At 40.2% G+C, this 129,138-nt stretch overlaps 2 protein-coding genes and 1 long non-coding RNA gene across 3 annotated transcripts; all 3 read right to left on the reverse strand.

Moving 5' to 3' along the window:
* Positions 1-2,418: 2,418 nt before the first annotated feature.
* Positions 2,419-4,252, reverse strand: LOC141007453 (uncharacterized). The gene is made up of 3 exons (XR_012180015.1): positions 4,155-4,252; positions 3,927-3,988; positions 2,419-2,494 (listed from the first exon to the last, which is right to left on the reverse strand). It is a non-coding gene; the product is annotated as an uncharacterized lncRNA (long non-coding RNA).
* Positions 4,253-5,135: 883 nt separating this feature from the next.
* On the reverse strand, positions 5,136-13,872 carry LOC141007502 (organic cation/carnitine transporter 2-like). Its single transcript, XM_073479863.1, has 11 exons — positions 13,666-13,872; positions 11,894-12,076; positions 11,597-11,700; positions 10,925-11,079; positions 10,637-10,808; positions 9,998-10,124; positions 9,246-9,349; positions 7,979-8,193; positions 6,718-6,900; positions 6,476-6,611; positions 5,136-5,308 (listed from the first exon to the last, which is right to left on the reverse strand). Exons 1-11 carry the CDS (start codon positions 13,870-13,872, stop codon positions 5,239-5,241), a joined length of 1,656 nt encoding a protein of 551 aa, XP_073335964.1. The 3' UTR covers positions 5,136-5,238.
* A 38,897-nt stretch (positions 13,873-52,769) lies between these two features.
* Positions 52,770-105,184, reverse strand: pdlim4 (PDZ and LIM domain 4). The gene is made up of 7 exons (XM_073479319.1): positions 104,920-105,184; positions 93,100-93,251; positions 79,522-79,603; positions 67,665-68,005; positions 66,010-66,167; positions 58,215-58,353; positions 52,770-55,554 (listed from the first exon to the last, which is right to left on the reverse strand). Exons 1-7 carry the CDS (start codon positions 105,019-105,021, stop codon positions 55,350-55,352), a joined length of 1,179 nt encoding a protein of 392 aa, XP_073335420.1. The 5' UTR covers positions 105,022-105,184; the 3' UTR covers positions 52,770-55,349.
* Between the last annotated feature and the right edge of the window lie 23,954 nt (positions 105,185-129,138).

The raw sequence follows: 129,138 nt of genomic DNA on the forward strand, positions 1-129,138 counted from the left end.
CTTGAGATTCGAGCATGACTCTTAAGAGTACAAAACATTACAATGGAGAGGTTAATAAGGTAAAATGAGGCCTTTGTTTATAAGACAGCAACCACAGATTCCTCTTAGAAGAAGAAAATAAAGAGCTAAACTGTAGGCTTCAGCGTGAATGGCTCACTTTATAATAGCAGCAGATACATGGTTGTAGTGGTCATTATGCTTAGCTTTGCTAGGGAAGCTAACACAGATGGTAGGTTTGCAATATTTAGTAAAAAGTCCCAGCTCCATCAGCTGCAGATATTGGCAAAACATGCTGCAAGTTGTCTCCACTTGCGTATGCTTTAGGTTAGTCAATACAGAAATCAGATGTAGTTGCTGTAGCTTGTAGCTTCAGGCACACCATGTAAATGGCCCTTCTTTTTGGCAAACACTGACATTTTGAACTGACCTTTGCCTCAATCTGCAAATGACCAGCTGGGTCTTGATATTAACGGTTTATAGCTATGAAAACGTAGCTAAGGTAGCTGATAGATGTTCTATGTTCTGCACTGAACCCTGCTTTGCACATGCTTCTTCATCAAACTGTAGCATTTATGCACAGAGAGGCAAAAAAAAAAATCTAAAGCTGTGAGTGAATACTTATTCCCTTAGGGATGGTTTTATAGACAAGGATTAAGCTGAGCCCTAGATAAGATCCATTTTTCAGTTACTGTCTGCATTGAAGTTTGTTTCAGTCATATTTTTTTAATGTCCTTCCACTGTTTATGTTGTGTACAACCAATTACACGTGCCACCGGATAACTCTGTAAATTAAGTTTTTTGCAATTAATGGCTCCCACAGAAGAATACATTGTGCAATGACATTCTCATGCCGATTGTATTCAACAGTATTTTGGCACCAGCTGGAAAAAACAATTGATATTGATTGATATTCACATTTTTTTTCACGTTCAAAGTTGTTAACAAGAAAACAACGAAGGAACCAAATAAACACCAGGCAAGGCAATATCCCTCATCTTACTGTAGACTTGGCTAAAATCATGTCTAAGAAACCACACCTGCCTTTGATGTTTGCAGAGGGATGCCTTATACCAGAGATATGGCACATAGCTGCTTTAATTAAAGGTGCAATGTGTAAGATTTGGCCAGAATTTGAGATTAAAGCAAAAAATGAACTAATACTGTCTCATCAACAGTTTGTGAAGAAAGATCAGTTCTGACATAATGTCAAAGATATCTATGAACTATAGTCGGATGTCACTGGGCACCGATTCCCTCCTTCCTTCCTTCCACGATCTGCGTGTACTGATTTCAAAGCCATCATCGTTACATGAAACAACAAGCTCCAAGCTAGCGACCCACACACTGAAACTGACAAGTTACTCAAACATTAACCTGTTTGCTCTGCATGAACATAAATAAGCTTGCAGCTGTGACCTTTTCTTTTGCAGGGATTCAGCCATTTTAATGCCAGGGCTTGCCTGCCCACATGTAAACCAAGTTTCCTCTGACACATCACTGCATCCTGGATTAAAATGAGAGAGCCAAATGTGATTTTTTGCAGCCAGAACTTTCTCCTGCGCTGCACAGTGCTGTGGAGTAAGCTAACCAGCCAGCTCTAGCCTGTCCTATCTTGTAGTACTACGTTGTACCTCAAAGTTGATAAACTGATAGCCCCTGCAGTTTCAGCTGGGAGATGTATGCAAGCATTTCGCAAGGTACTGTAGTCTAATAAACATAATAAACTCACAAATTGGAGTAAATATTCTAAGAGCTATTTTCTTTATTAAACAGAAAAATACAACAGTAAACCATCTGAATTCAAGTCCCTCTCTCTTTAACGGAACCAAGACGAGCTTATTTGCTCCATTAACTCATCATAAAACACCCTTCATTTAAACTTGACGGAAAATAAATAAAACTTGCCAGTACCGTCTTGGTTTGTCTCTTCATAATCACCTCTAGTTTTGTTGAAATAAATCCTCAATTCACCTCAATTCCTCACACTGCTGATGCCGGACTCTCACTTCTCTCCTTTCAGCTAACAAGGCCACTAGCTGCACAGCTAAGTAATTAGCTTATTGCAGCTAGTAGCTCTAGCCAAAGAAAAAAAGCTACTGCAAAGAGTATAGTCAGCAGCAGTGAAATGCTGCCCCCCATTTGTTAGGAGCAAACTTCAACAGTTGGCTTTACACATTGCACCTTTAAACTACACCTGTAGGTAGTAAAACCTGGAGCTTTTTTCACAACCAGTGAGTAAATGTTATTTCTACTAATGCTTCTTGTCAATCTATTGACCTTGACCTTACTTATCCTGCAATACGACTCAATCCTTCAAGCCTGTGATACGTGTAACGATATTTAAAACCTATTTCACTCTGTTCAGTTCATTGCTGTTGGCACTTTTCTATTGAAAATTGATACGATGTTTTGACTTACCTTTGTGTTGTTGTTGTTGTTGTTGTTGTTGCTGTCGTCGACATTGGTGTAATTTTACAGATCCAAAGGGGATTTCCTGTATAAGTTGTAAGATATAGTGGGATAGTTAAACAAATTGACTAATCCCAGGTCAACCCAGAGTAAATGGTATTTGTGAATGATTATCTTAACTTGTTCAGGGGTACGAGAAGCACGAGGATCATCTGATTTGGCAGATTTTCAAAAAAGTGAAGGTATGAAATAATCATTGACAAATAGTTTTTGACCCAGGTAATGCTATTTTTCAACAAAACAACAATGTAGTCCGGGAACGGAATTGTTCTGCACCTGTGAATTTCATCCCTATTTAGGTTTTGTTGTCCTTCAGTTGTCACTGTGTGTTTATTGTATTCAAATGTGATGGAGTTGCAAACTATTAAGGTGTGCCTTAAATAATGACTTTCTTTTTCTGAACCAATCTGACTACGCCTTGTGCTTTATTTCACTTTGTCTTTTTCTGAATTATCATATTCTATTGATCGAGGATTAGAAGCAAAATGGGACACAGAATGGCATCAGTAATAAAGATTTTCTTATCAAAATTAGGAAGAAAAAAAAATAAAAACAGAAAAACACTGTAAGTGTACAGGTGTTCATTGCTCTCCACTATCCTCAGTGCAATGCTGCTCCCCAGTGTTAGCTGACTAGTAGTGCAGTTAATAATACCATATGTTTCTGCTATTCTCTCTCTTAGCCCCACACATCCAGTTTATAGACGTGTGTCCACCCCTCCCCGAGGTCATCTAGAGGGTAAAGTCCCCTTTCTCGTCCACAGTGGGCTGAGCTGAGGCAGCACTTTTCCACATTAATGGCTGATCAGGAGGGGAATTTTCTGCTGATAAATGCTTCCACAATCTGCCTGGGATAACCACAGATATAAGCAGAAAACCTCTGTATATCAAATAAATGCTAAAAATATTTACTACACTAGTTTAGGAAGTGTCACTTAAGAGTGGAAAGGACTGTATAGTAACTCGTGCACATTATCCTCTCCGCTCATTTTAGACAGATACACATTTTGTAACCTACAACACCGACACCGCACACACCATTCCTGTTTAGATTGAGGTTGCTGACTCATCTCTCTATGCAGACCCACTCTGCATTTTACAATTGTCTTTTCAGCCATCCATCATGATTGCTATGATGTCATAAGACATATTAAACAATGCATGTAGGACCTTGCAGCAGTTTTACTGGAGAATCTCACAGTGAGGGTGATTGTGTTTCATCCCCACTTCAAGGGAACATAATGGGAATGAGAGGACACTATATAAGAGGACTTTGACTTTATTCAGCAAAGCAGCTAGACTCCACAGTGAGAGCATAATTGTATCGTTTTGTTAAATTATTTTCAAAGTTACACTCTTGGGAGACTCCATAGCATCCTATGACAAATACAATCAGAGTCTGTTCTGCAGCAGGAACAGCCCTAAACATTATCTAAATGACAAAAAAGGAAGAATTACCTTTGTGAACTGCTGGAGTTTGCAAACAGCCATATGCCTGTGTCTTCGTTTACCATTCCTTCCTGCAATTTAGATTGTAAAAAGTTATTCATATGATAAGTCAAAGACTTAAAACTTAACACTTGGGTGAGAACAACAAAATGTGTAATCTGTGGGGCTTTAATTCAGGAAACACTGCAAATTGTAAAATTGTCTTGGGTGTTATTGATGATATAAGCAGTTGCTTACAAGAAGGTTAAGGTACAATGACAGACAGAACAGTAGGCTGGCAGGCAAGTAGATAGAGAGCTAACAAGCGCAAATACAAAAGCACAAAGCAAAACCCAATAAAGCAATTTGGATGAACAGGCAGAGTCTGAGTGGGAATGGGCTTGTAAAATACCTGCAGGCCTGATGAGGGAAAGTGAAAACAGGTGTGCGGGGGTTGCCAGGTGACATGGTAGAAAAAGGGGTTCTTACAGGGCAGGAGGGAGTGGCTGGATGTGGGAGTGAGATGGCTGGGGAAAAAGTAAAACTCACATAATACAACTGTTCACAGTGAAAAGATGAGAATTATAACAGTCAGAACATGTGAATAAAATAAAGCTTCTTACATTCTGATACCAAAGTAATCAGGACCAGTGGCCACATTTAGGGTTTTATCACACATATGCACCTTCAGTTTCACATTTAACATTTCACAATAATTCATATTCTGTATACATCTTTGACATTTGAGATAACAGGCACAGAGTCCAAACACATTTTACTTTATTCCAAAAAGGTTACACTGTATAGTCAAGTACATATATTTAAGACAAGCTTTAATTCAATTATTTCATTTAAATTTCACTTCTTACAAAAAGGTCATGTGATGTCATTAAATCTACTTGCACTGATTGACAAAGCAAGAACAACAGTAAAAACAGTAAACAGTGGGAATGATACTTGATAAAAGTATTACTTTCATGTAATTCATTCATGTAGAAAAGTGTTTTAGAGAATCAGAGTCGACTTTCGTTAATCGCCACAGGTCTTGAATGTTCTTTTTCCTGTTTAGAGAGGTGTTTAAATCAAGAGCTTAAATGTGTGTAATTTTCAAAACTCTTCTGTATTAAAAATAGTTTCAATATAAAAGAAGTATAAGAAATCATTTGAGATTGGAGTTCTTGTGCTTTATTCACATATCCTAATGTCCTCTGAATAATGTACTGTCATCAAATGTTTTGAAAAGAAAAACCATCAGCTTATTTCTGATGAAAGATTACAAATACAAAAAATGAGAAATACAACAATAATCCTGATACACAACTGCAATATGTCAATTCATGATTCACAGTTGACTTTCCAAACGCACCACAGGTTCTGCTGTTTCTTTTTGAGTGATACAGGGACATTTAATCCTGTTAAAGAGAAAAAAGACAAACAAAACATATCTGGTTTAGTGTCCTGAACAGGCTGCAGGGCATTCTAGAAGATCAAAGTTATGTTTCCTCACTGCTTTCAACTTCATCATCACTATCACAAGCAGCGGTGTTTACATCAATGTCACTATTATCACTTCCACTGTACTCTAAAGGATGATGATGATGATAATGTTAAGACTAAATTTAGAAAGTACATACATATTTTGCAGCTTCAATAACACACTCTGTTATTGTTATACTAACAATTGTAGTCTTTTCATCATTCATTTAATCATAAAAACATCTTTAAAGTCCAGTGTGTAGGGTGTAGTGGGATCTATTGGCAGAAATTGGATCTCATGTTCATAATTATGATTTCATTAGTGTATAATTGGGCAGCACAATATAGTTAAAATATCATATTGCAATTATTTTGACTGGTATTCATGATGACCATTGGTCATTGAGAATGACCATTTTTGAAAAAAAGTTTATAGCGGCGTGCACATCCAGGTTACACAGTAGGTGCTGGACAGAGGCAAAAGCAGAGTCTGCACACTAAATACTGCTCTCTATTCAGTCCATCTTCTGACATTTCAGACATGTGGAGGTAATAAAGGTTCATGTGAGCATTATCAAGTGTGCTGACTCTGTTTTTGTATTAACATTTTTTCTTTCACTGAAAAAATATTAATATCATGATGATGTGACACTTGTTGGGCTTTGTTTCAAACCCACGTTTTCTCACATCTAGAAAGCAATATTTGCAGGCCAGGGCATCTCTGCAGTAGTACAGTACTATAACATTTTTAATTATAATGTTATCAAAAAATTACAGCTTCTTGCGATTTGGATATTGTACTCTGTCATATTACAATTTCACTTTGATTCTTCAATCACCTGAAAGTAAGAATTGTTGTGTTTTTGTTACCTTAAAATGACTCTTTTATATCTACAGTGTACGCAAGTCCTCTTCTACACAGTCGCCCGTGTTGCACACACGTTTCTACAGTAGCCCAGAATGGTCAAACCAAGCACTGGCTTTGTTAGAATTTGCAACCTCACTGCTGGATACCACTACACTGGACTTCTAAATACACTGTTTTTTTAAAATCATCCCTTTGCCTATAATAATATTGTTGCTTCACAGTAGTACCAGCTCACCTTTCCCGTTTACTCATCTGTTCAATAGTTTCAGGTAGAGGTTTTTGAAAGGTCTCTGGTAGGAAGAGAGTTGCAACGGCAGACACAACAGCCAGACTTCCCAGTATAATATAAGGCAAATGCTTAAAATATACACCTGTAGAGGGGAAGGAGGGTAAATTAGGACGGAAGAGAGGCTTGGGTCATCTCTGGCATGCCAAAACGGTAGATAAAAGATAAAAGTTTAAGACCAGTTTACTCACTCAGCTCAAACAAAAAAGGTGCAATGCAGGAGCCCACTCTGGAAATGGTGGCGCATGTCCCTGTTGCTGTGCTCCTGATCACTGTTGGGTAAATCTCTATTGTGTAGACAAAAATCATGGAGGAACTTACGGTGAAGCCGAATTTACCCAGCATTTCCAGCGCAATAGACAGCTCTGGTAAATCTGAAGGAGATGTATAGAAGTTCATCTTAAAATAGAATAGCATGATTCATGGATTTGAGTCCTGAAATGTTAGCAGGGATACAGTAAAAATGTAATGTGTAGTTTCTTCAATGGGTAGCTCAGATAGCAAAGGAGGAGTTGTGAAATATAGAGCCCCACGCTTGTAGTCTCAGGTTCTTGGTGGCGTATTCCTCTAACCATTGTTGTCACAAACTGACACAGTTTAGCATTATTGTTCCCCAGCCTTGCCCTGTCACCTGCCTCTCTCACCTAATCAGCTGCTCTCACAGCTGCGTCTCATTACCTATCAACCTGGTATATAAGCTCCAGCCTCACAGACACTCATTGCCCGATTGTTCATAAACTACTATGCAAGACTCTCCAGCACTTCTTCTCGGGCTGAGTTCCTGTTGCCGACTCTGCCTGCCTTTGACCAACCCGTCCTGCCTGATTCCCTGTAAACTCACCTGCCATCTGTCTCTGAGTTTTTCTGCTGCCTCTCTGGACTCTGTTCTGCCTGTGGCTCGGAGATACTCATGGCATCGCCACGCTTGCTTTTGTGTGTGCACCGAGTGAGTTTCCACCTGCCGGCTTCCACCTTCACAACCTTGTCGCCTGCTCTCTCCGATCTGGTGTTATTGCCTACATTGTACTAATCTGCAAGTGTGTTTGGACTGTCTTCTATGTGCACATCAGCTTCACAGCCAGATTCAGCCTGCTTAATCAGCGGCTCTGCCAGAGACTTTTCTGAGAGACATTACTGTGGTTACACTCGCCTGGTTCTACTTCCGCTGAGTTTGATCATTAAAGCTGCGTGCTGCATTTAGGTCCTGACACCACACGTTACACTCAACCCCTGTGGGCTTGCAAGACTGAGCAGGTCTTGGTGACTTGGGAGTTCTGCCAGTTATAAGCTACTTTCAGCCTTTGCGTGTGTGTTTTTTTTGTTTTTTTTTTTTGTTTTTTTTTTAATATGGCTCCAGCCCTATTGTGTATTGGTGATTTGCTGCTAAATGTTACTGTTACTATATGATATGAGTCTCTTTATAGTTATGGGTGATCCATTTTTGCTACTTACTTTGTGGCACCAGTTGAATGAAGAACAGGGACACTGCTCCAAGGAGCAGTGTAGAACTTCCAGCATATCGTCGTGGGAAGTATGCCAGAGCCAGCCAGCAAGATATGTACCCTGGCACCTCTACAGCTGCTGAGATGAAGGCGTTAATATAGGGGTTACCACTGAGTTTCACCGAGTTCAGGGACAGGCCATAATAGCCAGTAAGGAGAGTGAACCTAGGAAAGACACAGATAAGAGGAGGAGCATATTGAGGATGGGACATGGCCACAGGTTGATAACAATGTGATTTGTTTTTTTCTTTTAAATGTATCTGTGAAATCTCGGAGTGAAAAATTGCCACCACAAAGCATCTAGTCCAAAGTCCTTTAGATTGCTATCATAGACTTTGGGAAAATGAAAACGTACACATTTTAAGAAGCTGGAACCATAATTTTTTGGTAGTCTTTCTAAAGTGTTCCTGAAGTGGCGACATCCAGAGTTTACTCGAAACGACGTCATTTAGTAAATTGTTCTAGCCTAAACAGTCACTATACTGTATTTGCCTGGAGGCACACTCGCGCGTGCACGCGAGTCTCCCTCACACCCGCTCGCACTACAGAAGCCGCGCCAGACAAGATCAACGAGAACTTGCGATAGATACGCACCGGTAGTTACATCCAGCTGTGAGCGACCGAGCGACACACAAACACAAGAGGGATCTGCCTGCACTAGTGATTTGAAACTTTGAAAGAAAAAAGCAAAATGTCCAAGGACTTCGGCTTCGAAACTACGGCTTCCATAGTGCGAGCGGGTGTGAGGGAGACTTGCGTGCACGCGCGAGCGTACCTCCAGGCAAATATATTATAGTGACTGTTTAGGCTAGAAAAATGTACTAAATGACGTCGTTTCGAGTAAACTCTGGATGTCGCCGCTTAAGGACACTTGGATTGCAGCGGACGAGCAGTATGGAGGAATATATAATAGTTTTTGTGTAGTTTTATGGACTTTTTCGTCTCGGGCACCATTGACGCCCGTTATATGGCTTTTTGTTACAGGAGGGTACCCCCACGGGTCTCCAGCTGCACTTTGAGGAATAAAAAAACTACACTGGATTTCTCATCAGCATGAGGGTGAGTCGATAATGACTGAATTTCGTTCTAGAGTGAACTATTCCTTTTAAATAGATGTTCACATAAGGGTGTAATGTTTGACTGCACACATGATTTTGGCCATATGGCATAGTGTACAAATTTAGTGTGTAAAGGTGTAATAAAATACTCAGACTCACCACACAATTAAGAGAATGAGCGTTGTGTTTCTGATGCTGCTGGTTCTGAACAGATCAAAGACATTGTAGTTTTCTTCTTTAGACCGTGTATTTTCCTCATTAGCCTGCAAAATACAAAACCTGATTCTTCACTTGCTGTTATTTTCATATGCTAGGGTGGTTTCGACGGAAGTCAGTTAATTGTAACAAGGCTTAAAAAATTTGAGTTTCTCGGATTGTTGCATCTCACGATCGTTGGGTTGAGACGGAGGAGTTATGACATAGAAGATGTAGGGCATCATGTTGTCACAATACTGGAATTTCTAACTTCTATACCATACCTTGAAAAAATTGATAGCCCAACAGCCCAAGCAACCAAATTAACAAGGCTAAAGACAAGCCTAGCCGAGCTAGCAGCCGCAGTAGGTATACAGCAAGGTGTGTTTTGGGATCAGTCTATAAAGGGGAAGTCCAAGACTGACCAAAAAAAGGAAATTCTCTGTCTTGACAATATAGCCACTTAGGCTAAATACAAACCGGTGCTAGCTTGCAGCAGCACATATTAAAAATGCAGGAATCTGATCGTAGATTAAACAATAAGTCTGTATTTCCTGAAAACAGACAAAATCCTCACTAATGAAGTATACACAAACCATATCAGGCCAGAGTGAAGCAGGATGCTGGAAATGTTGTTACTGAAAAAATATATGCACATATCCTATAAGTTCCCAAAAATGTCTTCAATTATCAGCTTTTTGTTTGGTCCTACTTACAATATAGTCTTGAAAGATGTCATTTGGGGCCTCAATTTTATTCTTCTTAGCAGCATTTCTCACTATGGCTTCAGCCTCTTCCACTCGTCCCTGAGAGACCAACCACCGAGGAGACTCTGGGATAAACCTTCCTCAGTATTCAATACAGAGAGAGACAGAAGGAGAATCACAAGTAACTCAAACTTAAAACTTGACTTAAAAAATAACAAACAACATTGCCGTAAAAGTATAAGTAATACTTTTTTTCTGGAAAAAACTTTTCGTATGCTAAACCCAGACTGTTAATAAAACATTTTGCTGACAGACCGAATGGGTGAGGCAACCACAATAGCCTTCTATACTGGTCTGGACCAGAGGATTATATGTGAGAATGCTGTTCATTGACTTAAGTTCAGCACACCATGGTGCCCTCCAATCTCGCCATCAGTCTCAGAGACCTGGGACTGTACACCACTCTGAGACTGGATCCTGAATTTCATGGCAGGCAGAGAAGCACCACTGCATTTTCTACCTAAGAACTAAGAATTTCATTACGTACGATTATTTCACTCGAACTGTTGTGCATGTGACAAAACTGCTTAAAAGTAACACAAACAAGATGCTACTGAAGCCTAATATGAAAAATGGTGTGCAACCCACCACCAGAGAGGGATGTAAAGCAGACCAGGCAGAGAAACAACCAGCAGGAGAGATTTCCAGTCCCTCAAAAAGTAGGCGAAGAGTGGGAGTATTATGTAGCCAAGGGCAAAACACAGACACACACCCAGTGATGAGTACAGGACTCGCACCTTGCCAGTCAAGATCTCCGATCCTGCAGAGAGAGAAATAAAGAGGAAGACATAAACATATGGACAGTTAATAGAAATCAAATGGGTCTAATCCAGAGCAAATATTGTGCCAATAGTTGAAGCAAGAACTATTTTGTACCCAGCACGAAAGCAGACACGTAGTTTCCTATCTGTCCCAAACCACTTAAGAAGAGGAGGATGGAAAACACCGTCCACGAAGGGGAGAAGACTTGAGCAAAGGTAAAAATCGTCTGACATGCCATGGTTATGAAAAATACAGGTTTCCTTCCAAATCTATATTGAGGAGACCAACATTAAAACAGGACCAAGAACAGAATTAAGACATTGGATATGAGAGGAGTTGGGAACAAAAATAATTTTGCTTAAAAAGTTAAATTATTTTTGCCTGTTTTTAAATCAGATTCAGGATGTAAACTAGCTAAGTGCAAATATAAAAAAGACACTAGGCATTGGTTCATCATCATTAACGCTCAAAATGTTTCATAAGCACTTGTTAAATGTAATAATTTATTAATCACATCAATTGCCCTTTAAGGACATGTTGTTTGTTCAGGATAAAGATAAATAGAATATTATGAGTAGTGGTGTTTGATCAAATTAGATAAAAACAAATAGGTATTCTTTCAATAAGATTTCATCAAGTATTAATAGCATGTTTTAATGTTTTCATATATTTTTTTAACTTCATCTCTTTGGCTGGTGAGGTCAAAAGAAGTCAACAAGTAGTGTGAAAGTCACTTTTCAAAGCTCTGATTACATATGCAGCACACTGAGCTTGTGTCTTAAGTACCTGTCTGAGAGCTGTCCTGCGAAGAAGGATCCAAAAAGAACTCCTAGAAAGTAAACTGTGGTGGAGAATGGTTGCTTCCACCGGTCAGTGCAAACCAAGTCAAACTGGAATAGCCAGGCATTAAACAGACATTTAGAGAAATAAAAGCACAAAGCAATCACAATTCTCAAAAATCTTCCAAGAAATATTGGAAAAAGTGAAACACATTGATGAGAGATCTGTGTTAATGTAATAATCATTGAGTATAACTATTCCAGGTACACACACATAAGCAAGCATACACTCAAACTAACTCACCTCAGAGACTATGGTAGATTGGTAGATGTCTTTGCTGTAGCTCCACCCGTTCACACAGCCCTCCTGCTCTAGGTCTGTGAGGTTGACATCTCTGCCTGGAATGAATCCCTGAGCAGACAGATTTCTGACCACGTCCAGTCTGTATCTGCTGCAACTGCTCTGCTCCTGTTTCCCATTCACCACCTCACAGTAACAATAACACAAAATGCACTGATGACATTTTGTTTGCAATTCAATAATTGCAAACTTGATTCAGGAAATTTGCACGTAAGAGCTTGAAATGACTTGGTTTGTTGCATACTACACAATGTCATCTTGTTCCATGGGTCTGGATGAATAGTCGAAGACAGAAAGGGGTTTCTATGCATTAAAAAAAAAAGACTAACAACTTAAAATGTTATCTTTTTTCTCTACACTACAATGTATCACTATGTGTAATAACAGTTTAAATACTGAAAATTCTTGTTAGGCATATCAAGAGCAACAATAACTAGATGACATATTAAATAGAGATGCTATTCCGGATGGTTTTAGGCATGACTGGCCATGACCGACGACCGGCCAATCAGGGTCAGATATGTCAGATTCCGTGCAGGTCAAAGTGACACACAACAGAGCCGCCAGCCCGAACACAAAGAAAGAAACCAAGGGCTCTCTCCCTAGCGCTCAATGCAAGGTTGCACACAGTGCTGCACAAGTGTCATGTCTAGTGTTTTAGACCGACGCAGTTGTCATTTTCACGCCCAGCGCCCACGTTGTGTAAATAACATATGTACGTGTTGGTCTTAAAGTGAGGTATGGTTAGGCTCACTGATGGCAATCTTGAGGCAACAAAAGCTGGTCTAAAGTCCAAGACGCAGCCTGTTTCCTGCTATTTAAAGAGCGCATTATTCATACAGTAAGATGCGCCTACACAGGTGGGTTCACAACGTGCATACACTCTGATTTCATGATTAGAGAGGCTGCCTTCAGTTGGTTTTATCATTTCCATAAACGCAGTAATGTCACTGTAACAAATGTCATAGCACACTTAATCAGCAAAACATAAAGCTGTAGTTATAAACTTTTAGCTTCTGAGATAAATATCTTTAGATAGGATCTCAGGATTTATCAGGACAGCTGCTTCATGCCAAACTATTTTACTGTATCCGGACTGTGTGTGTGACCTTTGGACATGTAATAGAACACAGAACATTCATTAACATGAAATTACTAACCTATCATGTCAGCGAGTCACGAGTTTTTCCTCAGTAAATTATCAGTGTGTTTTTTCATTTGCAGTCAAATAGTTATTATCATTAGTAAAAAATAATATATAATTTATCATTATTTAAAATCTTTACAGTGAAAATTTAAAATACAAGTTTTATGATTTATTTTGTACATATTATAATAAGTACAGGTTAGTGTAAGTATATTGTTTGACTTTAAAAGATTTCAGATTAATATTTTCAAGAAAACCCAAGACATGAATTAAGAGGTCCTAGAAGAGTTGTATGGAATAACCCAAGTGCAATCAATTTGAAAGTGTTAATTCCCATACTTTGTCCCTATTATAACAACTTACACAATTTTAACATGCAAATTTCACAATATGTCAACTGTAAATCCAAAGTGCCTGTAAGAATAGTATGAGAATACTTAAAATAATTAATACGGAAATTTTTGTGTAATACTGTAACAATTTCTTTGTCGAGTTGGTCAAGTTTTACTATATGTGAACGATCTATTTGTCCTAAGTTCCAAACTGCAACAGTTTTCTGACAGTTTACCTTGGTTGGGATGACAACATTGAGCCAGTCTTGGGTCAGGTTGACCTCTGGGATCCTACAGTGGTGAGCGGGAACGTCAGCCACAAAGATGATGGATAAAACTCCAGTTCCATTGGGGATAGTGCTGGCACAGAGCAGGAAAAATACAGTCTTTTGAAAACATCCCCATTGCCCCAGGAAGGCTATGGTTTCATCATAATCATTCATAATGTCACGGTGCTACTGTCGCAGTCAGGTTGTTCTTCTGTGTTTTTTCCCCTATCTGCCTTTTCCCCCTCCCTTCTCCTTTCCCTGTCTGTCTGTGTGTCTGTGTGTCTGTGTGTCTGTGTGTGTGTGTGTGTGTGTGTGTGTGTGTGTGTGTGAGCGCGCGCGCCCGCCCGTGGGCGTGGCGGCAGCAAAGAGGCACACCTGTCTCTCATCAGCTAATCATCCTCTGGCTATATTACTGGTCTATCCACTACTGCGGCACCAGATCATCTACGTTACCCACCAGAGAACTCTATTGCAAAATAACTCTTTTGCTCCCTGAATTTCTGTCTGCGGTCTCTGCATTTGGGTCTTAAGAAAAACCCCACCGTAACACATAATCTCAGTATTCTCTTATTTCTAATACTAATGTCTTCTACTATCTTCCAGCAAATGGGTTTTATCTGCAGTGTGTATATGCGCAGTCAACAATCACCTCCGCACTACAATTTCAGTTGATTTATTATGGCTTCAAACAGTAAAACGTCAGCTGAAAGGAAATGTTGTTGACATGTGACACATTTTATTTATTATTTATTTATTTCTTTGTCATTGTAACTGATAAATAATAATGTTGTAATACCATATATCGTGAAACCGTGGTGGTTTCTAAGATGATTATAGCACCATGACCCTAACCCAAATCTTGCATCATTGCAGCCATAAAGCCAACAATTGATTGATGTAGCATAAGTTTCATGATAACAATGTTAAAAACCTAAAAAATAATATCCAAATTCAGGGAGGAATCAATTCATGGTATTCAGGAGTTCAACTCTCAAAAAACCCATACTCAGATTTTAAAAAAGAACATACGACAATGAGAGATCACATATCACACAGAGTAAATAGGCTAAGAAGACAATGAGTCTTGGCAGGTGGCTTTGTAAGGCTGTGTGTGTGTGAGCAGGAAGATCCACATCCGTACCCTTTCTTGTTCTGTCCGGTCCAACTTTTCCCTTCCCTTTTACCTGGCTGGCAGGTTATCTGGCTCTTAGTAGGAGCAGGCATGACCTTTTTGGTTCAGAGTATTTCTGTCTTCACCTCTGCCATCACTTCTCTCATAGGTGATACAAACACGCATGCGCACACACACACATATATCGTGAGTCAAACTGAACTTTGCATTGATTTATAGTTTCCTAAATGTTACTGGAAATAAGCTGTTAATAACAGGAAATTCTAGCAACGGCTTTGCTGTCCACTTCACCACAACACTCTCCTGCTAGCTTGGTTCAACATAAACTCTCCTGCTTGGTTCAAGCATAGCTTGGTTCAACATTAACTTAAGTCATTAATTTGACTTGAGTAGATAATGGTTAAGCATATGTTCAATGTGTAGCATAATTATTCAGGTCCAAAACAATTTAGAAAAAACTGTTTTCTGGTGGTTTATGAAGTTTCCCACATCTTTACATCTTAACTAATCATCAGCTGACTCAGTTGCTGACTGTACAGCTCAGACTGAGATTACTTTTAGATCTCTGCAGATATGTTTGTATGTACCTACACTTTCTGCTCTCTAACAACTCTTGGTTCCTTAAGGTACAATGAAAGGTCTTTTTGGTCACGTCATCTATGTTAAGCGCAAAGTACGATTTTAGTCTTTTTCTTTGCCCCCTAGACTTTGTAACAACGTCCATGAAAGCTAGGTTACCAGTTGACATTTTATAAGTCCTACCCTTTAACCCTGGGGTCCAACCTCGGAACCACTACAACAGCTACACTGGCAGCCTTGGCTAGTCCAGGAGATAAGCTTGCTGCTGCCACACAGGTGTGCACACGCAGACACACACAGAGTATACATTGTTGCCTCTGTCATCACTACTGTCATTAATATATTTGGCCAAAAAAAGGGCAAAATATCAAACATCTTCCAGTGTCTTTCCACGGTGCTGACGCATTCAAATCCAGTCTCCCATTTAAAAGTACCAAAGCATTCAAGCTCAGTCTCTCTTTGTATCGCTCTATGGTGCTAAAACCTTCACCTACAGTCACTCTTTGTGTCCTTCTGTGGTGCTGAATGAATCCAATCTATCTATCTTTGTCTATGGTTCTCTGTCTATGTAGCACTTTCAGTTCAATGTAAAACATGTACGCACAAACCACATGTCTTTCACTACTGCCACTAACATTACTGCTGCTGGCACATCAGTGCATCCAGCATTATTAGTTCTTGCTGTGTAAACACATTTGCAAGTTCTGTAAAGTGCAAAAATATAATATGTCCAAGTAAACATGCAGCACTCCCCAGCAACCTCCTAAAATAGCCTAATGACAAGCCTCATATACCTTGGCAATCATAGATACAAAAATATAGATGCCTCATTGGCCGCTGGATTGTACATTAACGTCACCGCCATATTTCCCCACTGGGGATCAATAAAGGCATATCTTATCTTGTAATTGTCTTTATCTGTCCTTGAGTTTGTCTGTATCCTCACATATAAAAAGCAGACTGACTGCCAGTATCTGAGTTTTTGTTTTGGATTTGTTTTTTTGTATATGGCATCTACATGTATACATATATGTCTTTGTCGGTAACCATCTACCTACTGGACAAAATCACCATAGCAGCTGTCTCAAACAAACAAACAACTAATATTTAGTGTGTTTGCCAGATGCCAGATGCCATGTGCTCCATAAACAAAAACACATTTACAATCAGGGCACTCAGGTGAGCACCACCTACTTATAGTGCTATCTTGTGTCTTAGATGAGCCATCCGTTGCATGAATTTCAAGACCTGTATGAAGGCCAGCACTGAAAAAATGTTATTCACTGTTATACACTCTTTGTTTTGTTTTTTTGCCAGTGGAAACTTGAACAAAGGCTTTAAAATGGATGTTAAACATACAAAATATTTGTCTTCAGTTCAAAATTGCAACTCATGTGTTTAAACTTATTTTAATCATGGTTGGGGAAAAAGTATGCAAAAGTATGCATATGTTGTTACTGGCTCAGGTCTTACAGTAAATTAAACTATCATCTGAAAATGTCATGTTGGCTATCTTAAACACACTGTGGGTGCTGCCTAAAATACATGAGAATTTGTAGCTCTTTTATGGACATGATAATCTTTATAAACTCATATGAACAGAGTTATGTTGAGGTATGTATACAACACACAGAGAAGGTGAGTCATGGAGCTGTGAAAGTTTCAAAGCAGGCACAGGCTGAGACGGATACAGAAAAAGAAAAAAAAACTGTGGTTTTTAGCTGTCAGTTTGACAGATGGTTTCATCTCACGCACAGCAAGTGTTGCCCGTGAGAAAGTTTTGTGATAGAGATCTTTGTTAATTATGCATGGTATGGTGGTGCTTTCAATGTCAAAAGCTGGGCAATGCAGTACATTGAGAGGCACAGAGCATTTCTTCACGTGTCTTTTGCACAAATTAATCACCTCTCATCTTCAGACAGGTTTGCAATGTGCTCACTTTCTACATTGCTCACAATGTAGGTAAATGAATAAGATAACAATAGCATGCCTCCATACTAACATGTAGGTGCTGGAAGCATTTACTTTTTAAAATGTGAAGGGCGAATTAAAGTGTGTCACCTTAAAAACTTCACACTTTAATAAGGAAAAATAACTGTTTTTTTAGGTAGTTTGACAGATGTTAAAGATGAATCATTTGCAGGCTTTTTTATGCAGAAGTCATTGCACGTCTGCACTGAAATAGAAACTCACACCTCAAGTAACCTCCGTCTACAGCCTCCTCTACTTTCTTTATTTAGCTTTCAATGGTCTGCAGATGTGCCGCAAAGGGAGATCACAGCTGTGAGCTAGGGCTATTTCTACATATTTTTTTTAAATGAGCTTTTGGTTTGGCGCTCTGCTTTAACTTAGATATATTTATTATATTAAAGAACAAATTACAATTGTTTTCAATAATACAAGAACGAAGCCAGTGTATGAAGGTAACAATTGAATCAATTTGCAATTTTACATGCTCCCATTTTATTTTTTGATAGGCATTCCAGAAAAAGAATGTCGCCGACTATACACGCATATCCCTTTAAAACATGTACAGAGCAAAGAATGTGTCATAAAATCTCAAGTATGCCACCAACACAATTCAACACAGTTTTTACATGAGCCCTGCGCTATTTGAATTAAAACTAGGTTATTGCTGAATTTAAAACTGATAGAAGAGGTTCACATACAGAAACTAAGAGTTACATTATCTGTACTTGACTAATCATACAGTAGTTTTTGAAAAGGGAACATAATAGTATAGTGTTAGCTTAAAACCTACATACACTATAACACACTTTCATAGAGCTGCTACCATGTCACCAAAATCATGGCCACCAATCCATGCAAATAAAGATGTGAAAGTGAAATATATTTTTTATTGCTAAAAGTTTCAACAACCATGTCAAAAGATGTGCCAAAATGTTTGGGATTTGTCATCTAATCTGAATTAGGGCACTCTGTATAGATGCTTTAGAAGCCGACGGTAGTAGTATCTAGGATTTTAAAGTGTTTTGGTGTGTCCATATACAACCCCCCAGACATACACCAGAATCACAGGTTATGGCCCATAATTTACATTTATTTTATGAACATAGATATTTGGTCATAATCTTCCAATTAATATGATGTATTCTATGTATGAAGTGTTTTAGGATACTGTAACCTTTCATAATATGACTTGAGCATCTCACACAGCACATGATGATTAAGAAATGTTACATCTGAAATACGGTAGAAAATCTGCACCAAAACCTTTTAGTACATTGGACATACATTTGAGACAGCATAATTAATGTCAACAGTCTTTATATGTGTGATGTCAGGTGTCAGGATTTTGATATTTAGTACGTTTATAACTGCCAAAACTTTTTAGCTAGGAAGGTGTGAGTGACAACACAGTAACCTCTTCCTTGATGATCTAACGTATAACCAGACAACAAAAAGACAAGACCATAAACCAGCCTTCTGTCAGTGGAAAATTTACGGGTGAGCCTTAAACAACCACCAAGAAGACATCACACCATCGTGAAGGCGGTGAGACACATTTTTAATCTTAACTGAGACCAGCTAAAGTGAGAACACACATTTAAGTATTTTATAGTTTGTAAAGGGTCAAATTTATTCCCCTTTTAGAAATGCCTTGATTATAAAAATAGATACATACTATTCATATTGTTCACACTAGCTTTAATTTAAACTGACTTTTCAACATCAAACTAAGAATTCATCTGGATTTCAGTCATTTTACAGTATACAAGTAAAATCAAAGTAGAAATAAAATCTATCATTTTAACTTGCATTTGTTTGTTACAACAGAAAAACAATGACTTTGCTCTTCATGATCTTCACTTTGGCAACAACAGCTCTGGCAAAAGGTACATTTGAGTATAAAAGTCCATTACTACAGTGAACAGTATTGTTTATAGACAGTAATTCATAATAATCCTGAAGTTAGGCAGATAAAATTTTAACTTTTAATGTTTAACTTTTTTTTTTGTTTTTTACAGTTGAAGTATGAATTCAGCAGCAAAATAAAAAAACAATAATCAAGGACAAAAAATACAAATTTGTGCTCAGTTGTATTTTATATTAAGCATTCCATGTTTTTGTTATTTTGTTTTTCTAGGAGCTACTGAATGCAATTTCTTTGAACCTACTGAAGCTCGATGGTGTTTTGGAGCAGTGGGACAGCCGTTGATTTTTCATCTGTCAAATACAGTAAATCCAGATATTACGTTGAAAAAGGATAACAAACTTAGGATTTTAAAAGTGAAAAATCACAGTGTGACTGTGAATGAGGATTATGTTAATCACCCAGAGTCATTCACCAACGGAATATTCAAACTGGGGAACGCTATGAAAAGACACTCTGGAGATTACCTGTTGGAAGAATTTGGATCTGATGGAAATTTACTGAAAAAAGTCAATGTGCATCTGGAAATAATTGGTGGGTACACACTTTAGAAACGTTTTTGTAACAAAAAACATCCAATCATGCATTACAATAAAATCTATTCTATATCTAAAACAGGAATTAGAGAAGGCTTGGCTAATATGCAGCACATACAGTATGTAAAATATTAGAATATATATATAAAAATATTATTACCTTTTATAACAATAACATTTTTGTGGAAACCTGTGAATATAGAATGACCCAAGATAATATGGTAATAGACTAAATATTGTCATGTACAAACAGCAACGCACTTTATGCTTCATCTTAGACTTTTTATGGATGTGTATTTTATGTCTATCAATAGGTCTTTAGTTTTTAATCAAACTTATCAAGAAATACACATAATAATTTCCTTTTTTTCCCCCATTTTACTAACATGAGTCATTCCATAGTCTCAAACTTTGATTTTCTAAGTGTAGTCATAATTGCTATGCACACAAAGCACCCTTTCTGATAAAAAAAAAAAAAAAAAAGTTATGAGTTAAAATAGTCATTAAATAGTTTACTACATATTTTTAACACTCAAAAGTTTTGTTTTTTTTGGTTTTCAAACAGTCAAATTAGGAATTGGAATAATGATCCCATAGTCAACGGTTTGAAGTTGATTAAACTTTTAGCATTTTGTACTTTAGATACTGTACTACATGTTACTTGTACTATATGTTACTCTGTGTTTGTCTTCCAGCTCCAGTGTCAAAGCCAGTTGTTTCTCAGATGTGTTTGTCACCAGAACAGATAAACTTCAGCTGCTCCTCAGAGGGAGATGAGGTAGAGTTCATCTTGACCTTGGACGGTCACTTACTGATGCAGACCAAAGGCCGCAGCTGGACAATAAACAATCAAAATGAAGACAAATCCAGAGTTTCAAATGTCACCATCAGCTTATACGGTCAGCTGACAGGACACTTGATGTGTCATGTTCGGAACAATGTCAGCAGAGATGAAACCATTGCTCACCTGACAAGCTGCAAAGGTACAGTATATAGACACTTGTTTTCCTTCATCAGCTCTTCACTGTAAAGTATTTCACTTTTTTCTAAAAATTTTTAAATGAATTCATCAATTACATTTACTCACTCATTTAGTATGAGTGTCAGATTTTACATCTGATACATGTTAAACACCAGACGGAAATAAATACTGTAAGTACCTATTTGTAAGAAAAGGTCTCACTCCCAACTTGTCAAAAACTGACGCTTTGGGATGGTGGCTGACCGGACCTACAATCAAACCCAGAGCGTCATTAGTTGACAATTTGGGAATGAGACTCAAAAATCACATTTTCTTATAAATAGGACCTTTAGGAAACATCTTAGTAGCTTCGAAATTGACATGTCAATGATACATAATTTGGTTTGATATTTGTTTTCTAGATTTTTCTTCCTTCCCTGTTGTGACTGTGGCTGTGACAGCTAGTGTTGTCACTCTCCTTCTCCTTGTGCTGCTGTGTCTTTGTATAAAACGTCATCGTAACCAACCGAGACCCACGACTGTTGATGAGGGTAAGCCGAAATATTTTCTTATGTCTTCATCCGTCTCAATAAGAACCGTACTGACATTACTGTAAGTTATGTCAGTACGTGTTATGTTATGTTATGTCAGTATTCAATAGTTTTATAGATTTCTTGTCAAATAGCTTTTGCATTACATTCATTTAATACAATGAAAATACTTTTGTAAAGCCTATAAAGAAGACATGATAGGTTACCACTCCAAAACACATTTTACATTTGTTTTACTTTTTCCAGGCAACGGTGAAGATGAAATTGTCTACTCAGATGTTAGAGTGACACGAAAACCAACAGCCTGACAGACCCAACCCACATCAGAATACAACACAGTTTTTTTCCTAAAACATGAATAGGCACAAGCCCTGTTTTGAACCGAAGTGTCACCATTGCTGGACATTATCTAACCCCTGAGATAGATAGAATTACATTTACATTTAGATTTAATAAAATGTGATCAGGGATCATTGTCCCTGCGTCTTGAAATAAGAAGGTGAAAATATTTTCCAGTGAAGGTTTTATTCTGTGATTAAGAAACTTGTTACCATATCTGTTTTGCACTGAGGCCTATTTTACCTGCAAACTGAATGATGATTTTCTCTTGATTTTTGAGCTACCTTATGTTTTTGAGCATTCATGCATTTGCTTCTCAAAAATAACAATGCTTTCATGTGATTTTAGATTCTATTATTTGTCTTTTAATTGCGTGGCACTGCAGACAATTTTGTACATTTAGTCAAAATGTTGGATTTTTCAACTTTAATTGATTCTGTTTTCTTGTTTTTTGGTTAATCGTATAGTCTTTGTGTGATTGGGATATTTGTTACCATATCCGGTGTATATAATACTATAAACTGTTTCATGCTTTTTCATCATTGTTTAAGCAGAGTGCTTCCTATTCTCTCATATTTGAATTTTCTTAAATTGTGGATTTTGATTTTTAAAAAGTCGGTCTTTAAAACATTTATTTACTCTTCTTAAAGGCAATAGTGCTTTAATCAGTGTCATAACGATCAGTAATTTGCTTGGTTTGTGAATATTGTGAACCATTTTGAAACTTTTATCACACATTTTTTTCAAAAAGATTTTTTTTTTAATGCATTTTTTAAAATACATTTTGATAAAGAATTGAAACACACTGTTTTAGGTTTCTAACACACTGTTTATAGAGAGTGGAGTCTTTGGACTTCGATTTGTAATTACTAATTGATGTGATCGTGAATTGTGATTTGACAATAAATAGTGAAGCTCATGGATGTATACTGTTCTTTCAAATAACAGCAGAGAGCTTGAAATACATGCTGTAGGCAATGTAAGGATCATTTTCTCCACAAGGTGTAGCCAAATTTAACAATGATCATGAAAAAAAACCCACAGTATTTGTTAAACCCGTGGTACCTGTCTCCATTTTAGTGTGGCTGTTTAAATGTGACATATGAAAAATATGTGTCCACACCAACTGTGATATTATGTAATTCCCCTCAACCCACCTTATATTAAGAGTCCAGACCAACTGTGACAGTCCACATGGGCCACATGTGAACTCAATTGGTGAACTTTATTCTAGTTTCTACTCTAGTAACTATCATTTGCATTAATGATTCATTTTCAGAATCAGATACTTTTTAAACATGTTTGTCTGTTTATGTGTATAGCAGAGGTAAAGTCAGTCTCTCCTGTGACGAGTTATGAGCCTGGTCACACAATCTATTGTTAATCTTGAATGGATCTCTTAGCATACTTTGATAATTTGAGAAAAGCGCTGTGAAGCAGTGTTGATTCTTCTACCAGATCATTCAGTTTACCACAGCGAGACCATATCTCTTTCCATTTACATACATACGCATTGGTCTGCTACTGTGGCTGAAGCAGAGACGCAGAATGGAAAAAGCTGTGGTCAACACCTTTTTCAGTTCTTGTTGTGTTGTCAACCTTAAATATGAGTTGCCTTGGTGTTATTTCCTTTGAGCTTCTTCTCACAAGCTGTGTTGATGCAAACTACTATAAATAATGTTGAGTGTATAGTTTATAAATAAATACAGTGAGGTTTCATGTTGAGAGGCAGGAAGTGACTATTTCTTTATGGTATGGTATTCTTCTATGGTTTTCGTGAAAATACAAAATCTCTCAGCCTCACGCAGCTTTAATGCTTGCAATCAAGTTAAGTGAATAATAAAACTGGTGTTTCTATACATGGGGTAGAAACACACAGATTTAAATAGAAAATGGAGGGGAATGCCTGCCTTCAAAATTCATGTTTAATGAGATTATCATAATGTGATTCACACTTTTCTTTCATTATAAATGTCCGTGAAGTGACAACTCAGGAGGCAAAAGGCCAATCTGTATTTTTTTTTCTTCCCTGTTATGACTAATCATCAACTGTGAGCACATTGCAGGTGCTGTGGGCTTTATAGAGGAAACTGTAATGCGATGATGTTGGTGAATATTAGAGCTCACGTAAACTATAACCCTGTTTCACTGAGCTGATCAACTGTAGTGCGACACAGAAACATATTTAAGAAGTGCAAAGCTCACAGATCACAGATCATAATGCCATGGTGCATGGTAAATCACAGACAAGAAAAGCTACAATCTCTTCTCCAATAGCAAAATATAACTGGCGGTACATTTCCCTTGTCTGCAGTCTATAACAACTTATGATATGTAAAAGCTACCTTGCACATTCATTTAAAGTTCTGTCCTAGCAACTACAAATTACAGACTTGTACACTCCCATCCTCTCTCTATATTCTCCTTCCTTTTTCTTCAAAGCGAGGGGCAATAATGACAGCATGTATTTCTACAGTTAAATGAATAAAAAGAGACCCCATGCACATAAAGCACACCAAGCAACACTACTCACTACGGTTGGAATGGTATGAGATTTTCATGGTACGATGACCATCTCAGAAAATATCTGTTTCACTGTATCAGGGTATATGGTATTACACAATTATCATCATTATTGCAATTACAATGACCCATAAAGAAATCGGGTGGTTGAAAAACACTATTATAAAATTAAAATATATACCTATAAAGACATGCAACTTGATATAAACTTGAAGTATGTGTGTTTTAAGCAAATGTAAGAAAATGTTCACCTTATGAGAACCGTCATTTTTAATACCACAGTATACTATGAAATCGGTATACCACGGCAACCCTCATATACACTAATATTTTCCATTTCCAACAACGTGATCAATTAAAATCATTTTCTCTGCCGTAATTTCCTCAGTCATAAGTCGTAACTGCATTTAAAAAGTCAATCAGGTGGTGTAAGTGCCATCTACTTATGAAGCTGACAAAATGCATGATAATTCAAAAAATCTGAAATTAAACATAGCAGAAAATACGTATTCTCTGCATCAAACGCTGCCACTGTACAAAAAAGAAAAGCAGCCAAGTCAGTCATACTGAGTGCATATAGCCCCCTCCTCAATTCTCTCCACACTACAAAAAGCAAGACAAACAAAACAACCCCACCTGAGTGCAAAATTCACAGTCCAGTCAATAAGCCACCAAGAAGACATCACACCATTGTGAAGGCGGTGAGACACATTTTTTATCTTGTGCTCACTTTAGCTAATCTTGTCTGATTAGCTAAAGTGAGCACACACATTGTAGTATTTGTTTATGATTTTATAGTTTGTAGAGTGTCAAATGTATTCCTCCTTTTTCAGAACTGTCTTGATTATAAACATAGATACATGCTATTCATATTGTTCACACTAGCTTTAATTTAAACTGACTTTTCAACATCAAACTAAGAATTAATCTGGATTTCAGTAATTTTACAGTATACAAGTAAAATCAAAGAATAAAATAAAATCTATCATTTTAACTTGCGTTTGTGTGTTACAACAGAAAAACAATGACTTCCCTCTTCATGATCTTCACTTTGGCAACAACAGCTCTGGCAAAAGGTACATTTGAGTATAACGTCCATTACTACAGTGAACAGTATTGTTTATAGACAATAATTCATAATAATCCTGAATTTAGGCAGATAAAATTACAAAGACAATCACTGAATTGAGAAATGCTGTCAATAAATTGAACTTTTTTTTTTACAGTTGAAGTATGAATTCAGCAGCAAAATAAAAAACAATAATCAAGGACACAAAATACAAATTTGTGCTCAGTTGTATTTAAAATTAAGCATTCCATGTTTTTGTTATTTTTTTTTTCTAGGAGCTAATGAATGCAATTTCTTTGAACCTACTGAAGCTCGATGGTGTTTTGGAGCAGTGGGACAGCCGTTGATTTTTCATCTGTCAAATACAGTAAATCCAGATATTACGTTGAAAAAGGATAACAAACTTAGGATTTTAAAAGTGGGAAATCACAGTGTGACTGTGCATGAAGATTATGTTAATCACCCAGAGTCATTCACCAACGGAATATTCAAACTGGGGAACGCTATGAAAAGACACTCTGGAGATTACCTGTTGGAAGAATTTGGATCTGATGGAAATTTACTGAAAAAAGTCAATGTGCATCTGGAAATAATTGGTGGGTACACACTTTAGAAACGTTTTTGTAACAAAAAACATGTTTATTCCAATCATGCATTACAATAAAATCTATTCTATATCTAAAACAGGAATAAGAGAAGGCTTGGCTAATATGCAGCACATACAGTATGTAAAATATTAGAAAATATATATAAAAATATTATTATCTTTTATAATAATAACATTTTTGTGGAAACCTGTGAATATAGAATGACCCAAGAAAATATGGTATTAGACTAAATATTGTACAAACAGCAACGCACTTTATGCTTCATCTTAGACTTTTTATGGATGTGTATTTTATGTCTATTAATAGGTCTTTAGTTCTTAAACAAACTTAACAAGAAATACACATAATAATTTCCTTCCCCCCCCCATTTTACTAACATGAGTCATTCCATAGTCTCAAACTTTTTTCTAAGTGTAGTCATAATTGCTATGCACACAAAGCACCCTTTCTGATAAAAAAAAAAGTTATGAGTTAAAATAGTCATTAAATAGTTTACTACATAGTTTGAACACTCAAACGTTTGGGTTTTTTTTTGGTTTTCAAACAGTCAAATTAGGAATTGGAATAATGATCCCATAGTCAACGGTTTGAAGTTGATTAAACTCTTAGCATTTTGTAATTTAGATACAGTACTACATATTACTTGTACTATATGTTACTCTGTGTTTGTCTTCCAGCTCCAGTGTCAAAGCCAGCTGTTTCTCAGGTGTGTTTGTCACCAGAACAGATGAAGGTCAGCTGCTCCTCAGAGGGAGATGAGGTAGAGTTCATCTTGACCTTGGACGGTCACTTACTGATGCAGACTAAAGGCTGCAGCCTGTCCCAGAGCAGCTGGACAGTAAACAATCAAAATGAAGACAAATCCAGCGTTTCAAATGTCACCATCAGCTTATACGGTCAGCTGAGAGGACACTTGATGTGTCATGTTCGGAACAATGTCAGCAGAGATGAAACCATTGCTCACCTGACAAGCTGCAAAGGTACAGTATATAGATACTCGTTTTCCTTCATCAGCTCTTCACTGTAAAATATTTCACTTTTTTTCCAGAATTTTTTTATTTTAAAAACATTCATCAATTACATTGACTAATTTAGTACGAGACTCAGATCTTATATCTTAAACACCAGATGGAAAATCAATACTTTAAGGTCCTATTTGTAAGAAAAGGTCTCACTCCCAACTTGTCAAAAACTGACGCTTTGGGATGGTGGCTGACCGGACCTACAATCCCAAAGCGTCATTTTTTGACGAGCTGAGAATGAGACTCAAAAATCCCCTTTTCTTATAAATAGAACCTTTAAGAAACATCTTAGTAGCATTGAAATTGACATGTCAATGATATATAATTTGGTTTTATATTTGTGTTTTCTAGAATTTTCTTCCTTCCCTGTTGTGACAGTGGCTGTGACAGCTAGTGTTGTCACTCTCCTTCTCCTTGTGTTGCTGTGTCGTTGTATTAAAAGTGTTGATGAGGGTAAGCAAAAATGTTCTCCTACGTCTCCATCTGTCTCAATAAGAACCGTACTTACATTAAGTTAATATACCAAAGTTCTATTTACACAAAAATAAATGTATATATTCTTGTCAGACAGCTACCGTGAAAATACTTTTGAAAAGCCTATAAGAAGGCATGATAGGTTACCACTCCAAAACACATTTTATATTTTTTTTATTTTTTTTCAGGCAAGTTTAAAGATGGGATTTTCTTCACAGAGGTTCTCTACACGGTGATACAAAAACCAAGGGACCGATAGACCCAACTCACATCAGAATACAACAGTTTTTTCCCTTAAACATGAATAGGCACAAGCCCTGTTTTGAACCCGAGTGTCACCATTGCTGGACATTATCTAACCCCTGAGATAGATAAAATGTCATCAGGGATCATTGTTCCTGTGTCTTGAAATAAGAAGGTGAAAATATTTTCCAGTGAAGGTTTTATTCTGTGATTAAGAAACTTGTTACCATATCTGCGTTGCACTGAGGCCTATTTTACCTGCAAACTGAATGATGATTTTCTCTTGATTTTTGAGCTACCATGTTTTTTTTAGCATTCATGCATTTGCTTCTCAAAAATAACAATGCTTTCATGTGATTTTAGATTCTATTACTTGTCTTTTAATTGCGTGGCACAGCAGACAATTTTGTACATTTAGTACAATTAATTTTTCGATTTTGATAGTTTTTTTGTTTTGTTTTTTTTAAATCATATACAGTCTTTGTGTGATTGGGATATTTGTTACTAGGGCTGGGCGATATGGCCAAAACTGTTATCACGATACGTTTTTTTATATTGATCGATGTCGATAATTATCACGATATACAGTATATTTAACAATAATAATGTTGAATTGACAGTTTTAAGAGTATTTTCCATATGACAGAACCCAAAACAAACCAGAAGGCTAATTATGGTTTATAAAATACAATTATTTATTGTCAGAATGAATAGGTGACAAACATTCAACAGAACCAACCAACCAAATGGCTTTATTTTAAACACTGAATAAATAAAATGATGAATATCTACAACAAATTGCTTGTTTCAAACGTGTCTCAAACATTTTAGAGGTAGTATTTTTGAATAAAGGAAATAAAATAAAAAGGTAAATGTTGAGGATGATTATGCTACTGTATTCTTTGAATATTGCACATTCTTGAGCTTGCAGGTAGTTGTTCAGTTCAGCTTTAATGCCCCCTGTTCTGTAAGACTTGATGTGGTTCGGACGTGCGACCAGACCACACCGTGCTTATAGGCATCATATGTTTAGCGATACAGTACGTAACTGCGCTGGTTCTGTCTTTGTGTCACTTCGGTTTCTGCTCATATGGGGTAATGGCTGAAAAAGCAGCGGCAACTGTTGGTTGTCGACCTGAAGTTTGACTAGTAGAAGCAGCAGGGCTGGGCAGCTGGCTACTTGAGGGGAGGCTGACGCTAGCATGATAGCGCAAACTCATACTTTTGGAGTCCTGTTTGAGACAGTACCTTTTGAGATGATGGAAGAGGCTGGTGGTGTTTCCAGTTCTGCTGAGGACTGGTCGCAGACACATTTTGCACCTAATGGCGGTCTGTCCTTTGTCAGACTTCAGGTAGCCGAACTATTTCCAAATAACTGAAGTGGTATGACCTTTCTTCAGTACAATTTCTTCGTCTTTCGCAGTTTCCTCGCACTCAGTTTCGCTGGTCGGACCACTCATTGTCTTGTGCTGGCTCGACACACAGGTGGTCACCATCATTCTGACTTGTTGTGATTGGGAGGGGCCGGAAACATGTATCAAGCACATGCATCTGTTTCTCTGCTGTGTGATTGGCTGTTGATGTAGTGTTTTCTAGGTCAAGGAAAACGGACTCAAAAATAACTATTGAAAATAAATGTCATACTTTTATCATCGTTATCGTAGAAAATTTTATCATGAAAATGATTGAGATGGTTTTATAGCCCAGCCCTATTTGTTACCATATCTGGTGTATATAATACTATAAACTGTTACATGCTATTTCATCATTGTTTAAGCAGAGTGCTTCCTATTCTCTCATATTTGAATTTTTTTAAATTGTGGATTTTGATTTTTAAAAAGTCACTCTAAACTTTAAACCTTTTATTTACTCTTCTTAAAGGCAATAGTGCTTTAATCAGTGTCATAACTTCCAGTAATTTGCTTGGTTTGCAGGATTGTCAACCATTTTGAAACTTTTATATCACATTTTTTTCAAAAAGATTTTTTTTAATGCATTTTTGAAAAAACATTTTGATAAAGAATTGAAACACACTGTTTATAGAGAGTGGAGTCTTTTGACTTCAATTTGTAATTACTAATTGATGTGATTGTGAATTGTGATTTGACAATAAAAAGTGAAGCTCATGGTTGTATACTGTTCTTTCAAATAACAGCAGAGAGCTTGAAGTACATGCTGTAGGCAAAGGTAAGGATCATTTTCTCCACAAGGTGGAGCCAAATTTAACAGTGATCATGAAAACAAACAAACACATTATTTGTTAAATCCTTGGTACCTGTCTCCATTTTAGTGTGGCTGTTTAAATGTGACATATGAAAAATATGTGTCCACACCAGCTGTGACATTATGTAATTCCCCTCAACCCACCTTATATTAAGAGTCCAGACCAACTGTGACAGTCCACATGGGCCACATGTGAACTCAACTGGTGCACTTTATTCTAGTTTCTACTCTAGTAACTATCATTTGCATTAATGATTCATTTTCAGAATCAGATACTTTTTAAACATGTTTGTCTTTTTATGTTTATAGCAGAGGTAAAGTCACTCTCTCCTGTGACGAGTTATGAGCCTGGTCACACAATCTATTGTTAATGGTGAATGGATCTCTTAGAATACTTTGATACTTTGAGAAAAGCGGTGTTAAGCAGTGTTGATTCTTCTACCAGATCATTCAGTTTACCACAGCGAGACCATATCTCTTTCCATTTACATACATACGCATTGGTCTGCTACTGTGGCTGAAGCAGAGACGTAGAATGGAAAAAGCTGTGGTCAACAACTTTTTCTGTTCTTGTTGTGTTGTCAACCTTAAACATGAGTTGCCTTGGTGTTATTTCCTTTGATTTTCTTCTCAGAAGCTGTGTTGATGCAAACTACTATGAATAATGTTGAGTGTATAGTTTATAAATAAATACAGCGAGGTTTCATGTTGAGAGGCAGGAAGTGACTATTTCTTTGTGGTATTCTTTTTGAAAATATAAAATCTCTCAGCCTCAATGCTTGCAATCAAGTTAAGTGAATAATCAAACTGGTGTTTCTACACATGGGATAGAAACACACAGATTTAAATACAAAATGGAGGGGAAATGCATGCCTTCAAAACTTATGTTTTATGAGATTATCATCATGTAAATAATAAATCTCTAACATTACAATCTCTTCTCCAATAGAAAAATATAACTGGATGAATTAACAGGTACATTTCCCTTGTCTGCAGTCTATGATAACATATGACATGTAAAAGCTACCTTGCACATTCATTCAATTCTGTCCTAGCAACTACAAATTACAGATTTGTACACTCCCATCCTCTCTCTACATTCACCTTCCTTTTCTTCAAAGCTAGAGTCAATAATGACAGCCAGCATGTATTTCTACAGTTAAATGAATAAAAATAGACCCCATGCACATTAAACACACCAATCAACACTACACACTACTGTTGCAATGGTATGAGATTTTCATGGTACGATGACCATCTCAGAAAATATCTGTTTCACTGTATCAGGGTATGTAGTATTACACAATTATCATTATTATTGCAATTACAATGACCCATAAAGAAATTGGTTTGTTGAAAAACACTATTATAATATTTAAATATAAACCCATACAGACATGCAACTTGATATAAACTTGAAGTATGAGTGTTTTAAGCAAGTGTAAGAAAATGTATACCTTATGATAACCGTCATTTTTAATACCACAGTATACCTTGAAATTGGTATACCACGGCAACCCTACTATACACTAATATTTTCCATTTCCAACAATGTGATCAATTAAGATCATTTTCTCTGCCGTAATTTCCTCAGTCATAAGTCTTAACTGCATTCAGAAAATCAATCTGGTAGTGTAAGTGCCATCTATTTATGAAGCTGACAAAATGCATGATAATTCAAAAATCTGAAATTAAACATAGCAGAAAATACCCATTCTCTGCACCAAACGCTGCCACTGTACAACAAAGAAAAGCAGCTAAGTGTTTCAGTTATAGTCGGTCATACTGACTGCAAATAGCCCCCTCCTCAATTCTCTCCACACTACAAAAAGCACGACAAACAAAACAACCCTGCCTCAGTGCAAACTTCACGGTTCAGTCAATAAGCCACCCTATTGAAAAAGCGGTGAGTTAAATTTCTTTGATTTGTGCCAGTCAGATGAGTTAAAGTGTACAGAAAATGTGTTACAATTTATTACTCATTGCATGGTTGTTTTTTTTATAATTGCCACAAACAAATGAAAATAATTCTTTTGACGAGCAGTCTTATTATTAAGGATATAATCCACACATGTTTTTCAGTGTATTTTTAAATTAAACTGCAGACTTTTTGACACTGGAATATTTTAGGTTGTTGACTGTTTTGCTAAAATCCTGTTTTCTAAATATTTTTGATTGTGTTACGACAGAAAATGATTTCCATCTACATGATCATCGCAGCTCTGCTACCAATGGCACTATCAAAAGGTACGTATACATACATGTTTAATTAATTGACATTACTTTGAGGAAATCTGTTGTCAGTTCGACATTAAAGAGGGGTTTTTTTGTAAATTTTTTGTCAGAAAAAGCCAAATCATATTGACCCTGATTCCATTTATAAAAGCAATAAAAGAGGAAAACATCATAGGGGTTGAATACTTTTTATAGGCACTGTACATGTGTGTGTGTGTGTATATATATATATATATATATATATATATATATATATATATATATATATATATATATATATATATATATATATATATATACATACATACATACATACATACATACATACATACACACACACACATATATATATACACATACACATATACTGAAATAAAATGCTGATAATTATGTGCCATTTTATGTTTTAAGTTTTTTGTTGTCTTTGTTCCCCTTCAGGGTCCATGGAGTGCAATTTATGTGGACCTACGGGCACTCTGCTGTGTTTTGGAGCACTTGGAGAGCCAATGATTTTTCACCTGCCAAAAAATGTAACAAGGACAATGCTGAAAAAGAATGAGAAAGATATCATTTTAAACACAGCCAATAGTGTAGGGAATCTAAATAAGGAAAACAATAATCACTCTACATACTTTTCCAATGGAACATTCAAGCTGAATAATGCACGGAGGACAGACTCTGGAAATTACCAGCTGCAAACATATGGATCTGATGGTAAAATACTGCATGATATCAACATGCATCTAGAAATACAAGGTAGGATTTTAAAAACTGTAAAAATCAGTGAATTTTGTTACGAAACAACTTTCACTGTAGGCAACAGCATTATTACCCCCGCCAAGGAGGTTATGTTGGTTGGTTGGTTGGTTGGTTGGTTTGTCCATAGGATTACACAAAAACTACTCAACAGATTTCCACAAAACTTGAATGGAGGAGTCTCAGTCGAGTATAGACCCTATTAACTTTGGTGCAGATCCAGATAAAGGGAAGGTTTTGGGAACTTTTCCTCACTTTCTTTAACATTGTGAGATAGGGCACAATTTTTAACATTTTAATTAATTTCTCAGATACATTGATCTTGATGAAAACAAACAGACGTATTTACATGGCTGCAATCAATTTGGTATAGATCCTAGATTTAGTGAGCCTAAATTATGGTTAAGCAGTTTTGGGTGGTTTAAGAGTTAGAGTGATACAGGGCTATCAAGTTTAATATTCCAGTGGAATTACAGGAGACTGCTGGACCTTGGTAAAGGTATGTGGTCTACTAACCTACATGTATGAATGATACTAAAAGTTAACTTTGTTTTATCGTCGTCATATGATAGTCATTAATCTTACATAGTTCTGTTAACAGCTTTGTTTAAAAAATAATAAAAAATATGTTGCGTCTTTTTTTTACTCACTTCGAAATGCATGTGCTAGGGGCCAGAATCAACAAAAAATGAAAGCTCCTTGCAGTTGCTTTATATTTAATAGAATTTATAATATGGTAAAAATTAAAGCAAATGTATATTTTTATATGTGTGGATGTGCAATAAAACAAATACAAACTAATCCAACAGCCCTGCATTAATCATCCCTTCAGGAAGGTAATTCTGTTCAGTTTTGTGTTGGAACAGAGGTGTTGATTATCAGCTTTATGGCTATTTTGGCAGCTCTAGTTTGTTATGTAAATAAGTTTTACTGCATTATACTGAAAGATGTTTCTGATACCTACCTCATTGATATACAATACTGTATATCTACATTACATGTAATATAAATCCTTTATATATATATATATATATATATATATATATATATATATATATATATATATATATATATATATATATAAAGTGTTATGTCCATATAACATACCGATACACCTTTGTTAAAAAATGTAACTTTAAAAGTGATATGAGGCAATTGCATTATTGTTTAGTGATTAACTATAACTAACTATTGTCTTTCAGCTCGAGTGTCAAAGCCTGCTGTGTCTCAGATGTGTTTGTCACCCGAACAAATGAACATCAGCTGCTCTTCTGAGGGAGATGGAGTAGAGTTCATTTTGACTTTGGATGGGCATTTACTGATGCAGACAAAAAACCACAGATACACCCAGAGCACTTCGACTGAATACAGTGTTTCAAATATTACTATCGGCTTACATGGTCAACTTACAGGAAACTTGATGTGTAGTGTTCGAAACAATGTCAGCAAAGAAGAAACAGTTATTCACCCTACAAGCTGTCAAGGTAGTGTATTTCATGAAATAAAACATTTTTAAATTAAAAAAAAACACAAGAAACAGCTTTTAGTTACCTACAGCATGATGCAAAAAAAATGCAAATAAACTTGCTTACGTAGAGTCTGTTCAATAGCAAGCGTAAATCTACAATCTTGATCAGTGGTTTGTCCTACAGGAAGATTTTGATAGCCCTGAGAATGACATGTTTCTATGATCTCAACATCTAATTTGGGATGATGTTTGTATTTTCTAGGTTCCATTTCTCACTTCTCTCTCGTGACTGTGGCTGTGATAGCAAGTGTCACCACTCTACTTCTCCATTTGGCTCTGTTTCTTGGCATCAAACACTTCAATAAGAAAGCTAGACCCATTACAGCTACGGAAGGTAAGAGAGAGATGTTCTCCCAATTCCTGTCCTCATCTACCTTCTGTTTCACTGTGAACTATACTGATGTTTATGTAAATGTTTGCCAAATTAGTATGAGAGATATGTACAGTATACTGACCATTCCTGATAATAATTTTGCAAAGCATAAGCTACTCTAGTTTAATAGGCATTTAAAAGATTTTTAAAGCACCTGAGGTAGCCCTCGCTTGCACTGCATTCAATTCAGTGCACAATGAAAATCATTATGGAAAGATTTAAACTGCTTATAAAAATGTCTCCCTTTTGATTATTTAAGTTATGTTACTTTTATGTGGTCTAATTGTTGAATCCTTGGACTGATCTGACAAGTCTCAAAAGCTTAACCACACAACATTAATGTCCTTTGACATAGCACACTGTGATAGTTCATTTCAAGATTTCAACTGTCTGTTTTTACTTCTTTCAGAGAACGCTGAAGATGAAATCGTCTACTCAGATGTTAGAGTGATGAAGCATACAAGGAAAACCAGACCCAACACTCATCAAAATGCAACTTAATTTGTGTTAACAATGGAGCACACGATGTAAACATTTGAGGGGTTTTTTCTCACTCGCTGCCAAAGAGTACATGATAGTGCTGTGCACAGCACTCAAATTGCAAACATTTTTTGTTTTCCTTCTTTCCTTTATAAACATTTAAAATATCTATATAGTACGGAGCCCCAGACATGACATGGTCAAAAAAATATTTAATTGTGGCCACAATATAGCTATAACGTGCACAATAAATACTCATTTGTGGCCACGAAGTAGGTATAATGTGCGCACAAAATACTAACTAATAATATTAATATCATTCCTGGGCAGCTGGGTAAGCAAATCGAGCGCACCTTCCCTAAGGTCTAAGGTAGAGGCAGTTGAGGGGCTAAAGCTACACGATGGACAGGGATAGTATGACTGAATTTTATTTAAGGCTGGGAATGAGCTACAAAGACATTTTGAAAAGCCTGGCATTGCAGTTTGTAAGTCGGGTGAGACGTCAGCAGATAGGCTACCTGTTGTAACAAAGTATCAAACATAGGCCTAATTAAATAACTGCCTAACAAGGGATAACAAGATATTGACTAGAACAGAATAAGAAAAGACACTCACCTTAAGGACATCACGTAGGCTATTGCAGTTTCTAGAGAAGGTGCGCTCGATTTGCTTACCCAGCTGTCCAGGAATGATATTATTATTATTAATTAGTATTTCGTGCGCACATTATACCTACTTCATGGCCACGAATTAGTATTTTGCCGCCATGAATTAGTATTTTGTGGCCATGAATTAGTATTTCTTGCGCACGTTATAGCTATATTGTGGCCACAATTTAAATTTTTTTTGACCATGTCATGTCTGGGGCTCCGTAATATAGACATACTTACATGAATATTCTTAATTCAACATTACATTATTTTAAACATTTATGCATTGAGTTCCAAATGTAACAGCTCTGTTATTAATGCTTTTATTTTCAGCATTTGTTTTCTTATTGTGTGTGTAATTTTGGAAGATCTTTAAATAAATATACTGGACATTGATGTTTTGTTCTCCCATACATGTCATAAAACAAGTCAAATATAAAAAAGTATATATAAAATAAAGGTTTTTAGGTTACCATGCAAGTGGAAAAGCCGATGGTGCTTATTTTACACTGGTTTGTAATAAGTAATTCACCAGTGACTTAAATATAGAAAACTATAGCTCATACATGACATCCTGAACATCTGGAGTCTCCGGTAGTGACTGTTTTTGCAGTTACTGGAGTTAGAGAATCTAGTAATGTAGAGACCATCATTGACCACATGATGGAGCCAAAGGCCATTACAGGTAACCAGATAATGGTCATGAAAGAAAATCTTTATCATCTGTGCTACTTCTTGTTAACTTTAGTATGGCTGGTAGCTTTAAATCCCCAATTGATGCAACACATTGTTTCCACCCCGAGTGTCAAATCATGTAAGAGTCCAGTTAACCACATAGGCTACAATACATTGCACACCATTCGACCTTGCAGTGGAAAGGGTACTATACACCAACTAAGCATTGGAACTTTAAAGAAGGTTTTTAAAGACACCTTTTTCAAGTTCCTGCTTTGTCAGATACTGTAAGCCACATGCACTAGTTATAAATGGACTCATAATTCTTCGTCTCTATTTTGACCACAGGGTGGCAGTATCAAGCAACAAAACACAGCTGTCATTTCAGGCCTTGAAAATCCAACTTACATGGTTTTAGTGAAACAACTGCATGGTCATTTTGATATATCCGTGCAAACCTCTTTAACCTCTGATATAATCTTTCAAAGCCCACTCAAAATATGGATTGCAACCAAGATGAAAACAAGACCGACCCTCTTGAACAATTGTAGCAAAACACCCTAATGTTCAAACCATTATGTTAACTATCCAGGGGGTTAAATTGGTTAAGCTGGCATTCAAAGTTGTAATCTTACATGTGTATGGATTAGGTTTTTGAGACCACAGCAGTGGCAGATCAGAGAAAGTTTACATGAGTGATAACAGTAATTTTAGTCGGTAACAAGCAACCTAGGCATTTTGCTAGTTACTATTTCAGATGGTAAATGAGCAACCTATTTAATCCATGTAAGATTACAACTTTCATTACATTGCCACTTTGTTTTTTCATTAAAACATCCTGATACTTTAGGAAAACCTGGTGGTACACCCAACTCTGATTTTGACAGTTCGAATTTATTTAATCAGTTGCTTCAACACTTTGTAAAGACAGGTTTCCTGTATTACTTTTTTGGTCATCTTCCCTAATCATGTCAGACAACAATGACAGGTCCTCACATCACTGAGTTATCACTAGAATAAAAAACTCACCACATCAGCACTGTCAGGAAACCCCTCATTCCCTCAGCTTCATGGAGTAAATTGTCTGTCACTCTCTGGCAGAAGAAGAAACTACAGAAGGGAGAGGGAGAGGATGAGGGAGGTTTAACAGAGTGGAATAGGTGAAGATTGTTGACTCCGTGTGAGGTTCCCTGTAATAACTATTCTCTCTCACTTCATTAATAACTCCTCGGTATACACTGTAGCTCAAACCACATCCTTCTACTCCATAGCAGCTGCAGATCAGTATAGCAGCTCTTCTATGTCTTTTATTTCACATCACATCACTCACCATCGCTTTCACACGTCCTCCAAAAGTGTGTTATGATCTTCTGAAATTGTAAACGTGGAAGTGGAATTCTTCCATGAAATGAAATACGCAAAAATAAACAACATTAATATGTAGACTTGGTCTTTTATCTTTCATTCATACCAGTTTAAAGCACATCATTTCTTTCTGCTGTCATATCTGTGGTTGCATGTTTCCAAAGGGGGATTCCCATTGCATACCAAAATCTTCAACAGTCAACCATCTGTCTTTCCATAAGCACCAACCCTCACCCACAGCCACAACATTTGAAACTGACTTTACACTTAGGTCATATGGAATAACACTTATGACTTTCCCTACTTTCTCTCCCTGCCACCCTCCCTCTCTCCCCCTCTGTGTTTTTATAGGGTGACAGCAGGAGAAAGAAGGAGGGCTTCCCCCTCTGCCTGACGCCCCTGCTTTGAGAACATGTGGCCTGGGAATAATTGGGTTACAACTGCAGCAGTCCAATGAGTTGGCCTTGATTTTGAGAATGACTCCATTTACTTTTGTCTGACTGCCTGCTGCTTCCACAGCTGCAGCTTTTATCCTCCATTCAGGCTCAGGATTTTACTGTATAGGTCTGGCCGACAGCCAGATGAGAGTGGAACACAACCCGAGCATTAATATACTAACCCACATTCAGTGGGTAAGACAAGAAAATAGAATGGGCCCCTTTCTTATAGGAGGATACCCTTGAGTCTAAGAATTTATGTCAAGATGAAAACTTTTAGTCTTTAACTAAAAGACACTGCAGAGAAAATTGAAATTCTGTTCATTTTGGTAGCCATCCTGTGCATGAATTTCATTATCTAAATAAAAGACTTTACACATATAGAAATTAAAATACTCTGAAAGTAAAGATGTTGCACATGACAGCAAAGTCCCTCAACCTTGTAAGAACGGCATTGTAAAAAGAAGAAAACTTTATAGTGACCTAAATATCTTAATGTTGTTAATTTATTACACCTGTGCTTTCCCTGCTCTGTCAACAGTATTACAATCTTACACATACAACCAAGTGATGTCAGTATTTTTAGTACATGTTACACATTTTAAAACATTTTCAGCATGAACATCACACTCAAAACATGATTAGCTAGAATTAATGTAGCTAGCAGTAGGCAAAACAAAGCTAGCTGACTTAAAGTCTGTCAGTTGACTTAGCAAGGCAGTAACATGCTAATTGCCTTAACCTAGCAACATTTAACAATCGTATGCTAAGTGTACTTAGTTTTAATGGCAATAAGCAACATTTGGTATAATAATTTAAATTTCAGCAGTCACATTACAGCTGCTACCCTCAGTTAGCTAACGTTACTCCAATGTGTCTTACCAGGGAGATGGTTGGGATGACCGACATCAAATTCGTCCCTGTGGCTTCAGTAAACAGACTGGTCTTATTAGCTTGCGTTGGCAAGAAGATGAAGAAGCGGTTTAGCGTGTATAAAGAGGGCACAGGCCTTCAACTGTATCCAAATTCCCTGTATTTATTTAGCGAGCTAAATGTCTGTCTTCTGAGCTGGCTACCTGAGGTTTGGTCAAAGATGGCTACCGTGTGAAGCTGTGACGACGGTTAACTTACCGGGGCGAAGCCAGCGTTGACGGGTTGGTCCCAAACACATGATACACATTATAAAACTAAAGTCACGAACATATAGCAACCTAACTTCTTTCAGTCAGAAAGTTGACTATATTAAACAAAGACACATTACAGGACAGTTAACATTATCATTTAAGTTCATCAGAGGCGCGTAACTGGCCAGACTTCCAAATCTCGCGAGAGTATGAAATATGCTGACTGCTCCCATCCTCCTCTGGTAAAAGTGAAAGTAACCCATAGGAATAGTACTGCTGGTCTCTATAGTCTCTATATTAAATTTAGTTAAAGATCAAAAGTAGGCCCAGCAAAAATACAAGTAAATGATGCATATATTTATATATACAGTATTTATATACTATATACAATGGGTCAATCTATCATATCACTAGCCTGGCCAATTATCTGAGCAGCATTTTAGTGATTACCATAATCAGTGTTTTGTTTTTTGTTTGTGCCAATAAAGTATGAATTTAACAGTGCGCTACTTTGACTCTGATACATCAATTAATCTGCAAAGTAAAGGGTAACTAAAGTATCAAACAAATGTAGTGGAGTAAAAAGTACAGTAATTGCCTTTATCAAGTTTGAGGAAATCAAAACACTCAAGTAAAGTACAAGTACCTCAAAATTTTACTTAATTACAGTATTGAGTACATGTACTAGCCTATTTCTACTGGGCCCGGGCCTACTTATAATAATAAAAAGCAACAATTAGAAGGATAACAATAATAATTATTAATAATCAATAAAAGAAATCTTAACATAGTGGATGGCGAGGTTTGAAGAATAGTAACATTGAGTAACATAACTGCATCTCATCTGTGGCACTGAAACTTGATTAAATAATTCTAACTCACTCTGTCATAAGCAACAACATCAAATTAAGGCTGCTGTTGAAACAATAGTGGACGCACTGGTTGACCTTCCTTCAAGGCTATTACAGCAAAAGATGATACTTCTCATCCTTGTTGTTTTGTTTTCATGGCAACCTCTCAACAGTCCCTGCCTGCTGATTGGCCCATCGCACATTAATGACATCAGAGGTCAATGTGCAGAAATATGTCACCAGATACCATCTGAGGCTTTCAACAATGTGTGCATCATGAGCCAAGGTTGTGGCAAAATGTTTCCTCGCACCATCTATCTTCCTTATCGGAAACTTCTCCACCAATCAAAGCAGGCCAAACCGGACCAGCCCTCCACTTGGAGCACAGTAGCTGTTAGTTGCTTCTCAGCTGGAAGTGAGATAGGGGGTGGGGGGGTGGTGTCAAGGTCCGTTAACATTGTAATTAATGTGCCGTTATTCACATTTGGAATGAGCTGTAGGCGGTTTGGTCTCAGTCAAACTCTCAGGGTCACTCAGACAATGAAAGCTCTTATCTCCCCACAAAGGCTTCTCGGTCTGTGAAGTAGGTGAACACCCTGACACGCCCAGCTAAGAGGTACTTAGAGGGAGAAATGCCTGTCAGTATTTAATTCAATAAAAAGTAATGATAAAAACAATCTTGGAGTCACCTTGAATTAAATGAACAGAAATCAATTCAGAAATAAAACATTCATTTAGTCGTTAAACAATATTCCATAATATAATTCAATTACTAAATGTTGGGACAACCAGCCTCAAAGCTTCGCCACCCATTATAGCTTTTCCATGGTCATTACCCAGCCTGAATTGCGAGTGAATAAAACGGTCAAGTAAGCATTCATGTCAGTATTGAACACAAAAGGTCCAGTGTAGTCTGTATCCAAAAAGGGAACCACTTTGATGCACAGACAGAACCTGCCGGAAAGTATTGTGTCATTGGGATTTCAGAGTAACAAGCCAGTGAATGAATTCATGTCCCAAATGGTCTCGTGGTGCAGGAGAGGAATGAGACATTATGTAGCTCAGCGGGCCAAATGGGATGGTCATTTAGAGAAGGCCACACAGGTTGGAAAGTGCAGTCAAACACGCATGCACAAACACACATGCCCACACATATAAATGAATGGCATGTCCATGTATGTAAATAGATACACGTGCATGAGGAAGCATGCTCTCTTTCATGCAGAAACTCTCTCTCACTCACACACACAACCATAAACCTCTTTTAAGCTCCTGCCCATGGAAACCATGGTAATGCCAAGCAAACAAGTGCTCTCATTTGGCAGGCAGGCCGCTGGCTGGCTTCCGTCTATGGGAACTACTGTAGCGAGCTGCTGTGTCAGTTCAATGATGGGACGCCGCACAGGCCTGAGTCAACCATTAAACTACAGTAAGGGTGGTGAGGTAACTGACATGGATATATTCGCCCTACATTTACTCACTTAATGTGCTTATTTGTAAAGCAGAAGATTAATGCTGCACGGATCAAGGCATAAATTGAACAAATTAGGAACAGCAGCCGACTTGTGTTTGCATTCATAAAAATGTTGTTTGTGTGAGCTGCAGTGAGAATCTGTTTTGTATTCTAGTCATGATTAGCCTATAAATAAAGTCAAGAATAGAATTTAAGGGACTATCTTGGAGGAAACCATTATAAATTCTGGCCAGTGATGTTAAGACAGGCATGGGAATGCCTGGGCTTAGCATTAAAGGCTAGCAAAATGTCTGTTTTGGATGGATTTGATTGCTTGAATCCCTGCACCACAGCATTGTCTCCAACAGCCACGGGTTTTAATAGAGCCATTTTCATGCTGCGTTGTCTAAGTTTAGCTGACAATGTGCTCACATGCTATGACATAGCACAGACCAAGATACTTGGCTTGTAGCATCCATTTTTGGGCTATTTGAAGCCATTTTCTGCCCAATTATGGGCCTGGACTTGTTGTTCTGATTGTTTGGTATTTGCTGTGGAAAATGTTTTGCTTTTTCGTAGCCAAACCGACACAGAGGGCTGTTTCCTGTTTGAGTTTCTCATAGTTGAAGCAGCTTGACTACATAATTGAGGATGAAAAATTGGATGGTATTAAAATCACAGTCTAATTGTCAGAAATTGTACCGATGTCAATGGGTTTTAGTAAACAGGATGATCTCTCAGACAGTCTAAACTGTCTCTGGTGACCTTACTGCTGCATATGGCCACCTCTAACAGGCTTGATGTAAAAAATAATGCAACCAAGTTAAGACTCCTTTTAAAAAAGTGTACATTTTTGATCCCATAAGCAGCAAAGAACGGTTGCTAGATTTTAACAATCCTTTTCAGGTGTACTTTCAGGAACAGTAAACAGTTCACTGCCACATCACCATCATGTCTCATCGTGTCCTGAGCGAGATATACATGAGGGACAGAAACAGCAGTGTGCTGACAGAAAGCTGAATTTATAATCCTGAGCCATCAATAGCTCTTCTGAGGAGAGTGGAACACCTGCACCACCAGGTGAACGGAGGCCTCTTTCAGGCCCAGGACCAATTTTGAATCAGCTTATGTCCATACTTGTGAAAACGTATGGAAGGTTTCTGTGGCAATGATTGTATTTAGTACATATGTGTGTCTAGAGACAGAGATCTGCTAACCTCGTCCCAGACCTCTGAATCGTCACCCAATCCTCAGATTTGTTCTGATCTGCTTACTTTAATGGACACCGCTTTATTCAACCTATCAGTCGAATGAATTCAAGAGATCCCACGTTGTATTCCTGCATTGTAAAACGCTATATTATACCAATAAATCACCTTTAGAAGTAAATATGACTTGAGGGAAAAGAGGAACTCACTAAGACTTTCTCTTCTTTTTCTCCAGGCAATCAATCAGCAGCAGAGGGAGTCAGTGCATCTGGACCACAGATCCTGCTCCCATTCATCTACAGTTATTGCCAAGGATCTGACTGGCTTGCTGAAACTGGAGGTTCAAACCAGCTTGATGTGCATACTGTGTAAATATGTAAACCTCACACAGGTACAATCAATACTGTATGTAATGTTTTTTTTGTATTTCAAATCAAAATATATCAAATACATTTTACTGTCTCCGTCCCTGTGAGGTTTGTGTAGCGTTTTCATTTCTTGCAAGATATTTCACATAAAGCTCAAGAGGTTGCATCATCTACTGATCCCATTGCTTGTAAGCTCATGCTCACATTACCTTAGTTAATGCCTAACCTGTTATGCAGCTCCTTATCAAATTTTCTCATCTTTTATCCAAGTGTTTACAAGACCAAATTGACATTTCAGCCAGATTTCAACATCAATCCTCTCGGTGTCTTTGAGCGGTTTCACCAGAGAAAACAGAGACAACATTAAAATTCAATTTAAGTGCCATTCTCCCTTCGGGATATTATTCTTGGTGGGGTGGTGTGGCCTCTGAAATAACATTTGTATGAGGTAACATTAAACCTCTGCCATGAAACTAATCAATATTAATAAAAATTCTTCTGGCTGCATGGCTGCCAGCTCCTCAGGGCAGGGCCCAGCATGGCAACTCAATAATTGTTGGAAAAGACAGGTGAGCTTTACCGTCTCCCCAGAAAACCTGTGGCTCTTCACCCAAAGGTAGCACGCACTGGTAAAAAAAACTATTTGTAGACAGCTTTTTGTATTTGTTTTAACTTTAAACAAAATGAGAAAAGCAATTTAAAGTTAATTTGATGGACTTCTTCATGCCGCAATCATGCAGTGGGCCTCATGTTAATGGATTTTTCCAGCTGAAAATCTCATTTTAATGTGCTAAATTGGAAAACGAACATGAGATCTTCACTCTTGACTGCACATGAATCAGCTTTTGAGCTCAAAGTTTGAGTCATAAATCTAAACGAGGAGATGAGCTCATGTTTGCAAGTGACCTGATGTAGCTACATGGCTCCATCCGGGCGGGCTGGAGAAAACCCCCACACATCTGTGGATGGATTGAACATTATGTCATATTAACACAACTGTAATTACACAATCCCTGTCATCTACACAGGGGCGGATTACTGTAAACTCAGTGTGTGTGAGCGGATGGATTTGGTGTTCTTGACGTACTTATTGTATGTGAAGTGTTCATATTGTGGTGTGTGTCTTTGAAAACCGCACTTTATGGATTTATTTTGCACAACTTCAGGCCTCGGGTGTGAATCCATTCCGCAGAGGTCAATTAAACCTGATAGAGAGCATAGTTTATGACTCTTATCAGTATCACAAAACATCGACATATCAACACATGGCCGACTTGTTTATTAGTCTGGTCTTGAAAATTTAAGGTGGAACCAAATGATACTGAATAAACCCACAAGATTTAGAAAGGACAAAAAGGCCAAAGTGGTGCCATTTCATTTATATTTGACGTGGCATGAGTATTTCTGCTTTTTTTGTGTTTTTATCTGGTCAAAAATCTGTTTTGATTGTGGCGCCGTGTTATTTGTAGACACAAATCTTTAACCCAGTGGTCTAAGGCTTCTGGCTGCCCTTATGTTCTGACCCTGACATCTGTTTACATCTGTGTTCCTCGGAAGGATCTGCAGAGAACAAAATGCAGTGACACAGTAAGATGGCAAGGAATTGGTCAAAACAGGACAATAAATAGTTCCCAAACAGCACAACAATTAAGCCGGGGTTTTACTACTTATTGTAACTTTTAACTGTTCAAGTTAAGACTTGAATACGTTCCTAGCTGTCAGTGTTTGTCTGATCATACGGGCCAAAGCCAGCAATACATATAACTCCAGTAGACAGGCTGGACCCACCTCTCCCTGTCTCTCTGATAGAATTATGACTCTCTTTGCTCTATACTTAGACCCTCAGACGATTGTATGTCCAGCCCGTGTTTAGGGAAATAAAAGCCTTTTTCACTCCGTTAAAGATGCCTGGGAAGGATGAAAGACACAAAGGGGAGAGAGAGAAGGAGAAATAAAGAGAAACGGAGAGAGAGCTGGCACTTGTATCTCACGGTGTTTGTCCTATAGTGCCAACCGCTGCAGGGACTTTTCATGCAGTCACTATGGTATCCGCTGAAACACGTAGCTACTTCTTGTTTGGGCATCGAGAGGGGGGTATGTAAAGAAAAGTGTGTGGGAATGTGTGTGCTTCCGTTGTGAGAGAGGCAAAGCAAGTATAAAGGAGAATGTCCAATGGGTAAAGAGAAATGAGAAAGACAGCGAAACATAAAAGGCAGGAGATTGACGAGATCCCTTTGCATTATTATTGGGTCAGGCTAGTTCGGCTTTCCTGTTGTCTCTCTAACTTCGCCTAAATGTCCTAAATTAAAAGGCCAGACCTAGACTGGGTTTCTTGTAAGTGCCTCTGACTCACTGAAGGGTCCCAATGGTCATTTTAGACAATATTTTAATTTGAGGTACAGTTGAAGATTTCAGTAAAAGACACATGTTTGAATATGGATGTTTGGGACATGTTCCTACCAATATTTTTAGAGGACAAACTCGTTCAGATTATCTTTGGATTCAAGTCCTAGAGGCTACGTCCCCAAGAAGCCCAATTTTAGTTTAAGTTGACATTGGATTGGCTCAGAGGTGGCTGAAAGCTAAAAGTCGATCAGTGTGCCAACAATATCAAGTTATCAGGGCTGTCAGTCCAAACTCTAACCATGGGTGACAATTTAGTCTTTCAGATGACGTAGCCCCTTTACACTACTGTCTGTACAGCACAGCACACATAACATAAAGGCTAATGTTGTCCATACCAACATGTTTTGCACTTTGTAGATAATCGGGCATGATGCTACCAGAAAAGAGAAGGGACATCTGGTGCGTTTTCACAACCCAGAGTGTAAGTAATAAACAAACGCGCCAGTTGGCACATTTATTTAAAAAGAGATCTGCCAGCAACCTAACATAACTAGATATCAACTGATGTTATTTTACCATTTTAGCGAGCATTAACCAGCAAACTGACAAAGCTGCAGGAATAAACTTAACATGTGTGGATATGTCAAAATATGATTTGAATTTCTGCCCATTAAATGTCACCATTCTTGAATTATTTTGTATAAAGGAAACACAGCCGCAAGCTAGAGGAGTAGATCATCTTGATGCTGTCAGGTGAGTTTGTAGTTTTAATTGTTTTTTTGTTAGAATTAATGTTTGGAACAGAAAGTCTCCTTCCTGTTATGTAGTCTATATACTGTAAATCCATTCATGCTTCAATCTGCTGTCACTTTCAGTTCAGTTTACCTGATCGAGAGCCAGGTTTTGGTGAAAGCAGACGTGCCTCTAAAACACGAGCCATCTGTTTGATTTTTATATCCACGTTTACTTTAACAGACTTGAGAAGGCAGAGATGTGTTGCACATGTCTGAAAACCAATAGAAGTGTAGCAAGCCCTTCTGGACGGTGGCCATTTTGGCCATTTATACTCTGTGGAGTAAACAAAAGACCTCAGAGGAGATTCCTTCTCTGCTTTACAGAGAACGTATGCTCTGTACATCGAAGAATTCCATCATAAATAGATATTGACTGTAAATCAGATTAGTCTTCTGACAGAATGACTTTGTAACAAGTCATTTCTTGTCTGTGCATCTTTAGCAATGTGGATTCTGTCCTGGTTTGATCAAATTGGCACAAACTTTGAAACACAAATTACATTTTTTGACACAATTTCCGAGCACATTATAATTCTTCACAGCTTGTTGTGCTGTTTCCATGTGAAACTGTTTGAGAGGCCAGACATCTGTCAAGGCGGCACAAATACCGTAAATGTGTCATTACTGGACTTAAAAGTAGGAAATATTTTGATATGTTTATCTTAAAATCAAATCAGCGGTATGCTCACAAGATCAATGTGCCAGGTTGTTTTTCATTCAAGTTAGTTCATGAGAAAAGTGTTCAAAAGTTTCTCGGCCCATGTTCTGACATTCCACCACATTTTTACCAAAATCTGTCGACAGTTATAAGATATCCTGCTAAGTCAGAGAAACAATTCAGACTGAAAACACAACCTCCTCCATGAACAGAGACATAGCTGCAGTCACATCAGATTATGCTGTTTTCAAACACTTCACTTGAACATCACAGCTGAAAGGTCGTTGGCACCGGGCCAGAAATGAATTCAGGTCACCACAGATGAAGGCAAATATATTCTGTCGGTCAGACCTCTAGTCAGATCTACTCGTCTTCTTCACACTATCCATTTTGGGGAAATTCCTTGCACATTTCTTTACTCAGCCCCAGGGACAGTAAACTTCTCCTCATGGCAGCATCAGTTCCATTTTCCTCTTTTCCTTCAGGACCACCTGCAGATTTTCCTCACAAGACTTTATAGCTCGTCTGAGAGCTGAGCAACTCTGAGGTCATCCTATGGGTGTCTCAAGATCTGTGACTGTCCCTCTCTAAATCCCCTTTTAATGAGAATCAAAGCAAAGCTTCATCTGCTCACCATGCCAACCAAAACATTAGGAGGATCAAGGAGCTTCCATTGATATACACAGAAATCCCCAGAAACAAACCATGAGGGGACTGTATATACACAAACTCTGCACCTTTTCATCCTCGTGTGTAGATTCTGTCCTCATTGAAGAAATACAAGAATACACACGCGTGCATCTATAAATACAGACAAAACAGAACCCCTCTCGGACTTCAGTCCATAATAGTTCTGCTAATTTTTGAATGAAAGAACCAGGAGTTATTTTTCCATATGAGTCACTCCCAACATGATTCAAGTGTGAGTAAAAAAACGGCCACATTCCATTAACCTTACAGGGTTGTTCCCTGTCACTTTGTGTGTGAACCCATCATGAGGGAAAAACAAATTGTGCTTTTTTCATTACGCCCATTTTCACACCAACCTCGACTGGTCGGTTTTATCCCGACCCAAAAAAAAAACAGCCAAACCTTGGTCAAAGGAAACAAGGTATTCTCAGTCATGATCAAACTGAACCATGGTTCGGTTCCACTTTTAGTGTGTAGACACTTTTTTGGATGGTTCTGATATTCAGCTGTTGTTTCACTGCAAAACCGTTGCGACCCTCCCACACCCCACTCACCTCCAGTTCATTATATCCAGTTCCTGAGGTCCACCTCATCACATCCAGATCTTCAGCCTTTCTCTCCATCCCATCACCACCACCAGCATCTAGGCTCCATCAGGGGGTGTGTCATATATTGCTCATTGCTTCACCCTCGCTCTTAAAATATAATGGACATGACGATGGGGCCTAATCACCAGACACCCTTCCCTTAAATGCAGCTTTTTAATCACATAATTGTCAAGCAGCAGATTTCACTCTGCTATCGTAAAAATGTTCTGAAATTGGCTGTTCATCTAAATGTTCTAAGGTGTCTCCTTCTTCCAAATAATGCGCAGGCAGTGTGACTCTATCTGCAAACGCTTCGTCACTTTTAAATGGAGTCAACAGTGTGGAAACCAGCTGTACCTTTAGTAACAAACAGACTAACCGAACCCAGCAATCTTACGCGCTCGGACAGGGGAGTAATTGTGCGCTGCATGCACAGCGACTTTTTGTAACATGTGCGGTCATAAAAACAAAATTGCTTGCTTCAGTGCTTCAGTTACATCACAGCCATTAGAACAGGACTTGAGTACAAAGCTGTCAGCCCTTTAATATACACTAAACTGTCGGTGTTATTACGAAGCGAAACAAAAATCTCCACACTCTTTCATCATTGACCTCCTCCAACTCAGCTCCATTTTAAACCCACGAAGAACTTTAACTGTAATAAATTTAAAGTTCCCTGTGTTGCTCATATACTTTGAGTCTTTTGAGTTATGGTATTGAATTTATATGTGAAAAGGAATGGCCAGAATGCTGCTCTGATGTATGTGCAGTCTCTTATATAAAGGTAGAGATGGCACTCATCCAGTAAGACCCCACAAATCACGGCTGTCACAGACAACAAGTTGGTACCGTATGGGCCCACGGATCAGGAATGAACATTTTTGCTCCATAAAGACACAAGGTGCACAGAGAAAAGACGGAGATCAGGTATCGTTGTCGTTAAACACAAAGAAGATAAGGTGTTATTGTAGGCCGGTCGACATCACTGTGATATAAATTCATTGTTAACTGCAAGACAGACGAGGCGAGACGGATGAAGGACGTTTAAAGAAGGTGGGAGACGAATAAAGTCGTGAGAATGAGAATGTGGTGTAAGCAGTAGATCCCACACGATGGTAAAAAGCTTTATCAGCAGAAAGAGCTGTCAAACATCCAGATCAAGTCCTGGAGCAGTAGACACAGCGTCAGCATTCTTACCAAAGAGAATAAAGACTGAGGAAATAAACATAAAGACAGGCCGGTCATGCATCTTTCACAAGTATCCTCAAGACTTTTTAATTGGAGATAGATTATAGCAGACGTAAGTGTGAAGCCTGCAAAAGTATAAAATTAAACTGGATAAACAGATGAATAAAAGCTGTCTCTCTGTCTCTGAATACCTTTTGGTTAATGGCAACTTACAAGATAACACACACATGTAAACAGTAAAGAGAGGTGTGGTTATGTGTGCATGTGTATGTGGGCAAAAACAAAAGACAATGTGAATTAATGTGAGCACGGTCAGTTCGATTGTAAGTTGAGGGAAACTGCTTAGTCAGAGCCCAGAGATGTGGTGGACACAGCGCTGTCAGCTGCAGCCTGCACAGCGGAGCGAGCTCTGTTTCTGAGTAACTTGTTGTTTATCTGTAATGTGGGCTAAATGTTAACAGATAGGGGCAGAGCTCTCTCCACGTGGCAAAGTCTCAATCTTTCTCTCCGTCTTTGTGTTTGTCGTTAACTCTGAATTTCATATTTAGCTCACAAATGTTCAATTTAAGTACACTGTGCCACTTTTTTGTCACAGAGGTGGGTATATTGCACCCAAACCCTAGAACTGACACAAATAAGCCTGTCATCTTGATTAAACTCAATACTACTAAAACATAGATTTGGGATTTTGCCTTGGCTTTAGCACACTACAGAGAGGCAGGGTTGACGTATTTTTTGTAGGCTAACCAGAAGTTTGCATCGCCCCGTCATAAAGCCAATGGGATTTTTTAGATTTAGATTTTTTTGATTTTGGATTATTGTAGAAAATAAGTTTATGATACTTACACGTTTTGTTCAGCAGGATAAACTTCACAGATGAACACCACTATTATAATTTTTGAGGCGTATAAGCCCTCGCCAGAAGTAAAAACCTAACATTAGGCCAAAAATGATTTGAAGCTATTAAAAAAACCCTCTGATTTTGTCCATTCTGCGTTTCCCTTCTGCCCTCCGTCTGAATTTTCAGATCCTCAGAATCACGTGACTGCAAACAACCTATACAGATGTATGTCTACTGTTCACTAAGTTTAGGACTGAGCACCAATACATGAGCAAACTCGAGTAGCGCAACTAACCGTCGCTCCAGACGGCAGCACTTTGTTTACTTCTCCCTCCTATTCTTGGGGCCTATCTACTGTACGTCTCTCACAGCTCACATAAAATCTGCACACATTCACTACGGTTGTTGAACGAGTTATTACGGAAGGTGCAAAGTCATTTTATGAGGTGGCCTCTCGCCTTCTGGTTTTGGTTACAAGAATTCCCTGGAGTCGGTGCCATGTGCTGTAACTGTACGTGCTATAATATTAGACATTCTGCTCTGGTGCTGATGCACGTACAGCAGCACGAGAAGCCACAAACGTGGTGTAAATCAGCACCTTTACTGTGCCATAAAGCATCACTACAAAGTGTTACAATACTTTAGCACCACTGGCCAATTTCCAGGACAGGAATCCAGCTTACTTCTTGGCCAAAAGTGCCCTTTTGAAACATGTATGCTCAAATTGGCTTTTTCAGATATGTCTTGTAATATTGTTACATTAAAGTGACCCTTAATTAACCACTTTCTTAAAGAAAGAAGGATTTGAGCTTAATTAAATCTCCAACGATGCAGGTTTAGCTTCAGATTAATGCTGACTGTCAGTGGAGAGATGCATCATGTGGACTGCAGAATTTCATGGGAAACCTACAAGAACCCTCGATGAGGACAAATACTATATACTATTGACAGGAGCAATCCACACTATGATTTAGATTTAAAACGCTTATTACAATAATGCACTGAGAGAGAAAGACAAAAGCCTTCAGACATCCTTTTCTCCAAGTCCTGTTAGTTCCACTGTGTTGGCTTTTTTGTTTTATGCCACCCCGGTTTCTGGGGCTTCATTAGGTAAGTTACGTCTGCACATACTCTCACAAATGAAGACAAAGATGGTTGAAATTAATCTCATACAACAGCCAAGCTGCCAGGGTAAAATAATGGCAGTTAACCTACCTGCAAACCACTGATTAGTTCACCATACAGTGTTTGATAAAGGGGCAATTCGAGATTAAGTTTCAACATTTCTAAGGATATTTTTATGTAGACCTCTGGCCAATTTCCAGTCGCATTTGTGGTGACCAGAAGTAGGTATTTTAAGCCAAAACATGATCTTTTCCTCACCCAACCAAATGGCTTGTGTGCCTAAACCTAACCAGCTCACAAGCGCAACGCTGTCACGCCATAAAATTGAAAATTGAATCTGAAGAAAATGTAAAGTTGCAACATAAAGATCTGCAAGCTTCTCAAATTTCCAATTTATACTGAATTCAAAGGCCCAGTGTGTAGAATTTAGTGGCATCTAGTTGTGAGGTTGCAGAGAAAAGCAACTAAACACCCCTCGCCTCACCCTCTCCTAAAAAAGCAAGAAAAGCATGAAAGGCCCTCTCAAGAGTTGGTGTTTGGTTTGTCCGATATGGGCTACTGTAGAAACTACTGTACAAATAAAAGGCTCATGAAAACACAATGATTCTTATTTGAATATACAGTAATGAAAACATATTTAAACAAATTATATTCCATTTCTCCAAATAGATCCTCCTAAACCCTACACACCGGACCTTTAACTAACCAGTCAACAAGTTACTCCTCTTAAATCAGTGCAACGTGTGTTTGAGAAAGCCTTTTTTAAAACAGGGATTAACTAAATTATGGCTTACTCCTGGTTTAATTGATACCCTGTCCAGAAACAGGCCCCACTAGTTGTAGTTTAATGAACAGAGACAGACTTTGTGTGTTCTACCCCACAGCCTGAATTCGGCTGTTTTAACAGGGTGGGCGCTGATATAAAGTTAAAAAACGGGGGCAGTAAAGTCGTATGTGACGCAGCGCTGTGAAAACACGAGTCCAGGTTTTGTGTCCTGACAATTTAATGCTCAGATTTAGGGCCTTGGTGAGGTGGATGTCTGAGTCCCACATACTGCAGCCTGGTGGTCTCACACAACAACTGCCATGTCAGAGCTGTGGGGTGTAACCGAATCCCTCGTGTTTTTCACAGCGCACGCAGCTCCTCAAAGTTTGTGACCAGTAGAAGAATGTGAACCATCACGTCGTGGTAATGCACTTCTCATTTTTATTTAGATCCTACAAAATAAAAGCAAAATAAGAAGCTCCAAAACAAAAAAACATGTGTTGGTAGAGCAATAAGTTAAACACAAGAAGAGGAAAGGAATCATTTCAAGACGCTGGGAATGCAAAGGCACGTGAGTGACATGTTATACACTGTATGCTGAATCACGATAAAACAAATATGTACAAAACCAAAGGAACATTGTGGTAGCAATATAATTTTCACATAATTTACAAGATAGCTAGTATAGATGGCATACCAGCAGCTACACATCACTGTTGATATCTAGAAAAAAAAGAAGGATATCAGCACTGCAAAATCCATTTTCTCATTCTCATTTCAAATTTTAAAAAAAGTAGTTTTGTTAGAAACATTTCTAAAATTAAGAATAAGAACACTCCTCTCCACCCGGTTTACTTCACTATTCACAATAAGCCAACACTGATGGCCACATACTGCAGTCGTAATGACATGAAAACACATGCCGTTTCTCTTCCTCATCTCCTTCTTGCTCCCTCCCTTTCGGTTTCCCCCCTCTCCCGGAGGAAATGTAAAAGCATATTTCATTTTGCTTCTTGGACTTGGCTGTGACCAGACATTTGAGTTCATAGTAGGAAGGGAATACAACTATGCATATACTTCCAACTTCTGTCTTTTTCTCGCTTCCAAAGAGGAGCTGTAATATATCTATGTTGTGGGTCCAAAAAACTAAACAAAGCGAATATTACTCCCACATGTTGGAGGCTGCGGAGTCCCAGTTTACGAGTTCCTAACAGTTTTCTGTGGTCCGTGTCTCCTGTCTCAAACGCACACGACCGTTTTTTAAAAGTTGTCATCGGGGTGTGCTGGTGTCAAAATGGAGTGTTTTTAATAAACAGAGCCGGTGAACTCTGCGCTCTTGTTTTTATGAACTGGAATTCTTTGAGCGAGAGTTGAAATTCCTCTCTCAGTCAGGTGCTCGAGAGCAGTCTCCTGTGGGTTTGTATCACGGCTGTTAAAAATGTCAAAACACACCGCATCAGGCTAAGTTAAAGTCTCACTTCTTGCATTTTGTTGCTTTTAAGTTGATGTTGTGATCAAATTTGGGAAGAATTCTCGGTTTCATAGCTCCCCACAGAACTGTCTCTCCTGCAGGGTTTTGTTTACATTTCAGAAGGTGGTGCTTGCATAGCTGCATACAGAGGCATTTACTTTAGACTGCAGTTCTGTAAAGATGTTACCCAAGCACACTGACGCACATTCCAGAAACTCACAATCAAACTCGTTAGAGATATGCTGATAAATGAACTATTGCTTATTGTTTCACATGACCTGAAAAAGTGACGATTAAACAAAGTTGCTCCCCAGTTTTGTAACATAGAAAGTCTGAAAAGTAAACGGCACAGATGTAAATTACAAAATGAGAAAATAATCCATCCACAACAGGAGTATAGTGTGTAACTGTAACATAGTTAAAAAGACAAACCCCTTAACCAAAGCTTCAACATATAATTACACCTTAAATGACTTTGCAAAACATAGACCGACATTTTCGTAGAGTGCTGTGCTGCATCATGGGGAGTAAAACAGCTAAATGCTAAATAAGTCTGAAGGCACAACAAACAGGCGATGTTCAGACTGCAGGCAAATCAGATTTGTTTGAGTGTCCACTAGGATATTTTCCCACCAACTAACAAGCTCATGACAACAAGGAAATGCTACGTGTTCAGTGGATTTAGCACTGCTAGCGTACATCAATAAATTGACAGACAGCGGATCAGTTTTATATATGTCCAAACAGTCACGTCAAGTTGCAGAGCAGCATCGCAAACCGACTCCTCATGTGGTTTGGATATGTCAAAATACAGATTTGGGCTGGCAGTCTGAACAAAGTCTAACTTCTCTGCAGAGTTAATCACAGCAAACTCACCAGTCAACTTCAATTCTCTTGTGATAACCCACATCTCGCACACACACACACACACACACTCACACTTATTTAAGGCTTGAGTGAGGGTCGTCACTGGACACTGACGATAATGCTGGTGATAAACTTGTGCTGACTGTTAGAAAAGGCGAATGCTGGTGAGGTAATTTCATTCTATTTTCTGCCGATATTTTGCCAATCTTGCATGTCTTGTTTCTCAGTTATATGCTGCGGTTGTGATGAGGACACGATGCTGCAAATTAAAACCTTTTCTAACTGCTGGTTCAATATTATTTTTGGATCTAGAGTTTCGTGTAAACACACGGATTGAGAGATGAGGACTGTCAGGCTGGGACACAAAATACGATGTCAGCTGTTTAATGGGTTTGAGTTTTGGGATACTCATCTGATCCAAGCTGTGCTCTGTCAACATACTTCAAAATGCTCAATATACATCTCATTTATCATCTGTCGCTGTGGAAATGCTGATCTTGGATCACTGAAACACAAATTTCTTAGGACTCTCCCAGAAGCAAAACTGATCCAAGATCAGATTCCTGCTCGACAGAGCCTGATAAATGTAAGCTAGGATACTCAGTAGCCCCATTCTCCCAGATTTGAGTATATTACAGTATAGGCAGCTCCATCTCTGTCTCAGACCAGCTCCACCTTGGAGTTGGGGTAAACGGCAACAACGTCATAGCCCTCTGGAGGCTGGACGCGTGCCTTGGCGTGGGTCTCACAGTACAGACTGTCCTCGATGAAGAAGTAGCCTCTCTGCTTGAGGTTGACGCCGCAGTCGTCGCACATGAAGCACTCGGGGTGGTAGAGCTTGTCCCTGGCCTTCACGATGGTGCCACTGGATGGAGAGACGAAGGGAGACAGAGGCTGTCAGACACGCAAAGGCTTTAACAAGTGTTGCTCCATGTGCTGTGTGACACTCACTAGTTTTTATAGATTTATTAAGTATGATGCTTGAGATGGAAAAGATTTTGCTGGGTTTGTTTATGTTACTAGAGAGATCTATTACCAGACCTCTTCAACTGGCAGCCTGTGGGACAAATGTGGTCCTTTAACAACTTCATTCTGGCCCTTAGATCATTTTATTAGTGTGCTAATTGGTCCTTTCATTAGTCATGTAGAAGAAAGAAATAGTCTTATTTCATTAAAAAGTTTTAATCCAGGCTGTTTGAGTGGAATGAATTTAAGAGAGACAAACTGACCTCAAACCCACTTCTAAGATTATAAAGGTGCCTTTTCATTTTTACCTGCACTTTGTCAATATAAGAAAAAGTGCACAGATATAAGATTTTTTTTATGTTAATAGGTCTGTATTATGTAGCCATGAATGAAAGTTACAGGAAAGCTATCTTTTTTTAATGTTTGAATGATAGTTTAGCTTGGAATTAACTGCACATCAGGGTTTTTATTCATCCTTTAAAAACTCATTACGAGATAGTTTTCCCGTCCCTAATCTGTTTCTCAATGTTCGGCCTGAAGGTTCATTTATGCCCCCGGAACATACAAACATAGAAACGTCCATCTAAAACGATGTAACTAATGTATCCCACATATATCCATGCGTTCTTTATGTTAGCATGGATGCTAAGCAGTACATCCAACAGTGTCAAGAGTTTCTGACAACAAACATGGCGACGGTGGAGGGGACTGTGATTATGTGCCAGCGTTGTAGACAGTGGTGCTATGTGAGGCCATTCAATGCACTGCTATAACTATGAACATAATTTCCTGTACTTTCAGATGTCTGTCATTGTTCAAACTTCCTCTTTTGTATGGCTCCGTTTCGTCCGCATCCAAAATATTTCAGAAAACATACTCAAATGCCGACAAAATAAATGCAGAGGGCCTCGTCTGCAGAGGATAAATGAGCCTCATGGATGCTGAAAGTCGAACGGATCCTGTTTTGTGACGACGGATTTCAATTTCTATCTTGTGTATTTGCTGCTGCACCCTGAATCTGAAAGTGTACAGGAAGAAGAACACAGCCTTATATGTGGTGGAAGGGAAAAGTGTAATAAAGATAGAGCAGAGCAGCCTTACAAAGGAACACCATAGGGTTGCCCTACTGAGAAGTATGATAGGAAAATCATGCAGTTGCAGAGTGCCTTAAAAGGCACTGCAAGCAGTTTTTATGGAGGTGTCATCATCGCGGAGGAGAAAACATGAAGTAGAACACTTTAAAAGGAAGTAAGAGATGATGAACAGCTCATGACTGACTCAGTTATTTATTGAACTTTCATTATCGATGCAAATCAGCATTTATCACACTTTACAGCGACTGTAGCCATGCAGCATTTGAATAGACTTCCAGATATTTATGAGATGTTTTCAAAGATCACATGCTGAGAGGAGTTTCAGGCGGAGGGAAGGTAACACACACTCATTCTGTCACACCTGGTAGTGTGAACGGTGCATGTTTATTCTGCCGGCTGGTGCATTTTAGCAGTGCATTGCTTCACTCAGTCACACAGTGAGGCCAGTTGTTAAGGGCGTTGTTCATTCACTGCTCCCAATGAGATTTTCCCTTCTGGAGTGGGGATTTGGGCCAGCGACCATTCAGTCATACGCCTGCTTCTTTATTTAACCGCTTTTAACCGCAGCACTCGGAGGATAAACTCTTGACACAGTGCTCTATATTTTTTTTTAAAAGCTGTAAAATGCTCCCGGGTCATAACAGCCTTATTGTGCCCCGCATTCTCCCACAATGCACTCTTGTTAACAAGTAAAGTAAGCTGATGACATCACTGCTTACCTGCAGCTGCTTTAATAGAGGGGGGATTACCGGTGCATGCGGTTACTTTGGCAGGGGAGTGAGCGAGCATGCTCTCGCTTAATGTTTGGTGTGAGTTTGTGTACGTGCACCTGTGTGTGTGTGCGTGTGTGCATGCAGGTAAAAGTGTGATTACAGCGTGTGTTTGTAGGAAAGGGTGTGGAGGATGGCGTGGTTTAATCATTAAAATGATAAATGGGGATGGATTTTTCTGAGGACTTATGAGAGGCCTGTTGGAGCAGGTCGATCTGCGCGAGTTCGCCTCTTTGTTTCAGAGAACTTTGACTCACATCATGTGAAAAAAAAAACTTTATGACCACAAGAGGAGTGATAAAACCAGACAGAGACGTATAATTTCCAGATTGCATTAAAATAGCAAATCTGAGGTTACATAAATCGTTCACATTTTCATTTTCATATTTACATATTTATCTACAGCAGCCTGTAATTGAGGACCACAGTAGTCATTACTTTTATACTGGAAAGTTCCATGCTGTGGTACAGTGGTGTTCAATTGGGAAGAATCTGAAAATTTTAATAATATTTTATGTTTAAAATAGAAATTTTGGAAGCACTCAAGACAAAAAATGAATCACAACCTCCTTAAAAGGCATCTCTGACCAAAAAGACACAATGAAATAATTATTCTATGAGATATTCTACTATCTTATACAGTCCACTTTTTAGTATTTACTTCAAAATCAAGCCAGGATCTATAAAATACTTACACAATGCCGTTACAGCAGCGTGTGCATTGGGGAAGCTTCTGCAGACCAGGCATGGGGCTGGGGATGGGGCTGCCCAGTTTGGGGATCGGAGACCTGACTGGAGACTTTAAGTTTCTCATTCTCTCTGTCGGGGACACACCTGGAAATAAGAAAACAACCACAGAATAAATATAGGAACTTTGGAACGCAAACCATCCAGAGGCAAGACCTTGTAAATGAGCATGCATACTATAAATGTGGTACCAGGCTACGCTGTTGGTGGTATGTGCGTGTAAGTCATGAGAGATGTGTTTCCACTGTGCAAGAGTTCCAGGTAGTAAGACTATGGTGGCTGTCAGGTCTCTAGTAGGCTTATAGTGATAAACGATGGATTCATATTTCCCACACTACCAGGGGTCAGTTTGTGTTCCCAACTGAGATATTTCTCACTATTTCTGGCCCTCCTCACAGATGTGTGTTACTCTGCGGGCAGAGGGCACGGCACAGGTATCCATGACAGAGATAGTTTGACAAATTAAAAATGTCCAGTTCATTGAGGACACTGGTGTTACTAATTTGGTGGAAATCGCACTCTACAGTCTCTACAATTTGCGTGAGATTGCTACCGTTTCTGTTATTTTGTCCACCCCATTTATATCAGATTAAGTTATTAAGTCAGCCAGACTTTGAACATAGTGAGAAAACATTTTGGACTTTACTGCATGAAAACAGCTATAAAATGGTTGTATCTAGATTGCAACCTGATAGCGCCCGACTTAGCACGTGCTAGCAACGGCAGATCCAACGGGAGCCGCTGTAAAATATTTCTGTCTCGCCAAGTTTTTTAGCGAATTTGTGGCTATATTTGACAAATTATTATTGTTATTAGCTAGCTAGTTTAGCAAGCTGTTGTAGCCTTTGAACAGCTAATGTTAAGGTTGGCTGACTAGCTGGCTATATCATCTGGCTCTTGCTACAGTAATCTTAAAACTACAATACAGAATTTATTGTCTAGTCTTTTCCGTGACAACAACTTGGGTTGCATTTGTACATCGTAGTAACATCTTGCTAGCCTGCATCTACACGGGAAAAAAGTAAGACCCACTGAAACTACATTGCAGCCAGTGTATACTGAAACAAAGCTTTTCATGGTAATGTTCCAAAATGTCAATGCTTTTTCTTTTGGCAATGTGTAGCCTACAAATCTTGCAAGAGTTTGGAAAATCTAGGGTTAGCATCAAGACATGACCCTCATAATAATACATTTTGTGAGCAACTACCTAGCAACACTACAAAACAACCACACAGAACACAATAGCAACCACTTAACAAGACACTTGATTGTTCGAAACACACACGAGTAACCTTGTTGCTCGCTTACACAAACAGGATGTCGCCACTTCACCTCTTCCTCTGGCTCTCCATTACATCTGTCCCCTTGTAAATATTTTTGAAAGATTTATGCTTTCTACTCCAGATTGGAATTTCTTTTTTCTCTTTCTCTCTCGTCCCTTCCCCTCTTCTTGACCTCTCGCTGTCCCTCGTCTTTCCTGTGTGCTCCATCCAAGAGTCTGTAGTGGCACTTCCTAGAAGGAATTCATCAGTCAACCTGACTAGACAACCCGGCAGGGAAAACATCCCATATTAGAGAGTCGAGCTTTAACCGTCACACCGATGTGCTACAATCACACGATATATGTGAACGACACACGGTGAGCTGTGATGACGTTCATCTTAATGGAACAAATAGTTAGATGCATCATCTTTGTTGAATGATAATAATCTGGTAAAATGAAAATGGCAGCACCTCAAGGAGATTTTCCCTCAATATCAGTTGCAAGCTTTCAGGTCAAGTGACTTCTGACAGCTCTGGTCTGAATCTTTTTTTATTAAAGTACAAGCTTTCAAACAGAGTTTCAATCTTTCGAAGCTTATTCTGTTCGTTTTGAAATATGACATCACGTTCGTCCCACAGCGCACAAAGGTTGCCGCCTTCCCACGGATGGCATTTTCTATTAAGAGCGATCAACTCTGACCATCGAGCGATTAGTTATGCCTGACTGGAATGCATGAAAGGGGGCATACTTAATACTGGAGGCACTCCAGTGGATCCGAGTGCACCAGGGTGGATGAATGGGGCAAAGCTGTGAGCTATGGTATATGACTTCCGCTTTCTGATGATGTGCCAGCAGAGGCTATACAGGCCAACAGGCCACCAATCACTGCCACTAACCACAGCCTAATAACCTCCCATCTGGCACCTGACTCAAAGCACTTTCTATCCCTCAGTAACAATTAGCCTCTGACTGCTCGGCGGTGTGTTTAAGACCCGACATTAGCTGGGTTGTGTTATTCCTAGGATTAATCTCTCTATTACCTAATGATGCACTCTGATGGAAAACCTTTCATGTGCAGCACTCTTGTGACTTTCTCACAGCGGGAAAGGTTGACTTATAAAAGTTTTTCAGCCACAGTCAGGAGGATTAGATACAAAAAGCAGAATGAACGAGTGCTTGTTTAGTCTTTAAATAGCCAGACATCTTCAGCTCTGTTGCCAATTGCAGACAGACACCATGTTTTATTTTACAGACAGCGACATATCTCACCACACGCAACATTCACAGCAAAATGTGTGTCCTACACTGTGACTAATACCGACCAGACCCGCAGTCACACACTCATGTTTAGCCCCCGTCCTAACTCAAACCCGTCAGGACGTCAGTGTGAAGCCTCAGGGAATTCGAGGCCGAGGGAATCACAATGTCGAAAGATAAATAAACAGCTGAAATGATATAATTTAAGACAGTTACAGTTGGATACTGTGTCAGCTTCTCAAGGACATAAATTTGCTAGCTGGACAACCAGGGCAATGGTAAATTGGTGTTTACACTGCTACCACAAGAGCTTTGTCTTGCTGGGAGAAAGAGGTTTTTCAGGCGTGAGGCTAGCTGGTTAGCATGCTAACTTCAGCATATCTCTTTAACTCACCACATAGACGTCTTTGATACAACGTCAAAACTGTTATTTCTTCATATTCTGTTACTAGTTTTAGTTTATACTTCTATGTTTTAAATTTAATTCTTACATATTGCACCTTTAAACTGCGGTTAGTAGTGAAATCATTTAAACGCAGCATCTCTAGGCCACACAAGTAGTCCGCACAACAAATATCAAACAAAAACAGGACAGTAATCTCTGGTTGCTGACCTATAGTGCTGTCAAAGATGAATCCTCCTGTGCCAACAGAGAGTTGAAGGGTTAAGCCCCCCGACTCTGGAGTCACATGTTCACCCCCACAGGACTAGAAATCTTGCCGGGGCTCTAAATCTTGTATCTGTTCGTCTCTCTCTCGATCCCTGTGGAATAACAACGGAACTGGAATGCCCCCTCTACTTCTCCTTGAAACAGAATTGAATTATTCTGTGGTGCGTTTGAAGGAAGCCATTATGTTTATCTACGTCCTGTTACTTATCTGAGTTGTGGTCATGACCGAGTTGGTCCATTGGAACAGATTAATTTAATCTTACATATCATTTTGGAGGTAAAGTAGTATGTGAGCATTCCAACCAAGTTTACGTGTTATCATCCAGAAGGCCATCAATAATAAGGCGAGTGTTTTACTTTGAAAGTATAACATTTCCTTCTCTGCATAGCAGTGATGCTGATGGATGTCTCAGCACACCGAGGCCTTTTTCTGAGAAAGGACACAGCCTGCCTCCCCCCCTGAGCACCTTCCACGTACCGAAACTGAGTTTTGTGGGCATCATTCATCGCTGTTGTGACAAGCTTAAAAAACACCGCCAGCGAGCTGATGGAAAGTCACTTTTCCTGAAATAAACAAATCTAAGGTACAGCACAAAATAGTATATCTCTCAGAATTTTCTTTCAAAAAAATAAACACGGAGTTCAGGGAACGGATGAACTTTCAGAGAAGTCGCTGGGATTTTGTTTATTTCTTTTTCCAGCTGCTGAAGAAACACTCCTCCATCACGTTGTCTCTCGTGTATCTTCCCCTTTAATTAACCTCAAATTTTCTGTTTTGTTTTTTGAATTGGAAAAAACAGACGCTCATATCGGTACAATAAGTACAACTTTCTATTATCTATCAACCTGCTTCAAACAGCCTCCTTTGACACCAGTATTCAACGGTCACTCCACCCCTCTCCCGTCCACGCTGCTATCCAATCATGGCAGACTCTGAGGAATTCTGGGTAAACTGACACTCTTGTTTGCTTTAACTTTAAAAGCCCCTGAAAGTCAACATGGCCTCTACGGGGGCTTTCGCCTTCAAAAGGGGACCAACCACTGTGATTTAAAAGCCTGACAGCAAGGTATGCGTTGAAAAACAGGAAGATTTGACTTTAACCTGAGAGTCGACCGTGTACTGATTGTTGACGTGACTTTATTGAGCTACTTAAAATGAAGAGAAGGGGACAGACTTTAGCAACATTTGTGTCAGGATCCCTCTCTCTCACACAGATCAAATGACACCAAACATCAACAGACAGACAGGTAGCTTTTAAAATGATCCCAGTGTAAACCTGAGGTGTCTCCGTGTTTCAGCGAAGGGCTTAGCCTGTCAATCGAGCTGCCAGTCTTCCCCGCTGACAGCAGACAAAAGAGTTCCCTTTAAACCTCTATAATCCATCAGCAGCGTCTCTCTCCCTCCGTCTGCCCTTTGTCCGTCATTAGCATCTGTCTCTTTCCGTAGCTCTCCCTTTCTGTCGTTGCTTTGAGTGTAATGTTAAGTGCTAAATTAAGGAAACAGGACGGTCTGGCCCGGCTCCAGGCCTCACGGCGGGAGCAGCCGGTGTTGTTCCTTGTGCTGTGGATTATCCTGTTGGCTCTCACATCAAAGGTAGAACCAGAGATGTGATATCTGAGAGGGAAGTTTTCACTCCTGCCCTCGGATGATTATATCAGGGAGGAAACTGAGGGTTTTCCATTTGAATGACTTTGTTATATGATTTGGCCAAAGATGCTGATTTACAAATATGATAATTTGCATTCCTCAATAGATACTTTATATTGGTCTTTGACTAAAGAGTCAATACTGCTACTTTTCTGGGTTTCAGAGGGGAGGTTTAGGTTTTTTTTCAGACAATATTTTCTTGTAGAAATTACGGTGCTAAGCTAATGTGGAGGAATGTGTACCGCTGTACCTACTGCACAGACAAAAAGAAGTGGATAAGGAGAGAATAGAAGAGATGATGTAAATATGCCGGTGCATATGAACATGTTCAGCTAGAGCTTCATCAAACTGGTGGGCCATGGTTGTTTTGAGCTGAAGTGAATCCAAACAGAGGAAGTCAGCACTGAATGATGATTTTTAGGTGACACACTCCGAAACACAATGAAATGAAATTGATCTTTTGATCAGTCAAGTTTGCGTACTTGCATGGAGTAGGTGTCTGCCATTACGTTTCGCCATGTTTACATTTGTGCAGAGGGGAGAATTCGGTGCCCCATTGGTCAACGACTGGAAGATGTTGGGAAATTCATTGTGGGAGGCTTTTTGTCGGGATGTGGTGAGTTAATCCAGATGCAAGTCATCTCTGGAGGGGGGCTCTCTAATTTCTAAATTCAAATAGAGTACTGTATGACAAAATACACATGCAAAGATTACTGAGCAAACATGCTGACTTTGACACTGCGGATTCCTACATACACAGCTGGTAACACTCCACTAACAGCATTACGGGTTAAAGGACGCCTCAGTGTTCGTCGCTGAGGTTGAGAATAACATAAATCACGGTCACTTCGGTGCTAACAGCCCACTTCTCTGAGGTCCAGGCTGCTTCCCCTCTAACACAACAACACTTGACTTAAAATTACGACTTTCACAGCTTTTGCCCTGCTGTCGTGGTAAACAGGGAACCCAGAGTGAACGTTTTAGTGCAGAGGATTAGCTCTCCTCTGCTGCTGTCAGCATCACATGACTCCTCCTCAAAAGCTGGAATGCTGAGCGGTCAAAAGGCACAAAGGAAAACCATATTTCTCACTTTATTGTCCTATGTGAAGTTGTTTTTGCAGTAAATTGCCAAACCAAAACTTCCCCCCACGTTTCATGCGTGCGTGAGCTATTTAAAGCACTTCATCTTCCTCCTGCTCGCTCTGTCCTTTCTTTTCTCTCTTAGTCTTCCTTTCTATCCCTGAACCTCACCGTCTGTGTCTTTCTATAAAAGGAAAACTATGCCAGTTAGACAGGGAAGCTCACAACAGTCAGACAGGAGCTTCCTGCGCGAGGCAAGATGTCCCTTTGGCTGAGTGGCTTATTTGCAAAGGAGGATTTTTTTTTAACCCTAAACTTAACCACTGACCCAATAATCAGCTTTTATTCCAATTGGGGACACAGATTTTGTCCTCAATTAAGTTAGTTTGAAACTTGACTCTGAAAGTAGCCTTTGTCAATGTGAGGCAAGATGTTTCTTATTTGGAAAGGAGGAAATATTTTCTTTCCAACTAACAAACAATTCTAGAAAACAGTTCCTGAGATTTGCATAGATGCGTTCTTGGCACCTTATAACTGCCTCATCTTGTACCTGCCCGACAGGGTTTGGGTTGTTTCAACATTTTATAGTCTGTTGGCACTGGGGCAAACGATAGCATCAAAATTGCCAGTAAATCATTTCAGATTGACAGAAGAACAACATTTTAAAAACAAGCACAAATATGTAATAGGTGTGACCAGGCACGCCCAGGCATTCATGCAATCTCATAAACACAAGCACTTGACCTCCATGGCAAATTTCAGCGTCAGAGATAGAAAGTCGCTAAAGGGTGGACATAACTTTGCGGACCAACAATGTGATGACGCAACTGTGGAGTTCAAAGAAGTCTCCCGCAAGAATGTAAGATAAGCACTTATGAAACATGACTTATGAAAAGGGGTGCGGCTGAAATGTAGGGCCGGAGTCCAATGATGCCTTCCTTGTGTCTACCTTGTGTCTACGACAACTGGCTCGTGAGTTATGAAATGGGACGTTGTAAAATGGTATTTATGTGTGTGCGTGCGTGGGTTTGCCAAACTTTGGTTTTGTAACGTGAACGCCCCCTTTTGCTAACTGGCCTGAAATGTGCTGTCCTTCGGTTCTTGACCAGCCATTCCACAAAATATTGTGCAAGTCTGTGAATCCATTTAAAAGTTACAGTATACGCCTTTTTGTGATAGGCCCCTCCCATTGACACACCCCCTTTTAGCCAATCAGTATGAACATAAACACACACACTTGACCTCAAGATTCCTGTCTCCTAGGGCAAAAACTGTGGACGCCAAAGAAACCAATAGAGCTGCTGGTCACAGCAGTCTAACTGTTTGTCGTGAATGATGCAGGCACTTTTTAAGCCAATCAGTGCCCCTTTGAGAGAAAATTATTGAGAAAAACAGCTATTTGTAATATTGATTACCCCATTATAAGTCATTTTTAAGCAAAAAAGTTAAAGATTCACAGCCTCCAGCTACTTTTCCTTCTAATAAATGAAATATTTATTGTTTTGGGCTGTCGGTTGGAAGCACCAACTAACAAATCTTCTAAAAGCCTTGCCAAAACCAAACCAGCATTGTTTGAGATATCACTTATCGAGATTATAGACTAAAAGGGCTGATCCAACTATAAAAAAAGAAAAGAAAGTCTAACTCATGCTGTCTGTCCAATACGTGAGAATCGGTTACAGTAGCTTCCCTGTTCCTGGAAAGCTAGCACGACACTAAAGCTGTAGGCTGCAGTGGAACCACATGCTGTTTTCCTCTATCATCACACACATGTAAACATTCCCAGAAACAAACACACACACACACACACACAGAAAACCCTACCTCCATCCTCGGCCTCCAGGATTCCCTGGAGGTATTTGAAGGAGCCGGACTGTTTGGGTGCAGAGACGGGCTCCTCGTAGTCCTGCAGCATCTTGTAGACGTCTGACTGCGTGTCGACACCATTACGGCCCCCGGGAGAGTTTATGGGAGGCTCTGGGCTTTAGGAGACAAGAAGGGCAGGATACCGTATTATTGCAATGCAATCTGATTAATGATGACGATATGACAGCTGACAACAGAGAAGGAGCTCATACAGGATCCAAGAATCAGTGATTCTTGGTTGTTTGGTTTGGTTTTGGTTTGTTTGGTTTTGTCCCTTGTGGGGTCAAATATGGCCACTGTATTTTTGTCTTTTATCAGATGGTGTCATGATGTGCTGTCTGACAGAGGGCGGCATGAAAGGAGCTGAAGTAGTCTAAACAAAAAGATAAAAGAACAGAAGACAGTTGCCTGACCACCCAAGGAAGAGAAGAAAACTCGACAGAAAAGCAGCTGAAGAAACAGATTTCCTTCTATGTAGAGCACACCTCATAGATTATTCTGTTACTGAGACAGCAGAGATGGACGCACAGAGGGGAAAATAAAGGTGTACACTTTACTCTCGACATGTGATTCCACAGGCATGAAGTCTTAATCACAAAAACTCTGCGCTACGGCTCTGCACGTTCATCCATCCATCAAGATATTCCCGAAACACGCTGGACGGATCCCGTTCACTTGATACATCCAAACCTCCGGGAGATGAGCAGGGCTGCTGACAGATGTGTTCAAACCCTGACACACTTAACTGCATGTTTGTCTCCAGACTCCCCTCCAGGAGTCTGAAGGAAGCGCTTCACTGCAGCCAGAGTGTGTGTGTGTGTGTGTGTGTGTGTGTGTGTGTCTGTGAGAGACAGCGCCTCAGCTAATGAAAGTGAAACTTAGTGAGAGACAGAAAGACAGACAGGAGAACATGGCGAGATTGTGTAATGAATGAGTTAGAGACAGTGATTGACAGTGAGCTACTGGCAGTGTTAAGATGGTGTTTAACTGTGTGTGTGTGTGTGTGTGTGTGTGTGTGTGGGCTGAGTCAGGATTAACAGTCCAGTCCTGGGGAACGCTGGGAGTGCTGGAGAGGATGTTCACTGGGAGACTAAACACACATTTATTGCCCGCTTGAGGGGATGCACAACAACAAATGGCTTTTCCAGTCCATGTGGCCATCTGTGCAGGTGTGTCAGGATACATCCAGAGTGTGTGTGTGTGTGTCTGTTTCTGTGTTTGAATCATTAGTGGGACTCAACACATGAACACATGCATCTGTTAAGTATTCAGATATACTGTTTGTGTATTTTAACACGATCTCAGCTGCTGATGCTTGAACAGCGGTTCAAGGTTAATGGATTTTAGAAGCAGACACTTGAGTCGCAACTATTTCTTTGTTATTTTCTCGATAAGTGAAAACGGAGCCAAATTGTATTTCATAAATCTGTATTTTGAGTCATATTTTAAAATCCAATTCCCTTTATTCAAGTGAGGTTCGTAATAATCAGCATAAACACAAACATTTCTGGATTTTCTTTTTGGAGCCCTACAGTAAGTCAAGACTAACCAGACAGATGTTTGAACTTCGCTCTCTCTGCACTACTTTGCAGCACACACTTTGATCACCTCACCTGTGTGTGGCGCTGAGGCTCAAGCCTCCCATCTTGCTTGGCAGAGATCTGTCTCCGTTGCTGCCGTTGTGAGCGTAAAGTCCAGCGGGGTTGTTGTACTGAGGGTGCCCGGTTCCGTTCCCGTATCCATAGCTGTGGCCGTTGTTGGGTCTGGAGTGTCCGTTATTCAGGTGAACGGGCTGGGGAGCCTGCTGCGGGGACTGGGGTGGCAGCGGGGACTGGGGTGGCAGCGGGGACTGGGGAGGCAGCGGGGAATGGGGCGGCAGCGGGGACTGGGGTTCAGGGGTGTACGAAGGTTTACGGCTGTATCCGCCATATCCGCTGGTGATGGGACGGAAATTCTGAAAAGAAAGAAGAAACGAAAAACAGGGAGACATTTAAAAAAAACTGAAACAAACTACAAGAAAACCTCACAGCCAGAACAGACATGGAGGCAATAGTAAAAGAGGGAGCGCGTGTTAGATCAAAGAAAGAACTGCTAATGTTAGGAGGAAGAAAAAAAGGGTAATGGGCCCATTACAGAAGCACCATTATGTTATGGTTCAGAAAATGAAGGAAAAAGAGGAGAGGAACAAGAAAACAAACCCAAAACCCCACAATTCTTCAGAGGCAAAAATATGGTTGCGGTGAGGATTGAAAGAAAAGCTTTTTCCACTTCATTTCTCCTTTCCCCTCTTTAATAGTAAGGCTTATTAAGAAGGAGCTTGCATTGGATTTCCTGCAGATGTCTCTGTCAAAACAAATTAAGTTGTGGGGTGTAAATATTGCAAAAATGTTTTTTTTTTCCCCTGGCTGCTTCTTCTTTGGATTGAGGAGTTTATAGAAGCTGACAGAGCTAAGATACATTAGGTTAAATTATTATCTTTTTTGATGTGTTGCTGCAGCACACTTTCTACATTCCTTGCTCATATATATTTGCTGTGCTGGAAGACTCTGCTGGACTAATGCAGGACAGATGCACAGACACCTACACTGTATACTCAGTGTGTTTATCCCGAGGTCAACGCCCTTCTCCTGCATTTGCACAAACCCTGCAGTGACATCACCGAGCCGCTCAGTGTTTACCACAGCTATCAGCGCACTCCAGTGATAACGCTCACTGCCAGCCTGGCTCATCCGTCTCACAGACTGAACTTTACAGATAAAAGTTTTATTGCGAGGCTTGCGATGATGTAACCGACTGGGCTTTGAATTTCAGAGATAACCAGCACTTTAGAATGACTAAACAGGGCTGCACATTATCATAACTTCAGACTGTAAACATTTCAGCTGAAACAGAGTGGCTTGTTTACAAGTTAGGCAATGCGGTAGGATGGAAGACAGTCGGACTGTTGTAACTATGAGCCACTGGAATGGGTGTGTGTGCATGTGGGGAGATTGTGTGTTGTTGTGTGTGTGTGTGTGTTTAGAGTGCCTCAGCCATGGGAGGTGGAGGTTCACAGCTTCTCCAGACAGGACCCCTGTCATTTCAACAGATGGGTCTGCTGGATGTCATCCTGTCCTCGGACCTCGCCTGGACCACACATGCACTGACACACACACATACACACACACACACACACAGACACACACACTCTCACTCAGGTCTTCTGTAATCAGCACTTCTCTCCAGCAACAAGCCCACATCTTGAACTTGGAAAAGCGCTCTGTCATTGCCCTGCCTCCTGCAGTTAAGACAGATGACTCTCAAGACATTTAAAACCACCATCCTACACTCCCCAAAAAAAACCTCGGACAGCAAAGATGGATGAATTCAGAAAACGTCTGAACAAAATGCTGATAGCCGTTCATGGTTAGAGTTCGGAGAAGCGGGCAGGGGAGTCAGCAGAGATTCTCTCCCAAAGCCAAACCCTGTTCGGGCAGGATGTCAGAAACACCCAGCTCTCCGCGGCTCCTTCTCCGAGTAAACCAGACACTCTGAAGCCTGGTGCTCACCACAGGGACACATGGGCCAAACCAGATCTTACTCGTTATCTTTAGCCCTCTTTGCACAGATGGTGGACCTCATGTGATTTGAATCAAAGGTTCCCTCAACCTCGACATTTTGGGAACATGGAAGGAATAATGACATTTGATACAACCACTGATACCCAAGTTACCGCTGGGGCGAGTTGGCCTTAAAGGCACAATATGTAAGAATTTTCGTGTGTGAAGAAAGCTCCTCTCTCCCACAGAAAACACTGCTCCTGAAATGCCTCATCAGTAGTCCGGCCTTTAATTCTGTGACTTTGTGACATCACACTACATTACGCTTAGCAGTTAGTTTGGCACTTAAGAACTGATTTCTTAGCCTTCTTTCTTATTTCAGCCGCTCTGTTGTTGTTAGCAGTGCTGCCTCAGGCGTGTGTAAGCTGACCAATAAGACAAGAATGGGTATTCAGGAGGTGGGCCTTAAAGAGACAGTAGCTAAAACAGAGCAGATGGATTTTATCTGTAGGTGTAATGATATACTGCCTGCTTTTTTTTAAAACTTGGCTATCTTTTATTTCAACACTTGATTGCGTCTTTCATTTCCTGAGATCATACCCAGAACTGGAAGGGTGAGGCTCATCATCACTGTCCCTACACGTCTCTCTAGTTTCAAGGAGAATCCATTATTTGTTATCTCTACAATAACTGTGTGACTGTCAGACGAGCTTATTCATGCCGGTGTTCAGAGAATAAAGGAGGCAAGTGGAGGAAAATCCCTGAGAGTGTATAGTGTTACAGGCTCCTGCAGTGGCACGACAGTTAAGACATTTATGACTTCTAATCTGTACAAACATGACATGCAGAGGAGGACTGCTGATCACATGCTATTGCATGTGGTGACAGTTAAAGATAAAAGATAAAATAAACAAACTATTCAGCAATTCAGACTACTTAATCTAGTTTTATTGACTGGGGAGGAAGAGAGAGTAGCTAAGTAACTTTGTTGAATACCACCTGGTGCACAAACAACAGAAGATTGAAAATATTAGGTATTAGGGGGGTATTTCAAAATGACTTGGGAAGTGGAGTTCTCGTGGAAGAACTACTCTAATCTTTTAGTTAAGTTAAAGCAGCACTTTCAGTGGAATTATTCAGACTTTACCAACTCATTCTTGTTCCCAGCTTAACTCAAACTGAAATACGGTAGCTTGGTCAGTCGCCTAAACTTCAAACTATGATGTGAAGAATTAAATGAAGAATTATTTATAAAATAATTTACTCCCGCAGCCCCAGTTCAGTCCCTAATCTGCCAAAGGCAAATGTACCATCTGTCGTGGTATTTCACTTTTGTCAGGAGCAAGTACGTGCAAGTACCCATTTTCACCCTCACACTCCTGCCTGACATGGTGTCACTCCCTCTGTTCCAGCTGAAACTGAACCCCCCCCTCCCGCCACCTCCCAACCATTCCTCTCGTCTTTCTTTCCCCTCGCACTCTTTCCTCTCAGTCTGTTGCACAGACGTTTGCTTTGAAAGGATGGCAGATTTATAAGGCAGCACATCTGGTGCTTCCCTTATAAAAATGCCAATTTGGTAACATTCAGTACCTATAAGTGCTTTCAAGTTGCTCTGAAGGTATGATGGCTCGGTTTCTTTTTACTGAAAAGATCAGCTGTAAGCAAACCGTCTCTTTAAAAAGATTTATTCTACATTTTCACGTCTGGACTACATATAGGTCTAATGGAGATTTTGTCTTGAGGTGATGCCTTATCACCCCAAATCTCCTGGTAACCTTATCTTGTTTTCCCAATGTAGTCAAAACAGTTTAAAAGTTAATACGAGCAGCTTTAGTCTCCCTCCAACAGAAACTCAACATAACAAGATTGTTGAAAAAGGCCATCTGTGAGATCATCTATTTCCTAATTTCTCTCTCTTGAGAACATTAGGAAGGCTACTCTTTCATTTTCTCCCAAATCTTGACTGAATTCCTCCTGGCTCAGAGGAGGAGAAACGTCGAAAGGGGAAAAATGATAGAAAAAGAAGAAAAAAAAGAACCAAGAGCGATAATAACTATTTATGAGAACCAGCACTGCCTACTGCTGCGTGCACATAAATCCAGGCTGCCATCAGATTTCACTGACCTGTTTTACAATGGTAACCAGGCATGGCTAATTGTTCAGCATGACTGGCCATGTATGAGTGTGCCAAAGAAAGACGCAAAGAGAGTTAAAAAAAGGAAGGAAAGTTTGCGTTTATTTGCATTTACCTCAAGTGAATTCAGCCAAGAGGCAACGAGTTCCTCCATTCATCAACCTGACTAAAAGTTACTCTGATTAATCAGACCTTGAATGGGAGAGGACTGCAGTTTCAGGTTCACAGCGACAAACTGGTCCGAAAAGGGGTAGACGGCCGAGAGGAGGAGAAGAAGGTGGAGGACGTTAATTGAAATCATATGCCTGTCTTTAACTCAGGACCGAGGCTTCAGCCTGCCTCACACAAATTCACAATAACACAAACACACACACACACACACACCACTGCCTTCTTTTCTGCCTCCTGCATGCTTTAATCCCCCCGGACCTTCGAAATTAAGCTTTTCACATGGCGCTCTGCACCACTAACCAAACACAAACCAGCCCTTTATGGCTCCCTGGGCCTGGCCCTGGGTGCCTCGCTGGGAGGACAGACAGACAGGCTTGAGAGGAGGGAGCTGAGGTGCTCTGGGGGGGCAGAAAGACAGGAAAATAATAGTGTTTTTAGGGCTTTTGGCCATGAGCCGGCCTGACAGGGAATAAATGCTCTCAGGAAGATGGATGTAGCGTTAGGATACATCGAACATGTGATGTATTTTACCAATTTCCTCTATTAAATAAAGCTATTAAGAAACTTTTACTTCCAGGCTGATTGTGCCAAGTCTCCACAGGGTTGAGCTAAATTCTATGTAATGTAGCCAATTACACCATTATGATACAGCCTGAGTGTTTCAGGGGAAAAGCAATTTAATGTCGATTGTGAACAATAAAGAGAGGGCAACAACGTAATTCAGTTTTATAGTGTGAAAAAGATAAGATGGAGTTTGTGTATGATTCAAGCTAGTTTCTGGAGAAATGCTACAACATTTTTCGATGATAGCACAACTGCAGACAGAGTTTAATTAACTTTGTAAGTTGTTTGCTTTGAGACAAATTCACATACCAAAAGAGCGGCCATTGGGAGCAATTTGGGGTTCAGTATCTCGCCTAAAGATAATTTGACGGGCAGCCGTGGGATCAAAACATTGACCTTCCAATTAGTGGAAGACCTCCTGAGTCAATCTTAATGTTTTGCTCCTATTTGTAAGAGAGTTGACTTTTGAATCTCGTTGCCAACTCGTCAAATACTGAGGCTTTTGGTTCGAGGCCGACCTAACCTACAATCCCAAAGTGTCAGTGTTTGACGAGTTGGGAATGAGACTCAAAAATCAACTATCTTTCACATAGGAGCTTTAAGTGTCAGCAAGCAGTTAGCTTGTTTGCTTGGGCCAATAATTTCTCACAGTTAAGCCAAAGTCCTGCCTTAAAACTGTTTGAAAACCATGTGTCTTTTGCGGAGCAGCTTATTCTCTCACAGAGGAGGCTGACATAAACCGTACACAATTAAGTACGCTACGATAGCTTCCTTTGTTTTGGACTTTCTTTCAGATCGAGGGGAATTATCCATAAAAAATCTGGCATATTTAGTTGCCTTTGATTGAATTAAAGGACGTGATTTAATACAACCCAGTTTATGTACAGATCTAGGTTGTTTCAGGGTTTAAGGATCCGTGCCACGTATCCTGCTACCACTGTGCCCCGCTCCAAGAAAGCAGCAGAAAAGGATGTGTGGATAATCTTCCTTTAATCACTGAAAAACCTGACAGATATTCCAGATCTCATAAATCTGAATGAGTGTGGACGGTTGCAGTCTCTCTGGACCTTCTTACCCCGGCAGAGAGTGCTCTCAGTGACCCCATCAACTCCCCAGCACGCTGACAGCCAAGCAGAGCAGGGAGGGCTCCATTAGGAAAACCCAAAGACTGATTTGGACATTTCTGGGGATTACTGGCTGATTAGTGAACACAAACAACCAAATAAGTGGGGTCACAGGTCTGTCACAGGTCCCTGCAGTGTGAATGAATGTGGAGCTGCGAAAAGACTTCCCAACAATGGTCGGAGATTTCCTTGCAGGGGATTAAGTAGGAGTGAACCCAGGACATATATTCTGGCAAACTAGGAGAATACTCTTAAACCCTTTCAGGTTTGATAAATTAAGCTTACAAGCCTTGAACTCTATCAAGTATTTAACTTATTACTATCTTGTGTTTTTAAAAGGCAAATGATTCTTAATGTCAGTTTTTGGAAAGCATCTGCCTTGTTCCATTCATAAAACAAATCTGTATCATGCACACTGAAGGAGTTACGGCCTCTAAGTCATGCAAGGACTCTTTCTGTCAGCTCCTATTAATGTTAGCTCAGAGAATTCGCCTTCAGCTGCCAGCTCCTGGGCTCGAGACTAGAGGCCTCTGTGACGTGTGATCCAGACCTCTCAGCTTCCGCATTGCGGGGCTTCATTCTTTCCACAAGGCCATAGTGCTCGGCCACAATAGCTATCGCTTTAATAACAGGGTAGTCTCCATCAATAGCATTCTGATATCGCTCGCCAAAAAAAACTGTTTGGCTTCAACGTTGACCAGTAGGCCATTCCCACCTACTTGAAGCTGCCACTGAGTAATTTAAGGGAAGGAATGTTAAAAACCTGAAATGTCAGTAACTGTTGGTGTCGCATTACTTTGGCATAAAGCTGTTCCAAGAGCAAGACTGACAGATGTACAATGAGATAACCATTTACACAAGGCAGCGAAGGCATTCTTTCTCTGAGACTGTCTTTCTCATTGGAAAAAAGGTTCAGATTGAAGATATGTGATGAGGTTTTGAAGCTGGAAGTCATATCTACAGTATGCTAAAGCCGCTAGACATTATTTCATCTCACAAAACCTGATGTGATTTCCATCTTGACATTGGTCAAAGTGATAATTTGCTTATTTGACCGCTCAAAATTGAACGCCACAGATGAAAGTATCAGATAAACGGTCAGGATTCAGAGTTCAGGAGCAAAGGAAGCTGCTAAACGAGGACGTGACAAACCTCTCACATAGAAACGAGTGATGCAGCTCTGTCACAGTCCTGCTGATGTGTGAGCCTGAAATCTCATCGTGGACCGCAAAATGAGCCAATCTGTCATCTAGTTATTGTTGCCATATAGTCTAATTGTTCAAAAGAGCAGGGGATGAATAATGATCGAAGAAGAAGAAGAAGCTGTTTCAGTTGGTGGCGTTTTCCCCAGCTATATTCGACCTGGCACCTGGTTTTGTTTTCTTCTTCTCCTTCGTCTTCTTCTTCTTTGGCAAACAACAGGTTTAGTTTTTGATTCGTGACCTCTAGGCAAGGCAAGGCTATTAAGATTTGAGATAGCAAGGTTTATTCAGACAAAGTGTTGGACAGGCTTTGTGATTGTTAACTCATTTCATTAAAGTTCAACTCAGCGGGTTCTTTTACTAGTTTTCCCAATATTAATCAGTTTGTGCAACAAAGAATGTATTTTTTTCAGCTTCCAAAAGGTGAGTATGACAGAATAAAGTCTGAGAACCAACACTGTAGGTCAAGTCTTTCGGTCTCCAATGAGAGGATCTTCAATTAACATCCTCTCTCTCAAGTGCACTCTATGTTTTGTTTGATGAAATTTGGACGCTGTGTGAAGCATCTGATTACAACTCATTTGTCCTCCCACAACTGCACGGTGGTCCTTCAGTCGAAATTTGGTTGTCAAACCTTCACATGACACCTCATCATTATCTCATCCCTGCCACCCCTCTTTATCAAATTATTTCTATTTCAGGAAGTTGCGTATGTTGTGCGGAAGTCTGTGGATGCTCCTGCCAAGACATGAGCAAACTTCTTTGGAAACACATCACATAGTTCCCCTGAACTCCCAAAACTGATTGCAAGAAGCCGCTGCGAAAACAGTCACGTCAACAGTATCAAGTCATGATCTTACTTATATCCAACAATGCAGCATTTCCTCATCAACTTTTATGAGAGCCTCCTGTGTTCCCAATGTGAAAGGAAACACCTCACAGCTTCCATGTGTCACTTCCTGCTCAGTAGCTAATTCCCACAAGTGAGACTGGAAATTCCAATGTAGCCAAAAAACAAGGAGCCCATGAATAAAACGGGAAACATTAAAAACAGAATGTCCTCAAGAATGCCGACACTATTAGTAACTATCTGGGAGTTTATTGGGCTCAAGTGGGAGAAGCTTTGCCTTCTGATGCTCGTTTTACAATATTTTTTATTTCACGGGGTCAATCTGCATCTGTTTAGGCCAGAAAAATGTTTGGTCATTTTCCAGAAGGATTGTTTTCTTTATACCTAACTTGAAGCCTCCTGATACGCCTCTTTGGTTTCAGTTCTCACCCTGCAAGCCAAAGCTCCAGCATGCACATCACGTCACATAGCTGCAGGTAAAGTTGTGGACAGATTGCTTCTAATCTTTGCCAGAACAATCAGAAATCATCATCCAGCGATTAGATTCAGTCAGTTTTTTTTCTCATGCTGTCCAAACTGGCTCATCACTGATGTGACTGCGGGCCAACAGCATCACATTGTTGAGTTTGGATTTGGTTCAGCCGGTGTGAGAGAGAGGCCCTGGTGCATATTGTGTTTCTACCGTGTCTGAGGAACAATCGGTATTGTGGTGTGTCAGCGTAGCCCTTCAAGCCGTATCTGAATACAGCAGGAAACAAAGAAAGAGAGAGCCTTGGTCTTTTTATGCGACCCCGGGGAGCGGATGTTTCCTCCTTTCATGCTCAGAAGAGTCCACCTGAGCGTGACGATAAAGTGGCCCTGACTTGGCAGTTTCCAGCCATCCAGGTTCACTTCATTAAATGAGACGCCGGGGAACATTTTTAGACTTCAGCGAGGGAGGGAGGAAGGACTGGATAAGATGTTACAGAGATACAGAGAGAGGCAAAAAGGGGAAAGAAAAAGGGCACGAGAGAGGCAGATTTGCTGCTCTCGTATTACCCAAACGCAAAGCCTCCTCCTGTCATGCGTGTCCGTGTTTGTATAAACAGTCATAGCTGACGGTTCCTCTCGCTCAGGTTTGGTATTTCCTCATGTAATCAAAGCAAGGCCTGAGCTGGTGAGATTTTGTGAAAACGAAGACTGTTGAAGCAGTTTTTGGACCACTTGTTGGTCAGAGAAGGCTTGCTTGCTTACAGGCTGTTAAAACTGTGAAATTCCACTTGATCAAACATTTGGCAGTGCATATTCATAGTTATGTTTTTTGGACAGCCAAGGATTAAATGTTTTTACCTAATTTTTATTTATATAGACAGGATTGTATTGTAGGTGCCATGAAATGCTAGTTTTAATGAAGTTTATCTTGTAGAAGCCCAAAGTGAAGACAATACAAGTTGACTTGTCCACAAATATGAAGCCTGTGTAAGCACAATATACTTCTTCTTCTTCTATGAACAAGAGCTGGCAAATCGATTGATGGATGGGTGACTGAAACTCGATCAAAAGCTTGAACCGGAAATTAGAAACCATCTTGTGATGGGATCACACCAGCCACGACACTCGTCAACATATTAATGTTTGACTCATGACCACTCAGTTGTCATTACTACATTATTACACAAGTAGTCAGTAGTAATGGGTCGCACCTCACCCATCTTCAGACTGGGCCTTCATTTTGATCTCAACTACACACTTGTAAAGTTTCTTGACTGCGTCTTGAAATATTAGTTGCTGATATCTTTCAGTCCATTTTCACCATCAACAACAACAACAACAACATGTCATAGCCTGTTGAGAGGCCTTGATCAAACATTTAGAGGACCAATTCATCCTAAAGAGAAAAAAAAATCTGACCTCTTACCCCTTGTGGTAAGTATTCTGGTTTGAGATATTCAGCGTACATTAACTCTCGATGAGATGTCAGCAGCAACAAGTTCTCAAAATCAAATGCAATTCCTTGACTTAACCGTGCACATTTAATGCTGCACACTAGCACCTTAAAAAACCACAGTGGCTGTCGGTGACTCAGCAGCACATTTCTCTGGCCTGATTTACGTTAAACTCGTTTTTTACTACTATGTGTTGCTTTGGATTAGCCATCGCGAGAGAGGATGATTTACATCTGGGGTCGTAACTTATAAGTATAGTTCACTGGGTGTGAGACCCAGGACTTCTCAGTCTGTTTGTATCATAAACAGAATCCATGGAAACAGGCACAACACTCGGTCCCTAAATTGCCTGTACACTATCATTCACATGATTATAACCGAAATAATGTCTCCCACTGTTCACTGGAATGGTTTTGTAATAGTATCTTGATTGTTCTCCAATCGTACGAGCTGCCAAACGGATATTCAAGGCATGATGAACTTTAGCAGATGATCTTTCCAAGTTTTCCAGTGTTGGCAGGCCAACACGTTTCTGAGCACAGAGGGAACAGGAGGTGTGTGTGTGTTATGAGTGTGTGCGACATATGCTGTGAATATAGAGACTATGTGACGGACAATGAGCATATTGTGGCTCAGACATGTGAGTGTCCATTTGTCAAGTATTGTGTTGTGGAGTCAGGACTGATGTGTGTGGCCCAGAGCCCTCACTGTGGCAGGGTCTCTTTGTGTGAGAGGGGAGGAACGGACACACAAAGAAGAAGGGAAATCTATCCGTCCACGCATCAGAGGGAGTTTCACACCTTACAGGAAAGTATTGGTGTCAGAGGCAGAGACAAAAGTGAAAGAGGCTTTCGAGTATGTGTGGTTTGTGGTTGTGGGATCAGAGATCTCATCTGATGATGACATTAATCTGAAGTGTAAAACGGCATTTGATTGTATTTAATACAATGGCCACGGAAAAGGTTTTTCTTTTCCTTTTCAGATGTCAAGTGACAGGATATCCCAAAGATTCAGTCTACAGTTTAACCAGTGTACTACAAGTCAATGCTAAAGGTTTATCTGTATTTAAACCTCATTTATTTATTGCTGAAGCTGCGTTTCTTCTTTTTTTTGCCATGGCAATGGCATAACATGAAGATATAGCGGCTGGTAACTCCTTCAATTGTGCTGCATTTTTGTTTTTTAATCCTCATTTTTTCGATTATGTTGCTGAAACACGTGGCAGAAATACTGTCACCATCATTGGAGAAAAAAGCTGGTGTTTTGGACTAAGAGCAGTGGACTTTGAAACCATCATGGCCCAATGCGTCTTTTGACCATCCAACCTGATCGGCTGGACTGCCCCAGAGAGTCGGAATAAGAGCCATGCTAATCCAGCTTGGTTTAAGGCTGCCTGGCTAATGTCCAGTTGGAGGAAAAGGAAATGGACAAAATGGGACACAAGCTGGCCAAATAAACATGAAATCAGAGACTGTTGTGCCCACAGAGACCTGTCTCCACCACAACAGCCCGGATCAAGCTGTTGCACTCGACGGGCAGACCTTGTTCTGAGCCAACAGAGCGCAGCAACGGGACGAGGAGAGGTGGACCCTGTGTGTATAACATCGATGCTTGTTGCTCACACACAGTTAGAGTTGACGGATTACCCTGATGCAGACTGAAAAGATGCACTATGTGTTTAGGTATATTTGTATAAATAACTGTAAATATGTTATGTAATTTGTGGAGCATGAAGGTGTTTACAAACTTTCATTTCTACCCTTCATTATTTTTATAATTCTTTGTTGAAATATATGAGACTCGTTTGAGAGCTGGTGAGTAATTTTAAGACTAAAGCTTGACCAAAATCTGAGCAGTGAAACTTTGAGTTGGCAGGATGAGCGTCCCTGTGCATGTAAATGTGCATCTTAAGAAATCTGTGTGACTTGTGCTTGGGTAAATCCAGAGTAAACAGTGGTTACCTGTGAGTCAGGCTCCATGTAAGGGCTTGTCTTGCCATCATCACTCAGTGTTGGCGACCACACTCTGTCTCCTGATCCCGACCTGTAAGACAACACCCATGAGAGAAAGAGAAAGAGTCAGATAAATCCTGTGCCATCTGACACCCAAGCAGTGAGGCATATCTGCTGAGAAGTATGAATTTTTCTTTGCTGACAGGTTTTCCACAGAAGATCCAGTGTAATTATTTCAGAGTGTGAACGTTTGAACAGAAACTCAAAAAGAAGAGTGAAAGTAAAGACACTATTTACTTTAAATCCTCTTAGAATTACTGTAAGCTGGGAAAGATGACGACATTAGCGTCACATGATATCCCCTTTATGTGCCAAAACACTCACATAGCTGCACTTAACAAATCATATACTGCACTGGTAGCTTTGGAAGACTGAGTGTATGTATGTATGTGTGTGTGGATTTGTGCATTTGGCAGGTTTTCACATTAGGAATGGGATAAAGCTACGATCCGGCCTCCTCCCACTGGTATGAAGATAAAATCATCATCACATCATAACTTCACTGTTTGAATGACCCGTTTTTTGGAAAAACTCATTATATTTTGGGCCGCAGGTCTTTCAAAAGTAGTGATAACTGAATTACTGCTATCTGAGGTTTTCCCCCTCCAGTTTATTTTGTCAGTAATTGACTCCAGTTGGATTCGCTCACAAGAAAGTACATTACTTACTGACTGGCAGTAATGATAAAATACACTGATGAATGGGCCTACTGTGCAGGAATAAGCAGGAGTCCACATGATTTAGTTTTCTTCTTTAAAAGGCAGAGAAGTACTTTGGTGAAAGTAAGGGTGTGAAAATTCTTTCTCAGGCTGATAAAACATTGCGATAAATCCCCAACGATGTCTATAGCCGGTCACTTGAGTTATGTGTTGAAGCAATCTCAGAGCCCATCTGACAGTGATTTAGCCTCTCGTCAATGTTTTGGGGTTTTAAGTGTAGCCAACAGATAACCGGATAGCTGATATACGGGCCAAAACTTCCTCTTCTGTGCGCCAATTGTTGGAGTTGGAAGACAACTAAGCTCCAAAAACAGAAATCCACAAATGAATGCAGATTCTCATTCTCATTCCCAAAACAAATACTGACGCTTTGGGTTGGTCTTTCAGACAAACAGTAAAGCACACTGTGCCCTCATGTCTTTATGGTAAATACTTGATTGTTTTTTTTTTTCGGGATTAAAACCTCAAGAATGAGGTACTTCATTCAAACTGGGTCACTATGTCAATCACCATCACAAGTAATTTTAACCTCTTCAACCCCAAACATTATAGAGTCTTGTTGCTCAAACCCACTGAAATTACGGTCAAGATCCAAGGGTTTCCTAAAACACCAAATATGAAAAATGTGTGAAAAACTAATTTTTAATTTTCTACTTGGGTGCAGCCGTAAAACATGGACATTAGATTAGAAGATTACTGGTTGGTGGCCTGCCCGACCGACCAACCAAATACTTAACGAGTTGGGAATGAGACTCAATAATCAACTGTCTTACAAGTGCAGCCAAAAGTCTTGATGTGAATGGAATGCAACAGAACATTTCTAATTTCCAAATCAGCTCCTGAATGTACCATGTAGAGCCGCAGTCAGTAGGCAGGCAGCTGTTTACCGAGGCCAACGTTTTGACAAGAAGAGGGAGTCTGGTTTGAGAAAAAACATATTTTTGTGTTGGTTTTGTCGTTTTGAGGACAAGACTGACAGTAAATTAGTTTTTTGAGACATCGAAGAGAGTCAGGGTGAAAGTGAAAGTAGAAGAGATGAAGCTGTGATGGAGAGGTGGCAGATGGTAGTGTGGGCCACAGTTCAGGAAGACGAGACTGCGACGGTAATCTTGAAATCTGTTTCAAGATTACATTTCAGCCAATGTGGTCCACCTTTTTTGCTTTCCGCATGGATTGATGACTTGCATGCAACCAAAGCTCGCTCAAACATGACTGGTCAGCAACACTCAGACTACAAATGAAAACCAGAACGCTTCAAATCTCGCCTGTGGGGAAAGTATCCAACTTCCAAAAGGGTAACACCAGGACAATCCTGCAAAACAACTCAAGGACATCTTCTACTCTCTACCCTTTCACACTTCCACACATCCACAGAGACAGCTATTAAACCACGAGTGTGTGCGTGGATTTGTCAACCCCACAGTGGGAGAGTTGACGTCCAAAGAGGTGAGGTCACCAGACTGCAGCTGGCACAGCGTTGGCTGAAGCTGAGGCAATGCTTCAGATATGAACCGCGGAGGTGTTGCTATCAAGGGCGCTCTTATGAGGCGGCGAGTGTCTGGTGGAGGAGCAGCAGCTACTGCGTGGGATGACCCCACCTCATCTCTGCCAAATCCTCCACAATGCTGGGACAGAATGCCTTCGTGTTTTCAGATTGTTTGGTTTCGATGGTTACCGCACAGACAGCTCATTGAAACGAGTGAAAGTTCAGCCTGAAGTGGCCTTTTTGAACTGACATTTTGGAAGACAGAGACAAGTAATTCACCGTCCAACTGTCCATCTATAATAATGCTGCGCTGAAGAGTGGGGCGTGAGTGGAAACTGGGAGAGACAGACCGTTATATCGTAGGTCAGTCTAATGGGGGATGTCAGTTACGCATTCGAAATTTGTAAAATATTCCACTTGAAACACGACTGTTCAGATGTTTGGCTTTTATCGCAGTTATTACACGTCATGCTCTCAACTGGATGAGGAGAAGCTGTTTCGGAGCATCTCAAACGTATCGTAACATAAATAACCACAGCAGACAGAAACAATCTGCTGCACGCAAGTTTCATCGGAGACAATGAACTGTATTGTTATTTTCCTATGTGTCCTGTGTGAGGGATCTGGACCATCTGTGAGGGATCAGGATCCTGCTGTCCTCATCAGACAAACTGCTGCGACACATTCATCAGCCTGCACTTTTCTATGTTCCTCATCTGATCCAAGGCTGAATCTATCCTGTGCAGTAAAACCCTCCCGAGCCTGGAAATTTCATGATATATTAACCAGATCACCATGACCTGTGAGGCTATAGGAAACTAGATGGTTTCGATTAAGGTCCAGTCGCAGACTGAGCGGCTTTATCTCATCTTTACTGCTACATCCTCTGTCTAGGAGAGCTCTGAGAGGACAGGTCTGTGCTCTCTGTTTCTTTATACAGATTGAAAATGATAAATAGGATAGTTGTGAATAGTTCCAAGCAACAAAAGTCAGAAACGACACATGACAAGCTGTTGGATCTTTTCCATAATTTCACCAGACACGAATAATAATCTGAGCCTGTCAGGGGCAAAAACAAGCACCTTAAACGAAAACACATTGATGGAGCACAATTGCCCTATAGGGATTACATTGCAGCCCGTTTTGTGGCCGCAGGTTGCACCAGTCTCGCTCAATACTGGACCAATTTCAAATATTGTCATCCAAATTAGTCACTTAGAAACAAAAACATGAGAAAATAGGAGAAATACCAAAGTTACCATTTAACTTATTCTGCTTTTGGTTTCAAATGTTTAGATAAATCAATTTACAAGGGACTTAAGTAGGAAAGGATAATGAAAATCACATAATACTGACAGCAGAAGTACTGTAACAATAATGTAAGGAAATAACAAGGAATATCTATACAAGTATGAATGTGTAAAAGGCTAAAATATATAAAAGGAAAGAAAGAAAGGAGATAAAATAGAGAGAGGAGAGAGTCTCTGGTCATCAAAACGACTTTTCTATTTTTTCCTCTGGTCATATTTTCCCTCGCCTGACCTCCCCCTGCCAGGTTTAATTTCCTGATTGGGGAGATCTGCATGGTTTTGGTGCGGTGGATGAGTTTACTTTGGCTGCGCAGGATCACCATGTTTCGAGGAGGAGCATGAGACAGACGGTCGAAAACAAAGTGCCCTCGAATTAAGATGCGGCTGATCACGTGACTCTTCAGGGTTCACATAAGAGTCTTGCCTCGTTGCCTCGCTCTGTCAAACACATCTGCGAAAAGACGGTTTGCAGCTCTATCGTACGTCTGACACTGCAGGAGCAGTTCTATGTTATTTTGTAATGTGAGAAGAGGTTAAATGCGCTCTCCTCTGGGAGTAAAAGAGACGATCACCTTTTCAAGAAGAGTTATGGGGGTCTCATCAGCAGGCTTGGAAAAATCTGCATGCGGGTGATGACAAGACCAATGCAGGAAAGGAAAAAGAGAGGGAGGTTTGTGGTCCCCCCCCATCTTCTATTTCTGCAGCACAGCCGCTCTATTGATGTCACGTTTAAAACAACCACAAAAAAGAGACCTTGGGAGAGCGTGAGAGGAATGATGCGATGAAGGGATGAAGGAGGAGAGGGCAGGAGGGTTTGGTAGTGGAAAGGGTGTGTGTGTGAGTGTGAGTCGGGTCCTTTGGAGGTTTCTTTTTGTATCTGTCCCAGCTGGAGTCCTGTGTTCCTTTGGTCCCATGCAGCCTTGTGCACAATTCCTCAGCTGTGAGTCACAGGTCCTCGAGTCAATGCGAGACAGCGGGGGCAAAATCCTCCACCGGAGCCGTCTGACTCTCTGTCTTTTCTCTGCCTGTTCTCTCTGATTCCTCCTGAATCCTCTATCCTGTGCTGTTTTATTTTACTCTCGAGATCCTGGTCAGATTTGAATTTCTCCCTCTGCAGGGCTTAGATATGCACTCACACTACATGCATTACATATGACCTAAACCCCTGATCCTGAGCTTTACCCCCCCACAAATCGAGTGCCATCTAGTTCAAGAGAAGGCAGACATCTCTGTGGCTGATATCTTGAAAACTAGGCAACTCACACTGTCCCTTTAAGCCTTCCCTATACCTAAAATCAATCCCAACGGAGACCTTGATCCAAATCCTAGCAAATATCCTGTATATCCTGTACAAATAGTCCTTTAATCAATCCTTTCTTGACAAATCTGGCCGTTCCAGTTGGACGCCAAAGACCTTCTTTTAACTGAAGCAGTGCTTCCGATCTCATACAACCACCTGTCAATACACGTCCAACTACATGTCAAAGACTCGGCCAGTTTCAGTCACTGATGAAGACAGAAAGATGTGGTTAAAAGCTCTGAAAAAGCTAGTAGTAATGAAACTCAAAGAGATAACAACAGCGAAAAACAGTCCGAGTCTTTGTCTTATTTGGATGACGTAACCCTTTAAGCTCTAAACCATCTGCAGCACAAGCTTCATTCCATCTTGGACGTGCATCCTAAATTTTCCTTTCAACAGTGAGTAAAGTTGAAACAAGCGCGGCGGGGTGTCTTCACTTCACAACATTATTTTTGAGTAGGAGAACAAGAGCACACAGTCAGAGCAACGCACACACAGCTCAGGCATCATGACTCATTTTTCAGCACATTTAACTTGCCACCCCAGCAGGACTCTTTCCGAACAGCCTGACCAGCGGTGGAAACACACATCCCAACCACCATCATCTGTCTCTCAGGCCTCTGCAACCACATGGCCTTCTCCAATAAGCTCTGGCGTGAGGAGGGAAAACTGCAGGGTGGAAGAGAGAAAGATGAAGAGGAGATATGAAAAGAAGAACTGGCAGATGAGTGGGATTTAGGTTTGGAGACAGCAGAGTGGTAAACGGAGGTCAAAGGGAGAGGATGAAAAGGAGGAGGAGAGAGGAGAAGGTTTCCTCCACAGCTGGTTCATGTATTCAAAGACTGTTTGGATCTGAGGATATACAGGCCGAGCAAAGCAGACATGACACACTCCGATATGAGCCCTGTGTGTCTGTCCACCGAATCTGACATTACAGAGAACTTGGACAGTGTGTGTGTGACAGTGTGGCGGGGGCAGCAGCCACTTTTCCTCCCCAGCGTGACGACACTGCTCCATTTTGCTCACTGATGCCAGGAACTGACACAAACTAGCGAGGGTGTTTCACCTCACAGAGGAGCGCTGACAGGCCTGCATCAGTACGGAGGCCTGATGGAAAATGGAAATCTGTGGTAAAGTGGTGACCTAAGAGAAGGTTTTCTGTCTACTTGTCCTTGTCTCACCTTCTTTACGTCTTCATTTTCTCTTTCATTCTTTCCTATTTTCACAACCGACAAACGTAAAACCATAAATCAACCGAATCCACATTTCCGCATCCGTTGACTTATTCGGCGCTACACTAATGAGCGGTACATTGATGGAAAAAGCTGAGTAAATGACTAAAGAAACGATTCTTCCAGACAGGAGGGTTCACTGAATGGTTTGATATGTTTGAAAATGTTAATCATTTGTTATGGTGTTCAAAATCACCACATCTCAACACAATTATCCTGTGACAGATCTGCGCTGCGACTGAAGCTGTTCTGGATGCTTTACATAGCCCAACACCATATGAAGATAGGCTAGTTTTTACGTAAATGGGTCACACATCTGTAGATTTTTGATCTTTTAATTCAACTGGTCAGATAAAGGTAATGAAGTGAGAGAGAGAGAGGTATGACATCCAACAAATTTTATCGACTTTGGTACCATTTGGCTACCAAGACACTACAGTGGAGTTTAATATGAGAAATGCTATCAACAGCATGCAAGTTATGCTGCTAAAGTTTGGCAGGAAAAATGTTTGCCCTGTCACAATGCATTAGCATGCTGATAATTGCTAATTAGCACAAAGTAAAGCTGAGACTTTTTGGTTATTTGTACATTATCTAAAGTACTGGACAAATCAAAATTTAAAAACTGATTATGGTAAAAGAAAAGTCAGAGGATCACACTGCATCTTGCGTACAAGTAGCAATCATTGCTGAGGACGTGCACAACAATTTTCATCTGCATTAGTGTTTACCAATGAAGACAACAACTCCCACGATTCCCATCCTTCACGAAATTGTCAATAAATGTATTTTATTTTCATTGTCTAGCGGCAAAAGTTACAAACTGTCCGTTTAATCCGTCCAATAGTTGTTGAGGTAGTTCAGTCTGGATCAAACTGGTGGATGAACCGATTGAGATTGCCATGTTTACAGCCATGTCACCAGCACAGCTAATAATTTAAAGGGGATTTGTGGAACTTCTATGTTATGCTGGAAGCCGGTCATTTGTTTATGTTAGCAGTTTATGTTGCCTCTCTCCGCTTATGTTAGCGGAGAGAGGCACTCGAGAACGTGCGTAAAGTCACATCCGAAAATCCAACCCGAAATATCCACAGTCCAGCAGCATTAAACAACTTCAAAGAATCTAAACTTCTAGTCTAAAATTCAGACCTGACTGTCGGCAGTTCAGACAAATGTTCCAGGAGTTACTGAGAGATATTTTGGAAAATGTCGGAAATCACTTTCTGTATTTAAGGTAGACAAGACAACGCAGTTAATCGCAACAAAAATAAATCCCAGGAAGCACATATAATGACATCTACAAATACACAAGCAAGTGAAGGCTGAGAAATGTCCTTTCGTGATGGAAAAATATAGTTCTACACAAACAGCTGTCGGCCGAATTTTCACAAAGCCTCTTTATTACTGATTCAGCTTTCATGAGCTTCCTGGGGCACCTTACCAGAAACCCCCGATGCAGAGCTCCCTCTTAAAAATGCTCCATAATAGGATTTATGAAAAATGGGGGTTATGAAAGTAATAAATGCGGCGACATTACAAAGAAACATTCTTGTGTTGCACAAGATCTGGAGCTCAGATTCATCCAGCGTGCTGTAATTTTGGTTCACAGCAGACGTGTAGACTCATATATTTGTCCATCGACAGCAACACAAAATTACAGGTCTCCTGTTTCTCCCGCTATGACTTCGGAGTATTTTATGGCGTAGTCGTTTAATGAGGGCTGAGAACTGTTGTCCTCTAGAATATTATTTTCTAGTGAGTCAGCATGGGTTCTTTGAGTCACTCCTATTTCTTTTTTAACAGCAGAATCAATGGTTATTAAATGATCCGCAGTTATTCCTTCAGCCCACAACTGAAGAGTGTTTCCGACGACCCCAAATCCCATATTTCACATCAATAAATACAGAACATAAGAACATGACATCCCTATTGTCTGGGTAATTTATAACACAAGGCTTGGACCAGAGAACAGAATATCGTGTGGCTGCTTTTTTTTTTACAGCTCAGTGAACTTCTGAGAAAACTTTTCCCCAGTTTTCGAAACATTTGAAGCCAGTGCAACAGTTGCTTTCACTAAACTTACTACAAGGAACTTTTAACTGGTTATGAAAGAGTCTCAATTTAATACTGATGCCTCTTTATGACCGACATCAGCAAAGTAAACCATCAGAGAGAAATGTGGTAATTTCTGCCATCTGGATAACCCGCCTACAACCTACAACAGCCAATGAGTGATCGTGTAAACGAGACACCTACTCTCTCTTCTTTCTCCTCTCTCGGCCACTTCCATGCCAGCCACCAAATGACTGACACATCATGGAGCCAATGAGATTTCAAAGCCAGCAGTATATAGTTTATATCAGTTTTTAAAGCTCTAAACATGGAAATAATGCATCCTTATATGGTTTTATGCATTTTGCTCTTTGAATAGGCTGTTTTTCACCTTCTAGCACTTGTTTTTAAATATTTTACAGCCACAAAGTTAGTGTAAATAAGGAAATAGAGAACTATAATGACATAATGCCCCTGTTACTCTCAAGCAGGAGTATTCTGAGGTGACAAAATGGCTTTATTTTGGCCAGGCGCCTGAATATTTCCTTAGAAAAACAAACGTTAGGTGTTCATTTTAGTAATATTGTTTTCTAATTTGAACTTGGACCAAGTAAGACTATATGATGTGCACCCATTGTGTTTTCCATCTGATAGGGGCAGTTACAGGTCATCTGTAAGATTATTTTCGCAGAGCTTCAGGAAGCTTGGGGAAAAAATCAGGTCATAACCTTTCAAAAAACCATGCCTGTACTCTGTAATGGTTCAACGACAGCACTGAATCTATTTCGGACCAGACTGGGATAAGCGTTTTTAGGAAAGCGCCGACTTTTCCAATTCCGATGAGTCACTACATTAAAACAATTTCTTAGTGTTCAGGATGTATTGAGGGGTCTCGCAGCCTGAGGAAAGAAGCTGCTCTGTAGTCTGGTGGTTCAGCACTAAAACAAAGTTCACTTTGGTTCACCCTCGTCATCCTTTGTTGAACGCGGCTGCCAGAATCAGCAAAAAAAGTCCCTTGCAGTAGCTTTAATGGCAGCCAAAACTGTGACCTCTTTTATCCTGCTTTTGTGGGTGGCTTTATTTTTTTGTTTGTCTGCTCACTCATAGTGACTGTTGCTGTTTATTAGCCGACTTCCTGTGTAGCACTTTTCCTGGGAAAAAGCTACCTCACAGTAGTTGTTCAGGACACCAAGTGTAAATGTTTAATCACCTGGCTTTAAATTGGATTGAACTGGAAAACATGCGTGCGAGATTCTTCCCGCAATTTATGTATGACTTGGGAGAATGTTTTTTCACAATATTCAGCAGGAATATTCAAAGATTTCTTCAACACTCGTGGTGCCGTGTGTCCTTTATCACACAGAGAGAGAAGCTGGGCTCTGAGCTTCACTGTGTCGGCTGTGTAATTGAATTTCCAGCGATGCACCCAGCAGAAAGAGTTGGCTGTAAAACAGCATTTGAGGCAGAGACGAGCCCATGTGGATTTCTCACTTGCTCTCTCTGATTCACCGCTCCTCTACTTGGCTTCAACTCCCCTCTCTTTGTCTCGGTCTCTCTCTCTCTCTGTCCACCACTGACCACGTTTACACGCACTGAAAATGTTTTTTGCCCTTATTCTGAAAAAGACAATGGTCTGACTCGGGATGGTGACTATATAAGATTTTTTTGCCGGTCGAGACAACAAATACTTGAAGAATATCCTCACCTAAGTGACTTGTCTGGTAAAAGTTGTCTGGTACGGTTACCGATCACCTGATGTATATTTTATTGCTGCAGGGGGAAGCCTGCATTTTTGGAGTCATTCCAAAACCCTAAGCTAAGGCTGAAGGCTCGGCTTGCCCATTGCTTCCCCCCCAAAAATGTTAAATCAGACGTGTAAAAATACTATGGATTCCACAATAAAGAACATGTATATATATGGTGCCCATCATGTATTTATCCTTTATCTATGCTGGGGACTTAAAGATTTATGATTACCTTATTTATGATTGTATGATTTGTTTGAAGTAATGATGATGATCAGGATAATATGGTGAATCTCAATTATTTTGGACATGAAACGATATTTGCTCTTGCATGCACAGCGCACTCCAGTTAACAAACACAGCCTCCCTCTTTCTTACTTTACTTTAACCACTGTCTCGAAAAGGTCAGCTTTGTGATATTTGTGCATGTCCAAGAAATCTGTAGATATCTGAGGCTTTCTCTTTCTTTCTTAAAAGTGGCCTGACTAGAACTGTGGGCTTTTCCTTTGTGCATGTGACTCTACCCAAGCCTTAAAAAATGTCAGCGAGTCAACACACAGAGCCGTGCATCACAAAACTGCAGTAGAAACCGCAATTGAGACGTATAACATGTCCAAAAAACTCTAAAAAACTCCTGAATAATATCAGCACTGTATCTAATCCTGAATGTCCAGAGGGAATATGCTGTTTACACGTACCGCCTCAAATAATAAATAAATGTAGTGTGTTATCTCTTCCCTTTTCTCATATTTCCCACCTACTTTAACCCCTCTTCTTTCTCTACTGTCTTGTCTTAGCGACCAAACAATCCCAAACCTTCACATCTAGTTTCACAAAAGTCTTTTTCTTCATCTTGAACCCCTGTTGCTCTATCTCCCCTCCCCTTCACCAGCAGATCATTTCAGCCCTGCGCTCTGGAGCCAAAGGTGCATGCCTGTCTCTCAGACATGCCGTACCCTCCTCCTGTCCTGCAGCAGGGCAGTTCAGGCTGTAATTATTTAACCAATATACTGAGGAAAGGTCACATACCAGCAGCTGGCCTTGTTCTGCCTCTGCTGGGTCGCTATCTTGTCAGTTTTAGTGGGAAATTAAGGAGGATTTATGAACAGTGCAGCTATGTCTGGTGGTTTTCTTGTGGTTATAATTTAGAGGAATCGCTTTTAACCAAATAAGGTGGTTAAAGGATCTTAATGAGTGTGAAATATCTATGTTGAAATCACGGAAAAGTCATTCAGTCATACAGTCATAAACATTTTGCCTTCATGTCTTTATGGTCTTTATTTGACTGAATCAAGAATGAGGTACTTTAGTCAAACTGGGTCTCTATGTCAATCACCAAAGTCATTTTAACCTCTTCAGGAGTCTTATTGCTCAAACCCACTGAAATTATGGTCAAAACACCAAATATGAAGCCATAAAACATGGATATTAGATTAGAAGATGACAGTCGGTCATGTGATACAGCTCCAAAGACGTGTGGAAACACAGAGATAAAAAATTAAAGATACATATAATATGTATTAGCTCTGTATTCAAATGTCTAAAAACGACGGCAGTTGGCAGTCAACAACATCAGAACATAAACACCCATAAACACTGCTAGAGTCAGGTTGATAAACAGGAGTGAAGATAAATCCACTTTTTAATCCTGAAAGTTTAAAACGCTTCCAGATCCGAGCAGAACCCGATGTGACACCAGGTGTTTATCCCCAGAGGGTCTGGCTCTAGAGAGCCCCCTAGCGGCAGAAGTTACATGTTGTACGTAATCATACGCTGCAGATCCATCACCTGTAAGAGCTACTGCTTTTCATCACACTAAATTACTCCTTACATTCTCTAATGTATTTGGCTTCTGAAAGGGAAATTTAAGCTGAATTTGGGTCCATTAGGGCGCAAGTGGATTAGTGTGGGAGTGCCCTGTTTTGTGCTCCAGCAGCTGTAGAGGAGCTCCCCCAGTCTTTATGTATCCTTAAATAAATTTACTATCCCTATGTGGACAAACCACTTAACGCTCAGCCGCTCAGCTTGATATATGGATGGATGGTTTCTACTACAGGCTGGAGGGAAAGGGAGGGCTGTCGCATGCTTGACTGCAAACTATAAAACACAAACACAGCGCAGAGAGAGAGAGAGAGAGAGAGGGAGAAAAAAAAAGTGCTTCTCTGCCTGAATTTGTGAGAATCTTTGCTTATCTGACAGGTCCGATCGCTGTGGGAGGGATTCTTGTTTCTGCTGCATCTGCGAGTCAACTTCATGCTCCAGCAGAGAGGGTTGTGTTGTCTGCTGCCCTAAAAGGAGAGAACTGAAGCACCAGTTGGCAGTTGTCACTTGTAACCGAGGCCGAAGCCACGCAGTGTTCTTCGTCTGAGAGGACAGGATTCAGAGGTTGCCAGATGCGCTCTGCACTTTCCAGCACTCCAACCAAAAGTAACCATCTAATAGAAATGTGGGCAGCGGCTGACATTTCAGTTTTTCCTCGGTTATCCCCCAGCTCCTTCTCTCTCTTCTCTCAGTCATTAACTGTTTAGACGGATGATTTCCGCTCTGCAATGTTGACAGAAACATGTTGATCCTGTCCCCCGCAGAAGGCCAAATCATCCATCTTCACATACAGCACTAGTCCGAACAATGACATTGAACAGTGCAAGATCATTTTCCGACTCATGAACTGTAAAAATGCACAATATCGCCCTGTGAAGTACATTTCTAAAGGTCGCCGTCTGACTCACTGTATGAACAAGCCTCATTGACTTTGACAGCGCTCTATAGGAGCAGCGAGTCGATCATTTAAACTGTCGTAAACCTGTCATCTGTCCCCGTGACTCGACCGTGCCAAGCTGAGCAGACCCACCAGAAATAGAAACAATATGTGTTCCTGGACGAGCGGCAGTAAATGACCTCGGTAATAAAACATCAATCAAGTTTTTCAACTCGATTCACTTAATGAGGCCGAGAGCAAAAACCATAAGCAGCCTCCGCTGAGGGTCACAGCGCCGACGACTGATTAGAAAGTGACTAATGTTCAACATTTCCTGTCCAATTATTCTGAACGTCATAATTCCCGTCCGTCGTCTTCTGTGGAAAACGGGCTGAACATACTGAACGTATTCTGTCTGTGAGCAATTACAGTTAATACATACATTAGACTTCACTCTAATGATCCTGTAAGGTAGCGATGTCTCGTGTGCAGTGTGGAAGATTTTGAGGATACGTATACGCAGCCGTCATTGGTGAGTGCTTCCAAAACATCTCGAATGATCATGATTACTTCTTCTTCTTCTTTCTCCTGGTTAAACGACGACTTAATCGATTTAGCTTTGAACTCCTATAACATTGTTGAACTCATGATGGACAGTTTTGAAAAAGGATCCATCAGACCCGGACATATTATGTTTGGGTGGGAGCACTTCCTAGAGGAAGGTGGTCTGGCTGTTCAGAAGAGCATTTCCCCTCGCTGCTCAACTCTGCTCCTCTGCTCTTTTCTAATCAGGACATTGAGCTGACCTTTATAATAACCTCATGACTTTATAATGTAGAGCCTTTCATGTGTTCCTGGAAAAGCAGGATGTTGCTTCTTCTGCAACAATGAAGTCTGAAAGGCTTAAAGCACTGCATGTATCCAGGGTGTGTGAATGCACGGCACGTGTACATATGTGTCTCTGGTGAGGTTTGTGTTTCCTTACCTGCTGATGTTGAGTGTGAGCTGCTGAGTGCAGGTTTTGATCTTGTTCTGAGCCTCCATGTGTGTCATGACCTCCGTGCTGTCGCCGTTGATAGCCAGGATGGTGTCGCCTGGACACAGGTCACCTTGGGCGGCCTTGCTGCCTGGTGTTACCTGGAGGTAAATTCACACACGCGAAGACAAAGAAAAGAAAGAGCTGTTGTTAGTGGTGTCAAACCGTCAGTGAGGAAGACGGACAAAAGGAAAGACAGAAAAAGAGTGTGGGAGTGTCAACGGAGAGGCCAAATTCAACAAAAGCAGCTCTCTTTTGATTTATGTGCTATTGCCTTGGGCAGCACTCTAGGTTTACATGTTCAAACGCCAGCAACAACGACACTGGGAAGTGAGAGACCACTGAGAGTTTTGGAGGAGGTGAAATATTTGGATAGAACTGGGACATTTTTATACGCCTGGCTTCTTTTAAATTCAGTAACCAAATGTGCAATTTTATGATCACTCAGACTAAAACCCCGAACGATTTCAACTCCAGGAGTGAGCGACTTTCACCGGAGTTTACATTTGAACCCTGAACCTCAACAAAAGTCTCTGTGTAATGTTAGATCCATTTGCAAACATCTGCTCATGATGTCCTGGTAGCCTTTCCTGCTTTTAGCTTGGGCCATTTTGATTTTGTAAAACACATGTCCGCCTCGCTTTAATTTAGAGATTATCTTTTAGCCGCTGGACAGTGAGCAGGTTCCTCTCTGTGATCCCTCACTCCAGAAACACGCTGGTCTGAGGACATTCGAGCCCCACGGGAAGGCAGAGGGCCGAGGAGGGGGAGGAGGGCGGGTGTGTTTCACCTTCACAGACACACTAAGTAACATATGATAACAATTTTCCATTATTACACACACACACACACAATCTCCCTGCTATTTCCAGGCCTGCCTCTAACTGGCCTTCATAAATAAGGAGAAAGTACCAGTCGAATCCTCTGAGACATCCACAGTAAAACAGTCACTGTCATCTGGCAGCAAGCTGCCGCTCTTTACTAGCAATGAAACAAAAATGTAATGAAATGCGAACAATTGTCATCATGTCTCCGGTCATCTTTATGCTGTCAAGCTATAAGACGCGAGTATTAGTTTTCCAACCATTAAATGTGAGGAGTTCTTCAGCAGCTGGGTGCCATTTCTATGTTCACAATGTTTTTGACAGAATTTTAAGAAATAAACTTTGACATTTTCATATTGTTTAAAGCTGTTGGATTTGCGACTCTCTGTCGCAGCCCGACGGCACCGCATCATTTACAGCCTCAAGTAAGGTTATAGCAACATGGTCATGTTTTTTATAAACAGAACCACGAGCAGCGACGGCAACTGGCTGAAAGTGCAAAGACGGAGAACCGCCTAATAGGGCTGTAAAAATTATATTTGATTAAAGGAACATTTCACCCAAAGATGAAAATTCGGTCATTATCTCCTCACTCCCATGCTGATGGAAAGTTGGGTGAAGTTTCGTAGTCCATAAAACATTTCTGGAGCTTCACAGCAAGACAGAGTTGCAGCATTCTCCTAAACAAGTGAAGACTTAAATAACAACAACATAAAATGGCTCATTACAGTTAGTCTGGTGTTATCGAAGTCTCTGGAAGCCCCGAGATCCCAAAGTGATTTAAAAAGAAGTTATTTACACCCTCAGTGGACCTTGTGCACCTGCTTCAGACGGGGGCGTGCGCTAATGCTTGTAGCTTAGCAGCTACAGTGAGGATTTCGTCTTAAAAAACGGGTGTAAATGACGACTTTTCAAATCAATTTCAAGATCTCTGGGCTTCTGGATTACATCAGATGATAGTCCATTAGATTTAAGAGGCTGAAACCATTACATATTTGGCATTTTTGCTTTAAAAAAAAAAGAATCTGAGAAGTTAATTGATAATCATAGTTTCAGATTTATTTGACAGATTATTAGGTAACACTTCATTTAGGTCACTTCATAAACTTCATGCTAACTAGGTGGTAATTACCAAGAAACATATGAAAAAGCAGTTGATAAATAGTGATTTCTTCAATACATTTCCAGGAAACTTCCAACCGGTTTCTGCTCAACTTCTGCTTATCATGCCATTTCAATGTCCTGCTAGTTTCTGTCTAACTTCCCCTCAGCAGACCAGCTTAATTTCCAACTAGCTCGGCCCAGCTGCAGCAGGTCAGTCCAATTTTGGAACAATTTCCCTAAATCTTAAATTTCATACCTCTGGCTGGTTGTTGAATTGGCGAGAATGTAAATGATAAAAAGAAGAATTATCAGCTTTCTTCACAAGTCTGAACCAGGTGGATGTTCAGATTCCAGCACTTTCGAACATGTCTGAGAGCTAAAAGGCTAAAATGACTACCTGCATCCATAAATACACAGGGAGGAGAAGATTTAGGATGATTTTCCTGGTAATGAACCCCTCGCATGTCAAGCGTGGGTGATTAATCTCTGTCCTGTCATCCAAGTTTATAAGCAAATACCTCTCTTGGTGCTTGTAATGCCTCTCACCTTGACAGCTGCACATTAAGATGTGTTGAAATAACACTTACTTCACTCACAGTAACCTAATCCAAGCTAAATTAAGATACAATTGTCTAAAAGTTTGGAACAAAAACAGAGACAGAGGATCTGTTTGTGCAAGGGGAGCAGCTTCGCTACGTGGGAGGAGCGTTTTAAGAGCGAAGGCACACAAGTTCACGCTCCATGAAGCACTAATAGCTGAGTCGTGTGGTTCAGATGTGGAATTCCTAATTTACAGCCTCTGACCGCCCCGATGTTCCTGACTCAGTTCCGGTAAACTGAGAGGTCAGAGGCATTGTGGGAAATGTGTGAAAATGTGTGTGTGTCTCAGGAGGAATTTAAAGTTAGTTGAAGATTGAGTCTTTTAAAGAAGGAAAAGCAGAAATAACCCTTTTTGTTTCGATGGGAAATGTAAGTGATTCTTATTGGTCAGTGCTTTTGTTGACAGTCACTAACTAGAGGTTAAAGTTTACCCTCGTCATTTTAAATGTGTGTGTGAGTGTGTGTATGTGTGTGTGTGTGTGTGTGTGTGTGTGTGTGTGTGTGTGTGTGTGTGTGTGTGTGTGTGTGTGTCTTGGGTTTGTGCCTGAGCTGCGTCACAGTGGACTGAAGTTCAGGCACCCCCAACACACACAGAAAGTGAGTTATATCACCTCAGGGTCAAGCCATGAATAGTAGTGCATGACTCACACACACACACACAAACACACACACACACACATGCAGTGGTATGCCAAGTGCCACAATGGCCCGACTGAGGTCGTCACTGGAGGACAAACATTCCCGTCTGTAAGGAAATGTAAGGATGGTGTAGAGTTACGTGGTGCAGACATAATCACAATCTGCTATATTTACACTGCAGATGCAGCGTGATGTCATGACTTAAATCTATGGACCCTTCACGATGAATGTAATTTTGTAATTAGGTTTCTACTCTAGTGGCTTTGAAGACCAAAACAAGGTTTTATTTTTGTCTTCCTACTCACACGAAACCGCTGGCAGTAACAAACAAAAGTGGCACACTTCTGCTGGCTTTGTTTGTTGAGAAGAAAAACTCAAAAATGGCAAGTTTGTGAGTTTGTGACTGCGGCTAATCAAGAGTCATCTCGGCTGAGGTAGAGGATGGAGCCAAAGTTGTTGTGAATGATGAAAAGTGGTTTCTAAACCACTGTGGATGTGGAGAAAAAGACAATAAACTCCAGAAAATTGGCCTACTTTGCTAGAAATAGTAACTTAAAATCATGTGGAATGAAATCAATCCTGTTTTCACACAATAAAGCGTCTTTGAGCAGCAGCAGACATCAGGGGACTTTGTTAAAAATAAGATTTTTTAACCAAAATTGGATGGTTTGTTTCATTTTTTTTCTTCACAAAACCATCTGGAAAGAAGCTGCTAGGAACTGTTTGGATAACACCGGGCCAAAAAAACTTGGCAGGTGATTGGGCCATCAGTTTATCACTGTCAACTTCAACCAATCAGATCAACAGCCGTGAACGCTACCACCAGCAGAAAGAAATCACATAACTTTTAACGTACTTGAAAGAATCTTAATCAATAACTGTCAAGACTTCAGACATTCACTTTCATATTCAACAATGCACAGTCGGCGTTGCACAACCTGTTTTTCATTGTTCTAAAGGTGCTGTAAGATGTGACCATGATGGATTTGATGGTGCGGAAAGCAACTTCACTGCTTGTTGGGAAAATCTAAACAGTCACATCGTTTCCATAAGAGGCTTCTCCACAAACAGTGACATAGTTAATTGCTAACAGATATAGCGGTTAGCAAATGACAGCCTCATGTCACACAGAGTCATCGTGTGGCACGCTGAGGCCTGATGAATGTGCGGTCTCAACGCGGGCACTTGTGTTTTTCTGTGTGAAACAAGAGCACGGCGAAGACGAGTATGAGATAAACGCTGCAGCAACACTTTCACTGGAGCGTGACATCAGCCTCAGGGCAAAGTCTTCTGTCATGTCATCACTGTGTCTGATGTCTTTCTTTCTTATCTGAGATCTATGTCATAAAATGAAAAGTGCCTTCTTCGTTGCAGCAAAACTGACTGAATCCGCCGTCTCACGTGACCTCTTCTCAGCCAATCATGTTCGGTGTAGGCTCTGTCGATCCCTCCCACCGCTCAACACTCATACAGCTTGAACTTTCTCACACAGGTCTGCTGTTGTGTTCAATGCACCAGTAAGCCCAGTTAATTGCAAATTTGCGCCTATTTTTCTGTCATGGTTATGACTCCCGTGACAAGCTAAAAGCATTTAATAGCCAAGTCCCATGCAGCAGCCGTAGCTAACGTTAGCGTGCCAGCAGCCAGCATCAATGAAGTTGAACCCTCCATCGAGACCTTCATCGGTTAATTAGCTAGTTGGATTAGTTGTAGTTATGTCACTGTCTTTCTTGATGTTAGCTTAGCATTTCCAGGTACTGGTACCGGTTCAAATGTGAAGTCAATTCAGAGGACTTTAAGTGATCTCCCAGCCTCTCTCTTCTGGACACAGCCTCCTCCTTCTTATACTGCATATTTCACAGTAGAGGTCAGACAGCAGGTTTGCAGGTGAAATGTCTCAAGTAAAACTGAACAAAATATGTTGGTCATTGCTTTAAGAACTTTTCAACGACCATGTTATAGAGTGTAATTAAAAACGTCTGAAACAGCAGTTATGAGTAATCTGGACGTCTAGCTGTCTCACCGAATCATCACCTCCTGGTTGGTATTTATGAGCCTTATGCAAGAAGAATCTGTCACTCGTACATGTTCTGCGAATTCCACAGAGACGTTGTCTGCTGGGTGGGAGCTCTGAGGCTCAGCAACGGAGAGAGTAATAACTCCTGGCAACGTGTCAGACGCCTTTGTTTGCTTGCTGGACCTGCGATAGGAACCATGGTTATGACCTTCGTGACGGAGAGCCGTTACATAGCCTGGGGTGTGAGGTTCTGACTGGTGTGTGATTATCACACTGAGACAAAGGGACTGAACCTGCCAAGAGCAATGCGCAAAACTGCAGACTGTAATGAGAACACGAGGAAATGGGAGAGACGCGTGTCAATTAATTGCAGCCTGTAATCCATTCGTGTAACTCTAGGATGTAGTAATCACATTACTCATCAATGGTAGTCATCAAAAAGTGCGTAGCAGTCCTTTTAAACCTGATGTGTAATCGGATTAGTAATGATTCTGTTCAGGTTCCACTGACGTCACGCTTCAATATGTTGTGCATGATCATAAGAGCATCACAAAAGTCACATTTCATATAATTTACAGCAAATAAATTCAATAAAACACGTGTTTGTTGCAATACTTAGACAACATGAGCTCACGGGGAAAAAGCACATGACTGAATAAACTTCACTTCATACCACAAGAGAAGATCTGCAGGATGCTTTATTAAATGTAATAAATACACAACAAAGCATAAAAACTTTCTGGTGTCAAATGACCAGGAATCTGCTCATCAATCACAGAGATTCGGTTTCATCCATCAGATAAACCAGACGAGCAGGAAGAGCTCAGCAATAACCCAAGGACTCGCATTGTTCTCCTGTTTCAGGAACTCCTCATCAGCTTCACTGACAACAGGAAATTCTTCGAGAGCGCCATCTGTTATCTTCTGCTCGGTTCGCTGTGGAGATGCAGCTCGTAGCATCTGTAATCCTAGCCTGGAGAAAAGGCGCTGCCACAGAGCGGCCTACAGCAGTGCCAGTTTAACAGCCCATGTGGCTTTGAGGTCACATGTGCCGTCTCTGGTATGTGGCGGACGGACGCACACTGAGAGATTAAAGGGTACAAAGGACACTCAGCACATTTGATGTGTAGCTGCTAATGCAATCAAAGTTATATTTGCTTTTGATTCAAAATGTGATTCCAATGCCCTTGTAAAATCATCTTAAGAAACATGAAATTATACGACTTGATATGACTGTGTCTTTTGAAAGTTTTTATGGTCTTTGTAGTGCTTCCATCTGTCCACAATGTGTAGAGATCGATTCATCGCTACTCGCCCAGAGAAGGGTTCTCATTGTTACAACTACAATGGCCCTCAGTAGAGTGCATACCTCCACCAAGGCCCAACAGTCCCCTTTAATTAATTCAAGCCTAATCCAATATCAAACAAAACGTTTTTAAATCAGATCCAGATTGTTATTCGGATCCGCATCAAATTGAACTCACTACAAATTGGAAATTGTCGGAAATGTTGGGGGAAATAAAAACCTTTTTGGAAATCTTGCAACGTTAAAGTTGAGAAATGATTCCTGGATTCTTTCCTTTATCCAACAAACCAGCCGACCGACCAACGGACACCAGTGAAAACATTTCCTCCTCGGCGGACATAATGAGCTACAGATGGGGCAGTAAACAACAACGTGGAGCTTTTTGAAGAAGAGCTTTCAAATTCTGCGTTGATACCGTTAAAGTCATCTTTCCCTACTTCTAGATTCAAAATTGTGGGAGCTTCTGTTCTTTCTTTTAAGTGATAATTGATCAAACATATTTGATTTATGACTGATCTTCAGATAAATCAACCACTTTGAAGTCATTGCATCGGGCTTTGGGAAACCGTAATCTGTATTTTCAGATTTATAGGTTGTTCTGTCAATCTTTGGCTTTGGCTGCCGCAGTTTTCACCCGAGGAGGTCGAAATTTGGCATCAAGCTCACCTGTGCGTGTTCATGCCGATCTGCTAAAGGGGGAGTGGCAGTGGGAGGGGCCTTTTACAGAAGGGTGCACAACTTCTCAACGGATTTACGAAACATGGCCAAACCTTGTAAAACACACACACACATGCACACACACACACACAATTTTTGTCATATTTGTGAGGCTGTGCACATTTGAATGAACGTGTGGCTGCTACCTGGTGGCAGCTATTACGAATTCACGCTTTTTTTGCTTATTTCTGATATAATTTAGACCCAACTATTAGCCAATCAGCAATACTCATTATATCAATCAATAATGAAACTTTTTTTTAGTTGCGACTACACTAAACTGACAATTTATAACAAGGAGTTTCTGGTTTGAATCAGCTCAAAAATGTTGTGCCATTTTTTCCATCTGACTAGTTTTAAAAAGATTCTTTTCTTTTTTCTCCGTCGCTTTTTATCATTATAATCTTTGGCTTTTGGACTTCATGTTGGACAAAACAAGCTTTTTAAAAAATGTAATCTTGAGGTTTGGGAACTTGTAAAGAACATTTTTCACTTTTCTGTCAAATTTCATTAACTGAATAATAAATCAAACAACCAACAGACAAAAAATGCAATTTCAAGAATGTGGCCTGTGCAAAACAAAACCTCTAAATTCACAAACAAAAGTTGCCTGAAAGCTGCACGAAGCATTTTCCATCACGCATCGGCAAGACACAGCACGCATCATGGACACAGTAAAAAGGTGTCAAAAGGGAAGCTGGACAGTGGTTCTGTGCACTGCACAGGTCATTATTTACCCAACACTCAGTTGCGAATTCCTGTCGAGAAAACGACTGATTGCCAGTTGGCAGGACTGACAAGCTTCCTGCGTCACCTCCCGCCTGCACGTCCGTTTGACATCGATTTACAAAAAGGCTTATACCACAGCTGCCATATTCAACGCATCCTCTCTAAATGCTTCTGCAGCTACATCAGTGACTTTACTATGTTTCTGTGTCTCGGACCCTCATTCTTTCTCATGCTCGTAAAGTCATTTAACAACCTACCACTGCATGCACACACATACACTACAGGGCAAACGTTTCCAGAGTCAAGCAGACATGCCATAAACTGGCTGGAGTCCTAATGGGCTGGCAGGGGACTAATGGGCTTATCCTGGGACATTATCACCTTAAGCCAGAAAACCAGCTGCTGCCATCAGGACTTGTTTTCTGGTATTTACAACTTTCACTGACTCCAAGTGCAGGTGTTTCATGGCATCTACTTTTATATATGCAGGAAGACGTGGAGGAAGAGGGGTGGTGATCTGTCAGTCATGCAAACTGCACTAAAAAACAACTATGAGGTCAAACACTGAGGTCTTGTCTTAAGCCTGACCTTCTCTTCTTGACCAGTAATCCAGATCCAGCACACACTCTTACTCCATTCACACAGTTCTGGACTGTATGTGATTTACAAGGCACTAAAATGTCCCCTAAAGAGGCATTGTGGATACTCTAAGACATAAACTACCCCCTCTTCCTCTCCCTGCATCTATCTCTCGCTGTGTCACCATCCAACACATTGTAATTGCTGTCTTGGGCGCGCACTGTACACCAAGAATGCAGCAAGCATTTGATGAATAGCCAGTTAAGGAGATACTCCAGTACATCAGCAGCAATGCATCACATCTTGTTTCAAACTCAACATGCAACCAGCTCCCGTGAGGATTTCTTTCCCACCATTTCCATTTCTTATCACCAGAATAAGACGGCAGAATAAAACAATCGTCGCGCTCTGCCATTAAAACACATTTTGTCTTGTCAGCGGATGTTTCAGAGCGTGTGACGTCAATGGCTGGTAGAAAGCAAAAAGAAGTCTTCAAGAGGCAGAGTAATGCTGGGTCTTACTGCCAAGAGACTGTGTATTTATGCCTCTGACATTACATATTTTGATAAATATGCTCACATCTCACCAGCTGTTTCCTTCTCTAATTTTCAAGCCAAGAATTAGGAATTAGCCGAAACTCCCCTATCCACTCTGGCAAGAGACGATTCACTGTGAGCGCTGGTTTTTATTGCATTTTTTGCTGTGTACTGTAAACAGCAACCTGTAATTAATTTTACTGATGCCATCACCGCTGAGTTACACTATGTTCAGAATGCAAAAGGCTCCCCTGTGCATGCCATGGCTCTCATATTGGCAGTCATGCAAATATGCACCCAGTGAACTGGCAAAATACAGAAATTGTGATTGATATTGAAAAAACATGCTGTGCAAATAGTAAAATAAGTTAGCGAGGTATGCATTACAAGCTCTGAAGTTGCACGCTTCGACTTCAAATTCTGCATGAAATCCATGAGATGCAATATGCTGCTGTGTAGATTTTTCCTTTTTCTAAATGAATTCTGGTCCTAATCACGGTGGACACTCCAACACGAAGATCAAGAATGAAATGAGGGGCACAAAAAGCTGACTTCACTGACAATATTTGAGCTTCTAACAAAAGGAAGACATTCAGGTACGATGAGTGTTGAGTCTACTGATGCCAGGTTTGATTTCTGGTAGGGTTGGGTACCAGTACTGGCGCTTGGAATTCGGTATAGGTACCCTTTTTGGGTAATAGCAAAAATGTCACTTCAGTTGAAAAAAAAGGCCATCAAATACGTCAGACATTGCTTTAAAGTAAAGCTTTTCAAAGACCTGGAGCAGCTGGAAAAGATTTTTTTTATTCTGTGCACTTTACTCAACCTGGATACCTGGACTTAATGAAGAAACTCATGGAATACCAGCACAATATTCTAAAATAATAAAATGGCGCCAAGGCCTAACAGTCCCCTTTAATACTCCCTCATAGATATCGGCAACCTAAATAATCCTGATTTTTTTTCTCACAATGATAAAAAAAAGTAAGGAAAAATTCCTGCCATCCTCCATCCAAGTTTTGTGGAAATCTGTTCAGTAGTTTTTGTGTAATCCTGCTCACAAACCAACACACTAAGAAATGCACACAGCCGAAAACATAACCCCTTTGATGCAGGTAATAAATAAATGTCATTAATAACAAGAAGAGGGCAGTAATATGGCATTGCGCCATCTAGCCTACCTAATTTGAGGAAGAAGAAGAAACACCAGTATTGTCTGTTTTGTTGTTGTTGTTGTCACTACAGCAGTGATTGAATACTGCAATATTTCCCTGTAATTAGTATGTGATTGGTTTCATTCCAAGAGTAGACATACTAAAAAAGTGTAGAGCGTCAGAGATCAACCATGGTTTCAAGAAAAAAACTTTGGGAAACACCAATCAAGACCGAGCACTGGCTGCAGGCATGCTAACGTTAGCTGTGGCTGCTACAGGGGACCTGGCTTACTGGCTAACAAGGTACACTCTTCAGCTTAGATATATTTAATATTTGTCCTGGTCAGCTTTGTTTTCTACATTACAAATATTGCAGAGTGTTGCCATGACTCGCTGTGACTTTTCGGTCAGTACCCTGAAAAGTAAAGTTACTAAATTCAGTTACCTTTCACTTTAACCTGGAAAGGCCACAGTGCCAAGTCAGCAAGTGAGTCTTTAAAGCCACAAACCGACAGCCGTACAAACTCTTGCCTCACAATTGCATAACACCCCTTCTTAGGGATGTATAGTGAGGTTTTAAAAAGAGAGAGCACTTCAGGTGACCTTCGAGGGGTTCCTCTGCTCCTCTCAAAGTCGTTAATCGCCGGCTGTAAATCCAAAAATTACACCTCTGGTTTGAAGTGCGAGGGCCCTGTAGTTAAAGGGTCGGTTTGGGGCTGGTGATACAGCTGAGCACAACACCTGGAATCCCTCAGCAGCACCAATGAGCTCTGATGAAAAACAAATGTCAGCGAGCCCCCCACCCCCCCTCTCTCTCCTGCTCCTTCTGCTAGCCCTGCAGCAGGACCAGCCCGGGCTGTGTTTACTCTGGCCAGGATGAACTATTGGCTACTGCCAGATCCACTGCCAGCACACTGACTCTTGACCCATATTCTGAGGGTCAGGAAAGTTCACCCACCAAGCTCTGTGAACATATATATATATATATATATATATATATATATATATATATATATACATATATAAATATATATATAGTACCACCACCACCAGGGATATTAATGATTAATTAGCCCAATAATAACACAGTAATCGTGATCATAAAGCAAGCCACAGGAGCCTCCTGACTGACAGAAATTGGAAAAAGTCACTTTAAATTAAATCATTCACACATTAAGAGTGGAATGTATTTATTTATTTCAACATTAAGGACACCCCTTGAACTCTGAGCATCATTTTGGGGGAATTTTGAAATAAATACTACCATATTGTGTTTTTTCTGGCCTCTATTGAAGGCTCACAGTGTAACTGATGGTCAGCCAGTTGCAATGACTCACTAAACTGTGCTGGCACCTTAAGCTGCCAGGAATTAGACAGCACCGTCTGAGGTTTTAAGAGTAAAGCTGCTGTCCATCCATTCAGAGAGGCAGTAAACCTCGACGACCTCTTAATATAAGTTAATTCATTCCTAATTGAGCAAGTTTTTTTTTCCAGCCGGCTAACAGAGTGCGACTGTAGCTGGTAAAAAGTGTGAGCTGTGGTTTGTAGTGAATGATGCACCTACCCTGGAGATGGTTAACGGTGTGCTGAAGTCCCGTCCTCCCACCAGCCGAAAGCCCCACGGAGAGGGTCCCTTTAGCGTCACGGTCTGCGGCATGTTGGGCATATCGACTCGGACAGGCGAGGAGAGACAGACAGATGACAGTCAAGACAGACAGACAGACAGACAGGCTCCGGGAGAGTCCGAGCAGAGAGAAATCACACAACGTGAAGTGTAGCAGGAGTCCTCCGCCCAGCTGCTAGGCAACGCCGTCCCGTCTGAGAAAACTGTCCTCCTCCGCCGATTCAACTTTAAATAACCAAGCCGCCTCTGACGTGTGATGACGGGCCGTCCCGCCCGCCTCCAGCCGCTCTGTGCAGGCTGCGGAGTGGGAGGGGACGGAGCTGCAGCACGGGGGTGGGGTGGAGGTGGTGGTGGGACAGCGGTGATATCAGCAGTGCTGGAGGAAGTATTCAGGTCCTTTACGTGAGTTAAAGGGGCACTATGTAGTTTTAATTTTAAAATTTTAATTAATGAGGTAATAGTGTGAACTGAAGAATAATTATCTTTATTAACCAGCTGTTCTCAGAGGACTCCCAGAACTCCATCTGAAGCTAGAAAGGTGGCAGGGTCCGCCACATATAAACAAAGTAAAACAGTATGAAACTGTGTCCTCCTTTAAGGTCAGTTTGTTTATTCAGTTTATTCAGTCGTGAAGTTTAATTTGTTTAGGCATAAAAAAAAAAAATCAGTCAGTGAAGATCTTTCTCTTCTGATTTAAATTTCTTCCCCAAAACTACATAGTGCACCTTCAAAAGCTGTGATTTGATGTAACTAAGTACATTTACTCGAATACTGTGCTTAAAGGGGCACTATGTAGTTTTGGACAAGACATTCAAAGTCAGAATTTTAATATTTACAAAATTAATGAGGTAATAATATGAACTCTCTTATAAACAAGCAGTTCTCAGAGGAAAATAAGGACGCCGGAAGTCTGTTTGAAGCTCGACAGGTGGCAGGGTCCGCCACATATAAACAAAATAAAACAGTATGAAATTGTGTTGTAATTTACTTTATTAAGTGTTTATGAAACAGCCTTGTGATTCCTCTGGTGATTATAAATGACCTGTAACAGCATACGAGACCATCAGTGAAAAGACTGCTGTTTTCATATAGTTATTATTAATGCCTGTGCAGATGTATGTTTTCTCTGTTATGCCTTGTAATTAATTTATTTTCTTTCAGTTCCTCTCAAATACGTATTTTGTATTTTATCCCTTGCTGCATCATCAAACGAAAACACAGGTAAGGCTTTATCATCACTGACTGGCTTACTGAATTCGTTCATCAATAGACTATTTTACTTAGTTCCATTATATGAAAACCTTAATGTCTAAATGAAAAAAATAAGCAGAAAATGAATGTAAACATAGATCCATATGTTAACAAAAGCCATAAACAAACCCTAAGTCACAGCAGAAAACATTTGAATATATAATGTCATCATCTTAGAGTGTTTTTGGCTGCTTATATTTGCTAATTAGCACCAAAGTCTTCGTCAAATTCAGAGTTTGACAAGATGATCGATGAAAAGTCTGGATCACCAACATTGTTACAGTTCTTCCTGTGGAGGACATAGATATCTGTACAAAATCACATGGCATTCTTTCTAACAGTTGTCGAGACATACAAATAAAAGACATTGCCATCCATAAAACTATACTGCTAGTGTGACAAATAAAAAATGAGAACATAACAGGAGGATCATTGAATATGCTGGCCTTCAGGGGTTGAAGGATAATCTAGACATGCACTTAAAGTCAGTAACTCACTGTTCAGTGTCTTAAGCAAAAAGCTGTACGTCCTGATCATCCTCTGCAGTGAAGATGTTGGACGACTCACTGGCAGAGCAGACCTCTCCCATTTGTTAGTGGATATCCCAGTATCCTCTCTGCCCCAACTTCTTGATTCTTTCATTTCCCCAGCCAATTAGAGAGTGAGTCACCAAGCTCGAGTACGACTCTTCTGCTGCCGAGGGAGTGATCTCATCTAGACATTCCTGGGAATTTGCCTCTCAGACATCTGCAGGCATGTGGGGCTCTGTCTGAAGGTCTGAGTCAATTTGAGTCAGACGCTAACCTATCCCAGTGGCTGTGTACAAACAGTGGCACTGATGTCACACCAGTTGGATCTCAACATCAGGTGTCGTCAGTGCATCGTTGTGCCGGTGTTTTTATAAACTTTGCACAATGAGCTGCTGTGACGCTGACACTGTAAGAAATGATGCACACAGACATGATGAAATCTCCTCTCAGGAGTTTGGATTCAGATAAATGAACTCACAAATAATCAACAACATGCTGACATTGTTAGCTTTTCATTGTTTTAAAACTGAAATCACCTGTTCCTGTGTCTCCATCATCCCATAAATCTTCACTTCTGTGCATCTTAATTTAATTATAATCCCAGTTTTGGCAGAAAAGAACAATGCAGCTAAATAGAGCAAACGAATAAACAATCTGTCCTCTGAAACAAAGCCAATAATCAGGTTTCAGAAGGTGTCAGCAGACAGTATTTACAGACTGCCCCTTTACCTCGTACCCACATCAAAGGATGACTAACCAATGACCAGGAAAGGATGAGAGGCCTGCAGTCTGCACAGGAGATTTATGCAGCAGATGAACAGGCTGACAGGCTTTCGGATATGCGTCTTCTTCAAAGCCTGTTCCCAATAAATCTGAGTCAAACTACAGAGAGCTCCCGTCTCTCTGTTCTTTCCTCCCCGGACGGCGATCATTCGACATACCCTCGGCTGCAAGGAGTCCTTTTAAATCCCTACAAATCTATTCACTCCCTGATTTGGCCTCTGTGTTACGTAGCCGAGAAGAACCTGAGGGGAAGCAGGTAAGACAAGCGGTGTCGCAATTGTGAGCTGTCCGCCTCAGTCTGGATTATCTCTGAATGATGTCATCTAAACTGTTGCACAATCGTCAGTGAATGGAGTCTAATGTCGTCAGATAACGGTGATTTCCAGTAACATTTATTTTCATGAACTCAGCAAGACTTTCACAGACAGAAATGTATTTTTAATAGAATGCCATGAGGTTTTAACTTGTTTTTTATTGGCCCAAAGGTCTTTAAACTCTTTTTAATAAAAAGTTGCACAAGAGTTTTTTTCTAACTGGTGTGCACACTTTACCAAATTTAATATAGAGTACAGAATTTATACAGTGGGAGCCATAAAAAACAATATGAATTGTATTCATAAGAGGGGAATAAAAACATCAGAGTGAAATAAGTGTTATATGGTGCAGCAGTACAACTCTGCTAATGACGATGCTGAATGTCTTTGTACAAGAAGTGACATTAACATCGAGCATTGAAGGTGTATATTAACAATAAATTAAATAACCGTTGAATGTCAGAAGGTCATTCACGGCGACAAATACACAGATCTGTGCTCTGCTTCTGCTGAAAACAAATTCATAGTCAGGTGACCTTTGTAATCATGGCAACTTATCAGTCAGAGTTTGGTTAGGTTTAGGAAGATATACTGTGACGTACGTGATTCAAGTTAAATTCGCAACAAATTAACGTTGACTTTTGGTTTCACATGGGACACAAACAACCCCCGAAGGCCAGCCTACTTGGTTTTTGGATGCATCTGTTTTCCACAGAATTAAATGGGAAGGACCTGCCAGTGGATTTTTTTTGGTTTTTCATTTGAATGCAGGTTGAAGCAACTGGGCCGAGAGCCAGCCAAATGTTTTGGTCAGAAGGCCAGTAACCTCATTGTTCAGTCTCACCACTCGTATCATTCCTGTTGTTATGAGTTGAGTTTTTGGTTTTTATCATTTCCTGTTTTATTTTGAAGTTATATCCTCATGTGTCTCACTTTTTACTTCCTGCCTTTGTCTGTTTTCCTGCCCTTTCTGCTCCTCAGTTTCTATCAGTTAATCGCCCCCTGTGTTTTTAAGTCCTTGTCTTCCCCTTTCTCTTTGTCAGTTCGTCTGTTCTGCCCTCTTGTTTCGGTGTTTCACTGTTCCATCTTCCCGTCATGTGTTTCTGGCTTTTCGCTCCTGTTTCCTCGTGTTTTTCCTGTCGTGTTTTGTACCTTGCCTTTTGGTTTGTGCTTTGCTTTTTTGATTCTACTTTGCCTAGCTTTTGTGAGTGGTTGTTGTACTTTTGGTATTTTGCATTTTGGATTTGGATTTTCAGCTTTTGTTATTAAAGCTTGCTTTTTTGTTAAGTTGGTCTGCCTGTGTGTCTACGTTTTGGTCCACTTTGTTTAGCTTTAACACTTGTTTCCAGCAGCAGCAGCAGGCAGCGCTCCAAGTGAAAAAGTTCTGATAAATCCACCTGTTCTGACATTATTCCCAATGTTTTCGCCAATGTTCAAACCCAGAGAGATATGTGATTTCACTCAAGGTAACGGTCAAGGGCGTAGGTTTGGTCTCAGCTTTGGTAGTGACATTACCAGGGGTGGACTGGGACAAAAATTCAGCTCTGGCATTTTCTGTCCAGACCAGCCCACTATATTATCAGTGGACACCACGAAGAAGTCCACAAATCTCGTGGCGTCCTTTCTCACACATACTACAAAGGAGAGTCATATTCCTTGATAGCAGTTAACAAATAAAGCACGTAGCTATGAACTCAAGGACTAAAACTGACAGCTATAGCAATCAACCAATCAATCTTTGTTCATTATAGTGTCAAATCACAACAGAAGTTATGTTATGACCAGGGGTGGGACGAGACTAACGGGAAGAACCCAAAACCAGAGACGGGGTGGAGTTTTTCTCACATCATTACTTACATTTGCACAACAGTTGGTGCATTTCTCAAAACAATTAGTACAAACTGCAAAACCTTGTTGATAACCTGCAAAAGCATGTCACATGCTCAAAATAGAGGTCATTCCTCAAAACCAAGTATTCCTATCAATGAAAGTGTGTGTGTCATAAAAAAAAGTCCTGACACCATCATTTATGAACAAGGTAGTCAAATGGCTTTGTCGTGTTTTCATTAGGACACTTTACTAGTGTTTCCCAATGCAAAAAAGCCAGATCTTTGTGACCTGAAAATGCTCAAGACTATACACTAACACTATACACAGCCATTTGAAAACTACAGTAAAAGTAACACATTTACACACAAATTATACCTATTAGATAGTTATCACCTCAGTAAACAATAAATGAATTGAAAGATTACAATAAATTCAATGGTAAATATTGCAAATTAAATTTATTATTTGCTATAGGTTTACTTGTGTTTTGTATCTCTGTTTACAGCTCATCAGGCCACGTGAATGTTTACTGTTGCTATGGCAACAAGAGACCGCTGACGTTAGCATCTGTTAGCTAGCTTAGCTAAATCATCTGAACAATAATAACCCATAATATCACAATTCGGCGTATTTGAACAAAATCAACCACAACTACCAACAGTCACAGCCCTTTAACTCTGGGCTGATGTGCTGCCACATGTTAGATTGTCAAAGTTAGAAAATAACGACTTCAGTCCCTGAGGAGCTACGTTAGCATTAGCGGCAGCTGCGTTAGCATTAGCGGCAGCTACGTTAGCATTAGCGGCAGCTGCGTTCATCAGTATGCAGTTAGTGAGGTCGCATCACATTCAAAGTAAAAACGTTTTTTTACTTTGTTTTGGACATGTCTCAAACATTTAGCCGAGCCAGCCCCAGGCTGACGTTACTGACCCTGTCTGCCTCCACTCGCTCATCATCGTCAGGTCCTCCTCCCTCGTCTCCCGGCGCAGCAGCACCTGTGGCTGCTGGCGGGTCGGTGTCACTGGTCCCGGCACCAAAAAGCTCCGTCAACTTCGCACATTTAGCAGCCTCCACCTCCAGAGACTTCAACTTTTTAATCGCTGTTTCTCAGCTGTTTCTTCCTCTTATCCATTTCAAGTAGCAGACACAGTTTGGAAGATGCTCACTACTACCACTCACTAACGTTACTACTGGCTCAGCAGCAGACAAATATTGGTAGTGACTATTTTGCAATCCTCGAACATTGGTTGTGACATGTCACGACCATCTATATAGAAACCTACGCCCATGGTAACGGTGCATTTCATTTGGTCGCCTGTTGCTAAAACTTCCAGCAGAGAGTCAGAAAGCGAGGAAGGAAGCCTGCAAATGTGACTAAACATACGACGAATACAATTTTAAAACACCACCTCATCCTTGAACATTTCCGCCCCCAGTCACGTCAGATAGATTTCATTAGCAAGGGTGGTTGTTTAATAAATAACGCTTTTTCCAAAACAAGTTAACATTATGTCAGTGTTGTGTAGAGTACAACTTGCTCCCAAAAGGCCAAAAATTCAATAAATGCAAGTTTAGTTTGTTCGTTAAAACCCACATTTAAGGTTTTAATACCAGAATCTCATTAGTTGCAGGGTTTAGAATCACAACCACAATTCTTAGTGAGGTCCAGACGTCTGCTGCTGGCAAATCTAGCGGCAGCTGGGGCGCCTGATTAGTAACATCTTTGCTGCATTAACAAAAAAACACTGCTTCTTTACCCTGTTCTCCAGCGACATTCTGGTAGCTTTATGTCCACTGCATTTAAAACGGTTCCTTCTTTGTAATGGCACAGGCTGGAAACAATGGTGCCACTTACACAGCGTGCCTGGGGCGCCCCGTGGGGAGGCAAATAGTTTTAGGGAAATCATAGAAGCTTAATTTATGTGGTCGCAATATTGCTGAGTCAGAAATGAAAAACAGATGATTTCATAGAACAAGACCCCCACAGGCCAAAAGCTATCTCATAAGAATGCTGCAGAGTTACACGCTTAGCATCAGCAAGTTAACGTGATTAGAAATAATTGATAGAGAAGAACAATTGATACCAGAGGGAATACTTATCTTTAAACACAGACACCGCTTCTTTCAAAATTATTTCAAGCAGCTTCTACACAAGAAACAATGTAGATGCCGTGGCTAAAAACTTTCTGTCTGCTCAGTAAATGTCAAGGCTTGAAGCACATGTCAGTCATTTTCCTTCACGAGGAGTTGCTTCACAATGGCCTCGTAGTTTTGGTTTTAGTTTGCCAGGCTGGTGAGAAAATTGTTAAAAGCCTTTAAAAGTTCCCCTTCAGGTGGTTCTCCATCATCGGACTTGTAGTTGTAGCCTCGTTTCCTGGCCACACACAGAGAAACACGCACGCACACTGACCAGATGCTAGCGATGAATATTTAATGTGGTGCTGAAGCAACAAACAGATGTGAATGGATCTTCGAGGGCCGTCCATTAATGTGAGGCACAGTCCATCCAGAGCAGTGTATTCACTCATCGTTGAGGCAGTGTGCTGACATGGACGTGCCTTGAGTTAGATGATACAATATCCTTATTTAATTATGTTTATGATATATAATCAGCTGAATTTTAACTGATTGATTCTTGTAGCGTGCATACACCCATAGTTTAAATGTCAGTAAGAACTTTTCTCACTCAGCAGCTGACAACTGACTGAAACATCGTCATCACAGCCACTTGAGTATGATCTGGACCACGGTGGAGAGTCTCAAAAAGTTGGACATGAAACAGACACGGACTGATCGCTCTCAGTGTTTGGCTCGAACTGGATCTGCTCATTAAGTCCAGACAACAGATTTTTTCCTGTAACACTGCTAAAGAAAAACATTTTCCAGGCGCATGCTTGTCATAGGGAAGCATGAAGAGGTACAGTACAGCAGGTGGTATGTGGACACACATGTTCTCTGGGTGTCTGAAACATGCTATTAAGGAGTTTTTTCGCTATGTGTCACATCTCATCAGGGGCCCAGCATTCCTGTTTGGAGATGTGGCAGACCTGTTTCCATTATGTATATATTTAACATTTAAGATAGGTGACACTCCAGAGTGACTAACAGTGAGTGTAACTATAGGACACACTTGGATGTCTTGTAAAAGAAATATTATAGATGGACAGATTGTCAGGCAGTGTTTGTTTCATAGTGTAACAAACTTTCAATGTAATAACCAACCATTCTTTTGAGCCTAGATATTGGGACCTAATTAGAAAAATGTCTTGTATCCACACATAAATGTATCTGATATGTGTCCTGAATTGTATCCAGGTCCACTATAGTCCATAAGTACATGGACAAGTGCACATTTTCTGCTGTGTTGGCTTTAAGGGTCAGTGTTTTAGGGTCTTTGCATCCATTTTCAGTGTTGGATTCATGGCCCTTTTTACGAGACTGTCTTCCCATGAACAACTACGGTATCAATCGTGTTAACAAATGCCGTAAAATGAAAAAGGTTCTGGAGACTTGGATGCTTTACACTGGAGCGTTTATTAAAGCTTGAACGAGGAGAACAGGCAAAGCATTACAGGTGAAAACACTGTGAAGTGCCAGACCAATAATGAAGGCCAGATCCTGAACAGGGAGTATTTTGACTCTTGTCAGTCAGTAGCAAAGGAGGGAAGCACAAACCAAAAGTGGAACTAAAACACAAGAGACCGCTTCTTGTTGCCTATGGATGGTGAACTTTTGTTCCCTTACCTTAAACAATCGGTCATTACTGTCACCAAAGGTCATCATCTTTCCCTGAACCTAACCAAGTTATGTTTGTGTCTAAGATAACTTTAATCAAACTGGTGTCAAATACAGCAAAGCAAATTTATGTTTCCAACTGGGCTTTGTAACAGTTGCCAATAAGAGCATTTTATCTTTAGGAAACCTGTGACTCTTTTCTCATGCTTGTTTTCCCTCCTCTCTTTCCGATGCACACGCTCTCTTTCTAATTTCCTCTCTCACACCAAGTATCTAATTAAGGTTTCTTGGACAGATCGACCAAACCATCCACCAAAACCCTGTAGCTGAATATAGACCACAAATGGGAATACGGGTCTGGACTATAACCTGGAGGTAAAGACGTTTTTGCAGCTTTCTGACCAGTTCTGTGCTGACAGACTTTTACATGTCACCTCATTTCATCCCAAGGCTGTGTTTGTGTTATAATCATACAGCGTGACAAACTTTCTAATGTCATAATCAACGTTTCTTATGTGCATATTAAGATCTTATTTCTCGTCTGCTCATATTCGATTTTGTCTGGAGGGAAACTGTGACTTGTTTTTTCTTTTCTCACGCTCTTCCTTCCTCCTCTCTTCCAAATTTCTGTCACAGACTGTCTAATTAAGCTCACCAGGATAAATTGCTAAACCCCCAAAATAATTTCCACCAAACCATCAACTGAAACCTGAACATGCTATAGATAACTTGTCTCCAGTGCCACAAACAAAAACCCTAATTGAGACCAACCGCCCTCATTATACCAGAGTGAGCCGAATTGATGCTCCGAGGTCTAAACCAGCACTCTTCCAGTTCTGTACTTTCCTGTAAACAGTTTATGTAACGAGAGGCATCATTGGACAGGCCTCAGCAACAGGAGAAGCACGAGGCTCGTCGACAAAAGCGTGTTAGACGAATACGAAGAGCTGCTCAAGCCATCACAATTGGTCGCAGCTACGATTAATGGTTACAGTTTCTCCAAGTTCACAAGTACATTGAAGTTTTTTGGTTGGACTCTAAATCAGCACAAAAATCCATGAAGGATCGCTACATCGACTCTCACACAGGACATAAATATACGAGTAAAACCATTGTGAGGCTCATTTGAATCACGCTGATGAATGTAACTGACTCTACGTTGCCACTCTACATCATCTGCACCATTTTTGCCTGAATGCTGCTATTTTTTTGGCTCACGTCATTAGTGAAGTTTTTGTTGAAGCTCCTCAATTGGCAGCCCAGTCACCAGCATTAAATGTTGGCAGTTAACGTTTCTACAAACCACTTATGCATAGCCATGTTTGTGGTGACTAAACAGGTATTTTAAGCCCAAACATGATATTATCCTAAACCTAACCAAGTTTTTTTTCGTGCCTAAACCTAACCAGACTGTAAGTAACAGCATTGTCAAAAGATAAAAAGGAAAATTTAATGTAAGTCAACATAAAGAAATGTAAAGTTACAACACATAACACAAAGTTTACTGAGATGTACATTGCTAACATTTTTTCTGCTCTACTCCTCAAATAGTCAGGAATATGCTGCACTGTGCACATATACCCAGCCTTCCAGTTGCTGTAGGATGGCTCTCATTCACGGGGATGTAGGAGCTAGAAGGAGGCAGTCGGGGATGGTTGAATGTGTCAAAATGCTTTAAAGTGGCACACTGGGTTTTAGTTGCAAAAAACAAACAGACGTTTTTCACGTCTTTGTGAAGCCACTTTTTCTCTTCGTTGAATCTGTTGTCCTGCACTGGGTCTGAATGCAGGACGCAACTACCTCACTGACTGCCAACAAAGAGTGAGGCTAAAACACACAAGACCGCTGTTTGTTTCCCGTTTACTACTGAGAGTTGATGTTGGTTTAGTTTAACCATGACCACATTTGTTCTCTAACCTTAACGACGTGGTTATTACTCTAACCATCATTGTGAAAGTCCCCTAAGTCACATTAAACCCATATTATTGTCTTTTCCAAAACTTAACCAAGATGTTTTGTGCCTAATCCTAACCAAATCGTTACTATCGTGTTGTCACATCATGAAATAGATTCAAAAGAATGACGCGTAATAGTTTTGAAAGGCACTGACAAATGAAGTCATCGTGTCATCAATCACAAAGGCATAGATTTTTTTATTTTCGTTTTTATTTGGAGGATTTGTTGGAAGGACATGTATCTGCATGTGTTTTTGTAATCAGCCCCAGGTTTTTTATGGATGATTTCTCTTCTGAAGCAATTGATTTACCTAAACCTACAGCGTTCTGGTAACAAACCAGCTACACTAATGATAACATTTTACACCTGTCACACATTTACATTTTTACACATTTTACACATTTTAAGTCCCTGACAGATAATTTCCTGGTTCCATGTGAAAAGGCCTCCCTCGTGAACAAAGCATTTGATAGCACTGATGCCGGGGCAGAGAAAGAGAATCGAAATGAAGGCAAATGAGGCTCCACGCGTCGAGTTCGGCTTTGGGAATCATCTGATCTTGATTCATGCATAATTGAATCATTACTAAATGTCCCACAGAGAGATATTTAGCCAGATTAACACTCGCACAATGCATTCTTTGTGCTGATGTGCTCGATGTTTCTGACCTGGGAAAGACACACAAATGATTCCCACGTGTACACATGCCAGCTGCTGTAGACCACACTCAGCACATTCACTACTTTGTTTGTGTTTACAGTCTGTGTGCAATACCAGAGAGCTGAAGGCCACCGCGATGCCTGCCAGCAAGCGGGCTTATGTCACTGCCTGTCTGTCTGCAGTATATCCATATTAGGCAGGCCTCTAATGTTGTTAGATGTGCAGAATAATCATAATACATTTTAAGTATAGGAGTCTTTCAGAGCACAACACCAGGTTAAAAAAGTGCATCAAAACATAAAAGAATTCAAACAAGGCAAAGATGTAAAATAAAAAACAAAAGCAAAAACTGTGAACTGAAATTTAATTGAATGGTTGTCAGATTGTACTGATTGTCACATTCACCCATTCACACACTGATGGCAGAGGCTGCCATGCAGGGTGGCACCTGCTCATCTAGAGCTAATCCGAACCCCCAAAAAGTGGTTTTATTTGTCCAGTTTGAAGGATATCAGTCTCTGACATTTCCACTTCAACCCAAATACAACAATCTTGATGACCAGAGGTTTAGTTGTAAACAGTGTTCTAATCAACCAAAATCCTGGTTAATGGAGCGACAAACCTACTCATGTCCGCTTCTTAAATGTTTTGCTTCTAATGCCTTTTTTTAAATCCCATTGTTTTGTCCAAAAACCTGGACCAGTGAACCAAACCACATGTTTTGATACCACCAGGGTTATATAAGAAAACATGTGACTCATTTAGTCTTGTTGAGCTTTAAGAAACATTTTGAATGCAGAACTTTTGCTTCCACATGTATTTTTACTTTCACTTGAACACAGCCACTGCATTTTGTAGTAGTGTCATCGCATGAGGTATTTTACAGTAGTTATGTGTTAGCAATCCTTGGTAGTAAACGGGTCTCAAGGGCTTTAACAAGCTTGATGCCCTGTGATCCCTCTCTATGTTAATTGTGGTTAGTAATTGGAAACTTCTTTGTTGGCTATGGGAATGTTACGAAGCTCACTCTGTAGCTTTGTACTTTATACTGGGGATTCTCATGTGCCTGTAAAACTGCGAGGCTTGTAACATGTAAGTACACACTGTGCAATGTTTACCTCAAAACAGAGAAAATAAACAAAAGGAGACGGGTTTTTCTGCTGGGAAACAGTGTGTTCCCTGCAGCAGTAACCGAGACACATCACTATCTCGGACTCTGAGGCCTCACACGAGCAACAGGTGTTGTGAAGCAGAGCTAAAAGATTACACACATCATAAAGCGAAGGGGAAGTCCCGCACAGGCCATTCCATCAAAATGCATTTCAGCCACACGAGGCAATCATGAACACACTGCTGAAGAGAGTGCTAGGACAAAGAGAGATTTGAGCAGGAGGATCGAAATATTAAATGAAATCATGTGTTTTACCGAATGGTCTGGACCCAAAATTGTAGCCAGAAAGTAAATGAAGACTTGCAAGTCCCTCAAAATGGAAAATGTTGTCAGAAAGGCCTCTGAAATCCTCTCCTTTTTCATCTCCAAACGACTTAAAGTACACATTGAGTCCACCAGTGAAACTATTTATGACTTAGCCCAGGGGGCCACAAGACTCCTTGGAGGTGTAGGAGGGAATTTCAGGTCTGACTTTAGATTTCATATTAAAATCTCATATAAAAATTGTTGCTACTTGCTTACAGAATATATGACCAACACAAACCCTGTCTTAAGATGCTCACTGTCACTAATTTTTAACCTAATGGGGAACTTTCTGAATTGTTGACATCTCAAGGCTGAGAGGACAACAACACTAGAGTAGTTACATTTATTAGTGCATTGCTTTATTTATTGTTGGATCTCGTAGTTGTTCGTAACACGTGTCCATGTCTTTGTGTTACGCACTCTGAAACTGATCAACCTTTTTTGGTCCGTCGTGGAAACCAGTCATTTCCCACACGCCTCCTAAATCACTTTGATTTTAACCCACAGTCACTTCAGTAGTTGAGCAGAGGCAGCGTCCACATCACAGGATCAGTGTTGCTCTGTGAGGAGCTCTGGAACGTGGGATGAATTACAGCTACTGGTCAGCAGCTGCAACAAAGATGCACACTAACAGTGAGACAACACGCGCTGACAAACAGACCATTTAAAATCTCTTTTGGAGTCGTTGTTTAGACAGAATGAAATGTCACTGTTAAGAACATCTCAACAAAAACATGTTGCAAAAAAAGAAAGAAGAAAGCATTTGTGAGGTTTTGAAGACACAAACTAAAAGGTTTATATAGATACCATTACATAAACAGCTGTATTTTTCTTTTTCTATTCCCCTTCATCCTTTATAAATACGTCGGTCTATCCCTGTACAGGAATGTCAAACACTACTTGTGAGAAACAAACATAAAAGGGACTACCAAACAGTACACACTCATTCCCCCCCACCTACTCACACAAACCTCTACAGCCTCCCACTCACACACACTCTCAGGAAATTACCCAGTGTCTGGCTTTTGTTTCATTTCATTTCTTGAAAGTTTGTTTACCTGCCTTCCTCTCTGCGCACCGAAAGCATTAGCTGGATTTAAACCAGGCGGCAGAATACACACTTAACCCTCCCAATGGCTCCACCGAGAATGTGAAAGAAAATCATACACAACCTGGGTTTGAATCATAGCTTCATTTGTTGTTTTTATTTTAAAATATATGTGTTTACCTTTAGCGGGATGGGAAATGATTCATGCGAGGCATCTCTTTTTCATTTTGACTTAGTTTCGAGGAAATTACACCACTTACATGGTGTCATTGTGTCAAGATTTACTTGTCACATGCATAACTGGGTGAAGTGAAATGGGATTGCAACAAGTACATGTGTTGTGCAAACAGCAAATGTTAAATAAAAAAGAAGTATATACGTATAATGCTACAGACAGGGGAAAAAACAGAAAATCCAGCCCAGTCACCAGGATATAATGTTGGCAGTTAATGTTTCTGCAAACCACATATACATCCAAGGTTGACATTTGTACCAGAAGTGGGATATCATGTTCACATTATATGCTTATTAGATGACTTTCACATCAGGAAGTGCCGACCAAAACCAGCAGTTCCTCACGGGAAGTCGGGTCATCTCCAGCCGCCTTTCTGGCGACCAATACAGGATGTTTTTTCACGGGAAGTCAGATCATATTCAGCCACTTGTATGGCGACAAAATCAAGTAATTTAAGTCATACCATGATGTTTTCCTAACCCTAACCAAGTGGTTTTTGTGCTTAAACCTAAGCAGAGAAAAAGCACAGCGTTGTGACGGGAGAAATAGAAAACTGAACCTAAACAAACGTAAAGTTGCAACATATAGAATTTTTTTAACTTATCTATGGTTTAGCAGTTATGTAATTCGCTAACATTTATTCTGGTGATTGGGTTTTCAATATCAAGCTAATAGAAATTATATGAAGCTATATACAGGGGACAATAACAGAACATCACAGAAAGTGCATATGTACATAATGAAAACTGAGGTAGTAAAAATATAATTAAGAGATAACTGGCCATATAAAAACAATTATCGCAGTGTGTATTCACTGTGGACAGTTTGCAGTGTATAGTCAGTTTGCATCACTTGAAGTGCATAAACACATAAAAAACACATTTCTTCAGTGGCTCCTCTCCAACTATTCTTTCTCTGCTCCAAAATGGGTTTGGAATAAATCCATTTTAGAAAATTCCTTGTCTAAAATTTCCTTTTCATCATGCAGAAAAATGTGTTTTTAAGCCGCAATTATTGTGCGATGAAGACAATTAAAGCCAACGAGGACCAAAGCATCCAAATATAATGAAAAACAGATTGCCTTCATCCCCTTATCTTTTCACGATAACCAGCTGTAGAGTTCACATGTCACTTCACTGATGCTGTGTGTGTGTGTGTGTGTGTGTGTGTGTGTGTGTGTGTGTGTGTGTGTGTGTGTGTGTGTGTGTGTTGTTTGGACGGACATCTCTGAAGAATGCTCTCAGAACCTGTTTACAGCCTGTCAGGGGCTTCAGGGACTTCAGTGGCTTTAGGGGGACTTAAAGATGGAGAGTTTTAACCGTCTTTGCATGATGACTTCCAGACTATCGCGTGTTGCATCTCTTTTATGCTGCATACCCGTGTCAGGGTCCATCATCGACTTTATCCCCCTGTGAAACAAACTTTTTATGGCATGGATTTAGATTTTGACTGATTTATATCTCTGGCCAAACTGAGACATTCAAACAACTTTTATTGGTGATTTTTGTTTCCAAACGATGTCGATGAAAAGTTCAAAGTTATAAAAGACATCGTGATTTGAATCATGTGAACAACTGATGACTTAATTTTGGAATTTAATCACAACATAAGATTAACTATTGGAAAACTGGCCCATCCTCACTTGAAAAATAACTTTGAAAGCAGCGTAAACATTCAGGCTACTGAGGATAAGCAATCCGGTTTGAATGACATTAAGCAGTCTCCTGTTTTATCAAGAAGTTCAGATCATCCACTGGAAGCCCCCATAAATAAAGTTTTTACAGTACAAATAATAAAACAGGGATTCAAAATATTCCAATGCCATAAATTCAGGGGTAATTACATTTAAATATCAAGTAATCAGTGGTGTTATGTTAAGTATAAAGTATGCAGGATTTAGACTCAGACAGAAATAATTCCTATCAACCATCACTTACGACTTAGTGTGGTGGTGTCTGTATCTGCCCTGTATTTTCTCCTTTTTGCAGTGTTCAGGATGTTTCTGGGCATTGTGGAGTAAAGATAGTTTATTGTAATTGTTATTGAGTTGGAGGCTCGGCAACCCAAAGCATCCATATGTGACGCCCTTGGAGTGAGACTCAACAATCAGCTTTGAATGGTGTGTATACAGACAGGAAATCTTGAGCAGTATATTATTCAATTTCAAAATTAGGTATATTCAGTTGCTTTTCATGGCCTTTTTCTGCTTCCATACAAAGTGTGCAGCATTTGTTCCTTGTCAATTGAACAGGTCAGCGTTTTGTCAGTGGTGGTCAGGAGCTAAAATGGGTCAGCTGAGTTGGGGTTTTGTGGCGGATCCCCACCGGCCAACATTAACAACATGTTTTCATTACACCGAATCCCTGCTGAGAGGAAACTTCTCAGATTTAGGTCAACCTACAGTTAAAATCAAATTTATTTCCATATGACTTTTTTTTTAATGAAATGGGTTAATCTCAAAAGTGCTTTTTGACAAAATAGACAGAAATAGACCTGAAAAACAAAAAGGCCCACACAGAGTGAACTGAAAACCCCTCAGTAGCTGGACCTCAACAATCGGGCCACTGTGGGCCCATTACAGTCACTAACCAGGCTGCTGCTGGGACGTAATCATGTAATCTAATCTCCGCTCCCTCTACTTTTCAAGACATAATTCGTTTACAGGTGCACTAAGGTTTGCCATCTGAGGGGTTATTTTTGTAGCTTCTTGGTGACATCATGTCTGCTCTGGACATGTTTTGAATCTTGAAAAATCCCCACAGATACACATGCTATTTTCAGTTTTGTTTTGAAAGGGTTTAGATTTACAGATAGATAGAAAGTACCTAGAATATAAATAGCTGAATCTTCACCATCATATCTGATTGGCACGGTTCCACGTTGTTTTTCCCCTTCTCGTTCTCTTTCCCTCTTTCTGTCCGTGTCATACTCCCAGGAATCATCTTCGCTTTCTTTAACAGGCTGCTGCCGTGTGATTCTGTATGAAATGGGAAGAATACCTGGAGTCCTGCACTCCCCCGACTCTTTCCCTCTCTCTGTGTCTGAGCTCCTATTTGAAAGGTCGCCATCCTCCATCCTCCCTCCTCGACTCCTTGATTGCTTCAGCACATGTCTGAGGGAGTGTATTTTTCTATGCCTCCCCGTGCTGTTACCAGTCAACCAGCCGTTCCAAATGAGAACAAAGTGCTCTGGATGTCGATGTAATTTGACAGGCAGCAGCAGCACTACAATCCCAAGGTCACGAAAAAGTATGTTTTTTGTGGATTTGGTGGGCTCGTAATTTACACAGCGAAGACGATTTGACCTCCTTCCTGACTGGGAATCTCTTGACTGCCAAGTTGTGAGTCAGGTTTAGTTTTGGTAGCCTGAAATCACAGGGATGCTCTCATAGGACTTTAAATGTTGAAAGTAAAACGAAAAAAGTTAATAAACTTGTTAATAATGCGTGAATAAAACGGGCAACAATGCCAACTGGGCCACAGAGCACCATCCACCCCTCACTACCAGGCAAAGAGGGAAACTAAAGGACACAGCCAGCCAGCGTCTGCTAATCTGCCTTTCTCATTCGCATATTTTATTGCTGTGGGAACTACTCAAACAGCAGACTGGAGGGAGGTTTGCGGTCCTTGTGCGGTATGAAAGTCTCAAAACCACCACGGCCTTCTCTGGACCGAGAGGGCTTCTCTCTCTGGAGACACAACCTCCAGGGTCGTGTTTGTTATGGGTCCTTGTACTCTTGCCTGGTCTTCCCTCGAGTGACGACCGTCTTGTTTGCGTAATAAACCAACTTGGGGCCAGTTCTCGGAGAGGAGGGTGTGTTGGTTTCAGTGTCTGTCAGATCATAATGCATGATGTATCGGTGGAGGTGACCTCGTCAGTGATCCTGGACAAAGAACTCTGACTTGAGAACTTCAGGTGAAAACAAACTCTGAAAGCTGACACGCAGATTTAGTTCATGTTTTAAAAATATATGAGGCTGCAACAAAAGCTTATTTAAAAATATTTATTAATCAAATTTTTTATATTTTTTTTATGATGACTCCATGAAGCACAGAGTATGTAATTTCTGCCACTAGGCGTCTAAGATTTGATTTGTTTAGCATCATTTTATAAACAGTCAGTCCTATTTTGGGTGGAATTCTCCTTTACTGTAAGTGCATGTACATAATATAAGGATACGGTCCAACCTTTTAAGTTTCTTGAAGACAAATGACCATCCTGGGCCGGGCAGGTCAGAGACGAGCCTCGCCCGCGCCGCCTTCCTTCTGTATTTCACAACCATAATAGGCTGCGACCTGTTTGTGCATCTGCTCGAGCTGCCTGCCTTTTCACTGGAACGAGCTGTGTCAATATTGGTGAGGCCGTTACTCACTGATACGCTGAATGGGTCGATAATGCTTCGGTGACAGGAGCCTTTGGTCAAACGAGGTGTGTGCAAACAGAAACACTTCCTCACAATCACTCACACACACACATGTACTTACATGCTCGAAGACAATAAAAGAAGGAGAAAGGCTGAAGTAGAGAGAGAAGAGAGACAAAGGAATACAGACATGTTATATTGTGCTATTTATCATTCAGCGACATCACACTTATAGTTTTAAACAACAGCAGTTTTTTTTCTTGATTTGTTTTGACATTCATGACTTAGTAAGATTATTCCTGAATATTTAAGACTATTTCAAATTGTTAAAGTTACACATTAAGAGCTTTTTATTCCTTGACTTTTGATGGTGGGTTCAAGATTGCCACTTTAGAGGTAGGTTCCCCAAATGTTAAGGTTATTTCAGAATTTACAACTTTTTTCTGACTTATTTCTGAGTTGTTGCCAGTTTTCATGACCATTCCAAACTTTGAGGGGTACTTTCCCTTTTTTCTATGACTTTACATGTCTTTTCATACTTGTGACACAGTGTAACTCCAGCCCAGGAGTGTCCAATGTAATAATAATAACCGTGGGTCCCCCCCACTTGAGACTAGAATATAATAACTTTCTCAGTATTTATTTTCATCTTTGACCAATAATTATCAAAATTCTGAAGGCGCTTGTGCTTTTTGATTTGTATCCTCTCAGCTAGGAAGGCATGGTGACTCAGTGATCAGCGTAATCCACAAACAAGCAAACGCCACACAGAAAGGTGGAGGTTAGATGAATTAGCGACTCTAAATTGCCCGGAGCCTTGAATGTGTGAATGGTTTTCTGTCTCCGTGTGTCCAGGGCCACCTCCACATTAGTGAGTACACAAAATGGATGTGTTCACGTGCTGCCAGCAAATAACACACCAATGAAGCTAACTCCACAAAACATTCCTGTGATTTCTAAAGGTATCCGGTGTCACACACCACCCGTTCAGGAGTCCGACCGCCCTAAAACAAATGTGAAGGTTTACCTCCAAATAGTATTTGACATCAGTGTGGTGTGAACAACACTGTGTCTCTTCTGTCCCGAGGGGGCTCATTTTGTCTGTGCTGACGGACGGATCATGTAACCCAATCCTCAGGTATACTGCAGCCGGGCCGGACTCATTACACACACGCACACACACACACACACACGGACCAGAAGAAAACATGCCATGTGTGCATCTCAAAATGTTGATGCTTGGTTTGGATAGTATAAGGGCATTTTAGCTTGGAACAAAGGCTGTGTGAGATCTTCCTCTCACACAGCAGACTGCATGATTCCTCCTTTGTGCTCTCAATCCCTCTCTCCGCCTTATTACCTGTTTGGAGTCGCCGAACCAGACACACACTCCCTCTGTATTGTTTTCTCTGCGTCTCGCTGTGTTGTTTAACTCCCACCAGGGTTAAATAAATGGCACACACAGGCTGGAGTCACTGTCAGGCCCCCCTGAGCTGAGCTGATGAGGTTTGATTAAAGCGTCTGAAACCCCAAACCTTCTCCGTGTGTGTTCACTTCCAATCACTCAGGCTCGCCCGCACGCAAAAAGGTCAGAGCGAAGACACACACGTGTACTACATTGTCTCTGGTGTGTGTGCCCTCTCTAAATCATCTCTGCAAAACAAGGCAGCATCTTTGACCTTGTGACCTCTCCGGTGCACGAGTTACCAGCCCGAGCCAAGCACAGGATGAGGCTTAGCTCGAGGAAGCACTTGAAACATCTGGAAAACCTTAACCTCCGCTAAATGAATGGGTGGAAGTAGATGCTTGGTTTTTCTGAAGTCGTTTTGTCATCATGCAACACTCACAAAACAAGAAGCGTCTGATTCCACACAGAACATATTTTGCACGTTGACGTCACATTCATGAAACAAAGTCTCCGACACTGTACTTTAAAGATGGATGATACGCTTCTGAACCTCGCTTTACTGTTTGTTTACGACTCCCTCAGTGGTTTCGTCAGCGTGTGTGACATGCCAAACATTCAGTTCCCTGCGTGTGATTGCTTAATCACAGTCTTCCAGCCTTTTTTAGCACACAGCCTCTGCTCAGGTGTGAAAATTACCTGATGGTTGGCCTGTTATTCCTCGACCTTGACAGCACGGCAAGCAAAATACCTTTGTGTTTAGCTAAGAGCAGTGACGCCCTGTTGTGTCAACAAGGACAGATTTATGATAGGGTTTATTATTCGGCGTTGATGTGGTATTTGTGTGAAAGGTGTCTCGCTACAACTGCAGATACGCTACCAACAAACAGACAAGCTGTTTCATCTGTGTGCTACTGAGAAATGTAACAGATTATGTGATACTGTGATGATTTATAGTGCATTTAATGTTATTGATGTGTTGAAGGTTTAATGGGAAAAGAGTGACACCTGTTGACCAAAGCATATACAGCATGAACACACTGTCACTGAACTATTTACCCAATATCACCGGACTCCCTTAACAAATCGCATAATTTTTAAGAGTTGTTGAGTGAGGAGAAACTCGACACACTTTGTGAAACGGCTACGACACATTCTAAGTCATCCGTGCCTTCTTGTAAATTCGGCATTGAATGCAACACAATAAGTTGTTTCTTTCCTCGTAAAAAGTGGCACTTTGTCGCAGCATCACTGTACCGGCCTGTCTGCTTCTGTGTCTAAAGGGCATCTTACCTGCCAACAATTAGCAGCTGTTTGAAACGCACAGTTTCAACTGATTTATAGTAAATTTTATAAAAGATGAAAACATTTTATTGACCTTAAACATGTCACATTTTACAAATACAACCTATACAACTATATATATATATATATACAACTATATGAGGTACTTTGTTGCCTATGGAGAAAGTCCCCAGACTCTCCTTATAAATTGCTCATTTTGTGAGTTGTCGAGTTAGGAGAAACTTTATAAACTTTGTGAAACACTGTCAGTGAAAAAAATCTTAATTATTTGGGCGTTGTGAAGCAAAACATTGTGTCCGTTTGTCCCTTGTGTCCCTTGTGACAGACTTAGAGCTGTCCACTTGTGATCGGATCACACAGGACAGATGGTAATACCAGCTCTGAATAGCCTCTTACTCTTGTGACCCCTCATCACAGGTTGGAAATGTTTACTGCTTTTAAACTGTTCAAAACTTGCAGGACTGTTCCTGTTAAAATCATTTCCAATTCTTTTTTTAATTCACAAGATAAAAGAAGATCAAAGGAGAATGTGAAAAAGCAAACATGAGTTTACACTCTCCTATCCTGCTTATCATCTTGCGACCCCTTTAGAGGGCACTGACCCCCATGGGAACCACCATTGTCACCCGTTAAGCATTAGTATATTGGATTAATGTGGGTTTGTTCTGCTGATCTCTGTTGTTCACGCGTATCAGTCAACGCTTAAGGAAAAAAAACTTTATACAAACCCAGTTGTTGCTCAGCGAGAAAAAAGGTGTGGGAAAATTCCTCAAAAGCACGGAGCGTTCAATAATACCACAAACAAAACCAGAAGTTTGTGTCACAGTCATCAACAGAATGAATCTACAAGAGATCTCTGGGCATCACTGAGCACCTTGGCACAAATTTCTGCTTTAATGGCACAAAATAATATCCAATGAGGGTGCTTGGCAATTTCAAAGTGTTTGTCTTTTATCTGTTGAATACTGCTGACACTCAGTGGACATTAGTGAACAGTGCAGTGCAGCTGCAACAATTGGTAAAAAAACAAAAAAAAAAAACATCATGAAGTCATCTTGGAAAAGGACCTGAACTGTCCAATAAGTCTGTTAACTATTAATGCGAAAACATTTTTGATTTTAAATTTGATTTGTCTGATTTAAGTCTGGAATCATTTCCTCAAAGATCTCAAACAGGATCTATTTTAAAAGGCATTTTTTTCAGATTTGAATGTTTGTTGTCATTTAGGGGGCAAATATTAACCCATGTTAGTCATAGTTGCACATACCCATCCCCACATACGTTGCCCAGCCTATGAAATTAAATGACAAAGGCCCTGTTACAGTGGTGAAACATTTGGCAGACATGAATATAACTTCTTACATTAGGTCGCAAACAACTATTTAAACAAAACATTGCTCTCACACCAAATAAAGAAATATTTCACGCTTTATGAAGAAATATAATTTCATATTTGCCCAAAAATCCCTCTAAGAAATTTAGTGTACTGTATTTGTGAGGGTTACGCTGCATTAAAAGTACTTTCAATACAAATCACAGATATATAGCATATGAAATTGTAATTAACCATCTCTTACATCTGGTGTCCCAAACAGAAGCAAAGGTTTATTATCTATAGCAGTCTTCTTTAATATGACTTCAGTTTATAAGCATGTTCATAAGCAATTCGCAATAAGATTAGGAAAAGTGAAACATTCAAGACAAGGGTCTCAGGTTGATAAAATGTTAAATACTGAATGTCTGACACATGCTGCAAAGTTTATTTGAAACCGTGCGGTTAAATAAATCCATTGGCATTTTTGTATATGCACGACATATTTGCGGTGTCTGCTCTCATTAACTACGATTCGCCTCCTCTCCTTGTGAGTAATGATGAGTCACGATGTGGAGGGGCAAGAACATTCAAGCCCTTAGAGAATGAATTGCAGGAAAAAGGATTAGGGTCAGTTTAAATGCACAAAGATTGGATATCACAGAGAGATGTCGACGCAAACATGGATTAATACGGTTTTACTTTACAGTTTTATTCACGTAATAGCTATGGTAATAGCTCATAATGTTCCTATCTATCTGCGATGATAATCTGAATCATCATTCTGTTATGTTTCTTTGTATAAGAGCTGTTTGTTTGAATATTTACCAGGTGTTTGTTCTTTTGTTGACCCACAGTGACACCTGCTGGTCACACTGTCCCCCAGGTATCATCAGACACAAGATTCTCAGCAATATTACTCTGTTATGGATTACATTTCTAATCAGAAATCAGATAAACTTGTGGATCTACATCATATTATAATTGTAAAAGTCTAAACACAAGGTGTATAATGCACCCAAATCCACATTAATAGACTGCGAATAATCTAATAACAGCCTAAAAATCTCTCACTGACCAAAATAACATTTTTTTGAAGAAAACTGTTATACTAAACTATTATTACCTTCCACAAATACCTCAAATATACTGCTATTCATTACAGAGACTTGGCAAGTGTGTACTGCAATCACAAGGAGTGTTTCATCATACAGTATGTGTCTCAGCCTGCCACATGTGTAACAGTAGGCCCATGTTGCTCAGCCAAAGCAAAGACATTCTGTCTTCTGACAACCACACACTGGCTCTCTTAAATATAGTTTTTCTTGAATAAAGGTGTTATTAAAGTCCAATTTCTCCTGGTGCTCCCACTTGCACTTGACTTAGAAAAGGTCAGAGACAACCAGCGCAGAAAGAGGAAGTTCAAGAACAGCAAAAGCCATGTCTACATGCATTTCTCCAGATGGTGTTCATGGTCATCCACAGATAAAGCTCTGGAAACACATCCAACCTGTAAACGTGACGGACTGCATGGATTGCAGTACCGTAAATATTCTAAAAGACTGAACTATTCAGGCACGCTGGCTTCTGAACATTCATCCCATACCATTCTTGTTTTTCTGTAAGAGGCTCTTTTGATAGCTGGATTATATTTAAAAAAAACTGGGAATAAAATGCATACCTACAATCTTTATAGAATATATAGATACAGAACATACATTGAGCCATGTCATGCGTGCTTTAGTTCCCTTTCGGGCTCATGCATATTTTGGGCAAAGTTATCTTGTCTTACAGACGTATTGGCATATTGTTGATTATTCTTTTATATTTATATAATTATATTTTGTTTTATGGTTCTCATCATTTTCATACTCACCAAACCATGTGTTATGTGAGTTAACTAAAAAGAAAAACTCAGTGGGCCTATCGGTTGGGCTCTAGATTTTTTACATGGT

The sequence above is a fragment of the Pagrus major genome, chromosome 13, assembly GCF_040436345.1.
Source record: "Pagrus major chromosome 13, Pma_NU_1.0".
Taxonomy (NCBI): Eukaryota; Metazoa; Chordata; class Actinopteri; order Spariformes; family Sparidae; genus Pagrus; species Pagrus major.

Bases quoted from the DNA above. Each gene is read 5' to 3' on its own strand.
- LOC141007502 (XM_073479863.1), bottom strand. From the start codon at position 13,872: ATGAATGATTATGATGAAACCATAGCCTTCCTGGGGCAATGGGGATGT. The intron at 10,125-10,636 runs GTGGGTTGCACA...ATACTGAGGAAG, and splicing joins CTTTACATCCCTCTCTGGTG to GTTTATCCCAGAGTCTCCTC. The intron at 6,901-7,978 runs GTAAGTAGCAAA...CATCTCCTTCAG, and splicing joins CATTCAACTGGTGCCACAAA to ATTTACCAGAGCTGTCTATT.
- pdlim4 (XM_073479319.1), bottom strand. From the start codon at position 105,021: ATGCCCAACATGCCGCAGACCGTGACGCTAAAGGGACCCTCTCCGTGG. The intron at 68,006-79,521 runs GTAACCACTGTT...CTTTCTTTTCAG, and splicing joins ACATGGAGCCTGACTCACAG to AATTTCCGTCCCATCACCAG. The intron at 66,168-67,664 runs GTGAGGTGATCA...TGTCTCCTAAAG, and splicing joins AGCCTCAGCGCCACACACAG to CCCAGAGCCTCCCATAAACT.